General features: G+C 38.2%; 2 protein-coding genes across 2 annotated transcripts; both read right to left on the bottom strand.

Moving 5' to 3' along the window:
* Window positions 1–33,810: 33,810 nt before the first annotated feature.
* LOC143544132 (putative indole-3-pyruvate monooxygenase YUCCA7) lies at window positions 33,811–36,684 on the bottom strand. Its single transcript, XM_077036290.1, has 3 exons — window positions 35,355–36,684; window positions 34,792–35,163; window positions 33,811–34,453 (listed from the first exon to the last, which is right to left on the bottom strand). The coding sequence occupies exons 1-3, from the start codon at window positions 36,051–36,053 to the stop codon at window positions 34,235–34,237; spliced, it is 1,290 nt and encodes a 429-aa protein (XP_076892405.1). The 5' UTR covers window positions 36,054–36,684; the 3' UTR covers window positions 33,811–34,234.
* Window positions 36,685–55,562: 18,878 nt separating this feature from the next.
* Window positions 55,563–137,409, bottom strand: LOC143543846 (putative indole-3-pyruvate monooxygenase YUCCA7). Its single transcript, XM_077036078.1, has 10 exons — window positions 137,065–137,409; window positions 136,485–136,550; window positions 131,254–131,306; window positions 131,035–131,131; window positions 130,164–130,176; window positions 128,224–128,342; window positions 105,960–106,169; window positions 56,683–57,432; window positions 56,120–56,491; window positions 55,563–55,781 (listed from the first exon to the last, which is right to left on the bottom strand). The coding sequence occupies exons 1-10, from the start codon at window positions 137,407–137,409 to the stop codon at window positions 55,563–55,565; spliced, it is 2,244 nt and encodes a 747-aa protein (XP_076892193.1).
* Window positions 137,410–144,179: the final 6,770 nt, after the last annotated feature.

Below are 144,179 nucleotides of genomic sequence, written 5' to 3'. Positions count from 1 at the left end.
CGGAGAAACAGCTGGGAAGAGATCTCCCCCAGAATACAAACCTCTACACACAGAGGACAAGGGAGAACAATGTGAGAACCGCCCGGCTAAACAAAAAGAGGCGGCAAGGTATTTGGCAGTCAAGGATAAACTTTGACACCCCCTCAAGCTCTCGCCCTCTGGTTGGCGGAAGGGACAACACGCACCCTTCGAACCGGAAAAACCGTTGGACGCCACTCACCAAGAGCGTCACGGAGATATTTGCCACGGAAAAACTGCCATGGCCAAAAGCCCCAGCGATCCGACAGAAACCCAATGCGGATCAGAGCAAGTCTTGTGACTTCCATGGGACAAAGGGCCATAGCACTGAGGAGTGCACATCCTTGAGGGACATCGTCGAGACATTCGTCAAGGATGGGAGGCTCGCACACCTCGTGGCATCTATCAAGAAGGGAGGAAGGAACGACAACAGGTACAGGGGTAACGGACGAAAGCCCGTCGACATCAGCATCAACATGGTCCATGGTAAGGTCAGAGGAAGAAAGAGACCGATGACCGAACCATGCGCATGGAAGGAAGCAGAAGTGCGCTTCCCGCGAGTGCCGGGAGGCCCAAACAAAGAAGGCCCCATTATCATTAAAAGCCAGCTGGGGCACTACATCACCTCCCGCACCCTCGTTGACAATGGCGCATCGTCGACAGTAATGTACAGGCAGTTCTTCGACAAGCTCGATGATGAAGACAAGGAACGCCTGGAGACGGTCTACGCTTCAATGGAAGGGTTTGACGGCAGCATGAACACTCCCTTGGGCATCCTATCTTTCCCCGTCACTCTCACCGATGGGAATTATTCACGCACGGAGGATGTGGATTTTGTTGTGATGAAAAAACCACATCATACGTATGACATCCTATTCGGGAGAGACGGGATGGCAAGATTCAACGCCGTGGTGTCCTCAGTCCACGGCATGATGGGATGGCCAACAACTGGAGGCGTAGCGATGATCACGGGCATTCCCCAGGTATGCATCGCATCTGTCTCCTCTAAACCCAAACCGAAGATGGCCAAACAAACCATCACTGAACCTGAACAGTGGGCATTCAATGGGAAATATCCCGATCAGGCCGTTACCATTGGCCCGACAATTGTTGATCCAACACGCACCTTACTCAAGCGCTTACTGCAGCGAAACGCAGACATCTTCGCGTGGACACCAGCCGACATGACTGGTGTACCCCGGGGAAAGGCAGAGCATAAGCTCAAATGCGATCCGGCCGTTACGCCGATCGTACAAAAGCGCAGAGTAATGGGGCCCGAGCAAACCAACGCGTGCAGAACCCAAGTCAAGGAACTCCTTGATGCGGGCATCGTGCGCGTCAGCAAATATCAAACATGGGTTGCAAATCCCGTAATGGTACCGAAGAATAACAAACAATGGCGCATGTGCATAGATTTCAAAGATTTGAATAAAGCATGCCCCAAAGATTGTTATCCGTTGCCAGAAATTGATCTCAAGGTGGATTCGGTGGCACCATTTCGCCTTAAATGCTTCTTGGATGCGTATAAGGGGTACCATCAAATCCACATGGCTGTAGATGACCAGGACAAAACCGCCTTTCGGACGCCCGATGGCACATTTTGTTATAAAATGATGCCGTTCGGACTTAAGAACGCAGGGTCCACGTACCAACGACTAATGGACAAAGAGTTTCACGCCCAAATTGGGAGAAACTTGGAAGTCTATATGGATGATTTGGTCATCAAAAGCCCCGAGCCAGAGGCGATGTTGAAAGACATTGAGGAAACTTTCAACACGCTCAGAAAGATAAACATGAAGCTCAACCCGAGCAAGTGTTCATTTGGGGTGGAAGAAGGGAAGTTCTTAGGAGTCATTATTACTAAAGATGGCTTCAGAGCGAACCCTGAAAAGGTCGAAGCCATTGTCAAAATGGAATCACCTACCACCATAAAACAGGCTCAAACACTTAATGGACGACTAGTCGCGCTTAACCGCTTTTTGGCAAACCATGCGGATAGGTCGTTCCCTTTTGTGTCAACGCTAAGAAATTGTTTAAAGAAAACGCACTTCCGCTGGACACCAGAAGCGGAAGCAGCTTTTCAGGAGATTCGATCACGCCTGATCGAACTCCCAACACTCACAGCACCACAAGCGGGGGAGGAGTTAATCCTATACCTCTCCGCAACAGATAGAGCAACCGGGGCAGTCCTGCTTGTAGAACGAAGAGGCATCCAGATGCCAATCTATTATGTTAGCCGCGTGCTGGCAGACGCGGAAACTCGGTACTCTACCCTGGAAAAACTGGTCTTGGCACTTATACACGCTTCACGCAGGTTGAGACGATATTTCCAGGGTCACCAAATCACTATTCTCACCAACTTCAAACTCTCAAATGTTCTAGGCAAACCCGAGTTATCGGGACGTCTAGCCAAATGGGCAATTGAATTGGGAGAATATGCGATTCAATACAAGCCGAGACCAGCCATTAAAGGTCAGGTCCTGGCTGATTTTATTGCAGAAGTCCCCGCTTCACGGGAGAAAGAGTGCCAGGAGGAGGTTCAACCCTCCCCAGCACACGAAATCGATGAAGTCTGGCGACTCTACACTGATGGAGCAGCTAGTAACGAGGGTTCAGGCGCAGGGTTAAAATTAACAAATCCAGCAGGCCAGGAATATACTTATGCTATTCGGCTGGATTTTCCAAGTACGAATAACGAAGCTGAATATGAAGCATTCCTGGCCGGATTGAGGATTGCGCGAAAGATGGGTGTAAAAAATTTGGAAGCCCACGTAGATTCCATGCTAGTGGCAAACCAAATAAACGGGACGTACACGGCTGTGAACGACACAATGGCCCTGTACCTTGCCCAAGCAAAAGCCATCATGCGCGATTTTAATGATTGTAAAGTGATACACGTCAAGCGCAGCGAAAACAAATCTGCGGATGCGTTAAGCAAGCTTGCATCACTGGCCTTCACCCACTTGGGAAAGGACATCCGCGTGGAACTCCTCGAAACACCATCAGTCCCGCACAAGGAAATTTGTGTCATCCAAACCGGTACAGAAACATGGATGACCCCAATAATAAAATACCTTGAAGCAGGAACGTTACCAGAGTCGAAGTCACAGGCAAGAAAACTACGCTGTAAAGCACTGAATTATCAGCTGGTCAATGACACCCTTTACAGACGTAACTTTCTTGGCCCATTGTTAAGATGCGTGGACAACCAAGATGCTGACTACCTCCTAAGGGAGGTTCACGAAGGCATCTGTGGAGTACACGCAGGCCCCCGCGCTGTGGTAGCCAAGCTAAACAACGCGGGATACTTCTGGCCGGGGATGCATATGGACGCGTTGGCATACATCAGAAAATGCAGATCTTGCCAGCTTTACGCACCCAACACGCATCGCCCGAAAAATGAACTTGTTCCTGTCACCTCCTCGTGGCCATTTCAGAAGTGGGCCATTGACGTGACAGGCCCATTTCCAACAGCAGCTGGGAATGTTCAGTTCCTAGTGGTAGCCATTGACTACTTCACCAAATGGATAGAAGCGAAACCTTTAGCCCAAACAACCGCAAAGCATATCAAAAAATTTATTTGGGAATTTATTATTTGTCGTTTTGGACTTCCACAGAATTTGGTAAGCGACAATGGCACCAACTTTGCTGACAAGAAGCTACAGCAGTGGCTGAAAGAACTTCAAATCACCCACACCTTTACCTCAGTGGCACACCCGCAAGGTAACGGTGAGGTGGAAAGAGCAAATAAGAGCATCGTCGAAGGCATAAAGAGAAGACTCTTGGAACATAGATCCGGTTGGGTGGACGAGCTTCCACACGTCCTTTGGGCAAACAGAACGCTGAAGAAGACCAGTACGGGAGAAACCCCGTTCAGTCTCACTTATGGCACTGAAGCCATGATCCCAGTCGAAATCGGTTTACCCTCACCAAGGGTCTTAATCCAACCAGAAGACAATGATGCGGAAAGACGGTTAGACCTTATGCTAACCGAAGAGCGCAGAGACTTAGCCGCCGTGCGTGAAGAAAACTACAAACGACAAATGCAAAAATACTACAACACGCGGGTAAAACTCTGCAACTTCAAGGAAGGAGACTACATACTGCGTAACAACGAGGCTTCGAACCAACAACGCCCAGGAAAGTTGGCCCCGATTTGGGAAGGGCCATACATTATCAAAGAAGTTCTGGGAAAGGGCGCGTACCGGCTCGAAAGGCTCGATGGCACTCCCATCCCTAGAACATGGAATGGAGCTCAATTACGCAAATGTTATATGTAGATCAATTCCAACTTGTAAAGAAAAGGCCTAGAGCCACTTCTAATGGAAATTATTCTCCTTTCATGATGTATTAATAGCTTGTAACCTATGAACTTCCCTTACGGGAAGAAGTAGTTGCGTGTGGAAGGCGGCAATACCCGCATAAACACAACGCCAAAATGTTAAAAAGTTCTAAGGAAAACCTACACGCAGGTCAGATGTAGGTAAAGTTTAGCCATCCTTGTAAGTGCAAGTGACGGTCTTATCCGCACAATCACAAACAAGGAAGCCAAACTTAACTTACCATCTACCACGTTAAAAGGTTAACTTATGAACACTTAAAAAAAAAAAAAAAAGGATAAGAAAAACCTACACGCAGGTCAGATATAGGTCTAAAGTTAAAGCCATCCTACTAAGTGCAAGTGACGGTTGCACCCGCACAATCACGAAAGAGGAAGCGAAAACTTTAGTCCATTATCAACCACGTTCAAAGGTTTAACTTAATGCCTTAGAAATTTCGAAAAGGAAAACCTACACGCAGGTCAGATAGAGGGTAAAGATTAGCCATCCTACCAAGTGCAAGTGACGGTTTTACCCGCACAATCACGAAGGAGGAGGCGAAACTTAAACCCATCATCAACCACGTTCAAAGGTTCTTATTCTAAACACTTGGGAAATTGCTAATTTAAACTAGGTATGCAAGTCATAAGTTTATAAAGCAAAGAACCCAAGGAAGGAAATAACAATCTTATACGCAAAGAGATTAATATTTCACAATCAATTACAAGAATGGCTGGGTAACTACCCGCCTAAAAGAAATCTATACAAGGCTAAGTCTATCCTAGCAGTGGGAAGGGATCTTCAGGATCAGGCTTCAGGGCCACCTCCACTTGGACCAGCACCGTCAGAGCGCGGCTGCCCAAGGAAAGCCTTAAGGATGCTTAGCCCATCATCAGCAGCAGCAGCTTCATTCACCTTCTCCACCACTGGATGCGGGAAGGCAGCGTACTGATTCACAGCTTGGTCATAAGCAGCTTCAGTATTAACATTGAATAAAGGGAAGTTGGAGGGCGGAAAGCCTGTGACATCTGCCCTGATCCGACCCGACCCAGGTACCCGTTTCTCTGACCCGATCTCTTTCTTTTATGATTTAATATTTATTTATACTTATATTTTACTTTTAATAATAATATATATTTTCCTTCCCGCCTCTTTCTCTCTCTTTCTTTCCGCCGTCCCGTCCCTCTTCCTTCTCTCTTTCCGCCTTCTTTTCCCTCTTGTCGCCGTCCCGCCCTTAAGCCTTGTTTCCCTCAACTCTTTGCTTGTCCTTTGGTTCTTCCCGCCTAAGGATGTCTGCAGCTCCACGCGCCAGACTCCTTACATGGAAGCCTGCGTGAAGACATCTTGTTCCTGCGATGCGTGAAGAGAACTCTTCTCGCAGCGCGCTAAGAATGCATGTTCTTCCCGCAATGCGCTAAGAATGTATGTTCTTCCCGCGATGCGCTTAGAATTCTTGTTCTTCACGCAGCACGCTAAGGATGTGATTCTTCCCGCAGTGCGCTAATGTTTGTTGTGCCAGCCTTCGCGCTCGCGCACTCAGCCTTCTCGCGCTTGACCCTTTAGTCTAGTCTTCTGTTTATTCTAGCCGTTTGCTTTTGTAATATCTTTTCTTCTGAGCTGTTGACCTAACCTATCTAATGTCTGAATAGTTACTTTCGGCGCAGCATGCGTACCAACCCCATTGGTTGACAGATAAAGTGACTGACATAATCTTTTGAGATCTGCTTTTGCCATGCTTGACCAGTACCTTTATCTGACCCGCCCATGCTTTTTACTGTTCCCTGACAGCTTTATCTTGCCCCCTGCAGCTGCCATATCTTTTGATATCTTTTGTTATCTTTTGTTTTGTCTTGTTCTGTTTGTCTTGGAATCTTTTCCCCTTTTTCTGGATTTATGTCTCCTAGGGTTTCTCTATAAATAATAGTATTATTTTCCTAACACTACACACACAAAACACTTAATCTCTCCTGTTCTCTTGCTCCTTGCTCTCTCTGCCGTCTTCCTCTCCTGCCTCCGTCTTCCTCCCTGTTCTTCCCTGCTTTTCCGGTAATATATATATATTATATAATAATTTACTTATTAATTATGCTAACTTATAATCAAGACTTAAAACAGATCATTAAAACAATAATCTTATTTATAGGTTAACTTGTGCTTGTTTAAAGTTGGTTCTTGCTTTATCTTACACCGCATCGTTTATCAAGTGAGTTATCTCGTATCTAATCCCTTTTTATTTTAAATGCTTTGGGATGTTCATGTGTTCATACAAAACTTGAGTCTTAAACTGTTTATGAACTTTAGTCGCGCAGTATCCCATGTGTTGAGGACGTAGACTTGGCTGTTTATTTGTATGTGTGGATCATTAACCGTATGGACGGTCTATTCCGCAGTTTTCATGGTACCATTAGATGAACACGGGAGAACATTCGTTTATGATTTTCTCTTTTGTTTACACATGCACAGTTAGTCTTGTTTGTGAGCTCAATTGTGAGCACTGGCAGTCTTGTCTCTTAGAGTTGGTCCCGATCAGATTACACCCTTGTTGAAAACCAGACATACACATGTTGCGCGCAGATTTATTGTTATCTATGTATTGTATTAAACTTGATTTCTCACCAACACGCAAGTGTTTGACGTTTATTTTAACACATGTTCAGGTTTGCAGTAGCTGTTTTGGAGCTTGTGGACACATAGGACGTTTTTACTTTTGGACCTAGATTAAAATGTATCAAGACAAGTTAATGTTGTTTGAATGTTATAATTTAAAATATATTGATTTATGTTTGATTTATGTTCTATATTTTCCCCGCTGCGCGTGCGCGATAAAATGTGTATTAATAAATATTGACACCAATAGTGTCGCGAGTAATGAAGCAATATGTGGCGCCCCGATGTATAATCCGCCTTTGGTCGGGGTGTTACAGATTGGTATCAGAGCTCGTTGACTTTAGGATAGGTGGTTAGACGTAACGGCCTAGAATACCTAAGAGTCCCTTCTCGCGCATGAGAGAAATCTCATGTTTGCGCGCTTATTGTTAATTACTCGTTATTTATGAATATGCTCGCACTTGCGCAGTATATGATTTTATGTTTTATTTCGCGATATTTCGATTTTGGCTGAATTTCGATTTTTATTGATTTTACTTACATATTCGTTTGTGGGATTTGAAAATCCGAAAAGTCATGGTGATACATGAATAGTTGATTTTCAATTTCCATTTACGATTATGTTCTGAGGTTGGAGACTTGAAAAGTCATGGTGATACATGAATTGTCAACCTCCAATACTCATTTTCTTGTATATTTTATATTGAAGATTGGAAAGTCATGGTGATACATGAATCGTCAATCTCCAATACTCGTTTACTCGTATATTTTAAATTGGGAATTCGGAAAGTCATGGTGATACATGAATTGTCGATTCTTGATTCGAAATTGTTACCTTTATTAAGTCTGCATTTAGGGTCATTTAATCTACTTTAACTTTTGATAGTATCTGACTCCGCGAAACCAAGCTTTATAAAGTTATACTTTGCGATAAAACCAAGATATTAACTAAAATTAAAACTTTTATAGAATGCCTCCGCTATCTCGCCGATTTCAGAGAAGAGAAGCCTCGCGCATGCGTAGACAGCAACGTTCCCAGGAAATGGCCGCCGCAATAGCCCAAGCTTTGAGCCAAAACAATACCAATACCTCGAGTTATAACATTAAGTCCTTTAACGCGGGTAACCCTCCAAAGTTCACAGGTCTTGAAGGAGCCACCGTGATGCTCCAATGGCTCGAAAAGATTGAAAACACTTTCCTCCATACCCAATGCCCCTCAGACAGACGAACCCTATATGCTTCCAGTGTCCTGGAATCCAGAGCGCTTACATGGTGGAATGGAGTAGCTCATGCGCGTGGCGCAGAGGCTGCTTCTAGCATGACATGGGAGGAATTCAAGGAAATTCTTACGCGAGAATTCTGCCCTCCCAACGAAGTTAAGCGCCTGGAGGAAGAATTCTGGAACTTGAAGCAATACAGTGGCGAAGCGCGCGAGTACGCGACGCGCTTCCACGAGCTAAGCTTACTGGTCCCTCACCTTGTTACCCCTTCACGCCGAGCAATCGAGAAATTCCTTGGGGGTCTCCCCATGGAAATTCAAGATTCTGTATGGGCCAGAAACCCAGTTACCCTCTCTGACGCCATCGAGTTGGCCGCTGTGCTTAGCGACAACCATGTCAGAGCAGGAACCCTGTTCCTGCGGGGAACTGAGAAGACCAAAACCACCAAAACTGTCCCTGAACCCGCAGAAACCAAACCAGAACCCTCAAACCGTAACAACCTCAAGCGCAGGCGCAAGGCCTATGCGCTTACCAACCCGCCCATTGTCCAGCAACCCGTTTACCAACCCCCAGTTTACGCGCCTAACCCACTGTCAACCTACCCAGCACCTCCTGCAGTCCATAACTATGCCTTAACCAATCCAGCACTCCCTGCCCCGCCAACTAAGAAACCTTACACAGGAAACCATCCCTTTTGCCCAACCTGTAGATTTCACCACCCAACCCAAACCCCGTGTCGACTTTGTAACCGATGTGGCCGTACTGGTCACACTGCTGAAAACTGTAGAGTCCTTCCCGCCAATCCAATTGCGCCAACACCACCAGTCTACCCGCAGAACCCACAATCAATCTACCAAAACCCACGACCCAGATCGTGCTTTAACTGCGGTGATCCCAGTCATTTCCGGAACGCGTGCCCGAGACTACAAGTGCAAATCACACAGGCGAATCCGGTGAACCAGATTTCAAACCAAGTGACGCGTGGACGAGCTTTTAATATAACCGCGCACCAAGCGCAAGCGAATAATGACGTAGTTAATGGTACATTTTTGCTTAACGGATTTTATGCTTCGGTACTTTTTGATACTGGCGCCGATCGAAGTTTTATTTCTCGCGCCTTCGAGCAGAAGCTTGCGCGACCGCGCAACGATTTAAAAGAAGATTTTTCAGTTGAATTGGCTAATGGTGAAATTATTTTAATTAACTCAGTGATTAAAGATTGTACGCTTAATCTTAACGAAAACGATTTTCTGATCGACCTCATCCCTATGCCTCTTGGAAGCTTTGATGTTATCATTGGTATGGACTGGCTCTCGAAGAATCGCGCCGAAGTTATTTGCGCCAAGAAGTGTATTGCATTTCTAGCCCATGTGGTTAAACCTGTTGAAGAGAAGAAGCTTCGCGATATCCCTGTTGTGCGTGATTTCCCTGAAGTTTTTCCTGATGATCTTCCTGGTATCCCTCCCGCTCGTGAAGTCGAGTTCCGTATTGATCTTGTCCCTGGTGCTTCCCCCGTAGCTAAATCTCCTTATCGTCTTGCACCCGCTGAGATGCAAGAATTGGCCAGCCAACTTCAAGAGTTGACTGCTAAAGGATTCATTCGCCCTAGCTCTTCGCCCTGGGGTGCTCCGGTGTTGTTCGTTAAAAAGAAAGATGGATCGTTTCGCATGTGTATTGATTACCGCGAGTTGAACAAACTCACCATTAAAAACCGGTATCCCTTACCGCGTATTGACGACCTCTTTGATCAACTCCAAGGTGCCTCTTGTTTCTCGAAGATTGATCTCCGTTCTGGTTATCATCAGTTGCGTATCCGCGATGAAGATGTTCCGAAGACTGCTTTTCGAACTCGTTATGGCCATTTTGAATTCTTGGTCATGTCCTTCGGTCTAACCAATGCACCCGCCGTTTTCATGGATCTAATGAATCGGGTGTGTAGGCCTTTCTTGGATAAATTCGTGATCGTGTTTATCGATGATGTTCTGGTGTATTCTAAGACCAAGGCCGAGCACGAGCAACATCTTCGGTTGGTGTTGCAAAAGCTTAGAGCTGAGCAACTCTATGCTAAGCTTTCCAAGTGTGAATTTTGGTCTGATGAAGTACAGTTTCTTGGCCATGTTGTCAACAAGATGGGTATTCATGTCGACCCATCCAAGATTGAAGCAATCAAGAACTGGATCACGCCATCCTCTCCTTCTGAGATCCGTTCCTTTCTGGGCTTAGCTGGTTATTACCGGCGCTTCATTTCGAACTTCTCGAAGATCGCTTTGCCTTTAACAGCTCTAACGCACAAAGGTAAACCGTACATTTGGGGCTCGAAGCAAGAAGAAGCCTTTCTATCGCTCAAGCAATTGTTGTGTGAAGCTCCTGTTCTTGCGCTACCCGAGGGTAATGATGATTTTGTCGTGTATTGCGATGCATCCAACCAAGGTCTCGGTTGTGTTCTTATGCAACGAGGCAAGGTTATCGCTTACGCATCAAGGCAACTTAAGGTTCATGAAAAGAATTATACGACTCACGACCTCGAACTTGGTGCAGTTGTTTTTGCCTTGAAGATCTGGAGACACTACCTCTATGGTACTAAGTGTATCCTCTACACTGACCATAAAAGCCTTCAGCATATCTTTGATCAGAAGGAACTTAACATGAGACAACGCCGATGGAACGAACTCATCAGCGATTACGATTGTGAGATCCGGTATCATCCTGGTAAGGCTAATGTGGTAGCCGATGCGCTCAGCCGAAAACCCTGCCAACTTAACTGTATCTTGCCGCGCACCCAGCTTCACTTCGCGCCGATTCAAAGCAACCTTGAATCGCGTATTCGTGACGCGCAGCGCGCATCCATCAGTAATGGTAACCTTCGCGCCGAGTTAGCGTGTGGCGCGGAAGCGCATTTTGTCCCTAATCTGAGTGGAATTCTCTGCTATCTCAATCGCATCTGGATTCCCTTTGATGAGAATCTTCGCGCTGATATCCTGAGTGAAGCGCATAAATCTCGATATTCTATTCATCCTGGCGCTGATAAGATGTACAAGGATTTGCGCATTACTTATTGGTGGCCCGGTATGAAAAAGGATATTGCTGTGTTCGTAGCTAAATGTCTGACTTGTTCTAAAGTAAAAGCTGAACACCAACGCCCATCTGGTTTGCTCGAACAACCAGAAATTCCTACGTGGAAATGGGAATGTGTAGCGATGGACTTTATTACCAAGTTACCTTTGACAGCAAGCAAACATGATAGCATTTGGGTAATAGTGGATCGATTGACTAAGTCTGCTCACTTTCTGCCCATTCGTGAAAACTACCGTGTTGAGCAACTCGCGCAGCTTTATGTCAAGGAAATTGTCTGCCGCCATGGTACTCCTTTGAGCATCATATCCGATCGCGATGGCCGTTTTATATCTCGCTTTTGGAAATCTCTCCAATCTGCGCTAGGAACTCGCTTGGACATGAGTACGGCATATCATCCTCAGACTGACGGTCAGTCTGAGCGAACTATTCAAACTCTTGAGGATATGCTCCGATCTTGTGTTCTTGATTTTGGAGGTAATTGGGATTCGCACCTGCCTTTGATCGAGTTCTCTTATAATAACAGCGATCATTCCAGTATCGGTATGGCCCCATTTGAAGCACTTTACGGTCGTAAGTGCCGCTCCCCGATTTGTTGGAGCGAAGTGGGAGAAGCTCAAATCACAGGACCCGAACTTGTTCAAGAGACAACCGATAAAATCGCCAAGATCCGTGATCATCTGCTGACTGCCAGAAGCCGACAGAAGAGTTACGCAGATCGTAGGCGAAAGCCTCTCGAATTTCAAGTTGGTGATCTTGTTCTCCTCAAAGTGTCGCCTTGGAAAGGTGTTGTCCGCTTTGGGAAGAAGGGTAAGCTTGCTCCTCGATATGTTGGTCCATTCAAGATTCTCGCGCGTGTGGGAAAAGTAGCCTACAGACTTGACCTGCCGCCCGCGCTCAGTAATGTGCATCCAACGTTCCATGTATCTAATCTCAAGAAGTGTTTAGCTGACGAGAACCTTCACATTCCACTTGATGAAGTTCAAGTTGATGAATCTATGCATTTCGTTGAGAAGCCTGTTGAGATTATGGATCGCGAGGTTAAGCAAACCAAGCGCAGTCGTATCCCTATCGTGAAAGTTCGCTGGGAGTCCAAGCGCGGAGCCGAGTTTACATGGGAAAGGGAAGATCAAATGAAGATCAAGTACCCGCACCTGTTCTCTGCGCAACCTACTTCGAGATAAATTTCGGGACGAAATTTCTTAAAGTAGGGGAGACTGTGACATCTGCCCTGATCCGACCCGACCCAGGTACCCGTTTCTCTGACCCGATCTCTTTCTTTTATGATTTAATATTTATTTATACTTATATTTTACTTTTAATAATAATATATATTTTCCTTCCCGCCTCTTTCTCTCTCTTTCTTTCCGCCGTCCCGTCCCTCTTCCTTCTCTCTTTCCGCCTTCTTTTCCCTCTTGTCGCCGTCCCGCCCTTAAGCCTTGTTTCCCTCAACTCTTTGCTTGTCCTTTGGTTCTTCCCGCCTAAGGATGTCTGCAGCTCCACGCGCCAGACTCCTTACATGGAAGCCTGCGTGAAGACATCTTGTTCCTGCGATGCGTGAAGAGAACTCTTCTCGCAGCGCGCTAAGAATGCATGTTCTTCCCGCAATGCGCTAAGAATGTATGTTCTTCCCGCGATGCGCTTAGAATTCTTGTTCTTCACGCAGCACGCTAAGGATGTGATTCTTCCCGCAGTGCGCTAATGTTTGTTGTGCCAGCCTTCGCGCTCGCGCACTCAGCCTTCTCGCGCTTGACCCTTTAGTCTAGTCTTCTGTTTATTCTAGCCGTTTGCTTTTGTAATATCTTTTCTTCTGAGCTGTTGACCTAACCTATCTAATGTCTGAATAGTTACTTTCGGCGCAGCATGCGTACCAACCCCATTGGTTGACAGATAAAGTGACTGACATAATCTTTTGAGATCTGCTTTTGCCATGCTTGACCAGTACCTTTATCTGACCCGCCCATGCTTTTTACTGTTCCCTGACAGCTTTATCTTGCCCCCTGCAGCTGCCATATCTTTTGATATCTTTTGTTATCTTTTGTTTTGTCTTGTTCTGTTTGTCTTGGAATCTTTTCCCCTTTTTCTGGATTTATGTCTCCTAGGGTTTCTCTATAAATAATAGTATTATTTTCCTAACACTACACACACAAAACACTTAATCTCTCCTGTTCTCTTGCTCCTTGCTCTCTCTGCCGTCTTCCTCTCCTGCCTCCGTCTTCCTCCCTGTTCTTCCCTGCTTTTCCGGTAATATATATATATTATATAATAATTTACTTATTAATTATGCTAACTTATAATCAAGACTTAAAACAGATCATTAAAACAATAATCTTATTTATAGGTTAACTTGTGCTTGTTTAAAGTTGGTTCTTGCTTTATCTTACACCGCATCGTTTATCAAGTGAGTTATCTCGTATCTAATCCCTTTTTATTTTAAATGCTTTGGGATGTTCATGTGTTCATACAAAACTTGAGTCTTAAACTGTTTATGAACTTTAGTCGCGCAGTATCCCATGTGTTGAGGACGTAGACTTGGCTGTTTATTTGTATGTGTGGATCATTAACCGTATGGACGGTCTATTCCGCAGTTTTCATGGTACCATTAGATGAACACGGGAGAACATTCGTTTATGATTTTCTCTTTTGTTTACACATGCACAGTTAGTCTTGTTTGTGAGCTCAATTGTGAGCACTGGCAGTCTTGTCTCTTAGAGTTGGTCCCGATCAGATTACACCCTTGTTGAAAACCAGACATACACATGTTGCGCGCAGATTTATTGTTATCTATGTATTGTATTAAACTTGATTTCTCACCAACACGCAAGTGTTTGACGTTTATTTTAACACATGTTCAGGTTTGCAGTAGCTGTTTTGGAGCTTGTGGACACATAGGACGTTTTTACTTTTGGACCTAGATTAAAATGTATCAAGACAAGTTAATGTTGTTTGAATGTTATAATTTAAAATATATTGATTTATGTTTGATTTATGTTCTATATTTTCCCCGCTGCGCGTGCGCGATAAAATGTGTATTAATAAATATTGACACCAATAGTGTCGCGAGTAATGAAGCAATATGTGGCGCCCCGATGTATAATCCGCCTTTGGTCGGGGTGTTACAAAGCCTCTCTCAGCAAACCCTAGACCAAGCAGGAAGCCAGTCTTCTGCCCATCCTCATGAGAAGCGTTGAGGGCTGCGCTCATTGCATCGTCGTAAGAGGTCTCTGAAAGGACCCGACGCACAACCTACAAAAGAAAATTACAAGTTAGAACATTTTCTAATTACGAGCGGAAAGCGTAAAGAAAAAGATAAAGATACCTCAGGCAACGCTTCTCGAAGCAGCCATTGGAGGGTAGCTTGACTTTCTTTGTAAGCACGTTCGGCTCCGCTTTTATCAAGGTTGGCAAGTTGAACTTCCTTGGCGGCAGCTTCTTCGACGCTTTTGAGTTTCCTTTCAGTACGGTCAAGCATCCCCCTCTGGTCAAGGATCTCCTGCAGCTTCTTGGCATCTTCCATTGCCAAGGCGTCATGAGCATGCTGAAGAGCCTTTAATTTGCATTTAAGCTGCTCATTCTCTTCGCGAAGTGGCTCAGCAACAGCTTCAGCCTTGGCAGCCCTCTCAGTTGAGTTTCGCGCAGTCTCCTTGGCCAGCCGAAGCTGTTCATTCACAGCTTGGGCAGCCTTGGAGCGGGCCTCGAGTCGCGCCTGGACTTCAACCTCGAGGGCCTTGAATGCCTTCTCCTTCTAGGCTGCGGCAGCGGCCAACTGCCGGTTCTCCTCCCGAAGAGCCCGCGCTTCAGATACATCTTTGGCGCGAGCTGCTTTTAACTTGTCGTTTTCACGACAAAGCAGCTCGACGCGGGGCTGCGTTCGGGCCTGGAGAACCCGAAGCTCATTGGTTAGCCTACCCTCTTGGTAGCTAGCCATGGCTTCCCCCAACGCACCATGAGGAGCAGCGTGGCGAGCCCAGTCCACGCACTCCACAGGGGTGCGAAGGGTTGTTCCTCGGCGTATGTTCCATCTTGGAACATACACTTCATTGGAATCCGACACTGCAAAAGAAACAAAGGCAGTTAGGAAAAGATGACAAAAATATACAAAGAAAAAAGAACCCTACGTACCTGTAGGGTCAATAACAGGCCGATAGCCGCCAAACCCATCACCTGAACCTAAAGGAAATCCATCCAACAGGTCAGGCAGACGGGAAGGTGGCGTAGATCGGCGGGAAGCCCGGCGCGTACCTGATGGTCCGGCCGTCGGTGCCGGTGGCGCAGGTATAGTGGCAGCCGCCGTGGTAGCCATTGTTGGCGCCGTCTCCTCAGCAACAGTAACCGCCGGCTCCGTGAAAGATGCTGTAAAAATTGCACTCACGGCCGGCGGAGACACCTTCTCAGCTGGAACAGCCTCAGGAAGGCTAGAACCAGCGGAAGCAAGCGTAGACGCCTGGGTCGACGCCTCGGGAAGGCTGACCGAGCCTACCGTCATTGGCGGGGGAATACTTACTCCAACTCCACCCTGGAATGCGTCAACATCCACACCTGCACAAGCAAAAGTGTTAGAAAAATTTATTTGAAACAACAAATCTAGACAAGAATTATGGGGGTACTTACGGGGTTTCTTGAGCTTGAACGCACGGACGAGCGGGGGCGAACCCGATGGAGCCGGCCTCTTGACACCGGTAACCGTCGTCGTCGCTGCCTCCCCGGAGGTAACACCTGCAGCCTCCGGAGCGGTGGTCTCCTCACCACCGGGCTTCCCCGCCACCTCTGCATTATCTGACTCCGAGTCAGATAGGACTACCGGGTCGGCCGTAGAGGCCACCTTCTCCTTGCCTTTCCCGACGGCAGCCTTTTTCTTCCGCACCAGTGGAGGACCTTCTGCGGATTCCTCAGAAGAAGAAATGTCATGAACTCCAGCAGCAGGCACAGCATTGAGAGGTTCAGGGTAGAAGATAGGCTTACCTGGCCGTCGGTGGCTCAGGATCTCTTGGCCTGGCGGGTAAACCTCCACGAACCGACCCGCAGTCTGCTCTAAGATGGGCAACTCGTTCTCGTCCAGAGCACGAGTACCCATCCGCGCAGGACCATCTTCCTCCCGCGGATTCAGGAGCGACTGAAGATCGTTACCCTCTGAAATCAACAAGAAAGTTAGAAAAAATCGTAGTCAGCAAAAAAGAAACAAGACATACCATAAGGGGTAGAGTTCGAACCATATTCAAGGACGATCGGAACCTTATCCGCATTCGCCGCCTTCCACACCCGGCTCATCCCCAGCATCACCATCGCCGACTCCGGAAAACGGAAAACCGGGGACTGGACCCGGGATATCTTCGCGAACCATTCCGCCTCCTCGTAGTTGATGGCGGGAAGGTTCGGAAGCGGCTGGCCATTCTTGAACTTCATGGCAATGGGGATGGCTCGAGCGGATATAAAGAAGAACTCTCTTCTCCATGAGCGAAGACTCCGCTCGGTGGTACAAATCTTTAAACCCTTGATACGGGTTGTAAGAGTGTACCACCCTTGGATGCACCTCCAAGTATAGAAGGTCATCAGGCGGTCAACAAGGGGCTCAAGGCCCAGTATCCGGCACACCCACTCAAAGTGCCGGACCTTGGCAATGGCCATGGGGTGCACCTCTGTCAGGTGCACACCGTGCCTCTCTAGGACACGGTACACAAACTTTGTCAACGGAAACCTAAGGTTCCCGTAGACAAAGAATGCAGCATAAACCCCGATCTTGCCACTAGGGGCATCGTACACAGTATGGTGGGGCTCAGGAAACTCAGGCTCGAGAGACTCGAGCATGAACTTCCTGACGATATACTGGTACAGCTCGACAGGAAGATAACACTGGCATTCGCCAGCAGTCTTCTGATCATCAGCATCGTGAGAAGACATGGTGGAAGAAAGAAGAGATTTCAGAGCGATACTTTACTGAAAAAGAGAAATTCGCCGGAAATTACTGGAGAAGAAGAGATGAAAGTGGAAAGTATGAATTGCAAATAACCTTCTCCCCCTTTATATAGCAATCGCAATTAATGCGATGAATTTAATACGGAAGAGAGAGAAATCAAAGGTGCAATTAAACTATGACGCGTGGCAAAAGCAAACTGGCAACAGCTGTCAAAAAGGACGTGTGCCAGAGATTTCGCGGCTACGCGCCCGAAATCCCGTGCCCACGCGCCTGAAAAAGCAACTGGAATGACCACATAATGTCATGTCGCCATAACTTCTGGCACGTCCTGACACAGTCAGAAGAAACCGTCGCACGACGTTTGAGGTATTGGGTTGTTATCCATCCAACTCTTCAAATTTCAAAATTTAAAAATTTGAAGACTAAGGTTCAAAAAAGTAAGCGGGAAAATACCCCTTACCTTGGCAAACAAGTAACCATAAGCCGGGTGTGGGTACAGTGTAAAGGCAAAACCCTTCACATACCTAACACCCGCAGGGAATTGAAGCCAAAATATTTGGCAACCAAGTAACCATAAGACGGGTGCGGGTACAGTGTAAAGGCAAAACCCTTCACATACCTAGCACCCGCAGGGAATGGACGCCAGGAATACCTTGGAAGTAAAGTAACCGTAAGACGGACGCAGGTACAGTGTAAAGGCAAAACCCTTCACATACCTAGCACCCGCTGAGAATTGAAACCAGGAAGGATCTTTTGGGCAATGCTTGTGAAACGGAAATAATATCCCCGCATTGCGGGAACATCGAGTACTACGTTGTTTGAGGCTCCAAGATGGAATTGGTGGTTTAAACATAATTGATCACTATGTTCAAAAACTACCAGAACCACAGGGAGAATCCGCACAACTAAGACTCAATGCTCCTGACTTGCGAGGAGGTTACAGACCTACCCGCATCATACCCAAAGACCAAGCAGGAAACTCGGGAATTTCTGCAAGTGACAAGGACTTCCGCGGGAAGAACCCCCATGGAAAACCTTACAAAAACCCCTTTTCAAAACCCTTTGCTTAAGTCCAAAAATTCACCTCACTTTATTAGACATTCGTGAGAAGAACATTGGACTGGGGGGACTTGAAGAGGTAGGTCCCAGCAGGGCTCAGTTGGTCCCGCATGACTCACCTTGAACAGGGATGTCTGCGCAAAGACCATCTACTCCCGCAGGACCCACCATGCTCAGAGAAGCCTACGCGCAGTATGCAAGCTGCATACGCAGGGAAAAGCCTCCCAATGGTAAAGTAACCCGCCTGTTCCCGCAGTTGCGGATACAAGCCATCAGGGAAGGCTACCCGCACAGCATAGCTACACGCATAAGGCTTAACACTTACAAATATTCAGTGTCACCTGAAAGAATGAGCAAAGGCGGGAGGGGGAAAACTCCCGCCAAAATGGGCCAGTCCGTATGATGGAGGATCTTTTGCGTGATACCTGACGAGGTAAAGACAAAAGATCTGACCAAGAATGCGACAGCTCACTGACAGCAGCGTGGCAGACAGCACGCCACAGCACTGTGACCAATAGCCGCCGCCTGCCCACCAACTCCTGCCAGACCACGTGCCTAGCCTGCAGTTGGTAGAAGACGAAGAGTGCACGGCACGCCTGCTCTGTGTCAGCCGCTACCTATCCACCACTCACAGGTAGGGCACGTGCATAGGTTACAGTTGGTAGCGTGTTGGGCCGGCTAAACCCCTTGGAAACCCACCTTCGGCTATAAAAGACGGCAAATGGTATTATCATTTCATCATCTACTATCTCGTATAACTTACTTGATAACTGCTCTAATAGTATTCATATACTTTTATATTCAAAGAGCAATATAGACTGATTCTCACGCCGGAGGGTGGTCACAAGGAGGAACCCCCCCCTTCTCAGTGACGAGCTTACGGTGTCTGTTTTGCAGGTTCCCTGAAGTACAACTTACTCTGCTGGACCTAACCTTCGTGGGAAACATTACTTAGCCCCCAGATTACCTATAATCTGCCCGGGGTCACTTAGTGTTTCTTCAGAATCATACACAAACCAGTTATATACAAGACACGATATGAGTGAAATACAAAGACAAGTGAAGGATTATAATTGAGTAGAAAATAATTTGTGATGATATGTTAGCCAAGTAATGTTTTGTTAGTTTAGTGTAATAATTTGTACCTACGTGTAATGTTATGACGTCAGTTGATTTGTACGTGTAAGAATAAGGACGTGTAGGTATAGATAAATACGTGGGTTTTTAATAAATTGTGTACGTGTTTGCGCTTATATTATTGTTTTCTTCAGGAGTGAATTATGTAATCACTTTGTGTATATGTGGAAGAGTATGATGATCTGGATTTATAAAAATAAAATGATAATGTAGTAGTTTAGGATTTGTGTAGGTGGTATGTGTGGATAGATCGATGATGTGTGTATGCTATGTATATATTAATAAATGTGTGTATATTGTGATAAGTGTATGTGTTGTTTATATTATCGTTGTTTGTGTGAGAAATTATGTGATATGTTTTTGTTTATATATGGATGAAAATTATGGCTAGCTTTTTTTAATAATAAGATACTATTGTTGTAAATTTAGGATATGTGTAGGTTTGGTGTAAATGATCTACATTGGTATTATGGTGAACCATGTAAATGATCTGTGTAGGTACATCGATGATATGCAGGTAGTGTGTTTTAACATATATGATTTGCGCATGTTTTTGTTTAGATGGTGTGTGTAGGTGGTATGCTGAACATATATGATCTGTGTACGTAAGAGTGTAGACTATCTATGTGAAGGAAAAGTAGAATGTGAATTTTATTATATTAACTTATATGATATGTGTAAGTGGTAAAATGTTTTGCGTAGGCAGATCGGCAAAATATATGCAAGACATGTAGGTAGTGAGATTAACATATATGAGTTGCGTAGGGTTTGGTTTAGAAGGTGTGTGTAGGTAGTATATTGAACATATATGATCTGCGTAGGAAGTGGATGATATGTGTGTAAAATAAGTAGAATTTTAATACATAATAATTGATCTATGTGGTTGTGTAGGGATATAGTAATTTAGGAAGGTGTTGTATCTATGTGTTTAAGGTGTTTGATGATAAAACTTGTGCCATGAAGTGATTACATTAATATATGTTTGATGTTTTTAAAATTTTTTGCATGTGACAAATAATGGTAACCCTTACACTTTATACCTATAAAGTTATGTGTAGGTTGTGCAAGATTATTTTACTACATAGATAATTCATTAAAAAAGTGGAAAACTGGGAAACACCATTTCAAACCCTCGATCATTTCCCTACATCCTTCTGGTGCATCCTCAATCACCTACATCATATTATTTTTGTAAGAGAAAAAACCCCCTTAAAAATAAAAAAAAAATAATTAAAAAAATTATAGAACAAAAAAACGAACAAAAAAAAGTAAAAAAACCAAAATGTTCATATAGCATCCCCAGTCTAAAAACAAAACCCTTCAAAAAACAAAAAATTAATTATAAACATATCAAGAAAATTAAAATATATATAAAAAAGTAAGCTTTTAGCAAGTTTAAATATAAAATGTTATTTTAAATGTAAAAAATATAAAAAGTATAAAAAAGTAAAAAAACCAAAACAATAATATTTAGCATCCCCATTAAAAAAAACTTAAACTTAGTTTAGCCTTCGAGTTTAGTTAAGCTTTTAGCGAGTTTAGGTTTTTTTTGCTTTGGGAGGGGGGGGGGGTAATATTTTACACGTAAAACAACAAATCTCATTAACATTTTACATGTGAAACAACAATTTGCAAAAACTTTATATGTAAAATAACCCTTTTAATTAACATTTTACACGTAAAACACCAATCTTATTAACGCTTTACATGTAAATCAACAGTTCTTTAAGATTTTACAGGTAAAAATTAATATTTTACATGTAAAATAACACTTTTCATTTACATTTTACATGTAAAACAACAAATCTCATTAACATTTTACAAATAAAGCAACAGTTTTTTAAGAATTTAGATGTAAAACTTTAATATTTTACATGTAAAATAACATTTTTCATTAACATTTACACGTAAAACAACAAATCTAAATAATTTTCATGTAAATAATAGTTCTTAAAGATTTTACATGTAAAATAACAAGTTTTGTTATAATATTAATGTATACTCAACAATTATATATATATATATATATATATAGGTATTGGATCATTTCAAAAGTTATTTTACAGCGAAAAGTGCGAGAAGTGAAGGTGTAACTCTATTAATCCCTAATTTCACTCCATTTCTTATATGTAGGTGCATATGTATGTGTGTAGGTACGTATGTGTAAGGCTCCGTTACCGGTAGCCCTACTTTAACGTTGGATTTACTAATAAACGCAGTTCTAAATATCAGAGTTAACAAAAACTTTCGCAGAATAATAAAAACTTCATCCATAACATTTTACATAACCATCAAGTCATGTCTTATAAAACATTCGTAGTCAATTAAAACAAAACATAGTCTTTAAAATATCACAACATTTATTCGAGATGCCAGTATCTTTGATTTCCATGCCATGTGTCTTCAGTCACGCGAGCTGCCTTAACCTATTTGCCTGCGTGCATACTAAAAGTCAGCTATGCTGAGTGAGTTCTAGTTAATCATGTAACTTACTTTTCATACACATATACGTGCCCGAAGGTACGCATTACAACATATCAAGATCAGCATTCGTCCATACACATTCATATCTAACCATACATTATAAAGGGCGTTTCACCCTACATACCTCGGATATTTTTAGGGTCCGGTACCCTCCATCCTCGGATATTATTAGGGTCCGGTCACCCTTCATCCTCGGATATTATTAGGGTCCGGTCACCCTTCGTCCTCGGGTATTATTAAGGTCCGGTACCCTTTCTTCCATAGCTTCACACTATACCTGTCCTTAAATATTTTTCCTGACAATACGTGCAATCCCCGAAGAGCGTTCACGTACCATTAACTTATCATACGTACATTATGCATACATCATAAATATTCATACATACATCTTATCTTACATCATACATAGCAATCACGTCTTTAGCTACCACCTGACGGTACATGCAATATCCGAAGATCGTTCACGCACCGTCAAGCAATCATCATACATCCATCATACAAGGCATACACTTACTACTTAAGGTAAGTGTATTAACTATCACATCGAGTATGCACACAGCCCCGAAAACATAACAAGGAAGTGGGGCTAGAAACTCACCTCAATGCGGTTGCGTTCAACGTTTACGGTTATTCCCTTCTTGAGCTGTGCCCGACTAACTGTATAATAATTATACGTTTCAGTAAACTATCACTACACATATCGCCTTTCTAGTTTAATTATTACCCTCAACGAACGGGGTCCGGGGCAGCGCCCCTGGCAGCAGGGTTCTAGGGGCGGCAGCCCCTAGCGGGGTCCAAGGGGCAGAGCCCCTGGCTGGGGTTAAGTTGCCAGGTCAGCTTGGAAAAATTTTATTTTTATTAACTGCCTTAACACATTTTCCATTAGGGTTTTGAATCCTTAAATAATTTGCTACTTAAAGTTCAAGGGCTTCTTTTTAATTAAATCGTTCTTTTCTAAGTCCAGGGATTGTTATTGTCATTCAGTTAAACTTTTAATTCGTTATTGGTTCATAGCGAATTGGATTATCCTAGCGAACTGGTTCTTATAACAAATTGAACCCTTAACGAACTAGACTCCTTAACGAATCAGTCCATATAGCGAATTGGACCTTCTAATTCGTTATTTCTTTTAACGAACTAATCATAACGAATCGAGGGTAATTCGTTACCCTTTCCCTTAACGAATCAGAGACGAATCATAGACGAACTAGAGCTAGTTCGCTGTGCTCCCTTAAGCGAATCAACTAACGAATCACCTTCAATTCGTTAAGTCCCCATAGCGAACTAGGGTTAGGTCAGGGAATGTCATTCCCTGACATTCCTTATCCTCGTACCACTATTCCGGCGCTGCCTTTGCCGGAAAGCCGCCGGAAAACCACGAACACGTCGGAAAAACGAGTTTTAACTCATTTTTCACTGTTTTTCGTCCCGTTCGATCCAGATCTGAGCTAGGGTGACCCCTAAGCTCATCATAGGTTCGGTTTATACCCGATTCCACCCGGATCTAGTGACTTAAACGGTTTAACGGTGTCGGCTCGTCGTTTAGTGACCATAACTAACGGATTTAAGCTCATACAACAAAATACTATCATACCTTGGGTCGGGATCCGATTCTTCTTCTATATTTCGGCTAGAGAGAGGCTAGAGAGAGAGAGAGAGCTTAAGTGTGTGTGTTTGAGAGGTGTAAGGGATATGTGTAAATGAATTAAATGGAGGATTAAGGGTATATATATTTTTGATCATGGGCTTAAGCCCATGGTCTTTCCTTCATTCCTCCATAACCCAAGTCCATAACCCATATCCATTTACCCAACACAAGTCCATCTCGTATTCTATTCAACTAAACCGATAACGACCCGCTATAAGATAAACGAACTTTATTTTATTAATATAACCGAAAGTAGGATGTTACAGTATGTTTGTATATGTGTAAGTATGTTTGTACGTGTGTAGGTACGTATGTTTGTATATGTGTAAGTATGTTTGTAAGTGTGTAGGTACATAGGTTTGAATGTGGCTCGGTACATTTATATGTTTGTAGGTAGGTTTGAATGTGTAATTAAGACATAAATACAACAACCTACATATATGTATGTAACATCATATGAAAGGGAGTGAAATTAGGGATTAATGGAGTTATACCTTCACTTCTCGCACTTCTCGCTGTAATATCACTTCTCGCAAGATCTTATGTTTTTTTACAGCGAGAAGTGCGAGAAGTGAAGGTGTAACTCCATTAATCCCTAATTTCTATATATATTAAAAACCAATATACTGTTATCTCACGAAATTTGGTGTTCATGGACATATTTAAGTTATGTTTTTACGCATGTATAAGAAAATGCAAATTTCAATGTGACGGTTATAATATATTTATGTGTTTTCCTTTTCCTGCTATCTTTCCATCGTCACGTGTATAAGAAAAGCGCCCCCCCCCCCCCCACATAAAAAAATGTAACTCTCAACCCGGAAAACCTAAACCCCTAAAAATCTAAAGCGAAACTAAATCCGAAGGCTAAACCTAGAATTCTTTTTTTATTAAACGGGGGATGCTAGATATTTTTTTTTGTTTTATTTTTACCTTTTTTATATATTTTTAATTAAATTTTCGATTTCATTGAAGGGTTTTTTTTAACCGGGGATGCTAGATAAACATTTTGGTTTTTTTTTTACCTTTTTTATTTTTTATTATTTTTTGTTTTTTAATTTTCAATTATTTTTATGATTTTTTTAAATGTATTATTTTCTCTTACAAAAATGAAGTGATGTAGATAATTGATGGTGCACCACAAGGATGTAGGGAATTGATTAACGGTTGAGAAAAATGTTCTTCAATTCTCCACTTTTTTAGAGTTCCCAATGAACTCACCCATATGTATATATATATGTGTGTGTGTGTGTGTGTGTATGTATTCTATTTTTAAAATGTTTGATGATATTTTATAAAACATAACCTAGAAAAATATAGGGATATTGGTTTCCAATACTCTCAACTTTCACTCGTTGGTTAATACCACTCTCAACTTTCGATTTGTTACCCACCACTCCCAACTTTCACCTTATTTGTTTCTGGCACTCCCGAACTTAACGGACCCTAACTTCGTTAGTTTTTTTGCTGACGTGGCATTTTTAGAGTGATGTGACATGCTAATGTGGCATTGTCTTTAAAACATGTAGGGTCCCAAAAGACAACTTCATCTTTCTTCTATCAAACCCTAAAACTTCATTACTACATCATCCAACCAACCATCACCTTCACCACCCACCTTCACCCTCCCTATTTTTCCGGCCACCGTCGCACCCCTTGGAGCTGCCACCACCCATATTTTCCGTTGGATTTGGATAATCAATATTCAATTTACACTTCCCATATCCCCAATTACATAACCCTAGTAATATGAAATCCTAACCCGGGTAATAAGAACATGTAGTATTTCGTGAATTTACCTACCCATTTGCATAGAAGAATGTAATCTACAAAATAGAAAGTTAGATGTAACCTAGATGTCGTTAGACGATGAATCATTAAAACCTCTTTGAGTCTAACTTCGAGAGCGGGAGCTGAAAGGTAAAACGATAAAGCTGAACCACCGGTAGATGATACAGAAGCTTTCTTTTTAGATATGACGACTTTCATTTCAGTTAATAAATTATTACAATAGTCTGGTAGTGTGAATTGTGTGAAGAATAATAATAGCTACAAGGAGTTTGAGAAAATGTGAATTGATTTGAAGGTTTAGGGTTAGAAAGAAGGGGGTCGACAGGAAAGGGTTTGTTGGGTGGTGACAACCCCAAGGGGTGCGGCGGTGGCCGGAAAAAATGGGGGGGGGGGTGAAGGTGGGTGGTGGAGGTGGTGGTTGATTGGATGATGTGGTAATGAAGTTAGGGTTTCATAGAAGAAAGATGAAGTTGTCTTGTGTGACCCACATGTTCTAAAGAAAATGCCACGTTAGCAAGACACGTCACTCTAAAATTGCCACGTCAGAAAAAAAACTAACGGAGTTAGATTTCGTTAAGTTCGGGAGTGCCAGAAACAAATAGGGTGAAAGTTTGGAGTGGTGGATAACAAATCGATAGTTGGGAGTGGTATTAACCAACGAGTGAAAGTTGAGAGTATTATAAACCAATATCCCAAAAATACAAGCTAGATATTTATTTTTTAAAAATTTGATTCAGTTATATATAATTATTAAAGATAAAAATCAAAGGTGTGTGTATATATATATACATTATAAATTAAAGTTATATATTATAAATTAAACAATATAAAAACATGAATAAGATATTATGTTTTGTATTTTTTTAATTAAATATAATTTATATTAAAATGTTAAAAATAGAAAATGGAGAATGATGGAGAGCAAATTTACAGAAGATGAGTGGTGAGGTTGAATACTGAAAAAAAACTGAGCTGGCATTAAGGTAGAGCAAACGTGATCAATGATTTAAAATGAGCAAAATGAACCATAACATATGGTCTTCTTAGGTAAACACAAACACTCTAGGGCAATTCAAGCGATATTATCTTCAAAGTTTTGGCCTATGTAGCACGGGGACGGCAATTTAGAAGGAGTACTCGTCCCGGGGACGCTTTGGGATGGAAAAGCCATGGGGACGTCATGAGGACGTTTCCTAAACATTTTTGATTAATAGGGACAGATCCAAAACGTTTCTGGGTTGATAGGGACGAATCCTGGACGTTTCGGGGATGTTTTTATTTATTTTTAAGGTTTTAACCCTTTCAATTTCAAAAACAACCATACGACGTACGTCCATGCATATTCGGCATTTCATGCATCAATTTATCATCAATCAGTAGTGAAGAAACACTAGGTGACCCCGAGTAGATTATGGATAATCTGGGGGTTAAGTAATGTTTCCCACGAGGGTTAGGTCCGGCAAAGTCCGGCAAAGAAGGATGTTCTTCAGATGACCTGCAAAACAGACACCGTGAGCTCGTCACTGAGAAGGGGGGGGGGGTTCCTCCTTGTGACCACCCTCCGGCGTGAGAATCAGACTAGATTGCTCTAAATATAAGTGTATATTGAGAGAAATAGCTAGTGAAGGTAAAATACCAGATGATCCTACCGTTCCAAGGTGTTGGAGTATTTATAGCCGAAGGTAGGTTTCCAAGCAGGTACAGCCAGCTGTATAATATTCCTGTTCTACCAACTATGGGCTACGCACGTGCCATGCTGGGTGGTGGGTAGGCAGCGGCTGATAGTGACCAGGCCGGCTGTGTACTATTCCTTTTCCACCAACTGCAGGCTATGTGCGTGCCACGACAAGGGTTGGTGAGTAGGCAGCGGCTAATAGTGACAAACAGTACTAGAGCATGCTCCTCGTACTGTTGTCGGTGAGCTGTCACCCTGTGATTGGTTCATGGGCTGCTTTGGTCAGATCTTGTCTATTTTGTCCATACCTTGGCAGGTATAGTACAAAAGATCTTCCAGAAGCATACGGACTGGCTCATTTGGGCGGGAGTATTCCCGCCTTGCTCATTCCTTCAGGTGACACTGAATTATTGAGTTAGTGCCTTGTGTGTGTAGCCTTGCTATTAGTGCGGGTAGCCTTCCCTGATGGCTTGTATCCGCAGCTGCGGGGACAGGCGGGGTACTTCACCATTGGGAGGCTTTCCCTGCGGGAACAGCTGGCGTACTGCGCGTAAGGTCTTCATCTCTGAGCATGGTGGGTCCTGCGGAACCAGTTGGTCCTTGCGCAAACGTCCCTCTTCAAGGTGAGTCTTGCGGGTCCAACTGGGCTCTGCTGGGACCTACCTCTTCAAGTAGTCTTCACACTTCACTTCTCAATTCATCAATCATCATCGATTATATATGGCTTCTCAAGAAACACAAGGATGCTCATCTACATAGTAGAAGAACCTCCATTGCAGGAATATGTGGCTAGAATCAAAAAGTACGGCACATTAGGAGGAGCTTGAAAATCTAAGTGCAACATTTTCAGCGAAACCGAACAAGGATCATATTCAAGAGTTAGAGAACACTTGTTTTTGGAGTTTATACTTTACATCAATATATATCTATTTTGGACTTTGTTTAATATATTTTTACTTTTTTATATTTTTTTGCCGTACCTTTGCCATACCCATATCTTAGATTTTTAAGTTTTGCCGTTCCCCGTACCCGTATCATCCCTGTACGGTTGTACCCCAGTCCCATACCTGTTACCATGCTACATGGCTTTTGACTCGCTACAAAGTGGAGATAATTGAAACATATTTTGGACGTAATGAAACTGAGGTGGTAACCAGATGGACTTTTAACCTTTTCGATTGTTTTCTTCTTACTTTTATTATTATGCTATGAAGGCCAACTAATGCGTCAGACCGTTCTTACACAATATGGAATATGCCCGACGAATGGCCCTCTGATTATTCCATAGTACTCAATCTATCATACATTATTTTGTAGGGCTATTTCTGTTGATTGTGCAACGTGACGTGATTCAGAGCTCTCATGGTACATGGTGTCTAAGGTAAGCTGATGCTTAAATTTCTGAGCCACTAAGCCATGCGTCTGCTAATGGTGAACACACTTTTAAGTGCACCTTTAATATATATCTAAGCGGTGTTTAGATCAAATATAAACGACTATTACGCGAGAAACACATAAATAACTAGAGTAAATATTATCACTTGCTAGAATTTTGAAATACGGTAATTGTTATTACTCTACTTTATTTTGTAGTATAATAAAAAATAATTACTCTAGTTATTTGTACTTACTTGTAAGTTTAATTTTATTTGTACCAGATTTCACTGTTATGTAATTGTTGGCTATGGAGGAACGCTGTGCATACCAATTCTAACTACGAAAAGCTACGGGTGTGACTACGTTAAGTTTATCGCGTTTAAAGAAAATTATGCAATGCACATTTTTAATGATATAATTTTGGGACACAAAATCTCTTTGATGGGAAGTTTATTCAGAATACATCGGTGCTTCCACGTAACTGAGATATGATCCATTGTTTTATCTATTGTTAACTAGTGGAATCAATGCACTTTAATTTGTAGTGTTTCTTGATTTCATGTGCGGTTGTTTGTTTGTCAATAGTGCACATGCATCCACAGAAAGTGATGATCGGCTCTTTGATCTTCACACTTTCAACATGCATGCACATAAATGAACTCAATGGACTATATTAGAACATGGTTTTTCTCTTTTAAAAGAAATTTTTTGAAGTATGCATTTTAGATCACTGTGCTCCAACAAGAGTTATGGTTCAAAGACTAGCATCAAATAGATTTCGTAACTTTTAAACCTTGCATGTCTTTTACGGCCGTTTTGTTTTTATTTTGGTAGCCGAGTTTATTTTCTATATCTTTATTTTTACTTGATTTATCATGTAAGTTTGGTTTTTAGTCATTATTTAAGAACTAGTTTGAACATTTGGATAGTTATTGACAATTTATTATTCTGTTTATTGCATTTTCTTTGTATAAAATATATCTAGCTAGTTCTCAGTTATTCAATACACAAAATATTATCTATCAATAGCGTTTGTTTTTCGTTTCCAAGTCTTTTAGATTTAATAGTTATTGGTTTAATGAGATGTCCGAAGTAACACTAGACCTTTTTCTTATGGTTTAAACGTTGTCACTTGCTAGCTTCTCAACTCAAGAACCCATACCGCAGAATTTGTGGAAATCATTACATATTATATTTTCAAAATGGATATGATAACAAATAAGTTTACCACTATGTATGTATCTGTAAAGCTGCAGAACTAGGATACATTTACAAGTGCCAAACAATGTAACCCTACATAACACTCCTGGTAGGAATGGGCATTCTATGTTTTTACATAGATGAATCAGATGGACAACCAGGTTGTGAACATTGATAAGGTAAAATCTTCATAAGTTTCAATGAGAAAACGACACAGGCAACTCCTATGTTGCAAGCTGGAACACAACTGCAAGATTTGAGTTCAGAATCTTTGCATATGATCAACAAAATTTGGACTTTTCAACATGCAAATAGAATATCATAAACAAATGTAGATGGGCTATTTCTGCATGTTTTTGAATGTACAGTATGGGGAGTCAGATGGGTTGTCTCTATATCTGCTTATTTCCATTTTATTTATATTTTCTGTGGGCAAAAAATTAGATGAATATTTGAAAGAATTGTTTGTTGTAGGTATAGGGGAATCTATAACATAAATGATAGATTTTGCATGTATTTGCCTTGTGCTTGTGTCTGGTGGCATCACATGTTCCTTCAAGAAAAGTCCATACCCTTAACTCAAATAAATTAGTTTCTATCTTCCCAAATGAAAAAAACAAAACCAGCGCCCGTAGATCACCCGTGAAGGGGTGCTTGTGAAGCCATATAAGTAAACTTGGAACCTATGGAAGGATTCCCATACAATGCCGGACTTTGAACTTTTTCCATACGTATTGAAAATTTTCAGGCCGATTTTAATTTTCTTTTTGTCATTACATCATCCGCATGACGAATTTATCGAATCTGTTCCAACCAACAAGTTTCGTCTCACTTCAAATTTTATCTGATAGACTAATCAAGTAATCAATCATATGTTCAATCTAAACATTAAGCAATCAAATAAATCTGACATTCGAGTACGAATAGGTAAAGATCGACCAACACAAACCTTGACCCAACTAACTTACCCAATGGCTACTTCTATTAGATAATTATAAACATTATTTAATAGTTTGTATTTTAGTTATTTTATTGTAACATATTTATAAGTATTTATATTAGGATATAACTTAGGATTAGTTGGAGAGGTTGTTGGTTAACAAGATAACCATTTATAACGGTTTTCTGCTCAACCGTCATCTCTTCCTAGCCTATATAAACAACTTATGTATCTTTGTAAAACTCACCAAGATCATTCAATTGATTATTATTGTTTGATCCACCCTTATTGTTTCATCTTTTCTATTAATCTCTTTGCATACTTGTGTTTATGATATCAAGTTTCTAACAAACTGGTATCAGAGCCATCTTTTCTATTAACCTCTTTGCATACTTGTGTTTATGATATCGAGTTTCTAACAAACTGGTATCAGAGCCAAGTTCTATCACTCACGAAAAAAATCACAAATCTTGATCATGGATAACACAAGAAGAAGACACATGAACCGCATGAAACAAATTCAGAAAACATGAAGGTTGTGCTATTATTGCAGGAAACCAGGGCACTTAATCCATAGGTGCAAACTAAGGGACCAAGATGATGCCACACTTCTGATCCGCCAAACAATAGATACGGGGACACAGATGGAGAACGATGTTTCTGACTATGCAGAATAATACATCGTAAGAGGCACGGAGAACGGTTTATGGTCAGGAATCTGGGTTGTTAACACAGGTTTTCATCAACATATATCGGGTAATCTTTCTCAGTTTAAGAACATTAAACAGTCTTTTGGGATAGAAACCCGAATAAGAGGAAATACGATTGCGTTTATTAGGGGTATTGGGCAAATATTCTTAGATATTGATGGAAACAAGTTTAGGATTGATAGTGTCTACTACTCTCCTAATTTAGATAAAAACGTATTAAGTTTACATCAATTAAGACTTCAAGGGATTATGATTGAAATGGAGGGAAATAAGTGTTCACTCAAAAGCATGTTTAAAGAATCTCATGAAGTTATTTCTGACAACACAAAACTGTTAGTTAATCTTGGAAATTCATCAGATCATAATGATTTTGAACAAGAATATCTAAATGAGTATTTTAAATTTCTGGATTTAAGTCAAGATCAAACTCGCTTTCACAAAATAGACAGTTTGATAAATGATCTTAACTTTAATTCTTTTAAAGATTGTGTTGCCTTGTTGGATTTAATCGAAACAACAAAAGAAGTTTGGTCCCATCATGAAGCATTCATAAATAAGTTTCTACAAATGGTAGATTGGTTCTTGCATGTTTATCTAATGATTTCTGATCGCCCAATTCCACCAATGTTTAAAATGGATAAAAGAGTGGAACTATTTGATCTCTACATGACTGTTAAAATGGAAGGGGGATATCAAAGAGTTACAGAATATAACATGTGGACCGTGATTGCAAAAGATTTAAATTTGGATTATGAAGATTGCAACCTAGTTCGAATGCTCTATGTTCAATATCTTGATGTCTTGGATTGGGGATATCAATATATCAAGAACCAACGGTTAAGGAAAGGAGAAGAAACATTCTCAAACACAAAGGATGCCCCTGAAGTTGAAGTCAAAGGAATCGACGGGATTAACGAAGAAGAATATGCACGTTATTTAGGGGGAGACTGGAACACAGCAAAAAGGCTAATCAAACGGAAGAAGTTCGACTTTGCGAAGGCAACAGCTGCAGTAAAGGAGGCCCACTCAAGCCATCCCAAGACCCCTCTTGAACTTAATAATGTTTAAGGGGGAATATTAGATAATTATAAACATTATTTAATAGTTTGTATTTTAGTTATTTTATTGTAACATATTTATAAGTATTTATATTAGGATATAACTTAGGATTAGTTGGAGAGGTTGTTGGTTAACAGGATAACCGTTTATAACGGTTTTCTGCTCAACCGTCATCTCTTCCTAGCCTATATAAACAACTTATGTATCTTTGTAAAACTCACCAAGATCATTCAATCGATTATTATTGTTTGATCCACCCTTATTGTTTCATCTTTTCTATTAATCTCTTTGCATACTTGTGTTTATGATATCGAGTTTCTAACAACTTCTTCCTAGTGTTATCATTGATTTGAATTAGCCTTCTACAGTTGTGTGTCTGTGAGACGTTTTAGATGGTGGTACCCGTAGTGATGGAAGGCTACGAATGAGTCGCGGTGGGCTTTTTTTTCATCTCCCTTTTTTTCGGTATCGTTATGTAAGATTTGATCATTAAGTGAAAAATGCATGAATGTTTTGAATAAAATCATATTTTGGGAATACATTATGGGAATGCTATAGGAGTTAAATAATCCTTAATTGTGTGATCAAGTTTGACACAAAGGTTACGGGTCGTTTATGTGATATTTGTGAGTCAATGATTCTGTATGTAAATTTAGACGGTTACAATAGTTATATGTTAGATATATAACTACCAAGGTAGTTATTCAGCTGCTAGGGAGGTAGTTATAACCGATAGGTATAACTATGTCGGTTGTCTATGTATACGTGGCTATGTAAACAAAATTGATGTCTTGTAATAACGTTTTTCGTTCAATAATATAAGTTCGTGTTTCAGATTTTCATTTGGTGTTATTCTTCTTCTTTTGTTATCATTCTTGATTGTTTTGATGAATTGTGATCTCCCTATAAATGCTAATATGAATAAAGTGTTAGATGGCATATTGGCATGCCATGTTGGTATGTGTTTTAGGGGTTTGTCACCACAATACTTTTGATGTCACTTAGAATTTTCTCTCTTGAATTAAAAATCTTTAGAAATCCATATATACACACTACACTTGGGGTTCAGAATGGAACATGCTGTTGACAAGAAGGATGAGGATACCGTACAATTTCGTTCCATTCTAAGTAACATTATGTAAAGTTACTTTCTAAATGTGCAGTGGGAAGTACTCCCCCCTGCAAGTCTGAGTCACGAGTATGAAGCTAAATTAATAGCAGTGGCCCCCCTGTGTGGACCTCTAGCCCATATGTTTTATTAACTACAAGATGCTGGACCATTATGTGTTGCCCTTGTATTGTAGGAAATATCCCTTTATTTTTCTTTACATGTCTTTGGATGTCCGACGAATTTATATTGTCACGTCGCATCACCAATTAACCACAAGTGACAAAAAATTCATTAATAATGTAGACATTAAAATCAAGAAATACAAATAATACTAATCACATATTAATTAATTATCAACTCGATTTATTTATACTAATTGTTTAAAAAGGTGACGCAAAGTATAGCAATAATTAAACGCTTTTCCAGTTTTGGTAACAATGAGAACTGATTACTGGAAAATTCATGGACACTGCCAATGTAGTATGTACAAACCAACGGGGTGGGGTAAGTAGTAGCTCGCATCGGAAAATTGTAATTGGACACGTGATTCTAACCTAAGACCTCTTTTGAGGTAAATCAAATTTTTATCATTGGATAACCCCTAGTTAATCATAACTTTATTTGTATAGAAGAGTAATTTACCTACAATTAGCAAATCAGAACATTTGTAAACAAGTTATATTTATGAAATAGAAATAAAATACAACAAAAAAAAGGTCCGAAAGAGGAAAGCCTCGTCTTCCTTTTTGTACACAACGTTGGAGTCTAGACTTTATCCGGAGAGGGCTGTATTTCTTTTGTTACATTTTTTACCAGTTAGCATACAAAACCGAAAAATAAAAAAGAACGATAAAATTTAAACAGTTACGATTTATTTATGAATCTTTATACTTTTATTGCATCTTGGATCTCAAGAAACTGGCATAATGATTGGTTTGTTTGGTTTCTTGATTCCAAATCTTGCCAATATCTTGTGCAACTCTAATGGCATCAAAAGATGCACCAGAAAGACCTCTTCCTGTGAACCCAACTGCATAAACTCCTGCTTTCCCTTTCCACCCCTCTGGAAACGGTCTTACGGGCATACCCTCCTTCGAAAACAGACCATCTTCCTGTTGAACACATATGTTTAGCTCAAGGGTAGAAATGGTATTTCATTTTCAAGATTTCTGTCATAAAGTTAGAGCCAGACTATCCACAACATTTTTTACGTATCGTACAAGGTTATAAGGCTTTTATGATATGTGATGAATGTCATACGGCCGTGTTAACATAAATAAGGTTTTATACGAGCTGTTATGTAAATTGTTTAAAATGGTTTGCAAAAGTTATACAACTCGTATAAAAAATTTCTGAAATTATTACAGTGGTTTATTATGCCAAAAGTTATATCCCCGTATAACAAGTAGGGCCGCAAGGTGTATCTTTAGCATTACTTTAAAGTTATTACCTTTAACCAAGAAGGAACATTGCTGCGGTACCCAGTTGCGAAAATGACTAAATCTATTTCAAGATTTGCCCCATTGACTAGCTCAACCCGACCCAATGAAAATTTCTTGATTCCTGGAACTATCTGAATCTTCCCGGATTTGATCTTTTGTAATGCACCAATATCAAGAACAGGTGTTTTCCCTTTGGTGTTCTTGAGATGTAAAGGACCCTTTGAAGGCCTCTTTATCCCATATCTTTCTAGGTTTCCAAGAATGCATCTTGCAAGAACAAGAAGTACCTTGTCAACCATCTTTAATGGCAGCCATTTCATCAACGCAGTCGCCAGTTCAAAAGTCGATTTCCCGCCAATCTCTCTTGGAAGTATATGAACCTGTTGATTATGATTAAGAAAACAAGTTTTAGAATAAACAAATTATTTGTTGATCATTAAAAGATTGTAAATAATATTAATGGAACTTATATTGTTTTTCAACATCTTGCTGATTTTGTCCTTGTTTTGTTTTAACTTAATGAAAGTTCGTTTTGCTGGTAAAAAGAAATAATAATAATAATGGAACTAACCGAGCTTCGAACAACCATGGACGGAAAGGCGTTGTGGTGGCAAAGATCAAGAGACACTTCCATGCCGGAGTTCCCACAGCCAATCACCAAGACTCGTTTACCTTCGAAGGCCTCACCGGACCGGTAATCACAAGCATGCATAACTGTTCCTTCAAACTTATCCAAGCCTTCAAATGCTGGGACAACCTTCTCAGCATTCTCTCCTGTTGCCACCACAAGCCACCTACATATATACTCAACTTCTCCATTACTAGTCACCGTCCGAACACGCCAAAGCCCACAACTCTCATCATACTTAGCCGATTGGACCGACTCATTGAACCTCGGGCTGATCTCAAACTTCTTGGCGTATGACTCAAGGTATTCTATAAACTGGTATTTTGTAGGGTATTCAGGGAAATTTGGCGGGAAAGGGAGGTAAGGTAGTTGACAAAATTGTTTGGGGAGATGTAGTTTGAGACGATCATAGGTGTTGTTTTGCCAGAGAGAAGCAATGCAGTCGGCGCGGTCTAGAATGACAAAGGGAACCCCTTGCTGGTGGAGACCTGCGCCGACTGCAAGACCAGACGGGCCAACCCCTACTATGACTGGCCCATTGACAAGCATGCAACGACGCAAGAACAACTCCTCATGTTCAAGAGCTTGATATACCATTGTCTGGCAATGATGAAGATTATTGTTATAACAGGCACAATGCATTAAAGGAGAGTAGAAATTAAGATTGTGAATTGTGAGTGAGACAGGCAACTTCTATATTGGAAGAATGTGCAACACTTGTAGCTATGTGTTTCTAAGTATGGGAATAATAATCAAACTATTAGAGAGAGGAAAAGGAATGTGTGGAGGGGGTGAGAAGTGGATGGAGAGGTATAAATAGGGTGTGCATGTGATTGGGATTAGAAAATGATAGCAAAAGAAAAGATGTCCTTTTCTGAATGATGTGTATGTGATTCAACCTTTCTCATCTAAATCATGAGTTGTAACTCATGCAGTAAAAGGTGTACACGTTATTCCCACCTCTAGGCTTTTTTCTTGCTTTCTGTGGTACCTATGATAAGCTACTATTAGTTTATTAATTAAATAGTTCCTAATTATGAGAGTCGTATCTTTATCTTTCAATGTGCACATTTAAAGAATTCCAAAACCGGAATACAAGCCTAGAGGAGAGCAACGGGGCCATGAATATAGCGTACACTGATTTGGCAAACCCAAATCATATATAAAATGTGACCACACAACAATGAACCACCGGAAATTAAAGATTTTAAAGTATAGAAATGGTTTCTTGATTTTTAGCAAGTGATTTAACTTATGAAATGCTAGAAGAAATTGTAGCTAACAGGGATGAGCTCAATACCAGTAAAATGGAGATCGACAGGGCTGGCTCTGAAAATTCACGTGCCTCGGCCAAGCCGAAAAAAATATGCCCCTTAAACCTTAACATACTAAATAATGTAAACACATTTTTATATGCTGATTAAAATTATAGCAATTAACATAAAAATTAGAAATTCATGATATTATAATGAGTTTACGACACACTTAATAGATTAATAGCTAATTGAGGATTTGTGAAGCTCTCTAACATTTTTTTATAACAAATTGGTGAATTGGTGAATTAACTCTTAGCAGTTTATGCTCTCTAATGTTCTTTTCTTGATAACTTTCATCGCCAACCCGCTAAGTCTTTCTTGAGACATTTTGGGTCGAAAATAGGATTTCAATAATTATAATTTTGAAAAACTCATATTTTCATATGCTACCGTGACTGCTGGTCTTCGAAGTCGATTTTGCTATTATCGTGCCTATTCGTTTCTCCTAATGTATTTAACTTATATTGATTAATTAAAAGTACTTGGCATTTTTCAAATTTTAGCGGGCCTATAAGTCTTTGGTTAATTAAAAAAAATGGGGTTTAAAAGGTGTTTGAGTAATATAAAAATAATGATTATAAACATTCGGGTATTCTACATATATAACATCGAGAATTTTTAAAAATTTTGTGCGGCCGGTGGCCCGCTTTGCACACCCCAAGAGCCGGCCATGGTATCGGTACCGAAAGCAAAAAAAATTTGGTAAAATACCGGTACTATACCGTGCTATACCAATTCCGAAACCTTAAAAAGTGGGCACCGAATTAGTATCTAAAGTAACTGATATCATTTGTTCATGTCTAGTAGCTAACCAATCTTTAATTTTCAGTAATCCATTCTTTAAGGTGTTATAGTTAAATTACATCAATCTTTTTCATCTTCTTTACTAACTTCATCCTTCTCTTCATTCTTCTACTTTTGTCCGTCCACTTTCTTTGAATCGTCAAGGCACGATCCAACCAATATTTTTAAGTTGAAGGCTTTAATGAGGGTTTTGTTACGATTTTGAAATTTTTATTTTCCTTTTTACATTGGTTAAAAGATTTCATGCATGCATACCTAAAATATGTTTTAAATCCATCATTGCATACGTATCCTTACTTAAGAAAAAAATTCAACACCCATTACAATAACATATTCATTCCATCATCTTTACGTACAATAGTCTATCCACAATTTCGTTATAAAATTTCTTTGCTTCACACCTTTAAACCTTTTCTTTTGACATTGCCACATGCTTTCTGTACTAGCAAGGTTTAAACAATGAGGGTTCCAGATAATAAAAACGTATTCTCATATGTCTTTTATGTACACCTTAAGTTATTAAATATGCAACGCTATGCGTTATGACACACTCTCTATCATTTTGGATCATTCATCACATCAATATCATCTCACATTTTTCTCCATCATTAAACCTCACCACTCAACATATGTTATAGTATTCATTCTCCATCATTTTATTTATTTATATTATTTAACAAAATTAAAAAGCAATGAAAAAAAGAAGAAAAAAGTTGATTGGTTAGTGATGAGCATGAAGGTTGTTATGCGCGGATCATGTCACTAGTGACATGGGGGGTGCAGGGTGTGGTGTTCTATTAACCTCACGTGAGCCACATCAACATTACTAGTGAGCTAGAGTGACCAGTACTATTCAGCCTCAAGGGTAATTCGTGTGGAAGACATTCAATGACTTATGATATATAAAAAATGAGTTAGAAATATGTAATAGAAGAGTTTTATATCACAGTAAAGTATATTGTTAATCGTGACCCAAAGAAAGAACACAACAAAAGGATTTTATCTCCTATGTTATATATTCGAAAATCTTTCATTGTTATGTTTCATATTATTATAAACTTATTATTCAAGAAACAGTTTTTAAACTATTCTAAACCCTATTGATTTCTGATTCTGTTATCTCTATCATTATCTACTATATATAACAGATAAGTTTGGTGCCGCTAAGTCATCATTGGGTCATTTGACGGCACCTAACTTGTCCATAGCATTTTGTGGGTTTTTTTTCTGATACCGTAACGAATATAACGGAAGTTGACCGAATGACGGTTTTTCCTTTTGTTTGTTTTATTTCCGATATTATAACGAACGTGACAAAACCGCCACTAATTCGCCATTGGGCCACTTGGCGGCACCTAACTTGTCCATAGCATTTTGTGGTTTTTATTTGTTCTGGTACCATAACGAACATAACGGAAGCTGACAGAATGACAATGTATTTTTCTTTTGTTTGTTTTATTTCCAATATCATAACGAACGTAACAAAACCGACCGAATTTCCATACACTCAACGTCTCAACGCCTACAACTGATAACGCTCTGTTTTACCAATCTCGAGTTTACAGACTGACACCAATCACACCACCCCATTGGTCCACTCAATTTATATATATTGTTCTCTTTTTTAGCTTTGGTTTCGTGACAAACGTAGCCGAAACCGACCGAATTCGTGTCCAGTTACCGCCTCAATGCCCGGGACCGACAACGCTTCGGTGTTACCACCGTCCGGTTTACCGACCAAACAAGCGTCGTTTTAAATAATTTATTCTTTTATATGTTAATTTGACGAGTATATTTTTTTGGACATTAAGGTTTACCAATGATATCTACCATAACGAACGTACACAATTCTAACTGAATTCGTATCAACTCACCGATGTAACGCTCGGGCTTTACCAACACTCGGGGTTCTACCGGCACCCAGGTTTCAATGTTTAGGTTTTTCCAATTTTTGTGGCACAACACGCCAGATGATTATCTAGCATAATATTAGTATGAATGTACTTAGCCACCAAAACCATCTTTTACTCCATATTCTTCTTTTTCTTCATTTTTTTAGTGTGTTTTCCTTTAAAGTTGTTCTCTATTATATTTTGATTAGTATCTATACCATCTTCGCATTATATTCTAGGTTGTATTGTGTTCATAAGTCGACGCATGTGGCTTTTACTCCCTTTTGTTTCGGTTTTCCACATATATGGCTTGTGTTGTCATTGATTGTTCTCACTAATTTTCTTGGTTGATTCCTTGCTTTCGCTATGAAGTATCCATAAAAACTAATACCCGAGTGTTGGTCACAAAGTAAACATTCAGATGGTTCACATACTATACACGTTACATTGTGTAGAAGACCCTAAACGTCAAGACCAGCAAGCCACATGATGATCTCTTAGGCACAAAAAACTAACTTTAGAAGGTCTCTAGGAGGTTATATATACTAGTGGCTTTATAGATTAAGTTGGAACACTTACACATAAAGATTCTTGCAAACAAGTCCACTTAAAGGATTCCGTTTGCAATTTCAACATATAGCTTGGCAGTTGATAGAACGGGATGTCTAGACAGAAAGATAAACCGATTAGTGTTTGGGGTAAACGTGTATGGATCATATATAATCGACACATAATGGCACGCTTAAAAATGAGTCTAAACAAGTTAAGATCGCTCAACCCGTTAAAGGAACACGAACACATGTAACTTATCGTGTTAAATAGGTTAAAAGGTCGACTTGGGTTATATTCATGACTCGTTTAGCAAAACAACACAATTTTGTGAGTAAGTAAATATACACTCCTCATATTTAATCATGTTAAATGTGCCTTGGCATGCCATTCATATTAATCATGTTAAATGTTTACAATCTCATGCTAACCTGCTTACAAGCTAATTTTTAGAAAATAACACCTTTTTTTTAAGTGTGCGGCGTTTTGTTTTAATAGCAGTGTTAAAGTGTCTTGTCAAACACACATCCATAATCTGCAACACAAAACATGCTGTTAACTCTATTTTCACATTAAGAAAGTTACAAATGTAAGAACATGTTGTTGACTACTTTAACCTAGTCACATTGATTCGTAGGATATCGTACGCTGATTTAGACAACTAATAAAAAGTTGTCTTGAGTGTTTTATTTTTACATTCCTAATTCATATAAGAACTATAAAAGTTTGGCCAAAATATATTTAATTATTTTCTTATAGATAAGAAAAAGATAAATAAAAAAAGAAAAACAGTCAAAGAATTTAAGGCTTAACGAAAAAGTCAAGAAAAAAAAGCCTATGGTCACAAGACAAAACTAACACAAATCTTATAAACTTCCTTAAAAATTTATAACCTTAATTCGATATCTCCACAAAATCCAAGGGACATGATCGGGAAGGGGAGTTGTGTTTTGAAGAATGTATTTTACTATTTTGATGTGACTTTTACGAAATGTTTTAGGTAACAAAGTAATATGCATAACATTTTATTTGCTGATCTCATGTTTAAAGTATAGTGTGACGGTTGATTTTAATATCCAAGATATTACATGGTATAAAAGGTCTAGTTATTTTATTTTATTATTATTATTATTATTATTTGAATGATGAATTTCTTTAATTTTAGTTGTTTGTGAAACTTAAATCCAAGGCCTTCTACAATCTTTCATCCTATGATGTTTAAAAGATTTGTCTTTGTCAATGGACAATCAACCCATTGACCATTAACTTTATTTTAAGCTATTAATATATCCTTTATATTATTAGCAATTAAGTTTTATAAACTAAATTTTCTTATTATTTTATATTTCAGAATTCAATTTTATCATCGTTTAAAATAGTCAATATTCTTAGTACTGTATATTACAAGTATTCCATCTTGTAATATATATTGTATCGAGTATATTAATTCCTGTCTTACCAAAACTCTTTATTACTTGCATGTTTCGTTTTGGCCAAAGTATTTTGTATGCCAAACAAAAAGCCATAAAGGGATACCAATAATCCAAAGTTTGCATCTTGAGTTTGTGTTCAAATTCTCACAAACTTTAACGTCAGTTTCAGGCAAAATGAACTGCCATGTTGGAATCCCTGTAAAATTTCATTTTTAGACTCCATTTTCCAAAAGTTTTCATCTTGTAACACTTTTAAAAATACGAACTAATCTAATATATAAAGTAAAAAAAATGCAAGACTTGGAAAAAAAATAATAACTATTACATGCCAGAATAAAAATAAGGCAAATTGGAAATAAATAACCTCATATTTTATGTATGGCCGATAATAATATCATCATCATTATCATCGTACTCAGTATATCTCACAAATATCAAAGCTTTGGTAGGTTCTGAGGAGAGTAAGATGTAGACAGTCTTTCCTCTACCCCATAGGGATAGAGAGGCTGCTTCCGGTGAGACCCCCGGTTCGACAGTAGTTTTGCATCAAGCCTTGGACATAAGGCACATAACACTCAACCATCGGGACACCGACTGATTGGTGCATGTACCCTTGTCTTCGGCTGTCAACGCCACCACATGATGCCTGATTAACCTTCCGCCACTTTTAACGTTATTTTCATGAAATTAGTAAAATAACGTCAAAATTAGTCCAATTTCACCTTCCCCACCCGAGGGTTCAAACATATATAGATTATATGCGTGCACCGCAAGCAGGGCGTTTCGATGGATCACCGATAATAATCTCACATTTAAAAATCACTACCAACGGTCCAGATGAATCGCCGTTTCGATATAAGTTTTAAATCTGTCGACTGGTATTCTTATTCCGATCAAAAACCCTAAAACATGATCGGTTTAAACTAGGAATTAAAAAACTTAACCGATGTTCATTAAAACAAAAATAGTTGAAAGGTTAAACCATTAGTAGTAATTTTTAAATATGAGATTATTATTGATCAATACAATTATTTATTTCCAATTTACCTAAAAATAATAATGCAACCAAATAGAGCATCCAACTCATCAAACACAAAATATATGACACAAAATATACACCTGGCATTATTAACAACTAGTTACCGCCTTACAATCGTGTGTATGGTGATGACTTTTGGTTGGATCAAATTATCATATAGGAGATTGATTTCTTTTGAAAACCACTTTAAGTTTTATAAACTCGAAAGATCTTAACGTAACAAATTTTTTTTTGAACTTTTTTTACACATCTGTAATACGTAAGTGTAAGTGAGGTACAAAAAATTACAGTATTTTTTTTACACACCGAATCGACATTTTACACATGTGTAACTAACGTTTAAACTTGTGTAATTATCAAAAATGCATATGTAACCAATCATTATTCACTCTCCTGCTTCATTTTTTAATTAAATTTAATCTCAGACACATATTTCATATCATTTAATTAAATGTGTTGTTAAAAATTGAGTTTTTAAAGTTATTAAAAAACTCGCCATAGTTCTCAAAATAACCCTCCCCATCATATATGTTCTAACTTTTGTCAATTAAAATTAATTGTGATTGAATATAATTGTACATGAATTATTCATTACAATGGAGTAAGTACATCAAACTAAAATTTCAAAACGAAGCAATTAATACATTACCACAGATTTCCTACAACTAGAAACAGTGTTTAAAGATGTATGATCCTCCTCAACTTTAGCTCATCAATCAAGTGTAAATCTATCTACTACAATAGTACTGAAATATGTAATAGATCATAAAACTCTCATAATTATATGGACTATGGTAAAACTAGTGATGAGGTAAGGTATGAAAACGACATCATCTATCTTAACAAAGTTGATTCTCAGTGGTTAGAAAACAACTTTAAGAACACCATTACATCGAACAAGTACTTCCAAATAATAATAACTAAAATATTGATACAAATGGGAACAACTGAGTCCTAATCTCACGGCTGCAAGTTTTTATTTAGCCTTTAGAGTCTCATCCTTTATAATTAAATAAGTTTCACAAGATAGCTCCAAATGGAAGTGGCAACGTTGCTAGTAATAATATTAATATATTACTAGAAATTCTGTAAGAGACGTGTCAACGAGCATGCACGATTCAAATTCTTTACCTTCAAATCATCAACCAATCCATTTGTTGCTTAATGTTTAATCTTACATGCAACCAAAAACACTGTGAAATATCTTTCTAGATATCCAGTCTCATAACTAGATAATCGGCGTAAATTAAGACCAAACCAACGAGCTGCCAAGGTTCTTGAACCCGGCCCATGCCACGATGCATGATGTTCACGAGGAAGGATATGCGGGAGTTTAAGTCCACGGGGTATGGCGGACAATGTTCGATAAACCGCACATGGAGAAGGTCATCTTGGAGTTGTATTCATATTGGAAAATGAAACCACACACCCCACTTCCTTCATTGCATCTCCTTATCACACTGCTGGCTCTTTTCGATCCTGCAGATTAACATTCTTCAATATTCTTTCTTGGGACCACCAGAAAACTAATATTTAATCTCACATATCCCTTGTTATTTGTAGCATGACATTCGTGGCACATCCATTCTTTAATCGAATATCGAGCTCAAACACTCGTATTTAGAAAATAATAACATATAAGGCATTACCCAAGATACATATACTATGCATCAACATGATGATTAATTAGTAGGATGGCTGTAAATCCACAACATGGTGATTTGGGTTTGTTACTAACTAAAGTACTAAACTAATAAAACACTAATTACTTTTCTTAAGTTTTCTATGGTCACATACAATTAAAGAACTATTTTTCTTTAAATCATTTTTTTTATTTTACAATTACTCAAACCATCATTATTATATAATATAATTAACAAGTTTTGTGTTGCAAAGCTCTGATTGGGTCACTTTACGGCACCCTGCTGGTAGTGTGTGTGTGAGTGTGTGTATTTTGTTTTAGTATTGGTCGTAATGAACGTAATAAAAACCTAACCAATGTGAATTTTGTTTTTGTTCTTTTTTTATTATTTTGTTTTAGTCACGATATTGTGCCGAATGCGATGGAAACCGATTGAATTCGTGTAGACTCACCGCATTTTATTTTAGTTTCAGTACCGTAACGAAAACCAACTGAATGCTGATTTTTGTTTTTTTAGTTCTGGTACCGTAACGAACATGACGAAATTTGACTTTATTCGTGTAGACTCAACCGCCTCAACACCCGTGATCGATAACTGTCGGGTTTTACAAATGATCGAGTTTTATCGACCGACGCTACGCCATTGGTCCACCCCAGTTTTTATAATATTTTTGTTTTAATTTTGTCTTCGTTCCGATACAATAACACACGTAATTAAATCGAACGAATTTAGTTATACAATAACACAGGTTTTACCACACCTGTGTTTTACCGACCTGCACGGCGCAACGCGTCGAGAAAAACACTAGTTCAGTTATATTATTAAATTTTTTGTATTAATATAAATAATATATCTAATGGCTATGAAACTACACTTCTTAGGTTTTAGTTTCACTCATCGTTTTTCGTTATCACTTTTCGCTCACAAAAAACCAATGAAACGTTTCTCAATTTTTAAACCGCCACTATAAGTCGTTGAAGATCCCATCCCTCCACTGGTTGGAGACCCCATCCCTTCTCCAGCTGAAGATCAAATCTCTCCGCTTGTTGAAAATCCAACCATGCCATCAGAAGAGGAGTTAGCCGCGTGGGACAAAATGCTACACGAAGAAAACTATGTGCCAGATGATCCATTGGCAGTCGATGACAATGTTAGTTAAGACACATTAAATTGTTGGCAAAACCACGACCCATGGAAGGAAGAGCGTGATACAAACTCAAATACCTTGAATAAATTATGTTTCAATAAATTCTCGCTGTAATATCACTTCTCGCAAGATCCTATGTTTTTTTACAGCGAGAAGTGCGAGAAGTGAAGGTGTAACTCCATTAATCCCTAATTTCTATATATATTAAAAACCAATATACTGTTATCTCACGAAATTTGGTGTTCATGGACATATTTAAGTTATGTTTTTACGCATGTATAAGAAAATGCAAATTTCAATGTGACGGTTATAATATATTTATGTGTTTTCCTTTTCCTGCTATCTTTCCATCGTCACGTGTATAAGAAAAGCGCCCCCCCCACATAAAAAAATGTAACTCTCAACCCGGAAAACCTAAACCCCTAAAAATCTAAAGCGAAACTAAATCCGAAGGCTAAACCGAGAATTCTTTTTTTATTAAACGGGGGATGCTAGATATTTTTTTTTGTTTTATTTTTACCTTTTTTATATATTTTTAATTAAATTTTCGATTTCATTGAAGGGTTTTTTTTTAACCGGGAATGCTAGATAAACATTTTGTTTTTTTTTTACCTTTTTTATTTTTTATTATTATTTTTTTTTTAATTTTCAATTATTTTTATGATTTTTTTAAATGTATTATTTTCTCTTACAAAAATGATGTGATGTAGGTAATTGATGGTGCACCACAAGGATGTAGGGAATTGATTAACGGTTGAGAAAAATGTTCTTCAATTCTCCACTTTTTTAGAGTTCCCAATGAACTCACCCATATGTATATATATATATATGTGTGTGTGTGTGTATGTATTCTATTTTTAAAATGTTTGATGATATTTTATAAAACATAACCTAGAAAAATATAGGGATATTGGTTTCCAATAATCTCAACTTTCACTCGTTGGTTAATACCACTCTCAACTTTCGATTTGTTACCCACCACTCCCAACTTTCACCTTATTTGTTTCTGGCACTCCCGAACTTAACGGACCCTAACTTCGTTAGTTTTTTTGCTGACGTGGCATTTTTAGAGTGATGTGACATGCTAATGTGGCATTGTCTTTAAAACATGTAGGGTCCCAAAAGACAACTTCATCTTTCTTCTATCAAACCCTAAAACTTCATTACTACATCATCCAACCAACCATCACCTTCACCACCCACCTTCACCCTCCCTATTTTTCCGGCCACCGTCGCACCCCTTGGAGCTGCCACCACCCATATTTTCCGTCGGATTTGGATAATCAATATTCAATTTACACTTCCCATATCCCCAATTACATAACCCTAGTAATATGAAATCCTAACCCGGGTAATAAGAACATGTAGTATTTCGTGAATTTACCTACCCATTTGCATAGAAGAATGTAATCTACAAAATAGAAAGTTAGATGTAACCTAGATGTCGTTAGACGATGAATCATTAAAACCTCTTTGAGTCTAACTTCGAGAGCGGGAGCTGAAAGGTAAAACGATAAAGCTGAACCACCGGTAGATGATACAGAAGCTTTCTTTTTAGATATGACGACTTTCATTTCAATTAATAAATTATTACAATAGTCTGGTAGTGTGAATTGTGTGAAGAATAATAATAGCTACAAGGAGTTTGAGAAAATGTGAATTGATTTGAAGGTTTAGGGTTATAAAGAAGGGGGTCGACAGGAAAGGGTTTGTTGGGTGGTGACAACCCCAAGGGGTGCGGCGGTGGCCGGAAAAAATGGGAGGGGGGTGAAGGTGGGTGGTGGAGGTGGTGGTTGATTGGATGATGTGGTAATGAAGTTAGGGTTTCATAGAAGAAAGATGAAGTTGTCTTGTGTGACCCACATGTTCTAAAGAAAATGCCACGTTAGCATGACACGTCACTCTAAAATTGCCACGTCAGAAAAAAACTAACGGAGTTAGATTTCGTTAAGTTCGGGAGTGCAAGAAACAAATAGGGTGAAAGTTTGGAGTGGTGGATAACAAATCGATAGTTGGGAGTGGTATTAACCAACGAGTGAAAGTTGAGAGTATTATAAACCAATATCCCAAAAATACAAGCTAGATATTTATTTTTTAAAAATTTGATTCAGTTATATATAATCATTAAAGATAAAAATCAAAGGTGTGTGTGTGTATATATACATTATAAATTAAAGTTATATATTATAAATTAAACAATATAAAAACATGAATAAGATATTATGTTTTGTATTTTTTTAATTAAATATAATTTATATTAAAATGTTAAAAATAGAAAATGGAGAATGATGGAGAGCAAGTTTACAGAAGATGAGTGGTGAGGTTGAATACTGAAAAAAAACTGAGCTGGCATTAAGGTAGAGCAAACGTGATCAATGATTTAAAATGAGCAAAATGAACCATAACATATGGTCTTCTTAGATAAACACAAACACTCTAGGGCAATTCAAGCGATATTATCTTCAAACTTTTGGCCTATGTAGCACGGGGACGGCAATTTAGAAGGAGTACTCGTCCCGGGGACGCTTTGGGATGGAAAAGCCATGGGGACGTCATGAGGACGTTTCCTAAACATTTTTGATTAATAGGGACAGATCCAAAACGTTTCTGGGTTGATGGGGACGAATCCTGGACGTTTCGGGGATGTTTTTATTTATTTTTAAGGTTTTAACCCTTTCAATTTCAAAAACAACCATACGACGTACGTCCATGCATATTCGGCATTTCATGCATCAATTTATCATCAATCAGTAGTGAAGAAACACTAGGTGACCCCGAGTAGATTATGGATAATCTGAGGGTTAAGTAATGTTTCCTACGAGGGTTAGGTCCGGCAAAGAAGGATGTTCTTCAGATGACCTGCAAAACAGACACCGTGAGCTCGTCACTGAGAAGGGGGGGGGGGGTTCCTTCTTGTGACCACCCTCCGGCGTGAGAATCAGACTAGATTGCTCTGAATATAAGTGTATATTGAGAGAAATAGCTAGTGAAGGTAAAATACCAGATGATCCTACCGTTCCAAGGTGTTGGAGTATTTATAGCCGAAGGTAGGTTTCCAAGCAGGTACAGCCAGCTGTATAATATTCCTGTTCTACCAACTATGGGCTACGCACGTGCCATGCTGGTTGGTGGGTAGGCAGCGGCTGATAGTGACCAGGCCGGCTGTGTACTATTCCTTTTCCACCAACTGCAGGCTATGTGCGTGCCACGACAAGGGTTGGTGAGTAGGCAGCGGCTGATAGTGACAAACAGTACTAGAGCATGCTCCTCGTACTGTTGTCGGTGAGCTGTCACCCTGTGATTGGTTCATGGGCTGCTTTGGTCAGATCTTGTCTATTTTGTCCATACCTTGGCAGGTATAGTACAAAAGATCTTCCAGAAGCATACGGACTGGCTCATTTGGGCGGGAGTATTCCCGCCTTGCTCATTCCTTCAGGTGACACTGAATTATTGAGTTAGTGCCTTGTGTGTGTAGCCTTGCTATTAGTGCGGGTAGCCTTCCCTGATGGCTTGTATCCGCAGCTGCGGGGACAGGCGGGGTACTTCACCATTGGGAGGCTTTCCCTGCGGGAACAGCTGGCGTACTGCGCGTAAGGTCTTCATCTCTGAGCATGGTGGGTCCTGCGGAACCAGTTGGTCCTTGCGCAAACGTCCCTCTTCAAGGTGAGTCTTGCGGGTCCAACTGGGCTCTGCTGGGACCTACCTCTTCAAGTAGTCTTCACTCTTCACTTCTCAATTCATCAATCATCATCGATTATATATGGCTTCTCAAGAAACACAAGGATGCTCATCTACACAGTAGAAGAACCTCCATTGCAGGAATATGTGGCTAGAATCAAAAAGTACGGCACATTAGGAGGAGCTTGAAAATTTAAGTGCAACATTTTCAGCGAAACCGAACAAGGATCATATTCAAGAGTTAGAGAACACTTGTTTTGGAGTTTATACTTTACATCAGTATATATCTATTTTGGACTTTGTTTAATATATTTTTACTTTTTTATATTTTTTTGCCGTACCTTTGCCATACCCATATCTTAGATTTTTAAGTTTTGCCGTTCCCCGTACCCGTATCATCCCTGTACGGTTGTACCCCAGTCCCATACCTGTTACCGTGCTACATGGCTTTTGACTCGCTACAAAGTGGAGATAATTGAAACATATTTTGGACGTAATGAAACTGAGGTGGTAACCAGATGGACTTTTAACCTTTTCGATTGTTTTCTTCTTACTTTTATTATTATGCTATGAAGGCCAACTAATGCGTCAGACCGTTCTTACACAATATGGAATATGCCCGACGAATGGCCCTCTGATTATTCCATAGTACTCAATCTATCATACATTATTTTGTAGGGCTATTTCTGTTGATTGTGCAACGTGACGTGATTCAGAGCTCTCATGGTACATGGTGTCTAAGGTAAGCTGATGCTTAAATTTCTGAGCCACTAAGCCATGCGTCTGCTAATGGTGAACACACTTTTAAGTGCACCTTTAATATATATCTAAGCGGTGTTTAGATCAAATATAAACGACTATTACGCGAGAAACACATAAATAACTAGAGTAAATATTATCACTTGCTAGAATTTTGAAATACGGTAATTGTTATTACTCTACTTTATTTTGTAGTATAATAAAAAAATAATTACTCTAGTTATTTGTACTTACTTGTAAGTTTAATTTTATTTGTACCAGATTTCACTGTTATGTAATTGTTGGCTATGGAGGAACGCTGTGCATATCAATTCTAACTACGAAAAGCTACGGGTGTGACTACGTTAAGTTTATCGCGTTTAAAGAAAATTATGCAATGCACATTTTTAATGATATAATTTTGGGACACAAAATCTCTTTGATGGGAAGTTTATTCAGAATACATCGGTGCTTCCACGTAACTGAGATATGATCCATTGTTTTATCTATTGTTAACTAGTGGAATCAATGCACTTTAATTTGTAGTGTTTCTTGATTTCATGTGCGGTTGTTTGTTTGTCAATAGTGCACATGCATCCACAGAAAGTGATGATCGGCTCTTTGATCTTCACACTTTCAACATGCATGCACATAAATGAACTCAATGGACTATATTAGAACATGGTTTTTCTCTTTTAAAAGAAATTTTTTGAAGTATGCATTTTAGATCACTGTGCTCCAACAAGAGTTATGGTTCAAAGACTAGCATCAAATAGATTTCGTAACTTTTAAACCTTGCATGTCTTTTACGGCCGTTTTGTTTTTATTTTGGTAGCCGAGTTTATTTTCTATATCTTTATTTTTACTTGATTTATCATGTAAGTTTGGTTTTTAGTCATTATTTAAGAACTAGTTTGAACATTTGGATAGTTATTGACAATTTATTATTCTGTTTATTGCATTTTCTTTGTATAAAATATATCTAGCTAGTTCTCAGTTATTCAATACACAAAATATTATCTATCAATAGCGTTTGTTTTTCGTTTCCAAGTCTTTTAGATTTAATAGTTATTGGTTTAATGAGATGTCCGAAGTAACACTAGACCTTTTTCTTATGGTTTAAACGTTGTCACTTGCTAGCTTCTCAACTCAAGAACCCATACCGCAGAATTTGTGGAAATCATTACATATTATATTTTCAAAATGGATATGATAACAAATAAGTTTACCACTATGTATGTATCTGTAAAGCTGCAGAACTAGGATACATTTACAAGTGCCAAACAATGTAACCCTACATAACACTCCTGGTAGGAATGGGCATTCTATGTTTTTACATAGATGAATCAGATGGACAACCAGGTTGTGAACATTGATAAGGTAAAATCTTCATAAGTTTCAATGAGAAAACGACACAGGCAACTCCTATGTTGCAAGCTGGAACACAACTGCAAGATTTGAGTTCAGAATCTTTGCATATGATCAACAAAATTTGGACTTTTCAACATGCAAATAGAATATCATAAACAAATGTAGATGGGCTATTTCTGCATGTTTTTGAATGTACAGTATGGGGAGTCAGATGGGTTGTCTCTATATCTGCTTATTTCCATTTTATTTATATTTTCTGTGGGCAAAAAATTAGATGAATATTTGAAAGAATTGTTTGTTGTAGGTATAGGGGAATCTATAACATAAATGATAGATTTTGCATGTATTTGCCTTGTGCTTGTGTCTGGTGGCATCACATGTTCCTTCAAGAAAAGTCCATACCCTTAACTCAAATAAATTAGTTTCTATCTTCCCAAATGAAAAAAACAAAACCAGCGCCCGTAGATCACCCGTGAAGGGGTGCTTGTGAAGCCATATAAGTAAACTTGGAACCTATGGAAGGATTCCCATACAATGCCGGACTTTGAACTTTTTCCATACGTATTGAAAATTTTCAGGCCGATTTTAATTTTCTTTTTGTCATTACATCATCCGCATGACGAATTTATCGAATCTGTTCCAACCAACAAGTTTCGTCTCACTTCAAATTTTATCTGATAGACTAATCAAGTAATCAATCATATGTTCAATCTAAACATTAAGCAATCAAATAAATCTGACATTCGAGTACGAATAGGTAAAGATCGACCAACACAAACCTTGACCCAACTAACTTACCCAATGGCTACTTCTATTAGATAATTATAAACATTATTTAATAGTTTGTATTTTAGTTATTTTATTGTAACATATTTATAAGTATTTATATTAGGATATAACTTAGGATTAGTTGGAGAGGTTGTTGGTTAACAAGATAACCATTTATAACGGTTTTCTGCTCAACCGTCATCTCTTCCTAGCCTATATAAACAACTTATGTATCTTTGTAAAACTCACCAAGATCATTCAATTGATTATTATTGTTTGATCCACCCTTATTGTTTCATCTTTTCTATTAATCTCTTTGCATACTTTTGTTTATGATATCAAGTTTCTAACAAACTGGTATCAGAGCCATCTTTTCTATTAACCTCTTTGCATACTTGTGTTTATGATATCGAGTTTCTAACAAACTGGTATCAGAGCCAAGTTCTATCACTCACGAAAAAAATCACAAATCTTGATCATGGATAACACAAGAAGAAGACACATGAACCGCATGAAACAAATTCAGAAAACACGAAGGTTGTGCTATTATTGCAGGAAACCAGGGCACTTAATCCATAGGTGCAAACTAAGGGACCAAGATGATGCCACACTTCTGATCCGCCAAACAATAGATACGGGGACACAGATGGAGAACGATGTTTCTGACTATGCAGAAGAATACATCGTAAGAGGCACGTAGAACGGTTTATGGTCAGGAATCTGGGTTGTTAACACAGGTTTTCATCAACATATATCGGGTAATCTTTCTCAGTTTAAGAACATTAAACAGTCTTTTGGGATAGAAACCCGAATAGGAGGAAATACGATTGCGTTTATTAGGGGTATTGGGCAAATATTCTTAGATATTGATGGAAACAAGTTTAGGATTGATAGTGTCTACTACTCTCCTAATTTAGATAAAAACGTATTAAGTTTACATCAATTAAGACTTCAAGGGATTATGATTGAAATGGAGGGAAATAAGTGTTCACTCAAAAGCATGTTTAAAGAATCTCATGAAGTTATTTCTGACAACACAAAACTGTTAGTTAATCTTGGAAATTCATCAGATCATAATGATTTTGAACAAGAATATCTAAATGAGTATTTTAAATTTCTGGATTTATGTCAAGATCAAACTCGCTTTCACAAAATAGACAGTTTGATAAATGATCTTAACTTTTTCTTTTAAAGATTGTGTTGCCTTGTTGGATTTAATCGAAACAACAAAAGAAGTTTGGTCCCATCATGAAGCATTCATAAATAAGTTTCTACAAATGGTAGATTGGTTCTTGCATGTTTATCTAATGATTTCTGATCGCCCAATTCCACCAATGTTTAAAATGGATAAAAGAGTGGAACTATTTGATCTCTACATGACTGTTAAAATGGAAGGGGGATATCAAAGAGTTACAGAATATAACATGTGGACCGTGATTGCAAAAGATTTAAATTTGGATTATGAAGATTGCAACCTAGTTCGAATGCTCTATGTTCAATATCTTGATGTCTTGGATTGGGGATATCAATATATCAAGAACCAACGGTTAAGGAAAGGAGAAGAAACATTCTCAAACACAAAGGATGCCCCTGAAGTTGAAGTCAAAGGAATCGACGGGATTAACGAAAAAGAATATGCACGTTATTTAGGGGGAGACTGGAACACAGCAAAAAGGTTAATCAAACGGAAGAAGTTCAACTTTGCGAAGGCAACAGCTGCAGTAAAGGAAGCCCACTCAAGCCATCCCAAGACCCCTCTTGAACTTAACAATGTTTAAGGGGGAATATTAGATAATTATAAACATTATTTAATAGTTTGTATTTTATTTATTTTATTGTAACATATTTATAAGTATTTATATTAGGATTAGTTGGAGAGGTTGTTGGTTAACAGGATAACCGTTTATAACGGTTTTCTGCTCAACCGTCATCTCTTCCTAGCCTATATAAACAACTTATGTATCTTTGTAAAACTCACCAAGATCATTCAATCGATTATTATTGTTTGATCCACCCTTATTGTTTCATCTTTTCTATTAATCTCTTTGCGTACTTGTGTTTATGATATCGAGTTTCTAACAACTTCTTCCTAGTGTTATCATTGATTTGAATTAGCCTTCTACAGTTGTGTGTCTGTGAGATGTTTTAGATGGTGGTACCCGTAGTGATGGAAGGCTACGATTGAGTCGCGGTGGGCTTTTTTTTCATCTCCCTTTTTTTCGGTATCGTTATGTAAGATTTGATCATTAAGTGAAAAATGCATGAATGTTTTGAATAAAATCATATTTTGGGAATACATTATGGGAATGCTATAGGAGTTAAATAATCCTTAATTGTGTGATCAAGTTTGACACAAAGGTTACGGGTCGTTTATGTGATATTTGTGAGTCAATGATTCTGTATGTAAATTTAGACGGTTACAATAGTTATTTGTTAGATATATAACTACCAAGGTAGTTATTCAGCTGCTAGGGAGGTAGTTATAACCGATAGGTATAACTATGTCGGTTGTCTATGTATACGTGGCTATGTAAACAAAATTGATGTCTTGTAATAGCGTTTTTCGTTCAATAATATAAGTTCGTGTTTCAGATTTTCATTTGGTGTTATTCTTCTTCTTTTGTTATCATTCTTGATTGTTTTGATGAATTGTGATCTCCCTATAAATGCTAATATGAATAAAGTGTTAGATGGCATATTGGCATGCCATGTTGGTATGTGTTTTAGGGGTTTGTCACCACAATACTTTTGATGTCACTTAGAATTTTCTCTCTTGAATTAAAAATCTTTAGAAATCCATATATACACACTACACTTGGGGTTCAGAATGGAACATGCTGTTGACAAGAAGGATGAGGATACCGTACAATTTCGTTCCATTCTAAGTAACATTATGTAAAGTTACTTTCTAAATGTGCAGTGGGAAGTACCCCCCCCCCCCCCCCCCCCTGCAAGTCTGAGTCACGAGTATGAAGCTAAATTAATAGCAGTGGCCCCCCTGTGTGGACCTCTAGCCCATATGTTTTATTAACTACAAGATGCTGGACCATTATGTGTTGCCCTTGTATTGTAGGAAATATCCCTTTATTTTTCTTTACATGTCTTTGGATGTCCGACGAATTTATATTGTCATGTCGCATCACCAATTAACCACAAGTGACAAAAAATCCATTAATAATGTAGACATTAAAATCAAGAAATACAAATAATACTAATCACATATTAATTAATTATCAACTCGATTTATTTATACTAATTGTTTAAAAAGGTGACGCAAAGTATAGCAATAATTAAACGCTTTTCCAGTTTTGGTAACAATGAGAACTGATTACTGGAAAATTCATGGACACTGCCAATGTAGTATGTACAAACCAACGGGGTGGGGTAAGTAGTAGCTCGCATCGGAAAATTGTAATTGGACACGTGATTCTAACCTAAGACCTCTTTTGAGGTAAATCAAATTTTTATCATTGGATAACCCCTAGTTAATCATAACTTTATTTGTATAGAAGAGTAATTTACCTACAATTAGCAAATCAGAACATTTGTAAACAAGTTATATTTATGAAATAGAAATAAAATACAACAAAAAAAAGGTCCGAAAGAGGAAAGCCTCGTCTTCCTTTTTGTACACAACGTTGGAGTCTAGACTTTATCCGGAGAGGGCTGTATTTCTTTTGTTACATTTTTTACCAGTTAGCATACAAAACCGAAAAATAAAAAAGAACGATAAAATTTAAACAGTTAAGATTTATTTATGAATCTTTATACTTTTATTGCATCTTGGATCTCAAGAAACTGGCATAATGATTGGTTTGTTTGGTTTCTTGATTCCAAATCTTGCCAATATCTTGTGCAACTCTAATGGCATCAAAAGATGCACCAGAAAGACCTCTTCCTGTGAACCCAACTGCATAAACTCCTGCTTTCCCTTTCCACCCCTCTGGAAACGGTCTTACGGGCATACCCTCCTTCGAAAACAGACCATCTTCCTGTTGAACACATATGTTTAGCTCAAGGGTAGAAATGGTATTTCATTTTCAAGATTTCTGTCATAAAGTTAGAGCCAGACTATCCACAACATTTTTTACGTATCGTACAAGGTTATAAGGCTTTTATGATATGTGATGAATGTCATACGGCCGTGTTAACATAAATAAGGTTTTATACGAGCTGTTATGTAAATTGTTTAAAATGGTTTGCAAAAGTTATACAACTCGTATAAAAAATTTCTGAAATTATTACAGTGGTTTATTATGCCAAAAGTTATATCCCCGTATAACAAGTAGGGCCGCAAGGTGTATCTTTAGCATTACTTTAAAGTTATTACCTTTAACCAAGAAGGAACATTGCTGCGGTACCCAGTTGCGAAAATGACTAAATCTATTTCAAGATTTGCCCCATTGACTAGCTCAACCCGACCCAATGAAAATTTCTTGATTCCTGGAACTATCTGAATCTTCCCGGATTTGATCTTTTGTAATGCACCAATATCAAGAACAGGTGTTTTCCCTTTGGTGTTCTTGAGATGTAAAGGACCCTTTGAAGGCCTCTTTATCCCATATCTTTCTAGGTTTCCAAGAATGCATCTTGCAAGAACAAGAAGTACCTTGTCAACCATCTTTAATGGCAGCCATTTCATCAACGCAGTCGCCAGTTCAAAAGTCGATTTCCCTCCAATCTCTCTTGGAAGTATATGAACCTGTTGATTATGATTAAGAAAACAAGTTTTAGAATAAACAAATTATTTGTTGATCATTAAAAGATTGTAAATAATATTAATGGAACTTATATTGTTTTTCAACATCTTGCTGATTTTGTCCTTGTTTTGTTTTAACTTAATGAAAGTTCGTTTTGCTGGTAAAAAGAAATAATAATAATAATGGAACTAACCGAGCTTCGAACAACCATGGACGGAAAGGCGTTGTGGTGGCAAAGATCAAGAGACACTTCCATGCCGGAGTTCCCACAGCCAATCACCAAGACTCGTTTACCTTCGAAGGCCTCACCGGACCGGTAATCACAAGCATGCATAACTGTTCCTTCAAACTTATCCAAGCCTTCAAATGCTGGGACAACCTTCTCAGCATTCTCTCCTGTTGCCACCACAAGCCACCTACATATATACTCAACTTCTCCATTACTAGTCACCGTCCGAACACGCCAAAGCCCACAACTCTCATCATACTTAGCCGATTGGACCGACTCATTGAACCTCGGGCTGATCTCAAACTTCTTGGCGTATGACTCAAGGTATTCTATAAACTGGTATTTTGTAGGGTATTCAGGGAAATTTGGCGGGAAAGGGAGGTAAGGTAGTTGACAAAATTGTTTGGGGAGATGTAGTTTGAGATGATCATAGGTGTTGTTTTGCCAGAGAGAAGCAATGCAGTCGGCGCGGTCTAGAATGACAAAGGGAACCCCTTGCTGGTGGAGACCTGCGCCGACTGCAAGACCAGACGGGCCAACCCCTACTATGACTGGCCCATTGACAAGCATGCAACGACGCAAGAACAACTCCTCGTGTTCAAGAGCTTGATATACCATTGTCTGGCAATGATGAAGATTATTGTTATAACAGGTACAATGCACTAAAGGAGAGTAGAAATTAAGATTGTGAATTGTGAGTGAGACAGGCAACTTCTATATTGGAAGAATGTGCAACACTTGTAGCTATGTGTTTCTAAGTATGGGAATAATAATCAAACTATTAGAGAGAGGAAAAGGAATGTGTGGAGGGGGTGAGAAGTGGATGGAGAGGTATAAATAGGGTGTGCATGTGATTGGGATTAGAAAATGATAGCAAAAGAAAAGATGTCCTTTTCTGAATGATGTGTATGTGATTCAACCTTTCTCATCTAAATCATGAGTTGTAACTCATGCAGTAAAAGGTGTACACGTTATTCCCACCTCTAGGCTTTTTTCTTGCTTTCTGTGGTACCTATGATAAGCTACTATTAGTTTATTAATTAAATAGTTCCTAATTATGAGAGTCGTATCTTTATCTTTCAATGTGCACATTTAAAGAATTCCAAAACCGGAATACAAGCCTAGAGGAGAGCAACGGGGCCATGAATATAGCGTACACTGATTTGGCAAACCCAAATCATATATAAAATGTGACCACACAACAATGAACCACCGGAAATTAAAGATTTTAAAGTATAGAAATGGTTTCTTGATTTTTAGCAAGTGATTTAACTTATGAAATGCTAGAAGAAATTGTAGCTAACAGGGATGAGCTCAATACCAGTAAAATGGAGATCGACAGGGCTGGCTCTGAAAATTCACGTGCCTCGGCCAAGCCGAAAAAAATATGCCCCTTAAACCTTAACATACTAAATAATGTAAACACATTTTTATATGCTGATTAAAATTATAGCAATTAACATAAAAATTAGAAATTCATGATATTATAATGAGTTTACGACACACTTAATAGATTAATAGCTAATTGAGGATTTGTGAAGCTCTCTAACATTTTTTTATAACAAATTGGTGAATTGGTGAATTAACTCTTAGCAGTTTATGCTCTCTAATGTTCTTTTCTTGATAACTTTCATCGCCAACCCGCTAAGTCTTTCTTGAGACATTTTGGGTCGAAAATAGGATTTCAATAATTATAATTTTGAAAAACTCATATTTTCATATGCTACCGTGACTGCTGGTCTTCGAAGTCGATTTTGCTATTATCGTGCCTATTCGTTTCTCCTAATGTATTTAACTTATATTGATTAATTAAAAGTACTTGGCATTTTTCAAATTTTAGCGGGCCTATAAGTCTTTGGTTAATTAAAAAAAATGGGGTTTAAAAGGTGTTTGAGTAATATAAAAATAATGATTATAAACATTCGGGTATTCTACATATATAACATCGAGAATTTTTAAAAATTTTGTGCGGCCGGTGGCCCGCTTTGCACACCCCAAGAGCCGGCCATGGTATCGGTACCGAAATCAAAAAAAATTTGGTAAAATACCGGTACTATACCGTGCTATACCAATTCCGAAACCTTAAAAAGTGGACACCGAATTAGTATCTAAAGTAACTGATATCATTTGTTCATGTCTAGTAGCTAACCAATCTTTAATTTTCAGTAATCCATTCTTTAAGGTGTTATAGTTAAATTACATCAATCTTTTTCATCTTCTTTACTAACTTCATCCTTCTCTTCATTCTTCTACTTTTGTCCGTCCACTTTCTTTGAATCGTCAAGGCACGATCCAACCAATATTTTTAAGTTGAAGGCTTTAATGAGGGTTTTGTTACGATTTTGAAATTTTTATTTTCCTTTTTACATTGGTTAAAAGATTTCATGCATGCATACCTAAAATATGTTTTAAATCCATCATTGCATACGTATCCTTACTTAAGAAAAAAATTCAACACCCATTACAATAACATATTCATTCCATCATCTTTACGTACAATAGTCTATCCACAATTTCGTTATAAAATTTCTTTGCTTCACACCTTTAAACCTTTTCTTTTGACATTGCCACATGCTTTCTGTACTAGCAAGGTTTAAACAATGAGGGTTCCAGATAATAAAAACGTATTCTCATATGTCTTTTATGTACACCTTAAGTTATTAAATATGCAACGCTATGCGTTATGACACACTCTCTATCATTTTGGATCATTCATCACATCAATATCATCTCACATTTTTCTCCATCATTAAACCTCACCACTCAACATATGTTATAGTATTCATTCTCCATCATTTTATTTATTTATATTATTTAACAAAATTAAAAAGCAATGAAAAAAAGAAGAAAAAAGTTGATTGGTTAGTGATGAGCATGAAGGTTGTTATGCGCGGATCATGTCACTAGTGACATGGGGGGTGCAGGGTGTGGTGTTCTATTAACCTCACGTGAGCCACATCAACATTACTAGTGAGCTAGAGTGACCAGTACTATTCAGCCTCAAGGGTAATTCGTGTGGAAGACATTCAATGACTTATGATATATAAAAAATGAGTTAGAAATATGTAATAGAAGAGTTTTATATCACAGTAAAGTATATTGTTAATCGTGACCCAAAGAAAGAACACAACAAAAGGATTTTATCTCCTATGTTATATATTCGAAAATCTTTCATTGTTATGTTTCATATTATTATAAACTTATTATTCAAGAAACAGTTTTTAAACTATTCTAAACCCTATTGATTTCTGATTCTGTTATCTCTATCATTATCTACTATATATAAAAGATAAGTTTGGTGCCGCTAAGTCATCATTGGGTCATTTGACGGCACCTAACTTGTCCATAGCATTTTGTGGGTTTTTTTTCTGATACCGTAACGAATATAACGGAAGTTGACCGAATGACGGTTTTTCCTTTTGTTTGTTTTATTTCCGATATTATAACGAACGTGACAAAACCGCCACTAATTCGCCATTGGGCCACTTGGCGGCACCTAACTTGTCCATAGCATTTTGTGGTTTTTATTTGTTCTGGTACCATAACGAACATAACGGAAGCTGACAGAATGACAATGTATTTTTCTTTTGTTTGTTTTAATTCCAATATCATAACGAACGTAACAAAACCGACCGAATTTCCATACACTCAACGTCTCAACGCCTACAACTGATAACGCTCTGTTTTACCAATCTCGAGTTTACAGACTGACACCAATCACACCACCCCATTGGTCCACTCAATTTATATATATTGTTCTCTTTTTTAGCTTTGGTTTCGTGACAAACGTAGCCGAAACCGACCGAATTCGTGTCCAGTTACCGCCTCAATGCCCGGGACCGACAACGCTTCGGTGTTACCACCGTCCGGTTTACCGACCAAACAAGCGTCGTTTTAAATAATTTATTCTTTTATATGTTAATTTGACGAGTATATTTTTTTGGACATTAAGGTTTACCAATGATATCTACCATAACGAACGTACACAATTCTAACTGAATTCGTATCAACTCACCGATGTAACGCTCGGGCTTTACCAACACTCGGGGTTCTACCGGCACCCAAGTTTCAATGTTTAGGTTTTTCCAATTTTTGTGGCACAACACGCCAGATGATTATCTAGCATAATATTAGTATGAATGTACTTAGCCACCAAAACCATCTTTTACTCCATATTCTTCTTTTTCTTCATTTTTTTAGTGTGTTTTCCTTTAAAGTTGTTCTCTATTATATTTTGATTAGTATCTATACCATCTTCGCATTATATTCTAGGTTGTATTGTGTTCATAAGTCGACGCATGTGGCTTTTACTCCCTTTTGTTTCGGTTTTCCACATATATGGCTTGTGTTGTCATTGATTGTTCTCACTAATTTTCTTGGTTGATTCCTTGCTTTCGCTATGAAGTATCCATAAAAACTAATACCCGAGTGTTGGTCACAAAGTAAACATTCAGATGGTTCACATACTATACACGTTACATTGTGTAGAAGACCCTAAACGTCAAGACCAGCAAGCCACATGATGATCTCTTAGGCACAAAAAACTAACTTTAGAAGGTCTCTAGGAGGTTATATATACTAGTGGCTTTATAGATTAAGTTGGAACACTTACACATAAAGATTCTTGCAAACAAGTCCACTTAAAGGATTCCGTTTGCAATTTCAACATATAGCTTGGCAGTTGATAGAACGGGATGTCTAGACAGAAAGATAAACCGATTAGTGTTTGGGGTAAACGTGTATGGATCATATATAATCGACACATAATGGCACGCTTAAAAATGAGTCTAAACAAGTTAAGATCGCTCAACCCGTTAAAGGAACACGAACACATGTAACTTATCGTGTTAAATAGGTTAAAAGGTCGACTTGGGTTATATTCATGACTCGTTTAGCAAAACAACACAATTTTGTGAGTAAGTAAATATACACTCCTCATATTTAATCATGTTAAATGTGCCTTGGCATGCCATTCATATTAATCATGTTAAATGTTTACAATCTCATGCTAACCTGCTTACAAGCTAATTTTTAGAAAATAACACCTTTTTTTTAAGTGTGCGGCGTTTTGTTTTAATAGCAGTGCTAAAGTGTCTTGTCAAACACACATCCATAATCTGCAACACAAAACATGCTGTTAACTCTATTTTCACATTAAGAAAGTTACAAATGTAAGAACATGTTGTTGACTACTTTAACCTAGTCACATTGATTCGTAGGATATCGTACGCTGATTTAGACAACTAATAAAAAGTTGTCTTGAGTGTTATATTTTTACATTCCTAATTCATATAAGAACTATAAAAGTTTGGCCAAAATATATTTAATTATTTTCTTATAGATAAGAAAAAGATAAATAAAAAAAGAAAAACAGTCAAAGAATTTAAGGCTTAACGAAAAAGTCAAGAAAAAAAAGCCTATGGTCACAAGACAAAACTAACACAAATCTTATAAACTTCCTTAAAAATTTATAACCTTAATTCGATATCTCCACAAAATCCAAGGGACATTATCGGGAAGGGGAGTTGTGTTTTGAAGAATGTATTTTACTATTTTGATGTGACTTTTACGAAATGTTTTAGGTAACAAAGTAATATGCATAACATTTTATTTGCTGATCTCATGTTTAAAGTATAGTGTGAAGGTTGATTTTAATATCCAAGATATTACATGGGTATAAAAGGTCTAGTTATTTTATTTTATTATTATTATTATTATTTGAATGATGAATTTCTTTAATTTTAGTTGTTTGTGAAACTTAAATCCAAGGCCTTCTACAATCTTTCATCCTATGATGTTTAAAAGATTTGTCTTTGTCAATGGACAATCAACCCATTGACCATTAACTTTATTTTAAGCTATTAATATATCCTTTATATTATTAGCAATTAAGTTTTATAAACTAAATTTTCTTATTATTTTATATTTCAGAATTCAATTTTATCATCGTTTAAAATAGTCAATATTCTTAGTACTGTATATTACAAGTATTCCATCTTGTAATATATATTGTATCGAGTATATTAATTCCTGTCTTACCAAAACTCTTTATTACTTGCATGTTTCGTTTTGGCCAAAGTATTTTGTATGCCAAACAAAAAGCCATAAAGGGATACCAATAATCCAAAGTTTGCATCTTGAGTTTGTGTTCAAATTCTCACAAACTTTAACGTCAGTTTCAGGCAAAATGAACTGCCATGTTGGAATCCCTGTAAAATTTCATTTTTAGACTCCATTTTCCAAAAGTTTTCATCTTGTAACACTTTTAAAAATACGAACTAATCTAATATATAAAGTAAAAAAAATGCAAGACTTGGAAAAAAAATAATAACTATTACATGCCCGAATAAAAATAAGGCAAATTGGAAATAAATAACCTCATATTTTATGTATGGCCGATAATAATATCATCATCATTATCATCGTACTCAGTATATCTCATCAATATCAAAGCTATGGTAGGTTCTGAGTAGGGTAAGATGTAGACAGTCTTTCCTCTACCCCATAGGGATAGAGAGGCTGCTTCCGGTGAGACCCCCGGTTCGACAGTAGTTTTGCATCAAGCCTTGGACATAAGGCACATAACACTCAACCATCGGGACACCGACTGATTGGTGCATGTACCCTTGTCTTCGGCTGTCAACGCCACCACATGATGCCTGATTAACCTTCCGCCACTTTTTACGTTATTTTCACGAGATTAGTAAAATAACGTCAAAATTAGTCCAATTTCACTTTCCCCACCCGAGGGTTCAAACATATATAGATTATATGCGTGCACCGCAAGCAGGGCGTTTCGATGGATCACCGATAATAATCTCACATTTAAAAATCACTACCAACGGTCTAGATGAATCGCCGTTTCGATATAAGTTTTAAATCTGTCGACTGGTATTCTTATTCCGATCAAAAACCCTAAAACATGATCGGTTTAAACTAGGAATTAAAAAACTTAACCGATGTTCATTAAAACAAAAATAGTTGAAAGGTTAAACCATTAGTAGTAATTTTTAAATATGAGATTATTATTGGTCAATACAATTATTTATTTCCAATTTACCTAAAAATAATAATGCAACCAAATAGAGCATCCAACTCATCAAACACAAAATATATGACACAAAATATACACCTGGCATTATTAACAACTAGTTGCCGCCTTACAATCGTGTGTATGGTGATGACTTTTGGTTGGATCAAATTATCATATAGGAGATTGATTTCTTTTGAAAACCACTTTAAGTTTTATAAACTCGAAAGATCTTAACGTAACAAATTTTTTTTTGAACTTTTTTTACACATCTGTAATACGTAAGTGTAAGTGAGGTACAAAAAATTACGGTATTTTTTTTACACACCGAATCGACATTTTACACATGTGTAACTAACGTTTAAACTTGTGTAATTATCAAAAATGCATATGTAACCAATCATTATTCACTCTCCTGCTTCATTTTTTAATTAAATTTAATCTCAGACACATATTTCATATCATTTAATTAAATGTGTTGTTAAAAATTGAGTTTTTAAAGTTCTTAAAAAACTCACCATAGTTCTCAAAATAACCCTCCCCATCATATATGTTCTAACTTTTGTCAATTAAAATTAATTGTGATTGAATATAATTGTACATGAATTATTCATTACAATGGAGTAAGTACATCAAACTAAAATTTCAAAACGAAGCAATTAATACATTACCACAGATTTCCTACAACTAGAAACAGTGTTTAAAGATGTATGATCCTCCTCAACTTTAGCTCATCAATCAAGTGTAAATCTATCTACTACAATAGTACTGAAATATGTAATAGATCATAAAACTCTCATAATTATATGGACTATGGTAAAACTAGTGATGAGGTAAGGTATGAAAACGACATCATCTATCTTAACAAAGTTGATTCTCAGTGGTTAGAAAACAACTTTAAGAACACCATTACATCGAACAAGTACTTCCAAATAATAATAACTAAAATATTGATACAAATGGGAACAACTGAGTCCTAATCTCACGGCTGCAAGTTTTTATTTAGCCTTTAGAGTCTCATCCTTTATAATTAAATAAGTTTCACAAGATAGCTCCAAATGGAAGTGGCAACGTTGCTAGTAATAATATTAATATATTACTAGAAATTCTGTAAGAGACGTGTCAACGAGCATGCACGATTCAAATTCTTTACCTTCAAATCATCAACCAATCCATTTGTTGCTTAATGTTTAATCTTACATGCAACCAAAAACACTGTGAAATATCTTTCTAGATATCCAGTCTCATAACTAGATAATCGGCGTAAATTAAGACCAAACCAACGAGCTGCCAAGGTTCTTGAACCCGGCCCATGCCACGATGCATGATGTTCACGAGGAAGGATATGCGGGAGTTTAAGTCCACGGGGTATGGCGGACAATGTTCGATAAACCGCACATGGAGAAGGTCATCTTGGAGTTGTATTCATATTGGAAAATGAAACCACACACCCCACTTCCTTCATTGCATCTCCTTATCACACTGCTGGCTCTTTTCGATCCTGCAGATTAACATTCTTCAATATTCTTTCTTGGGACCACCAGAAAACTAATATTTAATCTCACATATCCCTTGTTATTTGTAGCATGACATTCGTGGCACATCCATTCTTTAATCGAATATCGAGCTCACACACTCGTATTTAGAAAATAATAACATATAAGGCATTACCCAAGATACATATACTATGCATCAACATGATGATTAATTAGTAGGATGGCTTTAAATCCACAACATGGTGATTTGGGTTTGTTACTAACTAAAGTACTAAACTAATAAAACACTAATTACTTTTCTTAAGTTTTCTATGGTCACATACAATTAAAGAACTATTTTTCTTTAAATCATTTTTTTTATTTTACAATTACTCAAACCATCATTATTATATAATATAATTAACAAGTTTTGTGTTGCAAAGCCCTGATTGGGTCACTTTACGGCACCCTGCTGGTAGTGTGTGTGTGTGTATTTTGTTTTAGTATTGGTCGTAATGAATGTAATAAAAACCTAACCAATGTGAATTTTGTTTTTGTTATTTTTTTATTATTTTGTTTTAGTCACGATATTGTGCCGAATGCGATGGAAACCGATTGAATTCGTGTAGACTCACCGCATTTTATTTTAGTTTCAGTACCGTAACGAAAACCAACTGAATGCTGATTTTTGTTTTTTTAGTTCTGGTACCGTAACGAACATGACGAAATTTTACTTAATTCGTGTAGACTCAACCACCTCAACACCCGTGATCGATAACTGTCGGGTTTTACAAATGATCGAGTTTTATCGACCGACGCTACGCCATTGGTCCACCCCAGTTTTTATAATATTTTTGTTTTATTTTTGTCTTCGTTCCGATACAATAACACACGTAACTAAATCGAACGAATTTAGTTATACAATAACACAGGTTTTACCACACCTGTGTTTTACCGACCTGCACGGCTCAACGAGTCGAGAAAAACACTAGTTCAGTTATATTATTAAATTTTTTGTATTAATATAAATAATATATCTAATGGCTATGAAACTACACTTCTTAGGTTTTAGTTTCACTCATCGTTTTTCGTTATCACTTTTCGCTCACAAAAAACCAATGAAACGTTTCTCAATTTTTAAACCGCCACTATAAGTCGTTGAAGATCCCATCCCTCCACTGGTTGGAGACCCCATCCCTTCTCCAGCTGAAGATCAAATCTCTCCGCTTGTTGAAAATCCAACCATGCCATCAGAAGAGGAGTTAGCCGCGTGGGACAAAATGCTACACGAAGAAAACTATGTGCCAGATGATCCATTGGCAGTCGATGACAATGTTAGTTAAGACACACTAAATTGTTGGCAAAACCACGACCCATGGAAGGAAGAGCGTGATACAAACTCAAATACCTTGAATAAATTATGTTTCAATAATTTCTACCTGTACTATTAAATTAATAAGGTTTTTGGACATTAGCCCTCTTCTGTTGGTCAATCCTTATAAATTCCATATATAGTATGCACTATTAGAATTTATTGAAATTTAAATAATTCAAAACTAAAATGTATTATTAGAATTTGTTAGAAATTAAATATTTTCACCCATCAAAATTATTCTACAATAATAACTATGTTTGTTTAATTCATATAATAATATAACTACCTTTGACATTCATAAATTAGTAGTAAATGTATTTTGTGGCATTTGAAGTCAATTAAATCATTCTCTATCAAAAATTAAGCAACAAAAATGGCATGAAATTAAAAATAACAAATATATTTACGTTTTTAGTAAATTCACACAACCATAAACATTCAAATAATTACCAAAATGTAATTTCTGGATTCATTAGTCCACTGTGTGTTGTGAATCAAAAATAAATATTTAACTAATTAGTAAAAGCAATTTAGTAAAGAAATTTGTATATATTGTGTCACATCCCAACCTACAACGGAAATATCGGGGCGTGAGCTGATTGCCCACAACTCTGAATGTACTATCATGCAACATTGGACATTTTAATATCTATTAAGTTTATTCAATTAAAAACAAATATTCAAAACAAACATTCAAAGTCAAATAGTTCACCAAACATCATATATCAAAATGTAAAAGACTTGTTTATTTCTCTATCTTGAATCCTAAGTTCTCTTTCCAATCTTGACTTAACTTCACACCACACCACACGATAACCTGCATATGCGTTAAAAATAAAGTAGATTTGTCATCTCAAGATTGAGTGAGCAACACACCAGTTTTGATGTATATATATAATAGATAATAAATGCGCAACAAGGTTAAATGAGTTAAGCAATTCAGCCAATGAGTATATAAATGAGATGTCGAAAAGCACGAAGCTATTACGACTGTCGTATGATCATACTATTATGAAATTATGTAGGACATCTCCGAATGCGGTTCACGTAAAGCAAATAAGCACATAACAAGTAAGGTACAAATCGTTAAACACAAGTGACAGTAGTTGTAGTTTGAGTATATATAATAAAGAAATAATTATTAAATGCATATGTCCCCAAAACAATATAAAATGAGTTTTAAAACGAAGGAATGTGGTACTCACCTTAACAGATGAGCAAACGGGAATATATATGGTACAACGGTAAAGTATCGTCATGCTCGAAGTGTATTAAAGAACGAATCCTATGTAATAAAGATAGCCAAAGAATACAATAAATCAATAGATACATTAAAGAGATTAAGATTGATCGGGTGTTCTTGACGAAAACATTTATTGCTTTAATATATAATTAACTTTATTATTTTAAATATCATTTTTATTTATTAATGTTTTATCATTACTAATATGATTTTAATTATATATAATATATATAAATACTTAATTATATATTTATAAAACTCTATAGTTTATACAAAGAGATTTCAATCGTTAAATATATTTTTATTATTAATAAAGATTTCCTTTAAATAGTTATTGTAAATATTAGAGAATAAATAATGAATAATAATATCCATATAAATTATAGTCTTTTTATAAAATATTTGTAACATGCCTCAATATATAATTTAACAAGATTATATTAACTATATATATATATATATATATATATATATATATATTAGATTCAAACTATTTTTAAATATTAAAACCTTTATTCATTTTAGTTAACATACATACATACATACATAGATACATACATATATATATACAAACACACATATATACGGTGTTTAACCGAGGTTCAGAAAAAGACTAATAATTATGTTGGTTTTAACAATATACATTGTTTATGAGTTTATTATATTAATAATATAATTTTAATTATTAAATATGTTAATATAATTGCTTAAATAAATTATTAATAAAAAATCACTAAAAAATGGGTTGGCCGAGACTCGAACCCGCGCCAGTGGCCGGCTGAACAAAGGATACACACACAATCCACAACCAAATCAACTGATCTAGGATGATCAGTTGGTAAAAATCATATAGAAAGATATATAACCAAACAGTAACAGAACCAGATTATACTTATGAACCCTAAATAAATCCATCAATCAACCCGTTCATTAATCGATCAATTAATGTTAGGGCTATTAAATATTAGGTCAAGACGAACAGGAAACAATATTCAATTACCTCTTAGGTTGTAGTATGACAGGTCAATTAAACGAATTGTGGCCGGCGACGACAGTTGATGAACGGAACAGTAAGTGATAATGATTGTTTAATTAAATAGAGGGCTAAGAACGACTAGGGTTAGGTGATGATTATTGCAAGATTACTTGAGTTTATATAATCGTTTATACGTATAATGAGTTAGGGTTAGGTTCGGCTAAGCGTATTATGAGTTGCAGATCTTGATTTAATTCATTTAACATAATAGAAGTGTCGGTTTGGCCACAAATGGTATGTATAACACATACAATGATTTAATTTTCATGATGGATGCGTTAATTGAGGTCCAAGATATCAAAATCGTAACCGGGTCTAATAATAGGCGAACGGGTTAACGGGTTTGACAACTGGATTGGTGTATTATAGTTTATAAAGTTGCAGTTTAGTCCCTATGATTTGAGTGTGGAAACATAAAGGGGTAAAAGTAGGGTTTTTTGGGTGGTTTTTGTAAGGCCGCGCTCCCGATGCCATACTTTAGCGTTGGATTTACACATAAACACAATTCTAAATATTATAGTTAATTAAAACTTTCGCGGAATATATAAAACTTTAACATTCATTGCAAAACATTCATAACTTGTCTTTAAACACAACTTAAAACTTGTCTTTTAGTTCAAACATTAACAACAAGTCTTCAGATACCAGCTTCTTTATTCATCTGCCATGTGTCCCCCTTCAAGCCAGCTGTCTCATTCTACTCACCTGCATCCATACTAAAATTCAGCTACGCTGAGTGAGTTCTAGTTAATCAGGAAACACACAATACATTCACGTATTTATATATACGTATCTGTTGATACATATTAAATACTTAGCCCGTTATCTTTCTTTCATTCGTACATACATACTTTCTTTATGTCTTTCATACTTTCGTACATTCATAATACATACATAACTATCTTTACCATCTCAGATATTTTTAGTGTCTGGTCCCTTCCTTCTCTATCTTAGATATTATTAGGGTTTGGTCTCTTCCTTCTCTATCTTAGATATTATTAGAATCTGGTCCCTTCCTTTTCTATCTCAGATATTATTAGGGTCTGGTCCCTACCTTCTCTATCTAATCAACCATTCCTACGCTTCTTCATACATACATTCTATTATATAGGTTCATATATATTCTTACTCATTCATACAACATTCATGCATCTTATATAAGACACACCCTTCCTGGCGATACGCGCAATATCCGAAGATCGTTCACGTACCGGAAAGCATACATTTATAATATTCATACTTACTATCACATCAACCATCATAGCATACACTTACCATTTAAGGTAAGTGTATTAACAATCACAATGAGTATGCACACAACACCGAAAACATAACAAGGAAATGGGGCTAGAAACTCACCTGAGTTCTGTTACGTTCACCGTTAATGGTTATTCCTTTCTTTAGTTGTGCACGAATAAATGTATAACAATTACATTGAGTATGCACACAACACCGAAAACATAACAAGGAAATGGGGCTAGAAACTAGCTTGAGTTCTGTTACGTTCACCGTTAATGGTTATTCCTTTCTTTAGCTGTGCACGAATAAGTGTATAACAATTACACGTATCAATTAACTATCACTACCCATATCGTGTTTCTAGTTTAATTATAACCCTTAATGAACGGGGATCCGGGGGCAGTGCCCCTGACAACGGGGTTCTAGGGGCAGCAACCCCTAGTAGGGTTCAAGGGGCAGAGCCCCTGGCTGGGGTTAAGCTGCCAAGTCAGCTTGGAAAAAATTTATTTTCATTAACTGCTCTTAACAAAATTTCCATTAGAAAAATGTTTTATTATTAACTCATTAACCATTTAAGGCATCTTTCATCAATTAATAAAGTTCAAGGGCTTCCATGTAATTAAACCATTTATTCTAAGTCCAGGTACCTTTATGTCATTCTTTCAATCTTACTTAACGAATGGACCCCTATAAAAATGGACTCTTATAAAGAATTGACCTTTATGACGAATTAACCTTTATGACGAATTGACCTTTATAACGAATTGGTCCTTAATAGAGAATTGACCTTCATAACGAACGGACTCATTCGTTTGGTCTGGCTAACGAATGAACTCTATAACGAATGAGGTTCATTCGTCCCTCATTTAACGAATGGCCTTAACGAATGTGCATAAGGAATTAAGGCTTATTCGTTACTTTTCCTTAGCGAATAGGCATAACGAATTAAGGCTCATTCGTTAATCTTCCGTAACGAATTAGGGTTAGGTCAGAGAATGTCAGAAAGATTCTCTGACATGCTTAACCTCGTGCGCCGCCTTGGCGCCGCCATGCCGGAAAAATGGGCGGTGGCCGGATAAACGTATTTCCACACCGTCCAGTTCGTTCCTGATCCGAGCTAGGGTGACCCCTAAGCTCATCTTTCAATCGGTTTATACCCGATTCCATCCAGACCTTGTAACTTTAACGGTTGAATGTGTCGATTCATCGTTTCATGACTAGATCTAGCAGTTTAGGATCCATAAGAGATCATACCATCATTACCTCAGATCGATGCTCGGTTTCTTCTTGTTATCTCGGTTATAGAGAAAGAGAAAAGAGAGAGAGAGAGAGAGATAGAGCTTAAGTGTGTGTTTTGGGTGGTGTATGAAACGGGTGAAATGAATGGATTTAATGGATAATTAAGATATTTATATAATGGGTTATGGGCTTATGCCCATGGTCTTGCTTCCTTCATTATTAGTTCAAGTCCATTACCCATTTTTATTTAACCCAACACAAGCCCATCTCATAATAACTAGTATTATTATTTCATATAACCGAAATAGGAAACGGGATGTTACAAGTCTTCCCTCCTTAAAGGGGTTTCGCCCCCGAAACCTATCTATTACTTAAACAATCCCGGGTAAAACTTGCGCATCTCTTCTTCAACTTCCCAGGTGGCATCTGATCCTTTACGGTGCATCTCTTCTTCAACTTTATTTAACCCAACACAAGCCCATCTCATAATAACTAGTATTATTATTTCATATAACCGAAACAGGAAACGGGATGTTACAAGTCTTCCCTCCTTAAAGGGGTTTCGCGCCCGAAACCTATCTATTACTTAAATAATCACGGGTAAAACTTGCGCATCTCTTCTTCAACTTCCCAGGTGGCATCTGATCCTTTACGGTGCTTCCATATCACCTTCACCAAAGGAATAACTTTATGACTAAGTTGCTTTTCCTTGCGGTCGACTATACCTACCAGCTGTTCAATATAGTTTAACTGTTCATCAACCTCGATGTCTACTAATGGCACACGAGACGTGTCACCCGCTAGACATTTTCTCAGATGAGAAACATGAAAAGTAGAATGAATTCCTTCCAACTATTCTGGTAAATCTAGCTTGTAAGCCACTACACCCACATGATCAACAATCTTAAACAGTCCAATGTACCCTGGACTCAACTTTCCTCTCTTCCTAAACCGGATAATTCCTTTCCAAGGTGAGACCTTGAGCATCACATTGTCACCAACGTTAAACTCGATTGTTCGAATTCTGACGGTCTTGAGCAGCTTTCATTCTTGCCTTGATCTGATCGAACCTTGATGAGGTTTCTTGCACAACTTCCAAACTTGCAATCTCTTTCTGACCAATCTCTCCCCAACATATAGGAGTTCTACAACGTCTACCATACAATATCTCAAATGGTGGCATACCAATACTCAAATGGTCATCCCAACTTCCTCCAAAGTCTAAAACACCAGCACGAAGCATATCCTCAAGGGTTTGGATAGTCCTTTCAGACTGCCCATCTGTTTGAGGATGATAGTCGTACTGATGTTCATTTTTGTTCCTATAGCTTCGTGGAACTTCTTCCATAATCTTGAAGTAAAGCGAGTATCTCTATCAGACACAATTGATAATGGCACTCCATGCTTAGCCACAACCTCTTTTATGAACACATTTGCTAACATTTCTGACGAGATAGTGTCTCGTATAGGCAGAAAGTGAGCACTCTTAGTCATACGGTCCACAATCACCACAATGGTATCGTGATGCTTAGCTGTACTGGGTAGCTTAGTTATGAAATCCATGGACTTGTAAACAAGTTAAGCACTTACTATCATAGTCTACTATATCATTCTTCATCCTGGCCACCAATAATCTCTCTTAAGGTCTTGATACATCTCGGTGGATCCCGGATGAATCGAGCACCTCGAATTATGAGCTTCATCTAAGATTTGACCTCGAAGATCTCCATGGCGTGGAATCCACATGCGGTCAAACCTAGTCTTCACACCATGAGTGTTATCTATCAGCTCGTCTTGCTGTCCGAAAATTTGTTCTTTCTTCATTATCCCTTCATCTGCAATTACCTCAGACTGCACCTTTATGATTCCTTCAAAGAGATCTGAGTTAATGATAAACTTATAAGACTTCACCGTTGCAATGACTTCTTCGTTCTTACAGCTTAGCGCGTCAACAACCACATTAGCTATACTAGGGTAGTATTTGATATCACAGTCGTAGTCCTTTATCAACTCTAACCATCTCCTCTGACTCATGTTAAACTCTTTCTGCTCAAAGAAGTACTTTAAGTTCCTATGATCTGTGTAGATAGTACACTTAGTACCATACAGATAATGTCTTCATATCTTGAGAGCATGCACTACTGCTGCTAACTCTAAGTCATGTGTCGGGTAGGTAGTCTCATGAACCTTCAACTGTCTAGACGCATAAGCTATAACCTTTCCTCGTTGCATTAGAACGCAACCCAACCCACGATGTGAGGCATCAGTACAAACAACCAAATCTTCATCACCATCGGGTAGAGAAAGGATTAGATCTTGCGTGAGTCTTTTTCTTCAATTCTTCAAAACCTTCCTCCTGAAACTTACCCCCATTGAATACCACAGTCTTTCGGATCATTCCGGTTAACGGTGCAGCTATCTTGGAGAAGCCTTCGATGAATCTCCTATAATAGCCAGCCAACCCTAAGAAGCTACGTATATCAGCTGGGTTTTGCGGAGTTTTCCAATTCTTTATAGCCTCAATCTTAGCTGGGTCCACGGTGATCCCTTCAGGATTGATCACGTGACCTACAAACTGCACTTCAAGCAACCAAAATGTGCACTTCGAAAACTTAGTATACAACTTATCTTCCTTCAGCTTCTCTAATACCTCTCTTAGATGCTCAGCATGATCAAACTCGCTCTTAGAATAAATCAATATATTGTTAATGAAGACGATAACTGACTTGTCTAACATCAACCAACGTACCCTATTCATCATATCCATTAATGTTGTAGGAGCGTTCGTTAGACCGATCGACATCCGTGTCCTATACACTTCCCTTTGTGAGTCCACTTGTGCTAGTTCTACTTATAACAGTTAGACAGTGAAACAGTTCATATAATCACATACTCCTATCTCTAGCAATTAAGCTAACTTCCTTACACATTCTTACATTACACATGAAATTAATCATGTACTTTACCTTTACTTAGCTTGCTTGAGTGACACACGGCTTTCTTGAACTGGCATATTCTTTCTTTTCTTTCTTAAGTCTCATTCACTGTTCGAGTCTAAGCATGTAGGATGCTTAATTCTCTAGATATTATGCTCTGATACCAACTTGTAGGTCCTCGCTCCCGGTTCCCTACTTTAGCGTTGGATTTAATCATAAACACAGTTCTAAATATCAGATTTAATTAAAACTTTTGTGGAATATATAAAACTTCAAAATTCATTACAAAACATTCATAACTTATCTTTAAACACAACTTAAAACATGTCTTTGAGTTCAAACATAAACAACCGAGTCTTCAGATGCCAGCTTCTTTATTCATCAGCCATGTGTCCCCCTTCAAGCCAGCTGTCTCATCCTACTCACCTGCGTGCATATTAAAAGTCAGCTACCCTGAATGAGTTCTAGTTAATCAGGCAACATACAACACATTCACGTATTTATATATACGTATCCGTAGACACATATTACATACTTAGCCTGTTATCTTTCTTTCATTCATACATACGTACTTTCTTTCTGTCTTTCATACTTTTATACATTCATAATACATACATAACTATCTTTACTTCCTTCTCTATCTCAGATATTATTAGGGTCTGGTCCCTTCCTTCTCTATCTAATCAACCATTCCTACGCTTAACCTCGTACACCGCATTTCTGTTGGTACATGATGTCAGTAGTTCAGTATCTAGTGTCTGTAATCGATTTATTATGTTTTGTATTTAGAATTAAGCGAACTTGTCTCACAAGTTCGCCTGATATAGGCGAACTTGTGGAACAAGCGAAGTTAGTGACAACTTCGCCTAAACATGTTAGGCGAAGTTGTCGAATGTTATATAGGTTGAGGTTACGGCTTGTTTGAGGGAAGTGGTTCAGTTTTGTGTAATCGGTGATTGAGATATCACGTGTTATCAGTTGCAATACAACGTGTTCTTTGTTTATTGTAACGTGTGTTTGATTGTGTTTAACGTGTTTCGTCTTCTACGCTCGTATCGTCTTACGTAGGGATTCCGCACCTACGTAGAACGAGATATTCCGTGTAGATCCGGCTGGGAACCGACAATTGGTATAGCACACTGTTCGTTAAGAGAAAAGGAAGCGACTTTCTTCTGGTTCAAGTCTACGTGGACGACATCATCTTTGCTGCATCAAAAGTCGCCATGTGTCAGGAATTTGAAGCCGTCATGAAAAAGAGGTTTGAAATGAGTGCTATGGGTGAACTAACTTTCTTTTTAGGACTGCAGGTTGATCAGAAGAAAGATAGGATGTTCATTCATCAGACTAAATATGTCCAAGACGTTCTCAAACGCTTCAAGATGGAGGACAACACTCCATTTGATACTCCAGTTTGCGTCAACCATAAACTGGGTGCTGATTCAGACAGTGATGCAGACGTGGACCCCACCCAATATCGGGCAATCATAGGTTCTTTAATGTACTTAACTGCATCTAGACCTGATATTATGTTTGCAGTTTGTCTTTGTGCTCGCTTTCAGGCAAACCCAAAGGAATCTCACATGAAGGGTGTGAAGAGGATATTGCGATATCTCAAAGGCAAGCCTAAGCTAGGGTTGTGGTACAAGAAAGGAGGAGACTTGGAGTTAGTCGCCTACACGGATTCTGATTATGGAGGATGCAATCAGAATCGGAAGTCAACAACAGGTAGATGTCAGTTTCTTGGAGGCAGATTAGTGTCCTGGCAGTGCAAGAAGCAGACCTCAGTCGCCATTTCTACCTGTGAAGCAGAATACATGGCAGCATCGAACTGCTGCTCCCAGGTTCTTTGGATACAACAGCAATTGCGCGATTACGGTCTGAATTTCACTCATACTCCTATTTGCATAGATAACACTGCTGCTATCTCAGTAACTAACAATCCCGTAAAGCATAGCAAAACTAAACACATTGACATCCTTCATCATTTTATACGGGATTGTGCTGAGAAGAAATTGATTGTGCTCGAAAAGGTTGATTCCTTAGATAATTTCGCTGATTTGTTTACTAAAGCGTTTGACAAAACTCGTTTTCAAAACCTTGTTGAGCTAAATGGGATGATCAATCCCGAGTAACCATGTTTTTCGTTTTTACTTTCAAAAAAAAAAAAAAAAACGTCACTATCGCTTAGAATTATGTCGGTTGCTTCAGTTTGAAGGACATATCTTCGGATATGTTTGGTCCTCATTTCTACCTGTAGAGTATGAGGATAGCCATTAACCAGATGACTGAAAGTAACCGGGGCGGTTTATGATGTGTTTTTATTCTTTCGCTGAAAATTAGTCGTTCATACTTAGTTAGAAGGACACATACTCGTATGTGGTCGGTCCAGCTGATCCATTGGATCTTCAGGATAGCCGTTTACCTGAAGACTTCGACTTGATCGGGGCGATAGAAGTTAAAATTTTTTATGGGAGATGAAATAATTTTTCAAGTCTACTGCTTCGTAAGAAGTAGCTATACAATGTTTAAAAGAAAATTGATCCAACCTTGGAAAGTGATGGAAAAACTGATTATGTGTGCTTAACTAGTGAAGTTATTAGGCCTAACAGACTTTAGAACAGTCATTGTATGTCATGGTAGCTTTTTATGGTGCGTAAAAGTAGAAGTGATACTAACTAAATCTCCTCGATTTTACGTGGAAACTCCTTAAGAGTTGTGCATGTCTCCATATATATCTTTCCGAATGATAGGCAGAAAAGCGATTACTCAGTCATACATGAGCCCGTAAGTGTTCTGATTCCCGAGAAGATGGTGTGTCAAGAAACTGTAGTGATCCAGATTCGGGACTTGCAGTAGTTTACTTGAAGCTGTGTAAATCTTATTATTAAAAAAAAAATTTATTATTATGTGTTACTAAGACATTCTAGAGCTTATAATGTTAATACTTCTCAATCAAGATGCAAGAAAGAGAACGGGAAGAAGACTCTACAGATCGACGTGTACTTACAATTTAATCAGACACTACGGGTCGAGGTCAACTCGGGGTGACTTGGGGAAAGCCAAATACGCTTTGAGAATAGATAGGAGATATCATAATCTCTGATGTGTTGCCCATTTAAGTTTTGAGCTTAATTGAACCTAACCCGTATCACAGAAACGATGAAAACCATTTTAAGTTATTTATCTGCTTACAACCTGTTTCTTTATGTCATAATACAGCTGAACATGGATCTATGTGACAGTCACTTAATTAGTATGATTCCTGTTCGGATCTTTTCTAAAACATGTTGGTCACCGACTAGACTGAAATTTGATCCCGTGTACTTTATTTCTAAAAAATTATTCTACTTATGTCGTTTTATGATTTTATACCTGGTTACTTGCTTCTTGATCGGATTAGTTAACTCTTTGAAGGAAGTTTTAAAAGTTAATGGCATAATGTTCAATTTATAAGGGTCTGTTTGGTAAAGTTTCATATTGAGCGAAGTTGAGGAAAGAGGCGAAGTTGTTTAAACAGGCGAAGTTATGGGACAGGCGAAGTTAACCCTAACTTCGCCTGTATAACCTTGACCCTATATAAAGAAATTTTTGGTCAAAGCTCAGTATTATTTTTCAAAACCCGACGAACTTATTCTCAGTTAACCCTAAGCGAAGTTATATCTCGATCACATCTTGTTCTTTTTCTCAGTTTCTAATCCGATTTAAAGGTGTGTAGTGTCATCATATCGTATAATCACTGACAATGGCGTTAATCAAAGGTCGTTTCGACCCGATTCGTGACCCCGTTCTTTCAAACATCCAACACCCGCTTTTCAAACTTGTTTTAACGTAGTCGTATTCAACTTGATCGTGTTGATCTCCGTCAAAACATGTTTGGTTGAGTCCGCAATCTCCAAATTGACCAAAATCACTTCGTTTGAACGTCTAAACTGTTGCCGCTTCATATTCAGGCGAAGTTACAGTTTAGGCGAAGTTATCCTTAACTTCGCCTAAGGTTTATCTTCGCCTGATATTTAATTATTTAACAGTATATGAGGCGAAGTTGTGGTTAGGCGAAGTTATCATTAACTTCGCCTGGCCCTTTTTATTTAACATTTATCAGGCGAAGTTTAAGTTAAGACGAAGTTATTACCAACTTCGCCCCACCCCTAACTTCGCCTATACAGAATAAATCATAACTCCGCTCATGGTAACAGGCGAACTTGTGATTTGACTCGACGATTCTCTAACTTAGACTGTTTTTGTTGCAGAAATGGCAGCTGTAGCTGGAGCAGGTGGTGCAGGTGGTGACGAAGGAGGAGATAACAATCGGCAGTTTTTCCCGGGGCATAACATGTACATAACTTTGGACCCGGATGCGAGCGGTGTTGATGATTTCCGCGAGATCATCACGTTCTTATCCGCTCGCGTATCTTCCACGCTATTACCACAACACTGCCTATATCTTTGCCAAACATAGAAGATTTCTGGCAGACAGTGGAGTATGATTGTCGAGTCGAGCCCCCGGTTATGCGTGCAACGGTTAACAATCAGATAGTGCAGTTCTCATCTGAGCAGATCAGGGTGGCTTTGCATTTGGGGATGAAACGAGAGACGATCCTACAGACTTCGTGGCTCCATTCAGAGATGGTGCTTTTCTGAGCATGAGATATTCTGGTCCATTGGGGGATACTCAAAGACGAAAGGGATTCTTTTTAAACCAATGGCGATTTCTTATGCACGTGATGATCGTGTGTATGTCAGGGAGAAAGGCTGGTACGGATGGAATGGGTGCGACCATGCAGTCGGCATTGACAGCACTGACTTACAATAAGCGTTATAGCGTTAGTCATATGGTGTTCTACGAGATAGACCGTCAAAGACGAGCGGTGGCGCGTGAGAGATTTCTGATGTATCCAAGATTCCTTCAAATGATCTTGAATCATGTTGCTCCCACGTTGCCTCAGCGCCGCCCGATTAGATATGTGGAGAGTGTAAGCAAGAGAATCTTCGCTCAATGTAGATCATCAAGTGCAAGAAGCAAGCCTGAGCTCCGTCCTCGACATACTCCATTATTTGGGTACTTGATCAACCCAGAGTATGTTCCAGCTCGTGGGGATGAGTTTCGGGATCCGGCACCACAACAGGCTGGAGCACCTCAACCACCACCTGAGGTACAACAAGCTTTACCTGCTGCTCCTGTTGTGGCACCGGAGGAAAATGTAGACCTTGAAGCTGCTTTTGGCGGTCAAGGTTTCTTCAATATGGAACGTGTTGATCCTGAGGAAGAGGTGCAAGTCTCGGTTGCACGGTTACTAGTGTGGATGTTGCTATGGCAGCTACGACGGAGGCTGATTCTGATTCCTCAGATGATGATGTGGCTGAAGCTAGACGGATTTTAGTTACACAAGAAAGGATTCATGGGAAGAGGAAGAGAGACAACGATGACAGTGATTCGGACTTTGAGGAAGATTTACATCAGTTGATCCGTAGATCGAGAAGAGAAAGGGCAGGTGCAGGTTCGGGAGCTGGTGAGAGCTCAAGGGTGGTTCGTTTCACTCCACCCGCACTATCTGGTATGACTATAGTCTCTACACCATTGCCAGTTACAGGGCCAATCTCCACGGATGTTCCCGTGGTGACTACCTCATCTTCCTTCGGCATCCCACCCACTACATTCCAGCTCTCGGCTCCGGAGATTGTGTCCTTGCCACCTCCAACTCTTACTCCAACGGAGGTCGTAGCAAGGTTTGTTGAGTCGACAGTTGTTGCTACTGCAGGGTTGTCGGTTACGATACCACCTGCGGTTACGTTTCCACCTGTTTCTGAGGTGCCGGTTACATTGGGAATCCCTCCTCCGTACGCCTAAGACATATCACATCTGAGGTTTGATTTCGATGCAACCTTATCCGACTTGGAAAGAATAGCAGCGCTGGAAAGGGTCGTGACAGAACAATCAAGGGTAAATCTATTCAGCGCCACGTTGCGGAGAATCAGATTCAGTCATCCCTCCTGATCGAGTATGGTAAAATAATTGATGCTTTGAAACAGTTCTTGGCATCTCAGGGGGAGACGAGCTGTAAAGGTGACGAGCTGAGGACAAAAAAGAGCAACGATCGAGACGATGATCCCAATGCATCGAAAGGTGCAGGTGGAGAGTTGCCAAGAACTGAACAAGCTCTTGGGACTTCCACATCTCAGGGGGAGTCAACGAGTGCAGCTGGCGGTTCAGGGGGTGATGATGTGGTGGTTGTGGATGCTGAGGAGGTGTTAGATGATGTTATAGGTGATGAGGATGTGTTACCGATGGAGGAGATAGAGAAGATAGGGGCTGAGATCGTGATTGATAGTGAAGTTGAAGAAGGAGAGATTGTGGAGGACAACGTTGAACTTGAAATTCCAACGGTTGAAAAGTCAGATTTGGGTCAAGATACGGGATGTGATGAGACAGAATGGGAGGAGCAGCCAAGATGGAAAGAAGGCTACGCTCAGTGGTTTGTAAAGACTAAGAAACCGGCGGTCCCTACTATGTTCAAGAAAAGTTACAACATCAGGGGTTATCCTGAATCGAAAAGGGGGATTATATGTTGGTTATATGATGAGCAGTTGAGACTTTTTGTGATTAAACGGTATGATGGGGTTCAGTATTTCAAGAGGTTGTTGAGATCGTTGAATACGTTGCCTGAGTGTGAAGTGAAGGACTTAGCCAGGTTGGGGTTGGTAAACAGGAGTGATGATAACATGGCTAGGATCATTGGGAAGATAGTCTGGAAGGAAAGCATAAAGGAGAAAAAGTTCGAGCTGTTGAAACCACAGAAAGGAAAGCTCGTTGAAGACAAAGACAGAGGAATGAGAGCAGATGGCAAGCCTTGGATGATAATGAAGTATAAGCCGATCCGAAAGAAGTGCCGATGAAACAAATGCCCAAGGATGTGCTCAAAGATCTGAAATGGTGGTACGTTGATTGTGAAACAGCTGAAGCAGTGATGGAAGATGAAATTGAACAAGAGCTGATGAGAGTATATGATCCTATGCATTTAGTGAATTTGTCTCAAGCTGATCTGCAGGTGCTGAACGAGAAAAAGATATTTTACATTCCTGCTTGGAAAGAAGAAGCAAAGAAATATCTAAGAGTAGTTTCAATTTGTGTACGAGAAGGCGTTCATGCTTGAAGATGGAAGATACAAGATTTTTGGGATTACGAGACACGTGTTTGAAGATAGAGATATGAAGCTACTGCCAAGGGGGAGTCTGTTGGTACATGATATCAGTAGTTCAGTATCTAGTGTCTGTAATCGATTTATTATGTTTTGTATTTAGAATTAAGCGAACTTGTCTCACAAGTTCGCCTGATATAGGCGAACTTGTGGAACAAGCGAAGTTAGTGACAACTTCGCCTAAACATGTTAGGCGAAGTTGTCGAATGTTATATAGGTTGAGGTTATGGCTTGTTTGAGGGAAGTGGTTCAGTTTTGTGTAATCGGTGATTGAGATATCACGTGTTATCAGTTGCAATACAACGTGTTCTTTGTTTATTGTAACGTGTGTTTGATTGTGTTTAACGTGTTTCGTCTTCTACGCTCGTATCGTCTTACGTAGGGATTCCGCACCTACGTAGAACGAGATATTCCGTGTAGATCCGGCTGGGAACCGACAATTTCCGGCGCCGCCTTTCCAGCGCCGCAATGCCGGAAAAACGAGCGATGGCCGGAAAAAGCGTATTTCCACACCGTTTTTCACCGTTTTTTGTCCCGATCTTTCCGGATCCGAGCTAGGGTGACCCCTAAGCTCGTCTTTCAATCGATTTATACCCGATTCCAATCATACCTTGTAACTTTGACGTTGAGGGTGTCTGTTCATCGTTTCGTGACTAGATCTAGTGGTTCAGGATCCATAAGAGATTATAACATCATTACCTTGGATCGATGCTCGGTTTCTTCTTGTTATATCGACTATAGAGAAAGAGAAAAGAGAGATAGAGATAGAGAGAGAGAGAGAGAGAGAGAGAGAGAGAGAGAGAGAGAGCTTAGATATGTGTTTTTGGTGGTGTATGGAATGGGTAAAATGAATGGATTTAATGGATAATTAAGATATTTATATGATGGGTTGCTTCCTTCCTTATTAGTCCAAGTCCATTACCCATTTTTATTTAAACCAACACAAGTCCATCTCATAATAACTAGTATTATTATTATTTTATTAACCGAAACAGGAAACAGGATGTTACAGTTTTTGCCAAAATATGAATAATATATAATTAATTAAATAATAATATAATAATAGGTAAATATTCTCGATAAATGCGTTAAAGTTTTCCAGAATGTCGAAATAGCTCGGGTTCTAATAAAAATATTAATTTAAAAAACCCGAGTTGTTACATATTGTCTAGCACAAAATACGCGTCAAAGTATATGAATACGGTTATTTCCTTTCTTTATAATTTCAAACAACCTTCCATTGTAATATCTGTTTTTATTAATAATCTTATTTAAACCGATTCCAATCAACATCTTTCGTAGTTTCCTAATTTGAGCATGGATAGGTGAGTACTATTTAGGTTTACACCCTTTAGTAATTCATATGGAATACACGATACTGATGGGTCAAATAAATAAATTTCTAATTGTCTATGGCGATTCAAGTTAACTGATAGTCTTGATATTAGAGTAAGTTATGTTATATTGTTGTTTTTCGTGTAATATTTCTAATTTTCATGTATTTAATATTTTATATGAACACCCAATATAAATAACTTACAATTGTCACTAAAGTTAATACTATTTTTGTCCCGAATTTCTAATTTTTTCTGCTTTGTGCACTAAATTCCATTATTAGGTCAACAAAATTGAAATATAATGCTCTATAAGTTTCATTTTTATATTGATGTTGTTCATATTTTTCGTATGCTAACCATATTATGTTGTATTACAGATGTATTCACAATCCAAGAAACGTAAATTTGGCCAAGAAACGTCTTCCAATAAGTGGAATAATTCAAACGATTAGTCATTTTGATATTTTTTTTCTTTTACCCTTTAAATGTTTTTAAAAATGTATTTTTTGTAAACTTTTAGTTTCAACGCTAAGAGAACCACTGACTAGCATTTTGAATGGTAAAAGTTTATTTTAAACGCTTTAATACACTATAGTTTATTTAAATTCATTTTGTTATGTTATTAACTTCAAGTCAAACCTTAAATCATCAAATGCAATCTACTCACGTCAAAATAAAGTAAATAATAATAAATTTGTTATTAACTATATATTAGGCACTTGTGTAACACCCCGTAACCACAGCGGAAACGTAAACGGGATGCAACAGACACATCTGATATCAACAGCATTGCTTATAAAGAAAACACCACTACATTAATTTACATCATATTACATTGTTCCCAAGTTTAGTTCCCGTCTAGGCGATAGCACATAAGTTTTACCAACATTACATTAACATATTTAATACAAAATGAACACTAAGCTTCCACTAAAAGCACGCATCAACAAGCATGTAGCAATTATTCCAGCTTGGGAGTACCTAGAAAGCATGCAAAGAAAACGGGTCAACTACGAATAGTTGGTGAGTTTCACTAATTTAAACAACAGTGACAAATCATTATAATAATCATATATTAGCGATGTAATTATGCTGAGCCCACAAGTGAAACCTCTGACTATCACACACAACCCCCGTGGCATATCCCCCGCCCACGGACCTGTGGCATATCCCCCGCCCACGGAACTGCCCCAAACCGCTATGTCTAACATTACATAGCAAAATAAATAACAACAAAATAGACATGTGCAACTGGCTGGGATACATCAGCAAATCCATGTCGGACCAGTTGGGTTTGTCAGACCAATAGTACTATCCACACTCTACCGGCTTTCAGTTAATCACTCGTGTTCCGGGGCCTTAGAATGTTAGCAGCTCAGACAATTACCATCTTAGTACATTTCCGTACGATTCCCGTACAAAAAAATATATATAAATCCACGCAAATCCATGCGTTCAGTATGTACTTAAACATTTCAGTAATAGCATGCTTTCCGCCCCGGGAAAATATTTAAAACAATTCAGAAAAAGGGGCTCGTCAAACTCACCTTAACGTAAGCAAGCAGTAACACAATACACAGCTACTAATCCGGATCTGTAATACGATCCCTAAATTCGTTACTATTCAATCATTATTAATATAACTTTAACCGTGTTAACCGGTACATCTGGGGACACTGTTAACCCAGTACTGTAACCGTTCCGGGGGCAATGTTAACCCAGAAACACTTCTCAGGACTCAGATTGTGATATCGTTTAGAGTTCACTGGTCAAAATTACTATTAGTCGTTTTTCTCGTTTTGCGTGCCTAGCACGGTTATCCGTTTTCACGTTTCAAAAATGAGTTTGGTCACACACGACCCGAAAATAGTTGTTGACTGATAATCTAATTAAGGTTGTGAATTTAGAGCTCGGTTTAGACGCCCCGACTGGCCGCGGGGCCCGTTTCCGTCATTGGCGTACCGGAAACTGTTAAATCGTTTAAGATTACCCAAATCATCCGAATTATTTTCGGATGATTAATTTTACTTGTTTAACTCAATTATATGAAAATGGTTCATTTTTAGGGTTTTTATACACCAGTCAGCTCGCTTAGGCGAACTTTACCGGTTTACGCGTTTTAAGCTTTAAAAGTTTGTTTTTATCTTCTTTTTAGCACAAATAAATATCCGTTTAATCTCGGATCTTGAAATTTTGTACAAATCACTTTTTGACAGTGGGGATTTTTATAAAAATATTTCCAGAATTAATTTTTATATTTAAAATTTATTTATTTATTTTTAAACACCATTTAAACACTAAATATTCCGTAAATACCAAACGATCTTAGAAAAATCCCAAATTTTTCCTGGATGACCCCTGCCATCCACATAGTCCCCTGTAAGTTTTCCAGAACCAAAATCTCATTTTACATGCCATTTTCACTAAAACCGAGCTAGAAAACCCTAGAACTCGTTTAACCGAAAAGACTACTTAGACATCTCCAACTGACCTAAAATTTTGTTTGTGATTTATACATGTTATAAAAAGCTTATCTGAAATTTTCCAGAATTTTTCATGATATTTAACTATTTTTCACCATTTTTGGCCAAAACCGAGCATTAAATTCACCAAATATTCATCCTTTGTCCAAAAATTACCAAAAATTCACAGAACTCATATTTCCATATATCTAACACCTTTGTAAAATTTCATGACCTAACTCTAAACGAGTCACAATCTATCCAAAACTTAATCATCACACAAAAACCGAACTACCTTGTGTTTCTAGCTTCAAATCGCAAGGATCTCGCTTTCTAGCCTTTGCTATCAACTAGATACAACACCTACAAGCACAATAACACCACACCAAGCAAGTCACATCCACAATCAAGCCATTTCTTTCATGGTTTCGGTTATGCTTTAAAAACAAAGATTTAACCGTAAAAATTCGTTTTTGGTTCGTTTAACTCCTTTCTTGGACCAAGATCCCTTGTATAACCCGTATACATCACTTGATCATGCAAGAATCGGTTTTCATCTTTGAAACCTCATTTTCTTGCAAATACACTCAAGAAACGAACATAAACACGTACATAACACGATCATTACCTTGTTTTCTTGTTAAAAATTCTCGGTTTTGGATCATAAAGTTGAGAGAGATTGATGGATGTTGGCTAGAGTTTACAAAAAAAATGATAAAGCAAAGGGGGTTACACCCCTTTGTTGCAACCGGAGTGAGAGGGAGGTGGGGTGGGACCCACCTCTCCATTTTTAGCCACACAATTGGATATCGGAGATCTGGATAATGTTTTGGACAATCTGATTCAGTTCGTTTTTCGGTTAAATGTTTAATTTGGCTTAAAACGAGGCTAAAACGGTCGTTTTTCGGCTAAAAAATGAAATTTATATAAAACCGATTTAAAAACTTTAAAAACTTAAACCATGACATTTATTAACTTGAAACATCATATTATTAATAATTGTGCATCTTTTTCGGCTTGATCGATCGTCTCTTGCTTGGTTTGGTATTAAAGGTTTCGTTTAACGTACCGACGTACCATTAATCAAAATTTCTTTTTCTGTGCTTTAATTCACTTATCCCGAAGCTTTAACACTTCGTAAACATTACTAAATATTATGTATCTCGTCTATAATGTATCCTCGATTCTTTCGGGTTTCAATAATCGTTCATCGGTTAATCGTATTTCCAATACGATTAACTGTATAATCGAGTATAATCCGTACTGTGAATCATACATACTTGTATAAACACATTATAATTCACATATTCATTATTAAATAACACATCAATAGTATATACCGGTTAGGGTATACCTGATTCTGCCGGAATCGTTACAACTTGTAACAGACGAATTTAAAACTACATATACCTTTTAGATAATCAAATTCTTAATAATATTGAATGTATGCTTACACAATTGTTTTTAGTATTTTTTATTTTTGAAATGATACAAAACTTAATTTTCATGTATTCAATACTATTTTAGTTTCTTAAAGCCAATTAAAATACATGTTTTAATTATCATGTGTATTCAAATCAATTTATGTTAATTAGAGCAGCAAAGACATTTCTTCATAATTTGTTTACTTATATTTAGTTTATCAATTTATATTGTTAATTTAGATGTTGTCCATATAAAAAAACCAGTTATTTGGTTTTTTTTATATGGGATCATACCAATTCTTTTTTCATATTTAAAGTTGAACTAAAATTTTCATAAACATATTATGATAAATAAAATCAACAAGACCAAAATTAGTCATACTCATACAAAATTAATTAAGAAATAAAAAATAAAGAATTAAATACTTGACTGTAGGGTTAAAAAACCATATGCACCATAAGCATATGTTGTTTTTAATAGTAACTGACTAAATTCTTTATATTCGGTAACTGTTTAAAGTTTTTAGATTATATTTACATAAACAATTAATTTTTATTGAATTAAGTGACTTATTGAATTTAACAATTATCTTATTCTATTCGGTAATTAATTTTCATCTATAATCAGTACATTGTTTATATGGTTTTTCATTTTTTTTAATTATTATTACATATAACTATGTTGTTACTAATTAAATTTCATCATTTAATAATAATCGATTATATGGTGGTAAAAGAAATCAAGTCGTAAATACTATACAAGGTTGTATGTCAACAAGATCAAGTAATATAGGTATGTTATATGGAAAAATTTTTTTTACACCTGCTACATGTAATCACAACGGATTTCCTTTATAATATCACATTTTACTAAACCATGTTTTTTGGGTTAATGATAAATTAGGTATGTTATCTTGATCCTTTAAATGAGGTTGTGCAAGACATTAATGACAATTGGTTGGCGTTATTTTCGGGTGAAGAAGTTGATTACCTCGATTCTGATAGTATAGATTAGTCTGATGCTGTTGACCCTGGTTTCGATCCAGCTTTACACTCACCGGATTTCCTAAACGGTTTAAAAGTGTCTTGATTGCCTAACCATATATTGGTTCTGAAAGTCGATTTGCCAATGATGTTACTAAGGAATGTTGATCAGAAGAACAGTTTGTGCAACAAAGATAGATTGCAATTAATTGATTTGGGTAGGCGTTTTATTGAAGTAAAAGTGACTTCAGGTACTAATATTGGTTATCGCATGTAACATCCTACTTTCAATAATATTAATAAAGGAAATTTCGTTTGTTTAATAGTGTGTCGTTTATCATTTTAGATAAATAAACTAATAGAAGGTGGGATTGGACATTTAAAAGATGGAATAAGGGATGGAATGGGCCTTAGGTCCATGGGCTTAAGGGAGTATAAATACCCCTTAAACCCTAATCCTTTCCATTTTTATCCATCTCTACACCATAGCCTACACCTTCAAAAACACACACACCTTCCTTTATCCAGAACCAAGATCCAAAGTTGAGACCCGAGCTTGATAGTGTTAGAGCATCGTAACGAGCCAACGCCGATATCAAAACTAGATCGCGTACGTAAACCGACTCGCTTAAAGGTACGTTTTATAACGAAACACGTTTTCAGCTCGTTAGTATTCCCATATCTAGATAAATGGTAAAAATGAATCAAACGTAATGATCCTTGTTGAAATCCGTTAACAGTAGATAGGTTAATTGTTAATATAAACAACCGGATTCTAGTACTGGTAAATCGAACCATGAAAACACGAACGTTTGGATGATTGGATGATTAGGGTTTGTAGGCGCTGAGAATACGAATCCATTAATACCAAATTTGCGTTATTTTATCAATATTTGAAGGTTAATTGCAAATCTGATATTGGTTGACTCTTTGGTGTTTTTGACGATTTTGACTTTGACCCCTGAGTCAAAGTTCTGGATAAGACTGATGTTCATTCGTTATGGGTAAACGAATGACTGTTCATTCATTAAACAATCATAGCTAATGAGACACATTCGTATGCCCCGATAACGAATGAGCCTTCCATTCGTCACGAGTGACCTTACTCATTCGTTACCCATCCATTCGTCATGAAAAGGCAGCGAATCAAGTCATTCGCTATGAGGTACATTCGTATGCTCTTGTAATGAATAAGCCTCTCATTCGTCTTATAGGAAGCACGAATGACCTTAGTCATTCGTTATGCACTCATTCGTCTCAGATCAAACCATTCGTTATAACGAATGGGATGACGAATGGGATAGCGAATAAATATTTATTTAAGAATTCTAGTGAAATTTTAGCAAAGGACCGTTAATGGAAATATTCTAATAAATATTTAACCCCAGCCAGGGGCTCTGCCCCTTGGACCCCTCCAGGGGCTGCCGCCCCTAGATCCCCGCTGCTAGGGGCGTTGCCCCCGGACCCCCGATCGTTGAGGGTTATAATAAACTAGAAATACGATGTGGGTAGTGGTAGTTAACTGATACGTGTAATTGTTATACAGTTAGCCATGCCCAGTTAAAGAAAGGAGTTACCATTAACTCTGAGAGGAACTGAGTTCAGGTGAGTTTCTAGCCCCACTTCCTTGTTATGTTTTCGGGGCTGTGTACATACTCAATGTGATTAGTTAATGCACTTACCTTGAGTGGTAAGTGTATGCATAGATGATATATGTGATAGATATTATACTGTGAATATGAATGAAAGCTTGTCGGTATGTGAACGATCTTCAGGTATTGCACGTATCGCCAATGGAGGTAAGTGTTAGAATATGTAATTGTGTATGAATGAATGATAAAGCAAGGTATGAATGAAATTGTATGAATGTTAGTATGAAAGTATGGTAGAGCAAAGGTAGGGAACATACCCTAATAATATCTGCGAATGTATGGAACATACCCTGATAATATACGCGAATGAAGGGAACAGACCCTAATAATATATGCGAATGAAGGGAACAGACCCTAATAATATCTAAAAATTTAGGGAACACACCCTAATAATATCTGCGAAGGTTATAGGATGAAATGTATGTATATTTGTATGTACGAAAGAAAGAATGAAAGTATGAAAGTACGAAGAAAGGTAAAAAGTTAAGTATGTTATACGTATCTTCGGATGCGTACATAAGTAAGTATATGGATGTGTTATATGTTACCTGTATTAGTAGAACTCACTCAGCGTAGTTGAATTTTAGTATGCACGCAGGTTAACGGACTGAGACAGCTGGCTTGAGGGGACACATAGCAGGATTGAAGAGGCTGGCATCTGAAGATTTGTCATGATGTTTTGATACTATGTTTTACGTTATGGTTTAAAAAACAAGTAATGGATGATTGTAATGAATGGTTGACTTTTATTATTATTTCCGCGAAAGTTTTAATTAACTCTGATATTTAATCCAACACCAAAGTAGGGATCGAGTCCGGGGCCTTACATCGCACTTATATAACTCGTGGTGGTCCAACCCATTCAGATAAGAAACTTCCGTTTAAATTGAAGAAAAATGAGTTTTCAGTTGCAGTTTGTTATGCAATGACCATTAACAAAAGTCAAGGCCAGTCTCTGACAAGAGTTGGCATATATCTCAGAGACCCGGTGTTTAAAAATAGACAACTTTATGTAGCTTTATCAAGAATGAAGAGTAGAGATGATGCTAAAATGCTTATAGGTAGGTAAAGTTACAATAAAACAAGAAATATGGGTTATAAGGAAGCCTTTAGTAGCTTATGAATTTTTCATTTTCAACTTTTAATTATTTTTCTAAATATTGTAATTTGAATGTTATTTTAGTTTATCTTTATGTTTCACAATCGTTAGTTTTCGTAAAAATATTATTTACAACTTGAAGTATGTTGTCGTCCCAAAAAAACATATAACAACTTATGCTGTTCTTTAAATTATATGTGTTTATTAGACAAATTTAATATTTCCACATGTGTCATACACGAGTCAATAACCTAGTTAAACACAATAAATTAGTTATGTTTTAATTATGTTTGAATAAATTATTTTTAAATAATATTAAACACAAATAAATGATAACTATTTTGTAACATTCGGCCCCTCGTACCACCAATATTGTCCGCTTTGCCTATGAAGAGCTCACGGATTTTTTTTATTGCCCAGGTAGAGTCTTCCCAGGAGGTCACCCATCCTAGTACTACTCCCACCTGAGCACCCTTAACTGTGGATCTCTCCTCTCGTCGACTACCATTAAGCCCAAAACACGTTGGTGATTTAAGAGGCATGGCATATACTTATGAACCAAGGATCTCTCTTGTCCACGACCGATGTGTGATTTGCCTAGGATGTTACAAACATCCCCCCTTTGGACTCATCATCGTCGATGAGGTTTGCCCTACCATCCAATCCAGGATGTGGGATTTGCCTAAGGTGTACCTCACGAAATCCCCGAGGACTCACCGTCTCTGATGAGGTTTGCTCCACCATCCCGAACGGCACAAGAGTGGCTTTAATACCACTTGTAACATACGGCCCCTTGAACCACCAATATTTTCCGCTTTGCCCACGAAGAGCTCACGGATTTGTTTTTTGTTTCCTAGGTAGAGACTTCCGAGTAGGTCACCCATCCTGCTACTACTCCCACCTGATCGCACTTAACTGTGAAGCTTTCCTCTCGTCCACTACTGTTAAGCCTAAAATGCGTTGGTGATTTAAGAGGCAGACATTTACTTATAAACCAAGGATATCTCTTGTTCACGACCGATGCGGGATTTTCCTAAGATGTTACATATGTAATTAAAAACAGTAACCATAAAATAACAAGGGTATTAAACTAATTGTCTTAAAATACGCTAACAATTATTAGTGTAAATAGTTGACAACATTGCAACTGATAAGCCACAAGCACAAAACTCATAACTTCTTCATCGGTCCAGTCAATAGGTTGACTCATCGTGGTGGTGCATCAGTAGATCATGTCAAACTTTCAGACTTTGTGGCAGATTTACCTCCATTTTGCCAATATCAGGTCAATGAAACAATACCTTCCTAACCCATACGGGGATGAAACTTGTCGCGGACATTTAATTAAAATTGAAAATTGTGACTGGATACGGGACTATTGGATCATTGATAGATCAAATAGGAAGCTAAAAAATGGTGTGGAGTAGAGGTGCACAAAAAACCCGAACCCGATAAAAAACCCAGAACCAGTTTTTTTATACCCGTTTTTTAATACCCGAACCCGTACCCGACCCTACCCGTGGGGTACGGATAGGGTATGCATATCAATACAAAAACTAGTACACGAGTCGGACCAGATTTGTACCTGTTAATACCCGAAAGATGGAACTGTATACGGAACCGACTTTTTCCAATACCCAAAAGCGGTTTTTTAAATATCCGATCTATACTAGAAATTACATAGAAATACCTGAAAAATACCCAAAGTATACCCCTAAAAAGTGCAACCCCTTAAAAATTCAATTTATACCAGAAAAATACCCGAAAATCCAAAAATAGGGTTTTTAATGTCCGAAAATATGGTATTCAAATACCTGGTTTTAAAGTACCCGGTCTTGTAAGGTCCCGGTCCCGGTGCCCTACATTGGCGTTGGATTTACTCATAAACACAATTCTAAATATCAGAGTTAATTAAAACTTTCGCGAAAATAATAAAATTCAGCCTTTCATCACAAACATTCAATACTTGTTTTTAAAACATAAGTTAGAGTAGCTTATTAAAACATCATGACAAATCTTCTTTGGATACCTGTGTCTCTATGCCATGTGTCTCTATCTCTCAAGCCAGCTGCTTCAATCTATTTACCTGCGTGCATACTAAAAGTCAGCTACGATGTGTGAGTTCTAGTTAAAACAGGTAACATACAATACATTCATATAATTACTTATACGCATCCGAAGATACATATTACTTAACCTATTCATTCTTTCTTCCATACTTACATTCTTTCATTCTTTCATACATACATATATATTTTTAAGAGCATTTCGCCCAATAACATTCGCAGATATTATTAGGGCCTACTCCCTACATTTGCAGATATTATTAGGGTATGTTCCCTACATTCGCAAATATTATTAGGGTATGTTCTCTTCATTAGCAGATATTATTAGGGTCTGTTCCCTACATTCGTTAATGTTGTTAGGGTATGTTCCCTTCATTCGTAGATATTATTAGGGTATGTTCCCTTCATTCGTAGATATTATTAGGGTCTGTTCTCTACATTCACACAACCATACCTTCGTGCTATCATTCATACGATCTCATACATACCCTTCTTTTTCATTCATACATACTTTATACCCAGTTACATATTCTAACACTTACCTTCCTTGGCGATACGTGTAATATCCGAATATAGTTCATGTACCGACAAGCATTCATCCATAACTTCGATAACTAACACACATGTCATATATGCACACAGCCCCGAAAACATAACAAGGAAATGTGGCTAGAAACTCACCTATAAATGATTCCTTTTTGACTTTATGGTAATGCCCTTCTTGAGTTGTGCACGGCTAACTGTGTATCAATTAACAAGCATCGCTTAACTACTCCTAATTATATTATACTTCCCATTTTATAAACGTTACCTTTCCTTATTAATTAATTAAGTAGTTATCTTTAGTTCATATATCGTATAAGTTCATATCTATCGTTTACGTATGTATACGCTGTTTATCTTTCATTTATTTGGAAACTCATTTTAAAGTGTAAGTCTTTTATTGGCGTGTAAGTCATCCAGAATATAAGTCGTCTAGCGCGTAAGTCTTACATATACGTTTTATATATACATATACGGGCATACATACATATACGCCCACATACATATACACCCATGCATACATATACGTTTATATACATACACGGTGCATGCATACATATACGCTACATATATACATATACGTTTATATACATACACGATGAATGCATACATATACGCTACATATATACATATACGCTTATATACATACACGGTGCATGCATACATACACGCTACATACATACACGTTACATACATATACGTTATACAAATACTTATACGGACTCTTCTACTTATGCGCTACTTAGACTTATACTGCGTATATACTTATACGCATACATACTTATATGGACACACACACTTATACGCTAACATCATATGCGCCCAAACATATGCGCCCGTATAACCTGTTAGGGCATAGAAATTATGCTGAGGATCCTCTATCCTTGAATACTTTATGGATCAATTATCCTTGTGATATGTTCCAGGTTTTAAAGGGTCAAGGATCCTTGGTATTATTTGTTTACTAATGATTGTGTTTGAGTGGTGTTGTGTTTAATAGGTATAACGGCTGGACGACTTGGTCATCCTATTTTTGGCTATTGGACGACTCCCGCACGTGGTCAAAAGATATGGAACGGCTAGTGGGGAAGATGGCGTAATTATAGGAAAGATAGTTAGTTGTGATTTTGTATATAAATGAGTTATGATCAACTAGGTGGACACGCATTGATTAGCTTACACTCGCATACATTAGCTCATAATTCTCTGTAACAACACACACTTAGCTTCATTGTATTCGTTGATCATAAACTCCACCTTTGTAACCCTATTTTGACATTAATAAAGTGGTGATAGACGATTTGTCATCTCCAGGGGTTTTTTTCCTTTGATCTAATCAAGATCAAGGGGTTTTTTCTTGCAACAAATCACGGTGTTCATCCTTATTTCGTTCATATAATCATTATTATTATCGTAGCACTAAACCTCACAATTACGGATTTGGTTGCTGGATCGTTAGTTGATTTTTGACCAAAACAATTTGGCGCCCACCGTGGGGCAATTGGTGTTATAATCCAGATTATTTCCTATCAAATTTCAATTTTTCATACCTATATCACCATCAATGGCCTCTCAATCAACCTCTGCTTCATCAACCATGCCATCTTCGGTTCCTCTCTCATCAAGAACTTTGCCGCCGATGCCTCCTCCAATCACGGGAGCACCACGGGATGTTGCTGCTGGAAACAAGACGCAACTACCAGTCTTCCAGAGCTCGAAAACCACTGCTGCCACTTCGGTGGTTAATACCAACAATGATGTTTCTGCTATGTTTTCATAGGTTAAAGTATACATAGAGCAAAAAAACAAGGCTAATCAAAGGATCCTTCGGGAGATAGAAGACCTCAAGAGGACTAAGAGGCCAGCGGAGGATCAGACTCCCTTGGTGCCTAGGATGCTGGATTTCATCACTTCAGGATCCTTGGCTCAGTTCACGCAAGGATCATCTATCCTTCAGCAGGGATCCATGGGTCAACAAGCTCAAGGATCCTCGATCTTTCACTCCGGATCATCCATCCTTAATCATGGATCCATAGGCCAATAGGTTCAAGGGTCCTCGACTTTTTAACAAGGATCACCTATCCCCAGTCAGGATTAATGGGTCAGCAGACTCAAGGATCCTTGTAACATCCTAAATATTTTAGTATTAAATAAAGAAAGTTACGTTTAGTAATTTCGCGTTAATAATTAGTAAAGAAAAGATCATGGACTTAAATTAATAAAGATGGGATTATAGATGATATGGGATTAGGGTCCATGGGCCTTAGGAGTATAAATACTCCCTTAAACCACCCTAAAACCCAAAATCCTTATTTCTATCCATCTTATTCTCTACACACTCAAAAAAACCCACACACCTACACTATATATATGGCCGAGAGAGAGGAGTAAGATCCGAGCCAAACAAACATTGATTCTTGATAGATCCTCATTATACATGATATATACAAGACCTAAAGCTCATAACCAAGCTAAACCGTAACCTTAAAACACCTAAAGGTATGTCTTTTACCCTAAAGTTTACGTTTTTATAAACTTTTAGCCTTGAAACTTAGAACGAGAATAGATCGGGTGTAAATGAAACATAAAGTTGTAAACTTGATGCTAAAACGAACTTAAAGGACCTGCAAATAGGTGCGGCTCGTCTAAAATAAACCATAGATCTAGTATTAAACATTTAGCCTTAAAGGTTCATGCTTTATGTTATAAACGGGTTAAGTATCGAGTCGGGGACGTTTGAGGAAGTGAATACGGGTTATATCAAACCTTTATAAGGTGTCGGGGTTATGGATGGGTCAAATACGAGCTAAAACGAGGCGATAGGATTGGAACGAGTGGCTGTAACCAAACCCGTAGCTGCTACTGGGTAACTTCGCCATTCAAGTTCGCCTTCAGCTAAGTTCGCCCACTGATATGTTCGCTTAACATATAAGTTCTCCTATTATTATGTTCGCGTACACATAAGTTCGCCTCATACAAGTTCGCCTGATGATAAGTTTGTTTAATGCTAAGTTCGCTGAATGTTAAGTTCGATGAATGTGAAGTTCGCTTAGGTTAAGTTCGCTTAAGTTAAGTTCGCTTAACAGGTATATTGGCTTAACATTTATGTCCGCTCATAAATACAAGGTAATGAATCAGATAGCGAATCAGACTTAATTCGTTATGAGGAATGAGACGAATTAGGAAATAAATTAAAAATCCTAATGGAAAATGTGTTAAGACAGCTTAACCCCAGCCAGGGGCTCTGCCCCTTGGACCCCGCTAGGGGCTTCCGCCCCTAGAACCCTGCTGCCAGGGGAGCTGCCCCCGGACCCCCGTTCGTTGAGGGTTATAAATAAACTAGAGACACGTTATGGGTAGCGATAGATAATTGATACGTGTAATTGTTATATAGTTAGTCGTGCACAGCTAAGGAAAGGAATTACAATTAACGGCGAACGTAATCGAGTTCAGGTGAGTTTCTAGCCCATTCCTTGTTATGTTTTCGGGGCTGTGTGCATACTCGATGTGATTAGTTAATACACTTATCCTAAGTGATAAGTGTATGCTATATATGTATTATGTGAAATGTATGAATGATTTCTTGTCGGTACATGAACGATCTTCGGATATTGCATGTACTGCCAGGTAATGGTTTGATCTTATATGTATGTTGTAAGATGAAGAATGAATGATGTACGTACGTGTGAGTCTTACGATTATGTATACATAAAAGTATGCTATGGAGGTATGGAAGAAAGGGCGAACCGGAACCTAATAATATCCGAGGATGGAGGATGACCGGACCCTAATAATATCCAAGGATGGAGGGTACCGGACCCTAATAATATTTGAGGATGGAGGGTATCGGACCCTAAAAATATCCGAGGTATGTATGGCGAATGCTCTTTATAATGTAAGGTTAGTTATGGATGTATATGGAGGACTGATGGACAGGTTAAGTATGTAATGCGTACCTAGGGGCACGTATATGTGTATGTAAAGTAAGTTATGTGATTAACTATAACTCAATTAGCGTAGCTGACTTTTATATGCACGCAGACAAACAGGTTGAGGCAGCTCGCGTGATTGAAGACACATGGCATGGACTCGAAGATACTGGCATCTCGAAGAAATGTTGTGATGTTTTAAAGACTATGTTTTGTTTTAAATGACTATGAATGTTTTGTAAGACAAGATTTGAAGGTTATGTAAAATGTTATGGTTGAAGTTTTAAATTCCGCGTAAAGTTTTAATTAACTCTGATATTTAGAACTGTGTTTATGAGTAAGTCCAACACCAAAGTAGGGCTACCGGTAACAGGGCCTTACAATCCTATAAATTTCATCAAGGATCATCATTCCTTCAACCAGGATCCTCTGGGGTATGCTATCAAGGATCCTACAACTCTCAGCCATAAGGATCCTTCCTCAAGAATCAAGGATCCTTCGGAATTCAGCATCAGAGATCTTCGGAAGTCCATGAAGAAGATATTATCCCCATGTAGACCATTGCTTCTGGTGAACCAACCCCTGTAGCAGAAGCTTCCTACCTTAGCTATTCTTCTGGGATGCCAACATTCACGCAACAAAGAGGTAACACCTATAACTCTATATCCTTATATGCTAATCTTGGTCCTATGTAGGGTGCAGGAATCAACCAAGATATGGCTAAGGAATTGCATAAGCTTAAGGATATGATATCCAGCGTGCCAGGGGTGGTCCTACCGATCCCTAAAATTCCAGAAGGGAGCCACAAGCTATCCAGATTTGCTCCACCTATTTGTGATGCTGAAATCCCAAAGCGATTTCAGACCCCCCAACATGAAGGTGTACGATGGACAACTGATACAGAAGAGCATGTGGCTCAATACAGAGAAAGAATGGAGATAAACCCAATTCCTGAAAGACTCAAGGAGGCTTGTCTATGCAAGGGTTTCGGATCCACACTAACAGGATCCACACTCAAATGGCTGCCAAATCTCCCTCCTTACTCTATTACTTCATTTTCTCATTTAGTTAACTTGTTCAACAGTCAATTTTCTTGTAGTAGGAAATTTAAAAAGTTAACTAGTGATTTATACCGAGTTGTCTAACCTTCTGATGAACCCCTTAGGGATTTTGTTACGAGGTTTGGTAGGGGAGCCCTTGAAATCCCTAATCTTGATATGGCTACGGCTGTTGAAGCCTTCAAGATGGGACTTCAAAGGAGCTTCGCCTTTTATGATGATCTTGTGATGACTCCTTGCAGGACTTTAGATGAAGTCAGAAACAGAGCACTAAGATTCATACGGCTGGAAGATGACTAAAAAATCCAAGAACGATTAGGGGCTCAAACGAAGCAAGAATCCCCTGACAAGAATAAAGGATCCTCGTACAGAAACAACAACTCGAAGCCGTATTCCAAATTCAATAATCAAAACACCCGAGCAGTTGAAGAAGTAGAGGATGATGAAGATTACCCCAGCATCTCAGAATATTGCTTCTCTGTAGATACTCATGGCTTGATTTGTCCGAACAGTTTTCAGACCAATCGAATCGATTTTTCAAACCAATTGAATCGAGTTTTCAAACCAATGAAATCGAGTTTTCAAACCAATCGAATCAAATTAAATTCAATTCGATTCGTTCTTCCAATTTGATTCGAATCGTTTCCAGTTCGATTCGATTCCTTTTCCAAACGAATCGAGTTTCTCCAGTTGTCGATTAAAACATGGTTTCTCGTATATTTCCATTCCTAATCATATCCTTACATCCCGTTATGCCCGTGCTACTGATAAAACGAGTTACGGGCCATAACAGCTTCATTTTTCTGATTCTAACACGGCCCAAACATCACTCGTTTGTCCCGCTCATTCGTAACATCTTATTTAGGTTCAAGTTTACATATTTCTTGCATCACAAGGCCCGATTTGCCATAGTATCAAATCTTAAAGCAAACAGATACTTAAAACTAAATCTTTACATCTTTAAAACGTACCTTTTAGGGTTTTGGTTTGGTTCGGATCTGGACCAACACGTTATCTTAGACGGATTTCTTGTTGTTCAATGATGCTTGAACACGAAATCCAACCTTTCTTCAGCTAGGATGTTGGCTCGAAATAATGAGAGTGTTTGTGTGTGTTTTTGAATCTGCAGGGAGGCAAAGTTGGTGAAATGAGGGTTTTAGGGAGGTTTAAGGGTGTTTATATACCCTAATCCCATGGATCAAAGGCCCATAACCAACCCTTATTCCATATTTTATTATCCAAGCCCACACATTATTATTTTTATTTAACTTAACTAAATAATAACACACCATTAAGTAAACAGAATTCTTATATTTATTACTATCAAAAGTAGAATGTTACAACACAACGAATACGCATAAGTACGTATGTGTAATACAACATTAATGCACATGTGCAGTACATTGACTTTTATTATATATATTGTTTGGCATATAATACAATACTACTGCACATATACAATACACAAATATTGAATATGTAAGGTCCCGTTACCGGTAGCCCTACTTTGATGTTGGATTTACTCATAAACACAGTTCTACAAATCAGAGTTAATTAAAACTTTACGCGGAATATAAAACTTCAACCATAATATTTTAAATAACCTTCAAATCTTGTCTTATAAAACATTCATAGTCATTTAAAACAAAACATAGTCTTTAAAACTTCACAACATTTCTTCGAGATGCCAGTATCTTCGATTCCATGCCATGTGTCTTCAATCACGCGAGCTGCCTCAACCTATTTGCCTGCGTGCATACTAAAAGTCAGCTACGCTGAGTGAGTTCTAGTTAATCACAAGACTTACTTTACACACACATATATGTGCCCGAAGGTACGCATTAAATACTTAACCTGTCCATCATTCATCATACACAATCATAACTAACCATACATTAAAGAGCATTCGCCCTACATACCTCGGATATTGTTAGGGTCCGGTACCCTCCATCCTCGGATATTATTAGGGTCCGGTCACCCTTCATCCTCGGATATTATTAGGGTCCTGTACCCTCCATCCTCGGATATTATTAGGGTCCGGTACCCTCCATCCTCGGATATTATTAGGGTCCAGTACCCTTTCTTCCATACCTTTATAACATACGTTTCTATATACATAATCATAAGTTTTGTACGTACATACATCAATCATTCTTCGTCTTACAACATACTTATAACATCAAACCGTTACCTGACAATACATGCAATATCCGAAGATCGTTCATGTACCGTCAAGAAAACATTCATACACTTCACATAATACATATATGGCATACACTTATCACTTAGGATAAGTGTATTAACTAATCACATCGAGTATGCACACAGCCCCGAAAACATGACAAGGAATGGGCTAGAAACTCACCTGAAGTTGGGTACGTTCACCGTTAATAGTTATTCCTTTCTTCAGTTGTGCACGACTAACTGTATAATAATGACACGTATCAATTATCTATCACTACCCACATCGCGTTTCTAGTCTAATTATAACCCTCAATGGATGGGGGTCCGGGGGCAGCGCCCCTGGCAGCGCGGTCTAGGGGCGGCAACCCCTAGCAGGGTCCAAGGGGCAGAGCCCCTGGCTGGGGTCGAGCTGCCAGGTCAGCTTGGAAAAATTTTATTTCCATTAACTGTCTTAACACATTTTCATTAGAGTTTTGAATCATTATTAAATTTGCTAACTTAAAACGTTCAAGGGCTTTCTTGTAATTAATTCATTCTTTTCTAAGTCCAGGGACTGTTCTGTCATTTCATAAAACTTCTAGTTCACTACATTGCTTTTAACGAATTGATCTATCTTAGCGAACTGGTCCATGTAGCGAATTGAACCCTTTAACGAACTGGTTATTAAACGAATCAGTTCATAGCGAACCAGTCCAGGTAACGAATCGGTCCATCTAATTCGTTATCTTCTTCTAACGAATGGTCATGGCGAATCAGAAGCTAGTTCGTTATTTTATCCTCAACGAATCGCTTGACGAATTGCTTCTAATTCGTTAACTCCCCGTTAGCGAATTACCTCTAATTCGTTAACTTCCTGTTAGCGAATTAGGGTTAGGTCAGGGAATGTCAGAACATTCCCTGACATCCTTTTACCTCGTATTAACTTTTCCGGCGCCGTCGCCGGAAAAACGCGATTTCGCCGGAAAAACAAGTTTTGACTCGTTTTCACCGTTTTTCGCCACGTTCGATCCAGATCTGAGCTAGGGTGACCCCTAAGCTCATCTAAGGTTCGGTTTATACCCGATTCCACCCGGATCTCGTCACTTAAACGGTTTAACGGTGTCGGCTTGTCGTTTCCTGACCATATCTAACGAGTTTAAGCACAAACAACATTAAACTACCATTACCTCGGGTCGGTGCTCGGTTTCCTTCTTGGTTTCGGTTTAGAGAAAGGAAGAATCTAGAGAGAAAACTTAAGTGTGTGTTTGGTGGTGTATGGAATATGTGTAAATGAGGAATTAAGTGGTGATTATGGTTTATATATTTATGGATCATGGGCTTAAGCCCATGGTCTTTCCCTCTTTCTTTCATAACCAAGTCCATAACCCACATCCATTTAACCCAACACTAGCCCAACTCGTATTCTATTTATCTAAACCGATAACGACCCACTATAAAATAAACTAAATTTTTTTTTATTATTATAACCAAAAGTAGGATGTTACAAGTCTTCCCTCCTTAAAGAGGTTTCATCACCAAAACCTAACTATTACATTAACAAATTCGGGTAAAACTTGCGCATCTCATCCTCAGCTTCCCAAGTAGCGTCCGATCCCTTGCGATGCTTCCATATCACTTTCACTAAAGGTATAACCTTGTGACGAAGTTTCTTCTCCTTGCGGTCAACTATCTCGATCGGTTGTTCAATATAGTTCAACTGTTCATCCACCTCAATGTCCATCAATGGCACGTGCGACATGTCATCAGCAAGACACTTTCTCAGATGAGAGACATGGAAGGTTGGATGAATTCCTTCTAACTCCTCGGGCAAATCCAGCTTATAAGCCACTTCACCTACACGATATATAATCTTAAACGGTCCAATGTACCTCAGACTCAACTTTCCCCTCTTCCTAAAACGGATAATTCCTTTCCAAGTCGAGACCTTAAGCATCACATTGTCACCAGCATTAAACTCAATCTATCGTCGCCGCTTATCAGCATAAGACTTTTGTCTGTCTTGATCAGCTTTCATTCTTGTTTTAATCTGATCGAACTTTGAAGATGTTTCTTGAACCACTTCCAAACTTCCCATCTCCTTTTGACCAATCTCTCCCCAACATACCGGGGTTCTACATTGTCTACCGTAGAGCATCTCAAACGGTGGCATACCGATACTTGAATGGTAGCTGTTGTTATAGGAGAACTCTGCTAGATGTAGATGATCATCCCAACTTCCTCCAAAGTCTAGAACGCCAGCACGTAGCATATCCTCAAGGTTTTGGATCGTCCTTTCAGACTGTCCATCTGTTTGAGGATGATACGCCGTACTGATGTTCAATCTTGTTCCCATGGCTTCATGGAACCTCTTCCGAAACCTCAAAGTAAATCGAGTATCTCTATCAGACAGGATCGATAATGGTACACCATGCTTAGATACAAACTCTTTGATGAACAAGCTTGCTAAAGTTTCTGACGAGAAAGCCTCTCGTATGGGCAGAAAGTGAGCGCTCTTGGTCAAACGATCCACAATCACCCAGATGGTATCATGACGCTTAGCTGTACGGGGTATCTTAGTTATGAAATCAATAGTGATGTGTTCCCATTTCCATTCGGGTATCTCAAGTGGTTGCATCTTTCCATAAGGTTTCTGATGTTCGGCTTTGAATTGTAAACAAGTTAGGCACTTATTGACATAACCTACTATATCATTCTTCATTCCTGGCCACCAATAGTCTCTTTTCAAGTCTTGGTACATCTTAGTAGTTCCTGGATGGATCGAATATCTTGACTTATGAGCTTCATCTAAGATTCGACCTCTGAGATCTCCATGGCGTGGAATCCACATACGGTCAAACCTAGTCTTCACTCCATGCGTGTTTTCTATCAACTCATCCTGTTGGCCGCAAATTCTTTCTTTCTTCACTAACCATTCATCTACTAACACCTCTGACTGCACTTTGATGATTTCTTCAAAGAGACTTGAATTCATAATCAACTGGTATGACTTCACTATTGCAATGACTTCCTCGTTCTTACGACTTAGCGCGTCGGCGACCACATTAGCTTTACCAGGGTAGTACTTAATGTCGCAGTCGTAATCCTTAATCAACTCCAACCACCTCCTCTGTCTCATGTTGAGCTCTTTCTGTTCGAAGAAATACTTTAAACTTTATGATCCGTATAAATAGTACACTTAGTACCATACAGGTAATGCCTCCATATCTTTAAGGCATGCACTACAGCTGCTAGCTCTAAATCATGCATCGGATAAGTACTCTCATGAACCTTCAACTGTCTGGATGAATATGCTATAACCTTCCCTCGTTGCATCAACACGCAACCCAACCCTTGATGCGAGGCATCTGCACAAACAACCAAATCCTCATCACCATCGGGTAGAGTAAGGATTGGAGCTTGTGTGAGTCTTTTCTTCAACTCCTCAAAAGCTTCTTCCTGAAACTTACCCCAACTGAATACTACCGACTTTCGGGTCATACCGGTCAATGGTGCGGCTATCTTGGAGAAACCTTCGATGAATCTCCTATAGTAGCTGGCTAACCCTAAGAAGCTTCGTATATCAGTCGGATTTTGTGGAGTCTTCCAATTCTTTATCGCTTCAATCTTAGCTGGGTCCATGGAAATCCCTTCAGGATTGATCACGTGACCTAAAAATTGCACTTCTTGCAACCAGAATGCGCATTTTGAAAACTTAGCATACAACTTCTCTTTCTTCAGAGTCTCCAATACCTCTTTCAGATGCTCAGCATGATCAGACTCGCTCTTTGAATAAATCAATATATCGTCGATGAAGACAATAATTGACTTATCCGACATTGGCCGACACACCCTATTCATCATGTCCATAAATGCTGCAGGAGCATTTGTTAGACCGAATGACATCACGAAGAACTCGTAGTGTCCATACCGCGTTCGGAACGCCGTCTTAGGGATGCCTGCCTCCTTCACCTTCAACTGATGATAGCCTGATCTAAGATCTATTCGTGAGAACCAACTTGAACCTTGCAGTTGGTCGAACAGATCATCAATCCTTGGCAAAGGATATCTGTTCTTTACCGTAAGCTTATTCAACTCACGATAGTCTATGCACATTCTCATACTTCCATCCTTCTTCTTGACAAATAACACCAGTGCGCCCCACGGGGAAACACTGGGTCTAATAAAACCTTTTTCGAGGAGTTCTTGCAGTTGGGACATCAATTCCTTCATCTCGGACGACGCTAGACGGTAAGGCGCTTTCGCGACGTGTTGGGCTCCTGGTATTAAATCTATCTGAAATTCTATCTCTCGCTCCAGTGGCAACCTCAGAAGATCCTCTGGGAATACCTCTGGGTAATCGCGCACGATAGGAACATCTTTCATTTCTTTCATCTCGGCCGTAGCGTTGACAACATACGCCAGGTAGGCACCGCACCCTCGCCTTAACAAACCACCCTCTGCTTTTATCATCGAAATGACGTTAAGCCCAGAACTTTCGTTATCACCATAAACCGTCACCGCACTACCATCCAAGGATTTTAACCTTATTATCCTACTCTTACACACTATCTGAGCTTCATACTCGGACAACCAATCCATTCCCAAAACCACATCGAACCCTCCTAAGGTCATAACATGCAAAGTAACAGGAAACTCATGTCCCTCTAATTCTATCGTATAGTCCTTAACCATTCTCATTATTTTAACCGAAGTATCACTAGCAATTTCTACCATTAGGGTTTCAGACACTCGGCAACATTTCATTTTAGCTAATTTACTAAACGGTGTATCTACGAAACTTTTATTTGCACCCGAATCAAATAATACTGAAGCAGAAATACCGTTTACTAAAAACGTATCAGTCACAACATCCGGAATATGATTGGCCTGCTCCTGAGTCAGCATGTAGGCTCTAGTCCTTGGCCTAGCTTGATCGGCGTCTTACCACACTTGTAGCATGCGGGCTTTGCATCACAATCATTAGCATAATGCCCCACCTTTTCACACTTATAACAGGCATTTTTCCCAAGCCTACACTCTCCACCATGAGCCTTTCCACATTTGTGACAAACATCTGAACCAGTACCCCACTTGCACTCGCCACCGTGAACTTTCCCACACGTCTTGCATGTCTTTCTCTCCCACACCTTCTGTTTCTTGTTCTTAGAGTTCCATAACTGAGTACTCGGTCGTTTGACATGATAAACCATTTCTGCGAGCTCGACAGCAGAGTCAAAGGTAGCAGGTTTACTCGTTCTGACTAGTGTACGGACTCTCTGTGGCAATCCCCTCATATAGCACTTGATCCTTTTAGCCTCAGTGTTGACCATATCGGGTACCAACCTAGACATTCAGTTGAACTCTATGGTGTACTCACGATGTGTCATCGTCCCAGCTTTCAAATTCAGAAAATTCATCTCCGCCCTCTCCACCTCGGCGTCAGCACATAATTTCTTTATAACCAGTTCTTTCAGATCCTCCCACCTCATAGCCTTGATCTCGTCTCGAGTCTTCCTCTGCTCCATACTGCCCACCAATACATCGCCTCCTCTTCAAACGATTGGGTGGCATAACCGACAGCTTGATCGGGACGACACTCGCTAATGCGGATAATTTTATCCATAGTGGTTATCCATTGAAGGGTAGCGATTGCATCTCCCAAACCAGTCAGCTTCGGCGGGTCACAACCCTTGAAGGACTTATAGTTGTAACCGCCTCGGCCCCTCTTCCTATCATCAACCTTCACAGACCTTACCACACTCGAAGCCTCCCTCTCTCCATCATCACCTTTCCTACCACCATCTTCCGCTCTTTCAGCGGTTCCTTCACCGCCCCCAGCTGACTTTTCGGGATTCATGTTTTTCACAGCAGCTGCTACCGCTTGAGCGATGGCAGTTTGAATTGCGGGGTCCAGTTGATCTCCTTCGTTGTTACTCGGCTTTCCACCGGCTGCACTTCCTTCTCCCTCAGCGTTGGTACTCAGATTTCCACCGGCTGCATTTCCACTAGCTGCTTCTACTGACGGTTCTCGGACAGCGCGTGGCCTACCACGACGTCCCGTACGTCCTCCTTTTCCAGCAACTTTCCTTGCTCCAGCCATTCGTATTCTATAAGGAAACACAAACGTCATCAGTTAAGGAACCATTTAGTACAAGGATAGTAAGGCTAACAGGTAATAACAGTGGTCAGCTGTGATTAGCTGTGATTAGCTGATCACGTTACTTTCCGTGTCCTATACACTTTCTCTTATGAGTCTATTTGTGCTGCTTCTACTCTAAACAGTTAATCAATCGAACAAGCAATTATTCTTATCCCTAAAATTCATATATCCTTTCTTTAGCAATTAAACTAGTATTAACATACATATTTAACCATACACTTTACCTTTACTAAGCTTGCTTGAATGACACATGGCTATCTTGAACTGGCATCTTCTTTCTTTTCTTACTTTAATCTCATTCTCTGTTCGAGTCTAAGCATTTAGGATGCTTAAATCTGTGGAACTTTGCTCTGATACTAACTTGTAAGGCCCCGTTACCGGTAGCCCTACTTTGGTGTTGGATTTACTCATAAACACAGTTCTACAAATCAGAGTTAATTAAAACTTTACGCGGAATATAAAACTTCAATCATAATATTTTACATAACCTTCAAATCTTGTCTTATAAAACATTCATAGTCATTTAAAACAAAACATAGTCTTTAAAACATCAAAACATTTCTTCGAGATGCCAGTATCTTCGATTCCATGCCATGTGTCTTCAAACACGAGAGCTGCCTCAACCTATTTGCCTGCGTGCATACTAAAAGTCAGCTACGTTGAGTGAGTTCTAGTTAATCACAAGACTTACTTTACATACACATATACGTGCCCGAAGGTACGCATTACATACTTAACATGTCCATCATTCATCATACACAATCATAACTAACCTTACGTTATAAAGAGCATTCTCCCTACATACCTCGGATATTATTAGAGTCTGGTACCCTCCATCCTCGGATATTATTAGGGTCCGGTCACCCTCCATCCTCGGATATTATTAGGGTCCGGTACCCTCCATCCTCAGATATTATTAGGGTCCGGTCACCCTTCATCCTCGGATATTATTAGGGTCCGGTACCCTCCATCCTCGGATATTATTAGGGTCCGGTACCCTCCATCCTCGGATATTATTAGGGTCCGGTACCCTTTCTTCCATACCTTTATAACATACTTTTCTATATACATAATCGTAAGTTTCGTACGTACGTACATCAATCATTCTTCGTCTTACAACATACTTATAACATCAAACCATTACCTGACAGTATATGCAATATCCGAAGATCGTTCAAGAACTGGCAAGAAAACATTCATACACTTCACATAATACATATATGGCATACACTTATCACTTAGGATAAGTGTATTAACTAATCACATCGAGTATGCACACAGCCCCGAAAACATAACAAGGAATGGGGCTAGAAACTCACCTGAAGTCGGTTACGTTCACCGTTAATAGTTATTCCTTTCTTCAGTTGTGCACGACTAACTGTATAACAATGACACGTATCAATTATCTATCACTACCCATATCGCGTTTCTAGTCTAATTATAACCCTCAACGGACAGGGGTCCGGGGGCAGCGCCCCTGGCAGCGCGGTCTAGGGGCGGCAACCCCTAGCGGGGTCCAAGGGGCAGAGCCCCTGGCTGGGGTCGAGCTTTGAATCATTATTAAATTTTCTAAGTTAAAACGTTCAAGGGCTTTCTTGTAATTAATTCATTTTTTTCTAAGTCCAGGGACTGTTCTGTCATTTCATAAAACTTCTAGTTCGCTACATTGCTTTTAACAAATTGAGCTATCTTAGTGAACTGGTCCATGTAGCTAATTGAACTCTTTAATGAACTGGTTATTAAACGAATCAGTCCATAGCGAACCTGTCCAGGAAACGAATCGGTCCATCTAATTCGTTATCTTCTTCTAACGAATGGTCATGGCGAATCAAAAGCTAGTTCGTTATTTTATCTTCAACGAATCGCTTGATGAATTGCTTCTAATTCGTTAACTCCCCGTTAGCGAATTACCTCTAATTCGTTAACTTCCTATTAGTGAATTAGGGTTAGGTCAGGGAATGTCAGAACATTCCCTGATATCCTTTTACCTCGTATTAACCTTTCCGGCGCCGCCTTTTCGGCGCCTTCGCCGGAAAAACGAGTTTTGATTCGTTTTTCACCGTTTTTCGCCCTGTTCGACCCAGATCTGAGCTAGGGTGACCCCTAAGCTCATCTTAGGTTTGGTTTATACCCGATTCCACCCGGATCTCATGACTTAAATGGTTTAACGGTGTCGGCTCGTCGTTCCGTGACCATATCTAACGAGTTTAAGCTCAAACAACATTAAACTACCATTACCTCGGGTCGGTGCTCGGTTTCCTTCTTGGTTTCGGTTTAGAGAAAGGAAGAATCTTGAGAGAAAGCTTAAGTGTGTGTTTGGTGGTGTATGGAATATGTGTAAATGAGGAATTAAGTGGTGATTATGGTTTATATATTTATGGATCATGGGCTTAAGCCCATGGTCTTTCCCTCTTTCTTTCATAACCCAAGTCCATAACCCACATCCATTTAACCCAACACTAGCCCAACTCGTATTCTATTTATCTAAACCGATAACGACCCGCTATAAAATAGACGAAATTTATTTTATTATTATAACCAAAAGTAGGATGTTACAGAATATTTGCAATTAAACAATATTGAACATAAAAATGCACATGATTACACATGTGTAATACAACAGTATCGCATAGTAATTGTATGTGCATTACAACGTCTTTTTTATTTTTGTTTTGGTTAAGAGTAACAAAATATAAGAAGAATAGACGAAAAAAATTTGAAAATATTTTTTTATTTTTAATTAAAAATAATTGTTTATGAGTTTTTTTAGTTTTCTCTCTAAAAATGAGTTTTCCTTTGATCCTCTTCATATATATATGTATATAATGGTTCAAATAAAAATAAGAAGTTTCCTAAGAATGGTAAGAATCAACAAATTTTTGACATTTGGCGTTACAAATTATAATAAAAGAACAATTCTAAGAAACTATGTCGGTTATAATGATAATAGAGTAACTCTAAGAAACTATGTCGGTTATTGGTAATTTTAAATCTCAACCATTTATTAACATGATCCAATAGCTATGATTTATTAATAGTTTTCCTGGAAACTACTTATTTTTACGATAACTCTCCCCTATATATATAAATATATATATATATATAGGAGTGGAATCTAGAGAGAACTCCTCTTAAAGAGAGAACTAGAGAACTAGTAAAGAATTATTTTTAACTATTCTTAAAAAATTATTTTGTGATTTTTTTTTCTTTCTTCCTTCTAATAAGATGATATTGTTTCTAAAAAAATAAAAAATTAAATTTTTTTTTTAAAAAATAAAAAAAAACGTCGATGTAATGCTTATGTGCATTAATGTGTATTTTATATATAAAAAGTGATTTATTGCGTATAATACAACACAAATACGTTATCTAATACACACTATTGAATATATGTAAATACAACACTAAAAATTGTATGCAAAATACATTATTGCATATATGTAATACAACAATAATGCGCATATGCACTATATCGATTTTTTTTAATTTTTGTATATAATATAACACTATTGCAAATATACAATACAAACAACTATATATATATATATGCTATTCAACACTATTTCAAATATCAAAATGCACACTATTGCACATATGCATTATAAAAAAAGTCGGTGTATTGCATATATGCATTACTCGTTAATTTTTTTTATTTTCTTTTACTTTTTTTATTTTATATTTTTTGTGGTGAAGAATAACAACATATAAGAAGGATGAAAGAAAAAAAATTTGAAAAATATTTTTTTTAATTAAATTAAAAATACTTCATTATTAGTTCTCTAGTTCTCTCAATAAAATGGAGTTCTCTCATGATCCTCTCCATATATATATATATATATATATATATAGGGCAAGGATACTAAGCAGTGGCGGATCTAGGATAAAAATTCAGGGGTAACCTAATTTTTTTTAACGCATTGCCCCTGACGGAACCATAATATTTTAATCAGAGGGCCCGAGCTATGTTGTATTCACGATTGTATGACGGCTACTTTCTTTTACTAAACAATGTATTACAAACATCAAAATCTAAACTTTTTTTCACATTATCTTAATATCAAACTGGTATTTAAAGCCTTGATAAATTTTATATATTTTGAAAATAACAAATATCAAACTAATAAGTAAATAACTTGTTAAAAATACATAGAAAATATAAATTTATACTCCGAATCATAAATTACATTATTCAAATATAACCTTCGAGCAATAAAAAAATATTAATAAAAAATATAGAAAAACTAAACGATTATTCCAAAATTAATAAAGAATAAACTAAACAAACTTTAAACGTAAATAAAAACTACTTTTATTGTACGAAGCTGAATAAAATGATAAAAATATAAATAAATGAGAAAAAAATCTTTGTTTAACAAATAAATAAAATATTTGTTATCTATCAAGAAAGGCCCATTATTTTTTTAACACTTTCTTTTCTTATAATGACATGGGCCCTGACTTTTAAAAGGCCCAATATCAGTATTAGGTCATGTTGATCATCTCTCTCAAACTAACAAAAGGATTATGTAGAGCTCAGTGACAACAAAACATAAATAATGAAACGAAAAAATCCGGCTATTTCACTCTGTTTTCATCTAAATTCTTCTTAGAGGTAACCTAATTTTTGCTCAGGGGTAACCTAGTATATAAAATCGAGAAAAAGAAAAAAAATCGCACTAATTTTGCACTTCGCCGTGAAAGTTGAGGGGTAACCCGGGCAACCCCTGGATACACCCTAGATCCGCCCCTGATCCTAAGAGAAACCTTTGAAAAATTGAGAACTTTGAGAACCATTTTGAGACACAAAAAAAACTTCTAAAAAATATTTAAAAAATTATAAAACAAAAAAAATAAAAACTTTAAAAATGTAAAAGAAAACCAAAATTCTTATATTTCATTCCAGTTTCATATAAAAAAATTTCGTATTATACACATATGTATAATTTCATTTAAACTATAGTTACATAATGTACACATATGTACATTATTATTTACCTTAAATTGTAAGTATAAAAAAACATGTATGTACATATATGTATATATTATACATATGTGTATACTTTATCAAAACCGAGACGTTTTTTTTATGAAGCTGGTATGATAAATAAGAATTTTGATGTTTTTACTTTTTTTCATTTTTGCGTTTTTTATGTTTTATAACTTTTTTAAATTTTTAGGTTTTTTGTGATCTAAAATAGTTCTCATAGTTTTTAATTTTAAAATAGTTCTAACATGATCCTGATCATATATATATATATATATAAGAGATATTTTGAGAATATTGATTAGTTATAAGAATTTTAAGAACTCAATATGGACCCTACACTTAATTAAATGAGTATGGAATATGTGGCTGAGAATAAATTTGATTTAAAAATTAATCAGGAGACAGAATAAGTATTTTTATGATTACAAAAGTATAAATGTTAGTTACGCATGTGTAATAAGTCGATTTAGTGTGTAAAAAAATACTGTAACTTTTTGTACGTTACTTACACTTACGTATTACACATGTGTAAAAAACCTTCAAAAAAAATGTTACGTTGAGTTCCTTCAAGTTCTTAAAACTCAAAGTGATTCTTAAAAGAAATCAATCATATATATATATATATATGTGTGAGAGAGAGAGAGAGAGAGAGAGAGAGAGAGTGTGTGTGTGTGTGTTATGGGCTCAAGTGGTTGAAGTAACAAACAGCTAGCCAACCTCTTCTAATACTTCATGAAAAGAACGAGGTGACGATGGTTAGGAGTTAGGACGAGGGAGGGTTTAGTGGGTGGGGAGGGTGTGTTACACGTGGTGGTATCCCATGCATGCATGGGTTGCTCTTGTAGAAATATGGTTGTTAGCTAGAAAAGTAACATAGCCAGCTGCATAGTGTATGCGTATGAAAGCTCTACTATACTTTCCTATTCCTTTTATTTTAAACGTGTTTAAAGTTACCCTTAATATTCGTGTGAGTTTTAAGACAGTACGACGGAAAGTCAGCTGTCCATACTGATTTTGTAGCTCAATACCTAATTAATCTAAGAACACCATCGAGAAACCACAAACGTGAGACAACCCATTAAATCAGGTTTAGACATTAAAATCATAAACTCCATAGTATTAATTATCACCACATTAATATTGGACTAGAAGGTCAATAACAGCTATTTTATATATATAACTCAAACCTACTATGTCAATAATTATCATTATATATTGTTTCCCCAATCACGCGTATAGATGATCTAGAAGACTAGTAACTAAAGCATAAAGCATAAAGTTACACATCTACACACACAATCTGTCACACCCTCAAAATCCACTCGCGGAGTTTTACCGTCAGAGGGTGTGAACTGGCAGAATCGGAATCATCAGTTATAATCAAACCATAAAAACGTTTAAATGCAAATAAGTGCGGAAGCGTAAAAACCTTAATTCAAAAGTTGCGTCACGCAGGACGACTTAAAACCAAAGATAACTGTTAAAAATAAGTTTGCAGAATAAAAGTGTTTTCATTTAATGCATGCTCCTAAACCGCACGCCCGCCTCGGCTACCTGAGAATAACATACTAAAAGTGTCAACACAAGGTTGGTGAGTTCACAAGTTATATAAGATAAATCGTTTAGCGTTTGCATTCAGCGTTTACGTTAAGTGTTTTGCGTAACCTCGTTACGGCGTTTAAGCGTTTTGCGTAACCACGTTACGGCGTTTTGCGTTTTGCGTAACCACGTTACGGCGTTTTGCGTTTTGCGTAACCACGTTACGGCGTTTTGCGTTACCAGATAATGTTATGTCAAATTATATATCGATAGGTAGCTAATCTATACAACAAGTATTACTAAGTGGTTCGACACCGAAGCTGACTGTTTATCAAGTGCCCGTCACCAGGTCAATCCACACCACGGTAAGTGTTAGCCAAAATTACACCCACTCAACCTCCAGTTGAGCTTAGCGTCGGGTGGGGTTTGTCAAACCCAGTAGTACTACTCAACAGTGACTCGCTATTCTAAATATTAACCGGTTCGATGTGTGGGACTTCAAATGTTACGTTTGCCGCTTAGTCTTTACAAGTGATATATAATTTATAACAAAATCTTAAATATGCGTTTATCTCAAAAATGCGTTTATCGGAGTATGTTATCTCCCCCAAGTGAAAAACGGTTGAAAACAGTTTAAGAGTGGGGTAAGTGAACTCACTGTTTGCGAAGAATATCCCGAATTAGATCACCAAGTGATGCGCGTCGTAGAAACTCTCTAGCGTTCTAAATAACAAAGAGATTTTCTAAGTATCGGTATGTTTAACGAGTCCCTAGACTCGGCACATAATACCTATGCACGTAACATGCTTCGTGTTTCGTTTGTGAATCGTGTGTGACTTAAACAAGTACAATTGTGATACGATACGTGAGTGAACAATTACTTTTGTGTCATGTATTAATAACATACTTTACTAGCAATTATCCCCGTAAGGGCATTTTGGTCAACAAATAACAATTACTAGCCATTATTCCCCATAAGGGCAATTTGGTCAAATCATGGCAATCAATTTGCAACTATTCCCCGCAAGGGTATTTTGGTCAAAACATAACAATTATATAAGAAATATCATATTTCATGCATTTATACACAACTCAGCAGCTAGTTTCACTGTGACAGAATTTCTACTTGAAAGATTGTACTATTTCACCGATCATATCATCTCAATTAATTCCCCAAAAATCACCACTGAAACATACATGTCTTAGGTTTCCAGAACATATTTTATCTTATTTTTATTCCATATAGATTTCTCATAATGATCAAAACACTACAGTAAACTCATATCAGTCAGATTCATGCGCAACAAAATGTTATTTGCAATTCCCGTTAAACGAAAAATCCAATAAATGCAAGACTACTTGGGTTTGGTTCCTAACTCAATGAGTCAACTTCCAGAAGTGGAACCAACCCAATTGGTCTGAGATATAACATTTACAACATAACCTAACAGCAGGTCTAACAGCTCAGCTTTGCACAACGTTTTTGTAAAATCATAAAAGTAAACTTCTACTTGTCCAAAAATTACAAACTTATACTTTATAGAAACTAGACTCAACCTAGTTTACTGCAGTACCCACAATCTCAACCAATTTTCACGTTTACACTTCGTTACAGTCACTTAAACATCGTATACACATTCTGTCCAGAATCTGTTCACATCAAAACTCAACAATTTAACTATCTATGGACCATAAATCAATCATATAACATGCTAGACACTACAACCACTATCCATGCATATCAATTACACCATACATACAAGATTAGGGTTTGTGTTTTAACTCAAATCAAAGACAACAATCAATCAAGCAACAACATCAATACTAGTTATCAATCATCATGAATTCAACAACCATCATGTTAACTCATACATACATATAAAAATCGGCTGCCTAGGGTTCTTAATTAACCCATTAAACATCAAAATTAAACAACAAGAAGGTAAAGGATGATCAATTATACCTTCCTAGCACCTAGTTCTTGGATTAAACACTTGATTAGGGCTTGTATGTGTGTGTGCTTGTGGACGGCAGCCAAGAGGGAGCAAGGGAGGGGCCAATCGGAGCTTGTAGGTTTATAATAATAAGTTAGGGTTAAGTGTTAAGGTTATATTTATAGATATACAAGTTACACTCTAGTCCCTCTACTTTCAAGTGTTGTTTTTCTAGCCTAACTAGCTTGTTTTCGTCTTGAGTTAACGTTTATAATCATGTTATCACATAACACATAAGTCTAACACATAATTATCACATAATTATTGTTTTGACGTTTTTCGTTTATTTATCAATCGTTTGCGTCAACTCGTTTGCGTTTCGGTGCAAATCCCGAAAGACTACACATGTAGTAAGTGTTAAGCGTCATTTAAACCCTAGTTTAAATGTAATGATGTGTGCGTTATAGATTCAATGATCTTAAAGTTTGAATTGACGGAGTTGAGTTAACGGAGTTAACCTGAAATTGACGATTGTCACATCATTCTCATGTTAAAGAATTTTCGTCCCGAAAATTTGAGTCAAGTCGTGATGAGAGTCTGAAAGAGTAAAAAAAAAATTTTCAGTTTGTCATATCATCCCCTAGTAGAAAGAAATTTCGTCCCGAAATTTAATTCATACCTCCGGTGATGTTTGACGGTTTGCCGGGTTTCGCGGTTTTCGGTGTTTGGTTAGCCCTTCAAAAAGGTGAGGATACTTTTTCATCATTTGATCCTCGCGTTCCCACGTGAACTCCGGTCCACGTCTCGAGTTCCAACGAACCTTAACGATTGGAATTTTGCTGTGTTTGAGCGTTTTGGTTTCCCAATCCAAAACCTCGACTGGTTCTTCAATGAAACGTAACTGTTCATCAACTTGTAGTTCCTCCAAAGGGACTACTTGGGATTCATCAGATAGGCATTTCTTCAAATTTGATACGTGGAATACATCGTGTACGCCACTGAGTTCTGTTGGTAGGTCCAGTCGGTACGCCACCGGGCCAATGCGCTCAGTTATCCGGTACGGACCAACATACCGTGGGTTGAGTTTGTTTCGCTTTCCAAAGCGAACCACACCTTTCCAAGGTGAGACTTTGAGTAACACCCGATCGTTCACTTGAAATTCGAGAGGTTTTCGGCGCTTGTCGGCGTAACTCTTTTGGCGATCTCGTGCTGCTGCCATGCGATTTCGGATTTGAACAATCTTTTCCGAGGTTTCGAGTACCAGTTCCGGACCAGTGATTTGGCTGTCACCCACCTCTGCCCAGCAGAGTGGTGATCGACACTTCCGTCCGTACAGCGCTTCAAACGGCGCTGCCTTAATACTTGCGTGGTAGCTGTTATTATACGAAAACTCTACCAAGGGTAAGTGGGGTTCCCAACTTTTTCCGAAATCTAAAACGCATGCACGCAACATATCCTCCAGGGTCTGAATAGTCCGTTCACTTTGCCCATCCGTCTGAGGATGGTATGCTGTACTCATATCGAGACGGGTGCCCAGTGCGCTTTGCAGCGACTTCCAAAAGTGCGAGGTGAAACGAGAATCTCGGTCGGAAATGATCGAGACAGGCACTCCGTGTCTAGACACCACTTCTTTCATGTATACGCGAGTCAGTCTTTCCATTTTGTCCGTTTCCTTAATTGCTAGGAAGTGTGCCGATTTAGTCAACCGGTCAACGATCACCCAGATGGTATCGCATCCCGTCGGCGTCTTAGGCAAACCCGTAATAAAATCCATTGAGATGTGCTCCCATTTCCACATTTGGAGTTCCGGTTGTTGCAGTAGACCAGATGGTTTCTGGTATTCTATCTCAACTCTGGCATAAGTCAAGCATTTGCTCACGTAGGTGGCAATGTCGGCTTTCATGTTCGGCCACCAGTAAAGTGCCTTTAAATCATGATACATTTTGTCTGAGCCAGGGTGGATAGAATATCGGGACTTGTGAGCTTCGTCCATCACTAGAGTTCTCAACTCTCCGTATCGTGGAACCCAAATCCGGTTCTCAAAATATCGGACCCCGTCCGATCTGGTTTCAAGTTGCTTGTTCATGCCCCGCATGAGTTCCGATGGGAGATTTTCATCTTTCAAAGCTTCAAGTTGCGCATCGCGAATCTGATCGGGTAAGCTGGCATGAATCGTGAGTTGCAATGCTCTCACCCGTCTGGGTTTATCTGTTTCTTTTCTGCTGAGGGCGTCGGCCACCACATTGGCCTTGCCAGGGTGGTACTTGATGGCACAATCGTAATCTTTAAGCAACTCGACCCAACGACGTTGTCGCATGTTCAGCTCCTTCTGATCGTAGATATGTTGGAGACTCTTGTGGTCGGTGTAAATGGTAAACTTGGTACCGTACAAGTAATGCCTCCATATCTTAAGAGCAAACACCACAGCTCCGAGTTCCAAATCATGGGTCGTGTAGTTCTTCTCGTGAACCCGTAGTTGTCGAGAGGCGTAGGCAATAACCTTCTCGAGTTGCATCAGCACACAACCGAGACCTTGTATAGATGCGTCACAGTGTACCTCAAAATTTTCCGTTCCCTCGGGGAGGGCTAAAATAGGGGCGCTACAAAGCTTGGTTTTCAACAGTTGAAAAGCGGATTCTTGCGCGTCACCCCAGTTGTACTTAGTGCCCTTGTGGGTCAAAGCGGTGAGGGGTTGAGCAATTTTTGAAAATCCCTCGATGAAACGCCGGTAGTAGCCGGCCAGTCCTAGGAATTGTCGCACCTCAGTCGGAGTCTTAGGTGCTTCCCAGTTTTTGATGGCCTCTACCTTACCGGGATCGACATGGATACCATTCTCGTTGATCACATGTCCTAAAAAGTGAACCTCGCGAAGCCAAAATTCACATTTCGAGAGTTTAGCATACAGTTGTTCCTTCTTCAATAGTTCCAGAATTACCCTTAAGTGCTCTTCGTGGTCAGTCTCGTTCTTGGAGTAGACGAGAATATCATCGATGAAAACAATCACGAACTTGTCGAGGTACGCCTTGCATACTCGATTCATGAGATCCATAAATACGGCTGGCGCATTGGTTAGGCCAAAAGGCATAACCGAAAACTCGTAGTGACCATACCGTGTTCTGAAAGCCGTCTTTGAGATATCTTCTTCGCGCACTCTCAGCTGGTGGTAACCGGATCGTAGATCAATCTTCGAGTAGTAACTCGATCCTTGAAGCTGGTCAAACAAATCATCAATTCGGGGTAACGGATAACGGTTCTTGACCGTCACCTTGTTCAACTCCCGGTAGTCGATGCACATTCGGAAAGTCCCGTCTTTCTTTCGGACAAACAAGACAGGGGCTCCCCATGGCGATGAGCTAGGTCGGATAAAACCCTTATCCAACAAATCTTGCAACTGAGTGGACAACTCCTGAAGTTCCGCCGGTGCGAGCCGATACGGGGCTCGTGCTATGGGTGCTGCACCGGGTGTCAACTCGATTTGGAATTCGACTTGACAAATAGGAGGGAGTCTGGGCAAATCCTCTGGGAAAACTTCCGGGAAGTCTCGCACAACAGGTATATCTTCAATTCTTTTCTCCTCCGCGGGTTTCTCAACAATCTGCGCCAAAATTGCCGGATGACCCTTTCGTAGATACTTCTGTGCCTTCATAAGGGTAATGACGCTGGTGGTCATGCCGCTTCTCTCGCCTCGGACCGAAATGATCTCGCCGGAAGGGGTGGTAATATGGACTATCTTATCATGGCATATAATCTCCGCTCGGTTCTTGGATAACCAGTCCATGCCGACAACGACATCGAAACTACTAAGCGTAAAAGGAATAAGGTCGATGTCAAAGACATGACCTGACAGTTTCAACTTACATCCCGCAAGTATATGAGTTGTTACTACAGTTTTACCGTTAGCTAATTCAACAGGAAACTTAGCGTCTAACGGGGTTGGAGTAAGGTCTAAAAGTTGGCTAAAGGCTTTCGACACAAAACTCCTATCAGCTCCAGTGTCAAACAAAACAGAAGCAAAACAATCGTTTACAGGGAACTTACCAGACACCACATGCGGATCATTGCGGGCTTGACCCGATCCAATCACAAATGCTCTTCCTTTGCCATTTCCTCCACCATTACTGCCACTTCCATTACCCCCATTGTTGTCATTCTGTTTCAGCTTGGGGCAATCCTTCCGGAAATGACCTTCCTGCCCACATTCAAAACATCCCTTAGTTGTCATCGGTGGCTTAGGAGCACCCTTTGCCGCAAGGTCTCCTCTACACTCTTTCGCTGGGTGACCTATCTTTCCGCATCTTTGACACTTGACACGGTCACACTGGCCAACATGATGATAGTTGCACCTGTTGCACTTTGGATATTTCCCAGCATATTCGCTCGAAACCTACCCGCTACCGTTGTTGTTGTTGTGATTCTGAGTGTTAAAGCTCCGAGTGAACTCGGGCTTACGGTAGTGTTGTTGCGGTGGGAGGTTCGAGGATGAAGATCTGGTGTTGTCAAACTTTCTCTTCCCGCTGTTCGGGTTGCTGTTGCTGTTACTGTTGCTGACGTGGTCATTACTCGGGTTGTCACGGGCTTTAGTGGTCGAACCCCTAGGTGGTAACGCACCTTGGGTCACAGCCTGATCCGTCAGTTTGTGAGCTAAACGGATCGCTTGTTGGATCGTGGCTGGTCTGGAAGACGTCACCATGCCCTGAATTTGCGGTGCTAAACCATCAATGTACATTTCTATCCTCTTGCTCGGCGGATCCACCATCCGCGGACACATCACAGCCAACTCGTGCGAACGAGTAGTGTAGGCTTCGATTTCCGAGCCCACCATCTTCAACGACCAAAATTCCGACTCTAACTTCGAAATTTCTTCCCTCGGACAGTACTCCTCTCGCATCATGCTCTTGAACTCCTCCCAGTTCATCGCGTTAGCCAGTTCCAACCCAAGGATCTGGACGTTTGAATTCCACCAAGTGAGGGCGGAATCCTCAAGTGTCCCAGCAGCGAATTTGACCCTACTGGCAGGGGGACAATTACACATCTCAAAGGCCGACTCGGCCTTCTCAGCCCAACGCAGGAAGCCTATAGCTCCCTCAGTGCCCTTAAACGTACTGGGCTTGCAGTCAGGGTAGTTCTTGAAGGTACACGTTCCACTCGGACCTCCAGTTTGATTCTGTACGTGTGCGGCTAAGGCGGCCGCAACATGGTCATTCAGCAGAGTTTGGAGTTCAGCTGCAGTCATGCTGATGTTACCACGTCCTCGTCCAGCGTTTCTTCCAGCCATCTAGGTATTATCATCCCGAGATGTCGTCGCCTGAGGACACGTCCGAGTGTGCCTCTGGCTCAGCCGGTCCTTCTTCAGGTTCTTCTTCGGGTTCCTCCTCGGGATCTTCCTCGGGATCTTCCTCAGGCTCCTCTTCGGGATCTTCTTCAGGTTCTACTTCAGGCTCTGCCCCAGGCTCGGCCTCAGGCTCTGCCTCAGGTTCGGCTGCGTTCTGAGCAAGTTGCATTTGTAAGACATCGCAACGCTCTAACGCTATCTCAGTTCGGGTCCTTGCTTCTTGGAGTTGCTCTTGCAAGTCTATCATCTCAGCTTGCATCTTCATCATAACCTTCATTTGTTGCTCACTAGTCTCTTGCATATCTTTCATTGCCGCTGCCATGCGGGCAATCTCCTCCTTAGTCTCGGTTCCGTCTTTAAACAGTCTGGAAACGTTCTCTCTCGTGTAGCGCATGTAACCCACATCACGCTCCAAACAAGAAACGACAGCTGCGAGAACTCGCTCTACAGGTTCGGTTATGGGTGGTAGGGTGTTGGGATAAGCAGGATGGTTCGGGTGAGGCAACGGGGGAACTTGTTCGCGATAGACCATACGTCTGATCATGTTAGGGTACCAATCCCAGCTAACGTCGTTTTCGTAAAGGCCTCCGGATAGGCGGTACCTCTTCGGTGCGGGAGCTTTGAGTTCCGGGACTACTCGGGGTGGCGATGCGGTAGGTATTTACGGTTCTTTCCCGTGAGCATGAGTCATCGGATCGGATGATGATGATGATGATGGCGGCGTCGACATTCCTTCAGGTAAGCCGTGTATGCGCGCGCGTATGAGTGAAAATAGGTAAAGAGATAAGATTTCAAGACTACACAAACCTATGCAGTGCGTATCATTATAACTAATGGGTCGTCGCGGTTATAGTCTAGTATGCATGCAGCTTCTAGTTCGCTATAACCAATGGCTCTGATACCAATCTGTCACACCCTCAAAATCCACTCGCGGAGTTTTACCGTCAGAGGGTGTGAACTGGCAGAATCGGAATCACCAGTTATAATCAAACCATAAAAACGTTTAAATGCAAATAAGTGCGGAAGCGTAAAAACCTTAATTCAAAAGTTGCTTCACGCAGGACGACTTAAAACCAAAGATAACTGTTAAAAATAAGTTTGCAGAATAAAAGTGTTTTCATTTAATGCATGCTCCTAAACCGCGCGCCCGCCTCGGCTACCTGAGAATAACATACTAAAAGTGTCAACACAAGGTTGGTGAGTTCACAAGTTATATAAGATAAATCGTTTAGCGTTTGCATTCAGCGTTTACGTTAAGTGTTTTGCGTAACCTCGTTACGGCGTTTAAGCGTTTTGCGTAACCACGTTACGGCGTTTTGCGTTTTGCGTAACCACGTTACGGCGTTTTGCGTTTTGCCTAACCACGTTACAGCGTTTTGCGTTACCAGATAATGTTATGTCAAATTATATATCGATAGGTAGCTAATCTATACAACAAGTATTACTAAGTGGTTCGACACCGAAGCTGACTGTTTATCAAGTGCCCGTCACCAGGTCAATCCAGACCATGGTAAGTGTTAGCCAAAATTACACCCACTCAACCTCCAGTTGAGCTTAGCGTCGGGTGGGGTTTGTCAAACCCAGTAGTACTACTCAACAGTGACTCGCTATTCTAAATATTAACCGGTTCGATGTGTGGGACTTCAAATGTTACGTTTGCCGCTTAGTCTTTACAAGTGATATATAATTTATAACAAAATCTTAAATATGCGTTTATCTCAAAAATGCGTTTATCGGAGTATGTTATCTCCCCCAAGTGAAAAACGTTTGAAAACAGTTTAAGAGTGGGGTAAGTGAACTCACTGTTTGCGAAGAATATCCCGAATTAGATCACCAAGTGATGCGCGTCGTAGAAACTCTCTAGCGTTCTAAATAACAAAGAGATTTTCTAAGTATCGGTATGTTTAACGAGTCTCTAGACTCGGCACATAATACCTATGCACGTAACATGTTTCGTGTTTCGTTTGTGAATCGTGTGTGACTTAAACAAGTACAATTGTGATACGATACGTGAGTGAACAATTACTTTTGTGTCATGTATTAATAACATACTTTACTAGCAATTATCCCCGTAAGGGCATTTTGGTCAACAAATAACAATTACTAGCCATTATTCCCCATAAGGGCAATTTGGTCAAATCATGGCAATCAATTTGCAACTATTCCCCGCAAGGGTATTTTGGTCAAAACATAACAATTATATAAGAAATATCATATTTCATGCATTTATACACAACTCAGCAGCTAGTTTCACTGTGACAGAATTTCTACTTGAAAGATTGTACTATTTCACCGATCATATCATCTCAATTAATTCACCAAAAATCACCACTGAAACATACATGTCTTAGGTTTCCAGAACATATTTTATCTTATTTTTATTCCATATAGATTTCTCATAATGATCAAAACACTACAGTAAACTCATATCAGTCAGATTCATGCGCAACAGAATGTTATTTGCAATTTCCGTTAAACGAAAAATCCAATAAATGCAAGACTACTTGGGTTTGGTTCCTAACTCAATGAGTCAACTTCCAGAAGTGGAACCAACCCAATTGGTCTCGTAGTTCATGAGATATAACATTTACAACATAACCTAACAGCAGGTCTAACAGCTCAGCTTTGCACAACGTTTTTGTAAAATCATAAAAGTAAACTTCTACTTGTCCAAAAATTACAAACTTATACTTTATAGAAACTAGACTCAACCTAGTTTACTGCAGTACCCACAATCTCAACCAATTTTCACGTTTACACTTCGTTACAGTCACTTAAACATCGTATACACATTCTGTCCAGAATCTGTTCACATCAAAACTCAACAATTTAACTATCTATGGACCATAAATCAATCATATAACATGCTAGACACTACAACCACTATCCATGCATATCAATTACACCATACATACAAGATTAGGGTTTGTGTTTTAACTCAAATCAAAGACAACAATCAATCAAGCAACAACATCAATACTAGTTATCAATCATCATGAATTCAACAACCATCATGTTAACTCATACATACATATAAAAATCGGCTGCCTAGGGTTCTTAATTAACCCATTAAACATCAAAATTAAACAACAAGAAGGTAAAGGATGATCAATTATACCTTCCTAGCACCTAGTTCTTGGATTAAACACTTGATTAGGGCTTGTATGTGTGTGTGCTTGTGGACGGCAGCCAAGAGGGAGCAAGGGAGGGGCCGATCGGAGCTTGTAGGTTTATAATAATAAGTTAGGGTTAAGTGTTAAGGTTATATTTATAGATATACAAGTTACACTCTAGTCCCTCTACTTTCAAGTGTTGTTTTTCTAGCCTAACTAGCTTGTTTTCGTCTTGAGTTAACGTTTATAATCATGTTATCACATAACACATAAGTCTAACACATAATTATCACATAATTATTGTTTTGACGTTTTTCGTTTATTTATCAATCATTTGCGTCAACTCGTTTGCGTTTCGGTGCAAATCCCGAAAGACTACACATGTAGTAAGTGTTAAGCGTCATTTAAACCCTAGTTTAAATGTAATGATGTGTGCGTTATAGATTCAATGATCTTAAAGTTTGAATTGACGGAGTTGAGTTAACGGAGTTAACCTGAAATTGACGATTGTCACACAATCATAATCATAAGGGCATATGCAGTGGGGCTTAGGTTTAGATGATTTGGGGCTACATTAGGAAGAACACCGCCCCCGGGCGATATGTGAGCGAAATGGGGCGGGGGCGAGGTGTTATTATCGCCGAGTTGGGTTTAAAAATATTATTATTTTATTATTTGACCGTTTTCAACGATCACAAATAAAAAAAATTAAATTATTTAAAACAATATATATATATATATATCTACTAGTATATGTGCCCGCGCGTTGCGGTGGGAATACAATGGGGATGCCGTCGGTATGAGTTCACTTTGCGGTGCGAGGGTGATGCAATGGAAATTCAGTCAGTAACTATTTAGGCTCCTGTGACGGGGGCTTGACAGGCATTTGATTGTGTTGGATTAGACTCATGGGCCGTGTAACTTAACAAGTTATTTATATAGTTGCATTTGAAACGAAACTATTAGAATTGTATCTGAAGGAGTTGAATATGAAAAAGACATAACTCTATGGCGTTATAAAACGGGTGAGTTGGATCGGTGTCGCAACTGATGTTAGATTAAATTTGGTTGCGTACTATCTGCTCATCCAAAAAAAAGACATAGTCGTGTAATTGTATGGATTGCAAGAGTGTGTGTAATACGTTAATTCCATCCATTATTGGCCCCTACGTCAACTATATATGATTTAGTATGTGGCATAACTAAACAAAACAAATGCATACGACAAGTAATAATAACATGTTATCATAAAGACATGTTTTTTCATTGTGAAATTCACCCGAGTGCAGGTGTAATGGTTGGCTCGTACCAACATGAAAAGCTAGGAATCTGAACTATAGTGATAGTAGCATCACACATCCTCATTTTAGTTCCAATACTCCGCTTCAGGCGTGGTCGGTCATATTTGTGGCTTTGTGGCGGTTATGTATTTGTGCAACAAAAGCTCAGTAATTTCTTCATCTTCAAGAGATGCAAGATAACCTTTTTATACCAAGTCAAATTATTAAAGTCAGCAGCCAACCATATAGTGCCCAAAGTAAAAAAAAATAGCAAAACATACCAAGTGTAGTGTTCTTTAACGGCCGTCTAGCCATATTTGAGTGGTATTATCGTAGTTCAATACACGGGTATTTTTAATGAATATGAATCCAAAACTACGAATTTTTAATTTGCCATTCATACCATGTTGTGGGCCAACTTCAAACTTATGGACCATGATCCACCTCTAATCTAGAGATGTTCAAAACGGTTTGGGACTAGGAACCGGAACCGGTTCCTAACCGGTTCCTATATTCAAAACCCCATTTTAAACCGGTTCCAGGCTCGAACCGGTTAGGGAACCGAACCGGTTCTCCCACCCTCGGACCCCTAACCTATCTAACCGGTTCTTACCGGTTCCTAAACCGGTTCATGTACTGTAACCGGTTCGAACCGGTTACAGTGTAAAAAATTTTTTTTTTTTTTTCGTTTTTCGTTTGCGATTTTGATTCTAAACTACGATTCGTATTTGTATAACATGAAAAATAAAAAAAACAATTAACATAAAATTCATTTTATTTACTTTAAGAAGTTCAAAAAAAAGGTTACATGTTTTAAAATCTTCAAAAACAAACTAACAAAACATTAAACTCATAAATATAAAGTTGTGACATATTATTTCTAGAAAAGCCTTCTTGTTCGTCGTAATTATTGAGCGGCGACTTCTTTCTCGGAATTACTTGTAGAAATGCCTTCTTGTTCGTCGTGCACTCGAACATCAAGTGTTGTTTCATCTTCGAGAGTGGTTACGTGTTGAATACGATCGATTGAGTCCAAGTGATCCTTTAAGCAAATGCACATCTCCACCGACTCCGAATTTAGTCTTGTTCTTCTCACCGATATTACCCTGCCACTAAGAGAAAAAGCGGATTCCGAAGCTACCGTAGAAGCTTGGACGGTTAGTAAATCACGGGCCATGGTGGCAAGAATCGGAAACTCGGTTTCCTTTACCTTTCACCAAGCCAAAACATCAAAAGTGCCATATTCCTCTTCGGATAAACCGGTAGAGTAATCATTTGCACTATACCTTCCTAGTTCGCTTGAAGGGGTGTTACCCCTTTGTTTTTTAGCCGTTACGTTGCGAACGGTGTTCATAAGGCTAATCATGGGATCTCGTACTCTAGTAGCACTTGAACTTGTTGAAGACCCCCCCGGCATAGGCATGTGTATATTTGACCTATATTTATTTAAATAAAAGTCATACATAAATTTAAAATTCAAGTTAAAATAATTTTTTGTCTCTGTTGAAAAGTTTGGGTCAACTTCATGCATATCTAAGGCTGAAAAAATTTCGTCTATCACACATTCAACCCCCGTAACATTTAACATTGGGTTTAAAGCGGCGGCGCAAGTAAAAACCGGTGGCAATTCAAGAAAGTATTTTTTTAATTTAAACTTCATTGGTAATATGATGTTTGAAAACATTGGACTTTTATTTTCAAATTCTTTAAGATTGTTAACCATTAAAAATAACTCCGAAAGAACCAAGGGACTTGTCGGATAATACGTTCCCGATAGTTTCGTAGTTGATGTTTTAAAAACTTCAAGAAAAGTCGATAAGTCATTGATAATTTCCCATTTCTCATTTGAAAAGGGGATTGCCAAATCATTCTCGGCAAGACTAGAATGAAACATTTGTAAAGTTTCTCTTTGTTTCAAAGCACTTTGAAACATTATGCAAGTGGAATTCCATCGATGAGGTACATCCCAATTAGCTCCCAAAGCTTTTCTTCCCGTATCTTTACAAAATTTTCTATAATCCATTTGTCTTTTTTTACTTTTCTTAAAAACTTCATGTATCATTAGTCTAAAATCGTTTATAACTGATGTAACCTCATCCGAAGCAAGTCCGTCTTGCACGATTAAATTAATGATATGTGCAACACACCTTGAGTGAAAAAATACACCATTGCAAATCGGCGTATATTTTAATTTTAATTTATCAACCGCCGATGTATTATTCGACGCGTTATCAAATGCCATTGAAAATATTTTATTTTCTAGTTTATAAGTTTTTATAACATAATCTAAAATTTCAAACAAATTATCTCCCGTATGTGGATACTCAAAGAGTTCGAAAGCAATGGTGCGTTTCATCATTTCCCACGATGACGGGTCTACCCAATGAGCGGTGACACAAAGATAAGATTCGGGTAGACCATGTGGAGCCGACCAAACATCACTAGTTAAGTTTATTCCCGTATTTATATTTTCAAAATATGCAATTAGTACCTCTTTGGCCTTCTTCCACAATTTTAAACAATAACGTTTAAGAGTATGACGACTTACGTGAGTGTATTGTGGTTGAAGCGTATCACGAATCATGGCGGTTAAGCGAGGGTTGTCGAAGTGGCTAAACGGCAAAGCTTCTTGAATCACAAACTTCTACGATCTTGAACTCGATCAATTTGGTATGTAAATATTCCGCCTTCACTATCCATTTGCGTTTGTTGCGAATCGACGTTCTTTTTCAACGCCTTGCAATACGGTTTTTCGATGTGTTTCTTCAAATTTGAATTCGAAAGTGGGTTTAAATAAACCCCACAAAACTTGCACCGAGCCTTCAATGAATGGTCACTCAATTCAACCAAATTCCAATTGCACCAAATCTCTTGATTACGATTATGAGGTACAATACGAACGAAACTTGGTTCGGCGTTGGAACCTTGACCAACCGATGATTGTGAGGCAGCCATAACAACAAATATGAATATAGAAGAAGAGAAAACAAGAGATTAGAGAACTCAAAACGTTGTAATAGCGTTTTTTTGTATTTTTTTGCGTTCGGGTTTGCGTTTTGAGTGTTGTGATGAACCCATGACACCAAATACCTATTTATACTAGTAGTGGGGTGCTTGGGGGAGCCAAAAAACGGCTATTTTTGACCCCAACGGTCAAAAAACGGCCAAAAAAACGATTTCCAACGGCTATACTCGATCCAACGGCTAGAACCGGTTAGGAACCGGTTCCGGTTCGGTTCCGGTTCCTACCCGCCCCCACTCAGAAATGCAAGAACCGGTCACGGATCATCGGGTTGAATCAGATAGGGTCCGGTTCCTACAAAAAACGGGTAGAAACCGGTTCGGTTCCGGTTCGGGTCCACCGGTTCGGTTCCAGGAACCGGTTTATTTGATCATCTCTACTCTAATCCTCTACGGCTCTATACAAAGGCTTCCATCATCACCTAATCAATTTACATTTCAATTCCATACAACTAAAACTAATCCTAGATCATGTGTCATACCTATTCTCTATACACACGACAAGAAATGTTTCTCAATATACACAAAGAATTGCTTCATGTCCATTAGGTTCGACTGAAATATTTAATAGCATGTTCTGACCCATTGAGCAGCCATCCCATGCATGTTCATAGAATACACATTTTGGTATGCAATCCAGACAACATTCTTACAGCAGATGTTGGATGAAACTGGTCCCACCGTAGATGATTTATAGCATTTCTGCATGCCATTCCAGATGATAAACACAAGATCCAAGCGTTGTACCGTCCTAAACCACAAGATGTTGTATCTGTAAAACAAAATCCAGCAAATTATTAAACAAAATTGTCACCTTTTGTTCCTTTCATTTAAAAAAAAAATCAAAGTGAGGAGGAAGACGGGCGGGTCGGCTCATAGGTCCATACTGGTCAAACTAGGTTAGGGTCAAACGACTTGAGACAAATTCAGGTCAAACCGTGTTCAGAATGTATGGACTTGTGTTGTAAGTTAAACGAGCTTGATGCCAACTCAAGCCTAAAACTAATCGTGTTTAATAAGCGAGTCCGAAATTCCCTTATCACTACATAATAATATAAGTTTATGACAAAAATAACAATCTAATTAAAGAGCCGAATTTGAGCTTTTGTAAGTTAACCGAGCCTGGGCTTTACTCAGCTCGTTTAATATACCATTTATATATTAGTAGAAATCAATGATTCACGTAAAGGACATGCATACTACAGTTTTGCCTAAAATATAAGTAGATATCCGAGTGAAACCGAACCGAAACCAAACCGTTAGTAACGCTTTGGTTTGGTTTGGTTCGGTTTAGAATTTCAACGGTTCGGTTTCTGTTTCCAATATGAAAACCATTAGTAAAGGTACGGCTCTTGGTTTGACCAAAAAACCGGCCAAACCAGACCGCGAACACACCTAATCAATATAGTAGATGTAAGATGTTACGTACCTGGGAGGTTCCGCAAGAGTTTCTAAGAGGGCAGCCACTCCAGCAGTTTAATAGGGGGTGGGTCGCCGGTAACAGTCAATTGCTAAATCAACAGGGCATACTTAAAATCGTTTTCATTAAGGCGTTGACTATTATTAAATAGCAGACCCGTGTTATGTTGATTATTTATTCTAATAATACTGGAAAATGCTATACGAAATGTATCATTGTATTTAAACACAATTGAATTCCAAGTGGATCATAATTTTGGGTTAAAACTTTCCAAAACTATATCAGTTTGTCTTGTTTGACATAAAAGTCAACTACTACTTTATCATTCAAACAACAAAGGTAGATAATTTTGCCCAATTTAAGTAAAACTTGTTAACTTTGACCCATCAGTGATAATGACACTCAAGATCTGTAACAACAAATTCTTTATTCCCAATATACCCTTTGTATCAGTTTTACAAACAATAAATTGAAATCTAAAGCGAACACCAACTTGACTAATTGTCTCAATCTGTAATGCACAAATAAATATTTTCTACAACCAAAACAAGTTGGACTTGTGGGTTTGATTATAGAAACAAATGCCTTGAAGATATCCCGAACACTAACCCATCTGAAACAAGTTGTTCAGTAACAACTACAAAGTGGTTGTCGAATTCATACTCATTATATCACAGTCTAATACTGTATTAAAACTTGCAGAAACTACATTTATTTAATTTGTAAAACTGAAATAAACCATAATTAAACTATACGGCTACAAAGAAAGATTTATGATATCAGAGCTAATCATGACTTCAAAAATCAATTAAAATTTCAAGAAATAAATAATATAAAGCTACCTCAGCTCATACATTTGCAGATACTTGGATAGAGGTTCCAGTTCCATTCAACGTTTCTTTCTTCTTTGGTGTTTCTTTTGTATAGTAAGCTTTATTTGAAACCAACACCAACGTTAATGTCATGTTCCTGTCTCTAAAGTTTCTCTCCTCAACGGCTTACTGTAAAAATAAGAATATCAGAAAAATGTTGACCAGGTCAAACACATGGAATACAAAAAAAATTAGAAAGCATTGCCCAATAAGAATATGATCTACGTCCCCATCGTCATCACAAAAACACCGGATATGCCCAATAGCATTGTTTTTTAACTTGTTTTCACGTCAAACTTACCATCAGTTTTGACCTAAAAGGCAACCAAAAAGTTCATACAACAATCATATAATGATTATATACAATGGTTTATAGCTACCATGTCCCCATCTTTTAGAAACTTCTAAGCAGATTTCAAAGGAATGGTATAATCATGCACATCAAGGATGTAACTGCCAATAAATGTAATTGGATTGTAAATGCTAAAATGAGTAAATAGATAAAATGTCAACTAAAGTTTGTTACCCCATTTTAAGCAGAGGGGTTAGAAACTTGGATGGGAATACCCAACTTAAAGTTGGGGTAACCACACAATAATCTGGCATCAAATTTCATACTTTGGTCAAACAATAAAATCAAAAGAGTTAAGAAAAGTAGTAAACAAAAAATAAGAGGCATTCACCAACATTTTTCATCTGCTGATGTCTCTCTTCTTTTGTTGCTCATATTTAAAATTTATGTGAAATTTGAAGAAGTTAAGTTCAATACCAATAAAAGATTTGTAAATTTTTTAAGACATAATCACCGTTAAATTAATTTATACCAAATAACAACCCACCCATAGGCTGGAATTTAGTAGTTTAGCAAGAAACATAAATCTACAACAAACATCACCACTTGATTTGACCGAAACCAGAATAAATTTCATAAATTTGACATTGAATTATTGCTAACACATACATGAGTTCACTCAGACCTCCTAAAAAACTCATATTGTAGATCATGACTTATTAAATTATGCCTACACATGATGTAATAAAAGAAGTGATCGAATCAACATGCTAATTTATCAACAGATTACATGATAGTCGACAAGAATCAAAGCTTCAATTGAAACACTTATGAAGTGTAATCAGTTGAATTAAACAACAAAATTGAGTAATTGAATTACCTGCAACTCAGTGGAGAATGGAGATATATCTCCTACCCAATCCTTCAGCGGATTTAATTGAATTTTGTGGATTCTGTATTGTTGACGGTACTTGAATCTGCAAACGATGAACCCAATGTTTGATTTAGAATGATGAGGATATGTAGCGATTTTAAAGAAATTGGGGGGTTTTGTTGATGGAAACAGATGATAGATAACTAACGATTTAGTGCCAGTAACTGTCGATTGCCTTGAATGCGCCGGAGATCATTAAGATTTCGCCGGAGAGTTGCCTACATGCATATAATGCAGTATAGATATAAACTAACAAATTCTTCTCCATTTCTTACACAATTCATACCCAAAAAATCTAGCAAAATGAATCCTACAAACAACCCGAACCAACCGAAACCCGTGGAACTCACCGCTATCATGACAGAAATGATCAAAAAACACGAAAGGTTTGTCGAGTAACTCAACGATACCATGAGAGAAACCAACAAACAACACGAAAAGATTCTCGTTATAATAGAGTTGCGGGAATGAGCAAAGAATACGAATCCCTCAAAGCGGCCGGGTCACACGAAGAGGCCGCATTGTTGCAACGACGATGAGTCGAAAAAATGCGCGAATATTATGGATATTATTAGTATTTTTTTTAAGTTATGTATTTTTTTTGTATTTTAATGCATTTTTATTTAATTATTTAAATAAATTGGTTTTTATTTGTTTTGTTTAATTATAAAAAGAAAATAATAAAAAAAGATATTGCTAGGCCTAATTTGTAGCCCCTACACCATTACACCCAAAAACAAATTCTCACTCCTTGCTGACTGGGTGCCACATGTCACAATTCGCCCTCATTTGTAGCCCCTACACTACGCATAGGGGCTACACCACCAAAGCATTGCCGCTACAGCCACGTTTTTCCGACAAGATCTAAACCAACACAACCCCTTTTTTTCCTTCATTAGTTTTGGTTGATAGTGATGACCGAAGATGGTGGCTGACAGAGTAACCGTCGTTGGTGATTTACAATGAAATTTCTCATTTTAAAATTTTGAGGTGGTAGTGCCGGAATCAACAACAGGTCAAGAAATTGACTTTTCAAACAGGTGAGGTTGGTAATATTTTTTTAAATTGAAAGGACAAATTTGTCTGATTAAAGTATCTTTTTCATTCTAATTATTTCAACAATACGTATTACCAAACAGAGTATGGAAAATTGCCTCGTCAAATCATGGCCAAAGTGTTGCTGTAGTCTGACCATTTTGTCCAATTAAGCGTGTGTGCTAAAGGTAGCAACGACCACACGAATAAATAGTAACTGCGATTGTTTGTATTATATAGTCACAAAACTTTGTTTTAACCAAATCCATTTCGAAAAGCCATGGCTAAAGAGTATCAACAACCACACGAATATATTGTGGTTTGAAGAGGCAATTTTCCATTTTTTTCAATTTTTTCCGAAATAAAAACTGCACAAAACGTGAAAAACCTAAAGACAAATTAACTAAATTATATATTTTCGTAAAAAAATTACCGAAACAATAATTGAACAAATTAGTGAAGTGAGGTAGTGTGCTTTTCAGTAGTGAGGTAAGTAGTAAATAATATAGTTGACAAATGAAGTAAAAGTATAGGCTGAAACAGCGTTATAACGAGAAAAAACCTTAGATCCCGGTGATGATCCTCGGAAAACAATCCCAGGAGGGGAAAATTATCCCATGCCTCAATTTGTTAATGAAAATGATGGTTACAGCTCAGGAACTAGCTGAGAACGAAAGCTTAAATACAAGTGTGAGTATTGTGAGTGGAGAATGTGTCCTATATAGGAAATAAAAATAACAAAAAGTGCTATAAATCCGGGAACCCTAACCGCCATTAGTAATTAACGACTTAATCTTCATCCCACGTGTATTTCAGCTGTTTTTCCGAGACATTTGGTAGAATAAGTCATATAGCCGTTGTAGACCGTTTGAGTCTTGCGTAACCTACAAGCACAATATGAATATAACAGACATAGTAAGTTCAGGATCCTGCTTCTAGCCAGGAATCCTAGCTGCCAGGGTAACGGTCAGGATCACGCCATGGAGAAAATAACCCCTAAAAATTGCCCCCAAAAATGTTACAGTTGTAAACAATTTATGTCCAGCTGTCACATTTTTCCCACTTGATAATAATTTCAAATTTTGGCAGCCTGAGGTGTTTGTTAAGACTGAGCGCGACTTCCAAGGTTAGCTAACCGCCTCACAAGTTATCCCGAGATAACCCCTATAATTACTCATCATTTGTTTAAAATAATCATTACCCTCATTAGGTAATTTTTCTTTTTCTCTAAGTTGGGGTTTCTCATTATCTTCCTCTTTCTACCGGTCATGACCAAAAAACGATCCCGAGACTTCGCTTCCATCAGTGTAAGCATACACCCCAACTTCAAATGTCAATATATCCTTGATGAGCCCGATTTCGAAACTTGTACCTTCTCTGATCTTAACCTTTTGTAACTCCGGCTCGGTAACCCTTTCCCCGTCGGAGCTAAATTCCTTCCTTATGACCAGACTCTCTGTTCTGACTGTATATCTAAGGTAAGGGTTGGCTTTCTTGATTATCCCTTCACCATTGGCTTAACCTATCATTTACCCGATTTCATCGCTCGTTTCTTCTAAGTCACCAGTATTAGCTACATTCAAGCTATGCCAATCTTACAGAGGGTTCTGTACATGATTAACAAGCTCATCACAACTCGCAACATCGAATTGCATGTTTCCGATTCAGCCACTGTCTATAATCTTAGAACCCATGGCTTTAGCCGTTTCGTGCTTCAAGTGAAATCCGGCCAAGTTCCCCTGATCCTAGAAACAAAGAGAATGATGGACAATGGTACCGGAGATTCTTCTTCATCCAAAGGGATTCTATTCCCGGAGGTGAGGAACTCCCTTACCAGTGGGTTAAGAAGGGTAGGATGTATATTTGGGATTTTTATGAAATAAGGGTCATAATCGATACGGATCTTATTTTTTTGTTTCTGATTTCCAACGAAGTTTTCTGATCTCGTGACTCCAACGTCTTCCACTCTAAAGAGGATTCCGGTCAATTTGGGGATTCACAACTTAGAACGCTCCTTCCTGTCAGGTGATATTTTTATCTTTATCTCTTTTGACTATTTGAGATATTGTGGTCTTTAGGATCTTAATCTTGTGTCATAGCGGGCTAAGGACTAGGTTTGGATGATCTGGATAGCTTTATCTCCAAGAGGGAACCCCCCATTTTAGAAGTTACCAAGACGCGTTTTTCTGCTTCCGGGACCACAGCTTCTACCTCCAAGAAGAGGAAAGATATTGAGGCACCAGGAGCCACTACTGACTCACTTAATTATAAAAATGCCGAACCGCTCCTCATCTAGGTTAGGATCCTGTAATTTTTGTTAGTCTTAGGTAATTATTATACTGATCATACCTTTTTTTGTTGTGGGGTCTCCAAAACTTGACCAAGATTTATCGAGATGCTTTCCACGAGGTCGAAGTGCATGTTAGGGCACATATTTTTAATACTATGGATACGTTATCCTGGCTGATGTTTTGGATCAGTTATCCTTAGCATGCATTCCAGATATGGTCAAGATCAAGGATCCTCGGTACTTATTATATACTAATGATTGTTCTCTTTGTTTTATTAATATTTTAGCATGTACAACGGCTAATGACCTAGTCTACCCTATTATTTCACCGTCCAAGTGGTCTAGCACGTGGTCAAAGATGTGTAGAAGCTATAGAAGAAAGGTGGCAAGAAAATAGGACTTTTAGTTATTATCTTTTTTGTATATATTGAAGTTCAAGGCAGCTAGGTTAAACACTTGACACTTTTACACTACAACACACAATTTACAGGACAATATTCTCACCCGTAACACACACTTTGCATTCTTTGTCATCGCAGCTTGAGCTTCCACCATTGTAACTTTATTTTCTTGATTAATATAGTGGTGATAGACATTTGTCATCTCCCGGTGTTTTTGTGCCGGTGATCATAATCCGATCAAGGGCTTTTCCTCGTAATAAATCCTTGTGTTCATCCTTATTTCGTTTTCCTAGTGACCATTATTTTTCAAGCACTCTACCTCAAAAAATCAGATTTGGTTACATTATCCTTAAACCGATTTTTGACCAAAACAATTTGGCGCCCACCGTGGGGCAAGTGGTGCTTTAATCCATGGAGCAGCAGAACAAGACTAACAATGATGTTTCAGTTTTGTGTTCACAGGTTAAGACATACATGGAGCAGCATAACAAGACCATCTAGAGGATCCTACATGAGATTGAAGATCTCAAGAAATCAAAAAGGCCATCGGAGGATCAGACTCCCTTGGTGCCCAGGATGCTAGATTTCACCACGATCCATGGCTCAATATGCTCAAGGATCATTCATCCTTCAACAACGATTCTCTATCCTTCAACCAGGATCCATGGCTCAACATTCTCAAGTATCCTACATCTTCCAACCAGGATCCTCCATCCTTAAACAAGGCTCCTCTATCCTTCAACCAGGATCTGTGGATGAGAAACACCAGTTTGGAGCTTCAATGAATTAAATCGGTAATATCGATTCAATACCGGATCTAGTTATATGATATATATAATATAATAGATTTGATAATATTAACGGAGTGTTGAGTGTATAATTGGGCAGAGTAACAACAAGGGAGAAATTACTTTAAAATCACTTAAATTAATCTAAGGCATAACATCCTATACATAGAAGACGCAAGCCATTCGTTACACATTCTGTAACGAATGGCTTTCATTCATCTTCATTACATAAATAACCAATAGGGTATAGCGAATGACTCATTCGCTATACCCCATTTGTCAACATTCCATGATGAATGGATACAACACATAACGTATAAGGTCCATTCGTTAAACATCCTTGATGAATGGACATGTTATAATAATGATTAATGTTCATTCGTTAAACATCCTTAACAAATGAACTATAACTTAACGTATGGGACTTATAATGACTAAATTGCCCTTTACATTAAAACAATAATAAATTACATAACGACTACAAAGACTCGAGACGACAAAACCGTGCACTAACAAACACCCCCTCGTCTAGAGCTCTTTGTCTTTACTTTATTTGAATCTCTTAGACTTCCAATCATGACAGCTATGAACTCCAAATGCGTGACATATACGAACACCATGTTGAAATTGCATAGCTCAATCATAATCTTCATGTTGTGCAAACAAAATCTTGTTCTCGAACAAAACATCGTTGTTGGTCTCTGGTAAGTTAACGAGCCACATTGGATATACGACTCGTATAAAATTAGTCTTCAGTCCTTTGCCCAACACGATGACTGCCTCACCTATTTTGTTGTTGTAGTACCATCAATTAAACGACAGATGAAGATCTTACGGAAAGGTCTTCATCGGTACTCGTTTCATAGTCCTAGGCGACTTTACTTTAAGAACAAGCTTTCTCCAACCAGTACGGGGATCAATCTCATCGATGTATATCTTGGTTGGCACCTGCGGTTTAAAAAAATTTAAACCGTGGTTGACATTAAAAAGCAGATGTTGGTGAAACCATCCCGCTAGTTGAATTACCACACGGTTGATGAAAGACCGATTAGCGAGCATCCGCACATCCCACCTCGGTAGTGAGAGAACGTCGGTAAGATGTTGAAAATACTGAACGCCGTTCTCCCATTTAATAATACACAATACACACCCTTAACTTGGAGTCGTATAACTAAGAAATGATGTCACATTTGACTATTTGCACTACTTTGAATGTAGTCTTCTGATTTGCTTTGGCACGTGCGCTAACATCCAGCTTGTGTTCTTGATAAACGTAACGACGCGCTTCAATGATCTTCTAAGTCAAGGACTTATTGTGATTACCAAACCAGCCCTCAGCATCAGGATCCAACGAGCTTGATCCTTTTGCCGATGCTTTCCCTTTCTTGTTCGTTGTCTTCTCAAGATGATCCTCGGCAGCTTTAACATGTTCTTCTGTGAATGATGGAAAACCCTAATCAACATTTGAACGATGATACAGATCAGGGTATTCATCTGCCGTCACATCTTCGATATATATATCTTCGTCTTCATAAATATACGACGTATTCCCGTGTGGAATACTCTTGTCAAGCAAAACCTCTTCATCATTCATAACCTCTACGTCCTCCTCAGCCTCCAACGCATCCATCTCTTCATCGTTTAACCCCAACAATAATGATATTTGATCATAACACAGGGCATAATTAACAAATTCACCCTCCTCAATCTCGTCAGCGTTGGCAGTACTCATAACCACCCCCTTTTCATAATCCATAAATAAAAAGGTGTTGTCTTTGATCGACTCAATCGACTTAACATTAGTCATATCTTGATAAACGACTATCTTCCGATCATTGCCATCACCACCACCACTCGTACCAGCGGAAGATGAGCCGTGAGCTTGTTTCGGCTCACTTCCACTTGCACCGGCAGCATATGGATCCTTATCTTCATTTCTTCAATTTCTTTAACGCGTCATCTTTGCAAGTTAATTGAAGAATAAGGTCCTATTGCTCTTTCTTTTTCACCCCCTGAGCCATAACAATCTCACGCAGCTCCTTTGTCTCCTTCTGATAATATGAGACATACTCCATCATAAGATGTTGATTCGTTATCATTTGCTCTTGAAATTGACTATCAGCCGCCATTTGATTCCCATATAAATGAATCAAACTCAAAAGCATATCCATCTGATGTGTAGGAGGCAAAGCATGAAATGAAGCTGGTACTGGCTCCACTGGACCTTGTGGACGGCTGATTCTCATAAATGATAAATTAGAGGGTTGTGTTGGCATCATGGTAGGTGTAGGAGTAATTACCGTTGATGTTGCAGGAGGCCTTGGAATTGGAGATAACACAGATTAAGGGATTAAGTCCAGCCTTGGATCGGAAGTAATGGTCGTAGTCAGAGTATGTGCCAGCGTGCTATCAGTAAGCGACACCATCGGCCGTTGTTGTAAAGACAATCTAGGCACCTGTGGACCAATCTCCACTCCTGAACCATGCCTAACACGACGTTTGGGTGGTTGATCTTGCAGTTTTTCCTTGCCCTTAAGTTTTCATTGAGCAGCAAAAGAGCTGGTTGCCTCAAAGTCAACACGTTGTTCGTCACCTCCATTTCCACCATATCCATCATTACCACCATCATCATCATTGTTCCCACCTAGTCCCTCTTCATGTTCAGAGTCCAAATTATCATGGATCCAACGATCATTAGAAGGACATACATACGCTGGATTTACCAAGTATCCAATCAAACGCTTGGTTCACGGACGGTCTTATGGTGCTTTACCCCAATATGTCTTCATTCTCTTCGTTGTATCAGCTGTCATGTGTTCTAATTCCAATACATCATCTTCTAACGACTGATCAATCACCAAATCAGGAATCAAGTCCTGAATAATTAGCTGAACAAATCTCGGATACATTTAGAACTTGCTCCAATGATTCTTCACTAAGCAATTCTCCTTGAGATGGTAAAAGATGAGTTTAGAGAAGTTGAATGGTTTGTTCAAAATCAGCACAACGAATGCGGATGGAAGCATAATCCGACATTCATCAAAACCACCCTTGCGTCCCCTAACGCAATGTATCAGGATATGTAGTAAGTACTTGTATAGAGCACACAGGTACGCCTTGTTGTATTGGGAACGATCAAGGTCTCCTGAAGAAAATAAGCGCTGAAATAAACCACAAATCAACGTCTTATCGAACTCATATGAAATGTCCATGTTGTCAACAAATCGTAGCACACGACGTATCACACCTGGAGTGATTGTGATCGTCCTCTTGTTGATCTCAGCGACAATATGATTCTTAGACTCCATATATCTTGCCGATTTCCAAAATGGATGGATTATACTGAAATGGACAGGTACATCAGCAGTGATAGCGCAGTGAATCCTGGATCGGCGTAAGAATGTGATAATATCACCAAAGATGTCCTGACTAGCAAAATTGTCCTTCAAGAAAGCATAAATATTGTGCTTCTTATCGAATGGCAAAAAAGGAGCAGCAGGGGCTTATTGTTGCTGTACAGGAGGTTGTTCTTGAACAGATGGTTGTGGATCGACAGCAGGAGCATCTTGAATAATCTCGTCAGCCATTTATAGAAATACACAAACCCGAAGATCAGTAACATGAATAATTAATTTAAAACAAAAATTCAATTTATACTTAAACAAATTGAATTCTGTTGAAATAATTACTAGTGTCATTCGTTAGTACATTCGTTATGACAAATGGGGTCATTCGTTATAACGAATGGCATGATTCGTTATTGTCATTGTAACGAATGAATAAATATTAGTTAATTAGTCCATTTGTCATATATGTGAAAAGAATGAAAATTTATTCGTTACAAAATGACACGAATGATGCTTATTTGTTATGAGTGTTTAACGAAAGGGTCCATTTCAAAACGAAAGAGTAGCTATTCGTTATTCATTAATGCATCAACATATTAACTTTGACCTCAGTTTGTCAAAGTCAAAATTAAATAGGAACACAGATGGTCAAATATGCAATCAAATCATAATAAACTCATGTATGACTATGAATCGATGAAACACGAGTATCACTGAACTCATACAAGCATCGATACTCAATCCCAATCAACCATTAAGATTAAAATACATGTTTAAGATGATTGTCGTTCATAACATAGACCCGGTTAAGAAATTGACTAATTAACCTAGATGTTGTTTATAAAATTTGACGAAAAACATTTCGTAAGCATTGTCTATACCTTATGTATCTTAATCACTAAACAAAAATGTATTTGTTGATGGTCCATAATTCTGAAAAATTTTGGCAAGGGTTTGCTTAGTGTTTGCATTGATTGAGGTTAATGAATGAACCAATTCGTTCACCTCCTATTCCTTATATAGTACAGATGGCACACACCCTAAGATAAACGAATGGATCCATTCGTTAATTCAAAATTAACAAATGGTTCATATTGTTGATTCATTCGTTAACCCCGTTAACGAATAAAAAATAAGTTATGTTTCATAACGAATCAACTAAGATTCGTTCTTCATTTGTTATCAATATTGAATACGAATGGGGTCATATGTTATCAATGTAGCGGAAGTGAATGATGATAAATAAGCTTATTCGTTATGCAAATGAAGAATGAGTGACCCACATTCGTTATCAGTATTGGTAGCGAATGGATTCTATTCGTTATGTATACGCTATACCCCATTCGTCAACATTCCATGATGAATGGATACACCACATAACGTATAAGGTCTATTCGTTAAACATCCTTAACGAATGGACATGTAATAGTAACGATTAATATTCATTCGCTGAACATCCTTAACCAATGAACTATAACTTAACGTATTGGACTTATAATTACTAAATTGCCCTTTACATTAAAATAATAATAACTAACATAATGATTACAAAGACTCGAGATGACAAAACCGTGCACTAACAGTAGCCCGATATGCTCAAGCATCTTCCATCTTCCAACCGGGATCCTCCATCCTTCAACAAGGATCCTTAGGGATGTTTCATCAAGGATCCTCTTAGTATCAGCCTCAAGGATCCTTTATGCAGAGTCCTAAAGAGTTCAACATCAAAGATCATCGGAGATGCACGAGGGAGATATTATCCCTATGCAAACCATTGCTTCTGGTGGACCAACTGTTATAGCTGATGCGTCCTATCATGGATATTCTTCTGGGATACCATCCTTTAGTCAACCAAGAGGTATCACTCATAATAATGCATCCTTTGACAATAACCTTGGTTTTATGCATAATACAAGTATTAATCAAGCTATGGCTAAGGAATTACAAAAAGTGAAGGACATGATATCTAGTGTCACAGGAGTGGTCAGTCCTATTCTGGAAATTCTAGATGGAAGTCATAAGATTTCAAGGTTTGTTCAACTTATCTGTGATGCTAAGATACCAAAGCGCTTTCAAACTCCCAATATGAAGGTCTATGATAGTACAACTGGCCCGTAGGAACACGTATCCCAATATAGAGAAAGGATGGGGATTAACCCCATTCCAAACATACTCAAGGAAGCATGTTTGTGCAAGGGTTTTGGATCCACACTAACTAGATCTGCTCTAAAGTGGCTGCTAAGTCTTTTTCCTTACTCAAATACTTCATTTTCTCACCTAGTTAATTTATTCAATAATCAATTTTCTTGTAGTATAAGGTTTAAAAAATTAACTAGCGATTTATAACGTGTTGCCCAACATCATGATGAATACTTAAGAGATTTTGTCACTAATTTTGGATGGGAAGCCTTGGAGATCCCAAATCTTGATATGGCTACGACTGTTGAGGCATTAAAGATGGGATTGAAAAGGGACTCCCCCTTTTATGATGATCTAGTTATAACTCCATGTAGGAACTTATATGAAGTCAGGAATAGGGAACTCAGGTTCATCAGACTAGAAGATGAAAAGAGGATCCAAGAAAGATTGGGTTCCTCAACCAAACATGAGCAGCCTGATAAGAAACAAGAATCCTCGTACCGAAACAACAACTCCAAGCCCTATTCAAAATTCAACAACCAAAACATCCATGCAGTGGAAGAAGACGAGGATAAAGAGGAATGCCCAAGAATATCAGAGTATTGTTTTTCCATTGATACTCCTGGACTAATATGTGCCATGAGAGATCTAGGGGAAAAAGCAAGGTGGCCTCAGAAGAATGAAAAGTCAACATCCTACAAGAGCAAATCCAAGTGTTGCGCGTATCACGAAGACTTTGGCCACATGACTGACGAATGTATTGTTCTTAGAAGAGAGATAGGGTATCTCCTCAGTAAGGGTCACTTAAAGGAACTGATGGGTAGGAAGAATCAAGGATCCAGAATCCTGAAGAAATCCCAGAGAAGGCTGCTCTATCACCAACGAATGCGCAAATTATCAATTTCATCTCTGGAGGTTCAGATATCTATGGAACTTCCTACTCCTCAGCAAAACGACACGCCAAAGATATCAAGCTGGAGTGTGGAGAAAGGCCCATCAGAACGACAACTTTGACTGACCAAAAGGTTATAACTTTCAATGAAGAGGATTGACTGCACCTCTAGGATCCTCACAATGACGGTTTGATTATTACTTTATTTATTGCTAACCATTATGTTCGCAGGATTCTTGTAGATGGCGGGAGCTCTGTGAACATCATTCAGGCCCATGTTCTCAAGAAGATGAAAATTCCTGAAACAGAAGTTACTCCAATATCATCTGTCCTCGTTGGTTTTAGCGATGAAACCAAGAATACGCTGGGGGGAATTAAGCTTCCAATCTATATTGAGGGAGTTGACTCTTTCTAAAAATTTAGTGTTATTGATATCCTATCTGGTGTAATGTTGTCCTTGGCAGGCCTTGGATTCAAGAAATGAAAGTTGTTGCCTCAACATTCCATCATTGTATCAAGCTTCCAACCCCGTGGTGAATATTGATAGTGATCAATTAGAGGCAAGGAACTACTACACATCATCCATGAAACCAGCTCCAAAGCAAAAAATCACGTAGCAATTAAAGGATCAACCTAGAGAAGTTCTGGAAGCAAGGGAAAAGGACCTTAAAGAAGTAGCCTTGGACCCTGAAGATCCAGTCATCAAGGTGTATATAGGATCCTGTATCCTTAGCATCATTAAAGAGGATCTGGTATCCTTCCTCAAACAAAGGAAGTCTACTTTTGCTTTCAAACATTCCGACATGACATGTATCTCTAAAGACATTATTACGCAAAAATTAGGGATAGATACTTCTGTCAAGCCTATCCACCAGAAACATAGAAAATTTGCGCCAGAGAGAAACATCATTATCTAAGAAGAAGTTGAAAATTTTCTTAAGGCGGATATGATTAGGGAGGTTAAGTATCCAAAATGCTTAGCCAATGTGGTAGTTGTTTCTAAGAAAAATGGAAAGTTGAAGGTATGCGTTGATTTTACAGATTTAAACAAAGAATTTCCCAATGATCCTTTCCCCTTACCACACATTGACTCCATGGTGGATGCCACAGCAGGACATGAGATGCTTACCTTTGTGGATACTTCATCTGGATTCCAACAAATTCAAATGGAACCATCTGATCAAGAGGATTCAAAATTCATGACTCTTACTGGCATATACTGTTATATTGCTATGCCTTTCGGACTAAGAAATGCAGGTGCAACCTATCAAAGACTTATCAACATGGTGTGTATATACCAATTGGGAAAGACCATGGAAGTCTATATAGACAACATAGTGGTCAAATCAAAGAGAGCAGAGGATCATCTCAAGGATCTCGAAGTAACCTTTAACATACTTGATCAATACAACATGAAGCTCAATCCATCTAAGTGTCACTTTGGTGTCAAAGTTTGAAAATTCCTACGATACATGGTGACCAAAAGAGGAATTGAAGCCACACTTGAGCAAATTGAAGCAATCGGTAACTTAAAGTCCCCGGTGAATGCAAAAGATGTCCAAAGATTGATGGGAAGGATCACAACCCTGAATAGATTCATCTCAAGATCTTCAGAGAAATGCAAAGACTTCTACGACATCCTACGGAAGAACAAGAAGTTTGAGTGGACTCAAAAACATGATGATGCACTCAAGGCTCTTAAGGATTATCTAGCCTTAGCACCGACATTAATGAAACCATTGGATTATGAGCCGTTATCCTTGTAACTAGCTGTTTTAGGTAATGCAGTTAGTGCTGTTCTGGTCAAAGATCACGAAGGACAACACCAACCAGTATATTATGTAAGTAAGAGTCTTTTAGATGCCGATGTCAGGTATTCTCACATTGAAAAGTTAATACTTGCTTTAATTTTGGCCTTAACTAAGTTAAGACATTATTTTGAAACTCATACTATTTTTGTTAGAACTAACCATACTGTTAAGAATGGGCTTAGAAAACCAGAGATGCTAGGTAGGATCGCTAAGTGGGCTGTGAAGCTCAGCGCCTATGATGTGCAATATGAGCCCAGATCGCCATAAAGTCACAAGCGCTTCCAGACTTTGTGGCTGATTTCAGTAGTGACTTGCAAAGAGAAGCTGATATGGAAGTCAAACAACTTTAAGAGACCAAGGATCCTTGGATTTCTTCACATATGGTGCA

This window comes from Bidens hawaiensis, unplaced genomic scaffold (genome assembly GCF_021521415.1).
Source record: "Bidens hawaiensis isolate Kalapana, Puna unplaced genomic scaffold, B.hawaiensis_p1.1 tig00000888_1, whole genome shotgun sequence".
NCBI classification, from domain to species: Eukaryota; Viridiplantae; Streptophyta; class Magnoliopsida; order Asterales; family Asteraceae; genus Bidens; species Bidens hawaiensis.
The sequence above is the reverse complement of the archived record's forward strand: the minus strand, read 5'-3'. Positions and strand labels throughout refer to the sequence as shown.

Excerpts from the sequence above, each read along its gene's own strand:
- LOC143544132 (XM_077036290.1), bottom strand. The coding sequence starts at position 36,053 with ATGCATTGTGCCTGTTATAACAATAATCTTCATCATTGCCAGACAATG. Across the intron at positions 35,164-35,354 it reads CCATGGTTGTTCGAAGCTCG|GTTCATATACTTCCAAGAGA; the intron begins GTTAGTTCCATT and ends CATAATCAACAG. Across the intron at positions 34,454-34,791 it reads ATGTTCCTTCTTGGTTAAAG|GAAGATGGTCTGTTTTCGAA; the intron begins GTAATAACTTTA and ends TGTGTTCAACAG.
- LOC143543846 (XM_077036078.1), bottom strand. The coding sequence starts at position 137,409 with ATGACTAATGTTAAGTCGATTGAGTCGATCAAAGACAACACCTTTTTA. Across the intron at positions 131,132-131,253 it reads CGCATTCAAGGCAATCGACA|ATTCAAGTACCGTCAACAAT; the intron begins GTTACTGGCACT and ends CATCGTTTGCAG. Across the intron at positions 106,170-128,223 it reads AGTTTCATCCAACATCTGCT|GGAGAAGGAAGTGCAGCCGG; the intron begins GTAAGAATGTTG and ends ACCAACGCTGAG.